The sequence below is a fragment of the Cupressus sempervirens genome, chromosome 11 (genome assembly GCF_028749045.1).
Source record: "Cupressus sempervirens isolate cs-2001-9-10 chromosome 11, ASM2874904v1, whole genome shotgun sequence".
In the NCBI taxonomy this organism is placed as follows: Eukaryota; Viridiplantae; Streptophyta; class Pinopsida; order Cupressales; family Cupressaceae; genus Cupressus; species Cupressus sempervirens.
In genome coordinates, this window is record NC_143128.1 from 612,805,105 (window position 1) to 612,949,283 (window position 144,179).

The 144,179-nt window shown below is 34.0% G+C and overlaps 2 protein-coding genes and 1 pseudogene across 2 annotated transcripts; all 3 read left to right on the forward strand.

The window, feature by feature from the left end:
* Positions 1-16,677: 16,677 nt before the first annotated feature.
* Positions 16,678-36,331, forward strand: LOC149531181 (uncharacterized; annotated as a pseudogene).
* Positions 36,332-38,555: 2,224 nt separating this feature from the next.
* Positions 38,556-42,326, forward strand: LOC149531182 (cysteine-rich receptor-like protein kinase 10). Its single transcript, XM_089808940.1, has 5 exons — positions 38,556-39,351; positions 39,489-39,623; positions 39,726-39,886; positions 41,023-41,233; positions 41,352-42,326. The coding sequence occupies exons 1-4, from the start codon at positions 38,556-38,558 to the stop codon at positions 41,179-41,181; spliced, it is 1,251 nt and encodes a 416-aa protein (XP_089665066.1). The 3' UTR covers positions 41,182-41,233; positions 41,352-42,326.
* Positions 41,342-97,614, forward strand: LOC149531183 (cysteine-rich receptor-like protein kinase 42). Its single transcript, XM_089808300.1, has 5 exons — positions 41,342-41,586; positions 41,720-41,792; positions 42,021-42,230; positions 97,267-97,338; positions 97,429-97,614. Exons 1-5 carry the CDS (start codon positions 41,342-41,344, stop codon positions 97,612-97,614), a joined length of 786 nt encoding a protein of 261 aa, XP_089664426.1.
* Positions 97,615-144,179: the final 46,565 nt, after the last annotated feature.

Genomic DNA, 144,179 nt, shown 5'->3' on the forward strand with positions numbered 1-144,179 from the left:
AAATTTGTTACAGAATACCAAAAATAGTTACAGGCAAAACGGTTTGCAAACTGATGCCTTCATGACTTCACCGTATTTTCCATACTGTCTGATGTACTATCAGTCACTATACTATTTGGTAGCACGCCTTCGACACCACTGCATCACGACATCACGATACACCTCTAACACCATGACACCACTAGTACCATGCTTCTGGCCTCATGACACAAAATAAAATTGTGTCATCGTACACATAAATTTCGTACACTGTACATATTACTGTGTCACCCTATACATGCAAAAGTAAAAAATTAACATTAAAAATAGCCAGCCACCATACGGTGACATACCACCATACAAGAGACACATCGTACGAGAGACCTACCATATGGGATTCACCGTACAAGAGTTCACCGTATGGGATCTCACCATATGACACTTCATCACTAAACAATCTCCCACTTGATGAAGTGTTGAATCACTCTTTGAGTACCACTAACAAGAGTTAGGGGTATTAAGCCCCATAAAGTTTGTACACCATTTGAACTTACTTGTGTTCACTGGCTTTCTCAATGTATCTACAACATTCTCCCGAGTATCAACCTTTTCAAGATTTACCTTTCCATCTTTGACCATGTCGTGTACAAAGTGGTATTGTACATCAATATGCTTTGTTCTAGCATGGAAAGTTAGATTTTTTGCCAAACATATTGCACTTTGACTGTCACAGAAAACTATAATTCTTCCTGCATCATAGCCAATATAAAAACACAAACGCTTAAGCCAAACTGCCTCTTGACATGCATGATTAGATGCCATGTACTTTGCCTCAATTATCAACAATGCAGTTACACTTTTATGTTTGCTCATCCAACTGATAGCACCACCATTCACCATGAATACATATCCACTGGTGGATCTTCTCCTGTCAATGTCCCCATCCCAATCTACATCAACATAACCTTGAATGCTAACTGACCTGTTAGATCCCAATGAATTACCTTGATAGCATAACGCATACTGTGACGTACCCTTCAAATATTGCAGAACTCTTTTCAAAGCATCCTAATGTGACTTGCCCAAATTTGCCATAAACTAACTTAATACTCCCACTGCTTGTGCAATGTCTAGTCTTGTACTAACCATTGCATACATAAGGCTTCCAACAGAACTTGCATATTGTACCTACTTCATCTCTTTAATCTCATCATGAGTTTTTGGACTGTCATTAACCGACAACTTTGTTCCATGTAACATTGGAACTATCTATTGCTTGCGGTCAGTCTTATGAAACCGCTCTAGAACATTGGCAATATAGTTTATTTGGCTAAGCCAAAGCTTTCTACCTACCCAGCCCCTTATGATTTCCATCCCCAAAATAAATTTTGTTGAACCTAAATTTTTCATTTCAAACTTTAGGGACAATTGAGATTTTAATTCTGAAATCATTTCCTTACTATTGCCTATAAATAACATATCATCCACATATAGAGCAATAATAAGTATCTAATCACCTTCAATTTTATAATATATAGAATGATCTAATTTAGATCTCGTAAAACCCAAAGACAAATCATATGTATCATATTTTTGGTACCACATTCTGGGTGACTGTTTCAAACCATACAGAGACGTTTTTAGTTTACATACCAAATGCTCTTTACCTTTTTCTACACAGTACTCTGGTTGGGACATGTATATCTCTTCTTCAAGATCAACATGAAGAAATGTCATTGTCACATCCATCTACTCAATTTCAAAGTCATGCACTGCTGCAAGTGACAACAGAAATCTGATAGATGTTAGCTTAGTTACAAGAGAAAATATTTCTCCATAATCAACCCCTTCTTCTTGAGAATATCCCTTTGCAACCAATCTTGCTTTATACTTGTCAATCCTTCTGGCTAGACTGTACTTCTTCTTAAATACCCATTTACATCCTACGGGTTTCCTCTCATCAGGTAAAGGTACAAGATCCTAGGTTTCATTCTTTTCCAAAGATTTCATTTCATCATTCATGGCTAACAACTAGGAATCTAAATCTGGCATATTAATTGCTTCTTTGACAGTCCTAGGGTCATCGACATTCGTAAACAATGCATAGGCACAATTGACATTCAACATAGAATAATTAAATCTTTTTGGTGAATAACCATACCTATCAGGTTGTCACCTTGCCTGAGTAGATCTCCTCACTTCTTGTTGTAAAACTTCTTGAGGTTCATCATGAGGTTCAAGATTAGTTTCTTCTTCAGTTGTGTGATTGCTCGAGTTCTCCTCATTCTCATTCTTAGGTATTTTTGGATTCTCATTCTTAGCTTCATTTAGAGTCTGAAATACCTCCTATCCGAAAGCTAAAGGGATTTGAATTGCTTCCTTTCTCTTCTCAGTTTTCTCTTGCTGGTCAAGTGAGTTAGGTTTCATTTCTTGAAAGATAACACTCCTGATATACAAGACGTTTTTAGTGAGAGGGTTCCACAATTTGTATCCCTTCACACCAATACCATACTTGATAAAGATACACTTCACAGCTTTGTTATCCAACTTCAACCTACTCACTTCAGGTACATGAGTGTATGCCTCATAGCCAAAAACACACAAATGTCTTATTGAGGGCTTCTTACCAGACCATGCTTCCATAGGCATCTTATCAATTAGCATTGTTGTAGGAGAACAATTCAACAAATAACACACTGTTGCCACTGCTTCAGCCCAAAACTTTGGTTCTAGATTAGCACCTCGCAACATGCTTCTTTCTCTCTCCATCAACGATTGATTCATCCTTTCTGCTACTCCATTTTGTTGCGAAGTATAAGGTGTCATCTTATGCCTCTTGATGCCATGATCTATACAAAAATGATCAAAATATTCATTGCAAAATTCTCCACTGTTATCTATCCTTAGGCATTTAATCTTTCTTCCAGTCTAATTTTCAACAAGACTTCCAAATTCCTTAAACTGACTGAACACTTCTGATTTTTTCTTCAATAAATAAACAAATGTTCTTGAATAATCATCAATAAATGATACATAATATCTTGAATTAGACAGAGAAGGAACATCCATAGAACCAAACACATCAGAATGAATATAGTCCAACAAACCAGAAGATTTTTGAGAACTAGAATAAAACTGAACACAATTATGTTTTCCATAGATGCAATGTTCGCAAAAATCAAATTCAAGGTTACAATCAACCAACCCCTCAACCAAATTTTTATTCTTCAAGGTTTTTAAACCTTTCTCACCAATATGGCCAAGCCTATGATGCCAAAGCATTGTTTTCTTTGCAGGAAGTTTCACTTCCATAGCATTTGCACCACAAGTTATGTTACTACTTCTACCAGACTTTACAAAGATACTATTACAGCACACCGATTTGGCATCTTACTTATATAGTTTTCCAATGCTTTCACCTTTAGCTAAAACAATAGAACCCCTATTCATCTTACAACCACCATGGACAAATGTTACCTAAACTCCAACATCATTCAGCTTGCTTATAGATAGTAGGTTTTGAGCCAGACCAGGTATGTGAAGCACTCCATCAATTCCCTTTATTCTGCCATTAGGAAACTGAATTTTGACTCTTCCTCTACCAACAATTTCTAGAGTGGAATTGCTCACCAAGAATACCTTTCCACCATTATATGGTTCATATTTTGAGAACCATTCTTTATGAGATGTCATGTAGAATGATGCTTCCGAATCCACTAGCCATACATCATCAAACGCAGGCACTGCCAAGGCTGCTACAAAGGCAGCCACATCACTTTGAGAAGATTTAGTGTCGGAATTAAATTTCTTCTTCTTCTTTTTCTCCTCCTTGCAATCCTTTCAGATATGACCTTTCTACCCATAGTTCCAACACTTCACCTTGGACTTCTTTCCAGGAGTGGTAGATCACTCTTGAGACTTCGACTTCGTGTCCTTTTTCTTACTATTTTCTTTAGATCTTCCTTTGACACTCAAGTCTTCTTTTGCTTCCTCAGAGGACTTTCTTCACATCTCCTCTAACAGAAGTGAAGCAACTACTTTGTCCATTTTCAACTTGGTAGTTGTACTTCCTATGGTCATTACCAAATGATCCCACGAATCAAGCAATGAGCATAACAGTAACATGCATCGATCTTCTTCATCAACGAACACACCAAAAAATGTTAACTATGCAATCACCATATTAAATGAGTTAAGGTGATCTACCACAGCTATTCCACCATCCATCTTCAAGGAGTACAATTTCCTTCTTAGGAAAATCTTGTTTACCAAAGATTTTCCCTGATAAATGTCTCCTAATTTTTTCCATAAGGAATGTTCAGTTTTCTCTTCACGGACATTCAATAAAATTGAGTCTGTAAGACTCAGTCTTATTAACCCTCTGGCCTTTCGATCCATTAGTTCTCAATCTTCCTGTTTCATGCTTGAAGGCTTAATGCCTGACACAACACTCCACATGTCTCGATCAACTAGCAAATCTTCTACTTTAAGTTTCCACAACTCAAAGTTCATGCCATTGAACTTTTCAATGTCCACTCATCCTAATGTACTTGCCATCTCAATTTACAGACAAAAGACTTGCAAAATCCCACTAAAACCAAATTGGCACAAAAAACCAAACCCTACCCGACAAGGATAATACAACTAGCCAGGCTCTGATACCACTTGTTAGGAAAGCAACGGTGCGGAAATGCTTTTCGAATGCCAAATATGACAAGGAAATAAGCATAAACAAACTTACAGAGATGTGCAAAGTAATAAACTATTAGAAAACCATATCAAAAGACACAAAGAAAACATAGATTTAATGTGGGAAACCCTTTTGGGAAAAAAACCCACCCCCCAAAACCCGAGCAACTTTTTGTATTACAATAAAACAAAGTTTACATACAACACTCTAGATTTTTACAAGCTCAGATTGCCTTTTTAATCAACTTGATTTTATTAATATATGTTCAAATGAATTCTTGCAGCCATTAAAAAACACCCTGCAAATTCGTTATAGAATACCAGAAACAGTTACAAGCAAAACAGTTTGCCAACTGATGCCTTCATGACTTCACCATATTGTCCACACTGTCCAACATATTGTCTTTCACTATACTGTTCGACACCACACCTTTGGCACCAATACATCACAAAATCACCATACACCTCTGACACCATGACACCACCGACACCACGCTTCCAAACTCATGACACAAAATAACATTGTGTCATTGTACAGATAAATGTCATACACTACACATATTACTGTGTCACCCTGTATGTGCAAAAGTAAAAAATTAACATTAAAAATAGCTAGCCACCATACAGTGACATACCACTATACAAGAGACATACTGTATGGGAGAATTATCATACGAGATTCACTGTATAGGAGTTCACCGTAGGGGATCTCACCGTACGACACTTCGTCACTCAACAATTACAATGTGGGTAGTAGATTGCAAGTTTTCACCACTATTGTGAGATGCATTTTTCAATATGATTATAATTGCCCTCCCTATTAACTGCAAATTGTGCAACAACTTTGACACCCTACACATTAACATCCTATAGATTAGCTTCTACAACATTTTGATTAATTTGTACAACCTACGGTCTATGTTTCACTATTCCCTATGAATTAAATTGCTTGAGCCCAAAGTGGGTGTTACACATAGCAAAGTCTTCACGGCTAGTGCTATTCATTGTTGACTGTGAATTTCTATGAGTGGACTATTCCCATTGGCTTCCCTAAAAAATAAAGTCTTCTTAGCTATGGTGTATGGAGTGCTTAGTCCCACGTGTGTCCTCCAGTGATTTGCCATCGTGCCTTATTCCATTGCAACTACCTTGGCTTCTACCTTGGCATTGAATATGTTTTGTTTCACTAGAATAGACCTAAGGTTATGAAGAGATAGGCCAAGCATATGTTTTATTTATGTTGGTAAACTATTCTATGTTTACACTTTCATTGTCATAATTTCCCAAGTTGAAGAGGGAATCTTCTGCCTCAGTATGCCATGTATCCTCTAGAAGAGATAGGAGCAGGGGCAAGAACTAATGTAGGAGAGCAATTATTTGTGGGATACATGAACTACATATTACCATGCTGAGAGTTTGAGCCATTATTCATCATATCAAGTAGAAGGAAATATTTTGTGGTAGGAATCTCATTTTTGGAATGAGAAAATACTTTCTCATTAAAAACTACATCTTTGCTTCTAATAATTTTCTCATTAGCTAGACTCCATAATTTGAAGCCAAACTGATCCTCTCCATATCAAAAAAATATGCAAGGCTCGAATTTAGGATCTAGCTTGCTTCTTTTCTCTTTGGGCACATGTACAAAAGCCTAACAACCAAATACTCTAAGATGAGAGTATGAAACTCTTCTGCCTTGCCATTCCTCTTCTAGAATTTTGAAGTTTAACCTTGAAGAAGGACTCCAATTAATGAGATATATAGTTGTATTACATGCCTCAAGCCAAAATTATTTTCCCAAACCTAAAGTTGAAAGCATACACCAAGCTTTCTCCATTATTGTCCTATTGAGTCTTTCTACTGGTCTATTTTCTTGAGGGGTGAAGGGGACAAATTTCACCCTACGAATACCATTATCTACACAATGATTGCCAAACTCTAGTGAACAAAATTCACCTCCAATATCTGTTTTCAAGCATTTAATCTTGTGAGCTCTTTGGTTTTCAACAAGAGCTTTGAAAACTTTGAACTTAGAAAAAACTTTAGATTTAATGGCCATCATATATACCCATACTTTCCTAGTACAATCATCAAGGAAAGTAACAAAAATCTTTGCACCTCCTAAGGAACTTATCTCAATAGGACCAAAGACATCCAAGTGTACAAGTTCCAATGGTTTTTCCTTTAGATCATGTCCATCTTTCAAGAAGCTGACCCACTTTTGCTTTCTATTTAAGGAAATGTTCACAAAACTCCAAGTTTGTTGATTGGAGATTAGGTAGTTGATCCCTTTTGAGCATTACCTCAAGGTCCTTTTTGCTCATGTGGCCTGACCTTTGATGCCAAAGTGTCACATCGCTGCCCATGACTGTCATAATAGCCCCTACTTTAGTAGGTTTTTCAAGAAGGTAAAGATTACCAACTTTGTTTCCTTTGGTAATGATTCTCAAACCCTTGGCGACTTTCCAAATATCCAAATGTAAGGATGGATAATATCCTTGTGCAAAATGTTGACTGATAGAAATTAGATTTTGCCTTAATTTGGGAACATGGTTAATATCTTTTCACAACCATTTTCCTTCATCTTCCAGCTATAACAAAATTTCATCTTTTCCAACTATTTCATAGGATTTGTTGTCTCCAAGAAATACCTCACCAAATTGTCATTCATGGTAATTTGTGAAACAATCCATACATGAAGTGGCATGGAAGGAGGCTCTGAAATCTATCACCCAAGAATCTGATTTTGAGTCACTTGTAGAAAGAATTAAAATTGTTTCACCTTTCTCATAGGTTGTATTTTCTTCAATGTTTCTCACTTTTCCTTGTGCTTTCTTGTAATCCTAACAATTTCTCTTTTTGTGGCCAAGCTTACCACAAAACCAACATTCTCGATTCCTACCTCTTGATCTTGAACGACTGGGTGATCTAGATTTCCTTTGATTGTAATGGTTATTACCTCTATGATGGCTTCTTCCCCTTTTCTTGGTACTGACCATGGTGAGAGCATCACTAGCTGAGGAGCCTTTGTTACTTCTTCTCATGTCTTCACTTAGCAAGGTGGAAACAACTTCACCATAGGCCAACTTTGACTTTGTGGAGTTCAAAGTGCTTACAACTTTAACTATGGAATCCCAATTGTTAGGTAAAGAACATAACAAGATGATGGCTATGGCTTCATCATCTTGAGTCATACCAACCAAGGTTGCTTGACATAGTAGAGTGTTCAAATCATTTATATGATTTGATATCATAGTCCCTTCCGTTATTTTTAGTTTGTAGAGCTTATTCATAATGAAGATTTTATTTGCAGCCGATGTCATTTGATACATATTTTGAAGTTTGTTCCAAACTTCTTCTATTGTCTTCTCATTTGAGACATTGAACAAGATGTTTTGTGATAGCCAGAGAAAAAATAGATGCCATCGCCTTCTCATCTGTCTTTTTCCAATCTTCATTTGACATTGTAGATAGTTTCTTAGACTTTCCTTCGATTGCAACTAATAAATCTTTCTTAACCAGCAAAGAGTGCATTTGCACTTTCCACAGGCTGTAATTCTTGCCTGTGAATTTCTTTATTTTCGTATCCTCCATCTTTCCAAAAAATCAATACCGATTTCCAACCTGCACACCTCGTGCTCTGATACCAATTGAAAGAATTAAAAATAGAGAAATAAAAGTAGACACAATACAAAATACATAACACCAGATTTATCTTGGTTCACCATAATAGTGGCTACGTCCAAACTGCAAAGTATTGGATTAATGTATAAAAAGATTATTACAAATGAATAGAGCAGCATATAAATAGGTTCCAATAATATTACATATGAAAGGTCTCATGAAATCAAGAGACACAATTATTGGAGCGAAAGATAATGTGATCATTGGCCTTCACCATATTAACAATTTTGACTTAATATTTCTAGACAACAGACCAGTTTAATTTTCAATCAAGTCTTCTTGAATTTTTTTCTAACTGGGGAAAATTGTCTTATAAGCAGTAACCATAACAAAAGAATAATTTTCAATTCATATTGTAAAATTCAAGGTATAATGTTGAGCCTAAAGCCAGAGACCACAGTTAAAACCTAGGAAGCAGGGCTAGATGGAAACAGAGAAATAAGGAAAAAGAAATGATAAGAGTCAGGAAATGACAAAAGTTGGGCACATTTCGACAGGGTTATTGGAATAGTAAATATTTAGAAAACGTCAAAGTTTTAACTTCCAAAGTCCAACTTTATTACGGTACGAAATTTGTATTTTCTCCAAGCAACCATATTTAATCAAATTTGGACAAATGTCACAAAATTGAACTTCAACTGGAATAAATGAAACGATTTCTAAGTAGAGAAATATTGACGATTTTCTGTTCTTGACAACCTTCGATTTTGAGAGTCAAAAATTTGAAATTTTTGTGAAGCATTAATATTTAACGAAGAAAAATACATATTTACAAACTACAGTTTGAGGAGATCGGAGGAAATAATGCCATAAAGATTGATAATACAAAGGCTTGCATAGGCTTGCATATTTTCAGTTTGGTCGGAAGGTTTTAAATGGTTGAAACCCAATTTATTTCCATGTATTGCTTCTAAAATGTACAGTGCCCTGAAGTCCTCTGCCTGCATCATGATTTTCCTTGTCACTGTTCTATCGACAGACGGGTTTAAGAAAACCCTAGACTTTGTTACCCTGTAAAACCTAATTTCCCTACCAAATTGCAAAATAAAATAAATCAGTAGTTAAACATTTCTTAACTGCTAAACATCTAGAATAACTCCCGATTTCTCAGAAGGTTTGCTCTGTCGCCTGGCGTCCCAAGAATAATTAGCCGAGAGGCTCTTCAGTCTCATAAGAGACCCCCCAAAACCGTGTAAATTACATGAATTACATGAATTTTTAAAAATAAGAATTTCATGTGCTAATGAAAAGAAAAGGGACCTAAACTAAATACACCTGAATCTAGGTTAGTTACAGAAACAAGAAAGGGTTATAAAACAAACCAAGCAAGTGGTTATATTGATATCTGGAAGGAGAAGAAACGGGACAAGGTTTCTGCCACCTATGTTTCTGTAGATGGAATTCTTTCTCTGTGTTCCTTAAATGTGAATTTATTGAAGAGCTGACGAGTATTTCATTTCTGAGAAGGATACAATAAAAATTTGTGCTTGAGCGATTGTTTGGCCTTGTGCTTCGATCGGATTAGTTGTGTGTTGAGTTTGACTCAAAAATCACACAGTTAAATCCTGATATTCACATCACAATTTGACTAGCTGTGGAAATCATCTCCTACTTATCAATTGATGAGCTTAAGGGGCTTTCTAATGAATGGTTCATAAGGCACAACACTTGGTGAAGGTTTTGCAAATGGGGTTGCAAGCTTTGGGTTTAACTGTGGAGGAAACTCCGTAGTTAAGCGCGCTCAGGCTGGAGTAGTACTGGGATGGGTGACCTCCCGGGAAGTCCCGGTGCTTCACCCTTGTGAGCATCACCTAGATCCAATGAGTGCTAAGTGTTCCATTTATTCTCATGAGAGATGGATTCATGTTGAATCACTACTCATGAAACATGGGTCATCGAGTTTGACTCAAAAATCACACAGTTAAATCCTGATATTCACATCACAAGTTTATATTTGTTAAATAATTGGTTTCCTTATTAATGTGATTATTGACTGTTTGATTTGGGTTGTGTTGGAAAGGATTTATTCTTTATTTTTGTGTGCATGTGTGCGGCTTCGAAAGATGGTTGGAGTGGTGGGATCAAGTGATTTGCCCAACGAGTCATCAGAGGACGAGTTTCGCCTTGGCCTGCAAATGTACTAATTCTTTGCAATGTAATTAATAAGGTCAATCATTTTGTTCATTTTGGTACATTAATCCATACTTTCACATAGAACATTAATAGATTATCAATGAATGGTGCCATCACTCGTCTACCGTGTTATTACATATAGATGCATTCAAATTTTAATTTGGGATTTCTCTCTCATTTGTCACATGATATGGAAATGGAAGGTCAGTTCCTGCTTTGCTTCTTATTTTTATATGTAATGCTTAGAAGTCAGATATATCTACTATTTATCACAATGATATGGTAGAAAATATTCCTCTTTTGCAAGTTCTTGATTGGTTTTGATCTAGCTGGGATGGACGTGATTAATTTTGTCTCTGAAAGCAGAATGCTACCAAATCCTTCAATTCTTTATACGCACATAGTTCAATTCCAGCATGGGAGTCGCAGTTTGAATGGGAAGATTTTTATATTGCCAGGAATGGAACTTGCAACATCCCCAATCTCAATTTGAAATAGGCATGAAAAGGCAGAGTGTGAATTTAGATGAGGAAAACAATGGCAACTCAGAGATACTGTTTCTTAACCTGCCGATAAGGTTTTTATATAGTTCTTTAATGGCGAAGCAGGGGTCTATGTCAGTGTATTTTAGTTGTAACGTCTTTGTTTTTCCTTGCAAAATTCTTTATTACGTTGCATTTTCAGAAGTGCTTCCCAACAAATATTTATTAGTTGTATAAACAGTTGTATAAACGGTTATGTTTTATGGATTCAAATATTGGTAATGGTTTGAAATGTTTCGGTAAATCATTTTCAATCAATTTAGTGAATCACAGTAAAATGAAAATGGAATGATACAGTTGATGTAAACAGAATTCTTCACATATTTACATAAATGTACATTTATATCAGTTGCATTTGATTTTCCTCTGCTTACAAATATATATGTGTGTAGATCAATTATATCTATAACATTCAATAAAAAAATTGAATCTATTTAAGACCTTCCAAATGTTGATTCTGGAGGATTCAAGTAAGAAAATTATTAGAAAGAGAGGAATGTCATTGTGCAGCTACTACAAAATTGAAGATCTTCAATAGAATAATTGAAAAAATTTCATTATATTTCTAAAAAAAATTATAACTAAAAATCATATAACATGGTACATTTGACGGTTTATATTTCTACTAAAATCTATATAACCGGGTACATTTTCCTAATGCTCAAGCCACAACTTTCAAAAACATGGCATATCCCTGGACTTCAGCTACATTGCAAAGAGGTATTTATTAACTTGGATAATTTTGAAAAGATTTTTCATAACATATATTGCTAATTTTTTTTTAATAATTTAAATTATTTCAATTTATTAAATTTGTACTCAAGATTAGTATAGTAAATAAAAGTTGTTAAATTCTCAAACAAAACAAAAATTTACTGGCTCATAATGAGATACATTCCATTCTTATTTAGAAATTCACTCTATGCATTTAAAATCATTTTGGAAACAATACATATGATTGTTGTGTTCAAATATATGATTAAGATTTGTAATAAAATTTTACTGGCTCATAATGAGATACATTCCATTCTTATTTAGAAAGTCACTCTATGCATTTAAAATCATTTTAGATTTAAAATTATTTTAGAAACAATATATATGATTGTTGTGTTCAAATATATGATTAAGATTTGAAATACAATTTTTTTGTTAAAAAATAGGTGAGTAGTTCAAATTCATATTATGTTTTGACCGAAGCCTAAATTCATTATTGTTAGTTGTTATAATTATTTTTGTTTGTTTAAATTTATACATTCCATTATGAGAGAGAGAGAGAGAGAGAGAGAGAGAGTTTATAAAATAAGTTAATTTTCTTTTACTCATTCATAATGAGATAGATTCTAAATATGGGGATGATGTGTGTGTGTAAATCTAAATTATTTCACTTCATTAAATTTGTACTTAAAAAGTTGTTAGTAAATTCTCAAACAAAAAAAAATTGAATTTTAGAATACATATAATTAATAATTTTTTAGAGATAAAATTTCCAAATTTTGTAATACAATTTTTGGTTAAAAATTGAAAGTGTTATATTAGTAAGTATTTTAAATTTATATTATGTTTAATTTCTCTTGTATAGTAAATTATGGATCATGTATATTTATTTTATATTTCCAAATATTTACTTAGAAATAGAATACTTTTTCTATATATTTTGATACATTTAGTTTTCTTTTATGAAGTTTTATTGGTTCATAATGAGATACATTCCATTCTTACTTATAAAATCACTCTATGGATTTAAAATTATTTTGGATTTAAAATCATTTTGGACATAATACACTGTAATAAATAAAATTTTAAATATGGTTCTTGTGTTCAAATATATGATTAAAATTTGTAATAAAAAATTTTGCTAAAAAATAGGTAAGTAATTCAAAGTCATATTATGTTTTGGCCGAAGCCTAAATTCATTATTCTTATTTGTTGTAATTATTTGTGTTAGTTCAAATTTATACATTCCATTATTATTTAAAGAGAGATAGAGAGAGAATTTATAAAATAAGTTAATTTTCTTTTATAGAAGTATGGGAATGGTGTGTGTGTGTGTGTGTGTGTGTGTGTGTGTGTGAGAGAGAGAGAGAGAGAGAGAGAGAGAGAGGTGTGTGTGTATGTGTGTATCTAGGGGGACAAAGATGTGTGTAAGTCTTATTGAAGGAGAGGGAGAGGGAGAGATAAAAAGAGTGAGTAATTATAGGTGATAGATAAGAGACAATGGGGACAAGGTGAGAGACATGATGAAAGAGGGAAAATAAGGAGAAAATATAGAAAGAGTAAGTAGTAGATAAAATTTTATAGATTAACGAGAGAGAGAGAGAGAGAGAGAGAGAGAGGGGGGGGGGGGGGAGACTTTAATAGAGAGTAACTAAGGGGATTTAGATGTGTACATATGAGAGATATAGATGAGGAAGATATGGTGACAAGAGGGAGCAAGAGAAAGAGTGAGTAGAAGATAAAGTGATAGATTGAGTATTTATAGGAGGTAGATAAGATAGAATGGGGACACGGTGAGAGATTTGAGGTAGATAAAGAAGATATAAATAGGGGGGAAATATGGCGAGAGTAGGGAGTTGATTAATTATTAGAGGAGTGGTAAATAAGATAGAATGGGGACAAGGTGAGAGACATGAGGTAGATAAAGAAGGTAAATAGGGAGAAAATATGGTGAGAGTAGGGAGATGATAAATTATTTGAGAAAGGTGAGGAAAACTATAAAAGAAATTATTTAGGGGATATAGATGTGTATGTATAACATATAGAGATGGGGCAAATGTAGTAAAAAGAGGGAGTAAGACAAAGAGTGAGTTAAATCTAAGGAGAAAGAGTGAATAATTATAGGGCATGGATAAGATAGAATAGGGACAAGATGAGAGACATGAGCTTGAGAAACAAGGCAAATATAGGAAAAATATGGTGATAGTCAGGAGGGAGGGAGGGAGGGAGAGAGAGAGAGAGAGAGAGAGAGAGAGAGAGAGAGAGATTACAAGTATATATATATATATATATATATATATATATATATATATATATATATATATATATATATATATATATAATAGATAGATATGGGGAAGATGTGGTCACAGGATTGAGTGACAAAAAGAGGGAGTGGAAGATAAAGATATGGAGTGAGTAATTATAGGTGTTAGATAAGATATAATGGGGACAAGGTGAGAGACATGGGTAGATAAAGAAGATAAATAGGGGAGAAAATATGAAAAGAGAGTAGGGAATTAATTGTGTGTGTGTGTGTGTGTGTGTGTGTGAGAGAGAGAGAGAGAGAGAGAGAGAGAGAGAGAGAGAGTAGGGGGGACAAGACTATAAGAGCAAGTAATTTGGGGGATTTAGATGTGTACATATAAGACATATAGATGGGAAATATATGGTGACAAGTGGGAGCAAGAGAAAGAGTGAGTGGGAGATAAAGAGACATACTGAGTAGTTATAGGTGGTAGACAAGATAGAATGGGGACAATGTGAGGGACCTAAGGTAAAGATAAAGAAGATGTAAATAAGCAGGAGATGTGGCAAGAGTAGGGAGTTGACTAATTATTAGAGAAGTGGTAAATAAGATAGAATGGGGAGAAGGTGAGAGACATGAGGTAGATAAAGAAGGTAACTAGGGAGAAAATATGGCGAGAGTAGGGAGATGATATATTCTTTGAAAGCGGGGGAGCTAAACTATAAAAGAAATTATTTAGGGGGGTATAGATGTGTATGTATAATATATAAAGATGGGGCAGATGTGGTAAAAAGAGGGACCAAGAAAAAGAGTGAGTGGAAGCTAAGGAGAGACAGTGAGTAATTATAGGGCATAGATAAGATAGAATGGGGACAAGATGAGAGACATTAGGTAGATAAACAAGGTAAATATAGGGAAAATATGGTGAGAGAGAGAGAGAGAGAGAGAGAGAGAGAGAGAGAGTAATTAATGGGAGAGATATAGCAAGTGAAAAAATAGGGAGAGGGTGAGATATGATAGTTTGAGGTATATGTTAAGTTGGGGAAAGAGTTCACTAGAAGGGGATATAGAAAGATAAGGTAGAAAGTAGAGTGTAAAGAGAGGTAAGGTTGAGGTGAGAAAATAGAGAGAGAGAGAGAGAGAGAGAGAGAGAGAGAGAGAGAGAGAGAGAGAGAGAGAGAGAGAGAGAGAGAGAGAGATGCAAATAGAAAAAAAACACACATTTTATATATAATTATATACATTTATCATATTATATATAATGATATACATTTATAATATATATAAGGTTACATATGTATGCCCACGTATATATTAAGTCAAATTAAATCATGTAATCCTTACCGAAATTGAACTATAATCTTAAACCTAATTAAATACTACACCAATTTTAACTAAAATTATAATGGTGACATGGGGGAGGGGAGAAAGTGAAATAAAGATAATAGACAAATGGATGTGTGTGTGTGTGTGTTAGAGAGAGAGAGAGAGAGAGAGAGAGAGAGAGAGATTACGAGGATGATATATATATATATATATATATATATATATATAAAAGAGATAGATACGAGGAAGATATGTTGATAGGAGGGAATAACAAAAAGAGTGAGTGAAATATAAAGATATACAATGAGTAATTATAGGTGTTAGATAAGATATATTGGGGACGAGGTGAGAGACATGGGTAGATAAAGAAGATAAATATGGGGGGAATGAGTTGATAGAGAGAGAAAGAGAGAAGGTGGGTGAAAGATTATAAGAGAGAGTAATTAAGGGGATATTGATGTGTAGGTATAAGAGATATAGAAAGGGAAGATTTGGTGACAAGAGGAGCAAGAGAAAGAGTGAGTGGAAGATAAAGAGATAGAGTAAGTAATTATAGGTGGTAGATAAAATAGAATGGGGACATGATTAAAGACATGAGGTAGATAAAGAAGATATAAATAGAGGGGAAATATGGTGAGAGTACGGAGCTGATTAATTATTAGAGAAGTGGTAAATAAGACAGAATAGGGATGAGGTGAGAGACATGAGGTAGATAAAGAAGGTAAATAGGGAGAAAATATGGCAAGAGGAGGGAGATGATACATAATAATCATAGCCAAAAGTGAACCCTATTAGTAATTAAATGTTGGACCAAATTGAATAATAACCTTAAACCTATTAAAACTATAGATGATGATGAATCCTAAACATAACACTAAATCAACTAAAAACTATATCCTTAACACCAAACTAATTTTAACACTAACTATAAACCTCAATAAACTCAAACTCTAAACCTACTTAGAACCATTGACATTTTTTGGTATTAAACTAAGCAGCTACAACCCCAAACCTACTTTAAATTACACCTATTTGTCAAAGTCAAAAATTTATCTTGTACATAATAAAATTATACAAATTCATATTATAAAATTTGTGTAGTAATATTATATTATATAATAAATATTAGAATTGTATTCTTTTAACATCCCCTCAGGATGCTACTAGCTATATACATATTATATATTTATATAATATGTATATAGAGAAAGCTAGATATATCGAAGCTTTAATTTATCCAAAATTTATTGATATTAAAAAATTAAAGCCTCGATATCTCTTGACTTTCTCTATATATATTATATAAATATATAATATCTATATAACTAGTACTTACAAGTAGGTATAAATGGTACTATTCTAATGCCTCCAAATTTTTTTGGAGCCGAACTGAACACCTTATGGACCCAGGCAGTTGCACAGTTAAACTTCCCATATATCCTGCCGAAATCCCGCAAGGTTATGCCTTTTCAATTACAGGTACACCAAATTGATAAGTCCGCTCATTATTTTGTGAAGAAAATAAAATGGTAATATGGAGAGCATCGACTATTACTTTTGAAAAACATAGGTGTAGAATTCAAACAACAAAGAAGAAAATGGAAAGGAAAATATCCATCCGACCAACCTCGCTTGACAGGTCACTATTAGTAACACTTTGAGAGAAGCCTTCAAATATTTATGTACAGCGTTCAAAGAATGGCTCGCTTCCACCACACCCACAATGGCCTATTTAATGAAGTTTATCGCAATGATCCTGTCAAATAGCTCCCCACCGGCACTCGATTCCATTCTTCGATGAAAAGATGCAACATCTTCTTCAGCGCCCTTAATGGTCATATTGGGATGGCCAGACAAATGATGCATTTTATCTGAATCTCCCTCCACGCATTCTCAATGAACAAAGCCTCATCTACGAAGCCGAAGGCAAAGATGGAAGCTTACACAATACTTTTTAACATTTTTACTTTGTTATAATGTTTAGAATTTATATTTTTTTGGAATTTTTTTTGACACTGCTCAAATCAATAATAAATCAGAAAAATAATTATTTAAAATTATAAAAACTAAAGATTAATAATGAACTATTATATATCTTTTCAACAAAAAATAATTTTGTATTTTTAGTAGAACCATATATATTATTACTGGTCCATATATGTGTGCACATATATAGTGTGTTTATATATATATACACACACATGTCCCCACTGGTGTCACAATTAATTTTTCCAATTGAAACCACCACACTTCTAAGGTTAGAAAATCAATTAATAATTAATTAATAATAAAATAATTTCTAACGTTAGAGGTGGTTACTAATAGCTAGCCCCATCGTTCTGGATGGATGGATGCCAAAACTCCCAAAAGAAAATAATATATTTGATTTGGTTGTTAGGTACATTTTTTTAAAACAAATTACTGGCATTGAGAGTAAATTTTTATAGGTGTTGTGTTTTAATATTTTGAAATTTTTCCTTATGTTTCAAATTTTTACTTTATTCAAACTTTCTATAATATATATTATAGAATAATTTAATTATTTTTAATATTTTTTAATAATTTAATTTAATAAGATAATAAGATTTTTAATTAATTTAGTTTAAAAATGAAATATTTATATTATTAAAATTTTAAAAATATATATATTTTTCTAATTAAACGTATGTAGACTTTTATTTTTAACTGAATTAATTCAAAATCTTATTATCTAATTAAATTATTAAAATTATTAAAAAATCAAATTATACTATAATAAAAAAAATTGAAACATTAAACAACAATATAAAATTAAAACATTTATATTAGTGAAATTTTAAAAAATATATCGCAATAAAATACTTTTCTAATTAGTTATAAAGTAAAAAGTAATATTTCTTTTTTATATTAAATATAAGGAGATTAGAGAAACAACATAACCACTAAGTATCAAAGTATTAGAGGACAAGCCTCACACAACAAAAAAGCTGAATATTACATATAACTCGAGACAAAAAGATAAGGATGAAAAAAAGAATAACAACTACTGTAGCACATCATCAAAGGTGTCCACCCATGCAGTCCAACCCATAACACCTTCCATCTAGACCAAGTTCTTTGGATCCTGGATTTGTTTAAACATGTGGATCATCTCGCTAGTAGTGTTTTGAGTGTTTCTTTTAATCTCCTTGCTGACGCAGTTGACAGTTTGGTTGAAAGTGTGTATATTATCCAAGTGCAACCTCTAGAAACAACCATTCTTCACTTCATTAGTGAAGAACGTGGCATGACCATCTTTAAGCAGCCTTTTGAACTTAGATTTGTTGATTTTCATAGTGATTTGGATTTGTGAGAAAATTTTGAAATATGTGAGACTTCACAAAGAATCAGTAAGCAATCTAGGAATATTTTGAAATCTTTCTTCATTTTTGCACTTCCAAATTTGCCACAAAATGTTAGATGAGAGAATATCCCAAAACATGTTAACATCCTTTTTAGCATTAAAAATAAAACCAGTAATAACTTCAAAAATATTGAAAGCAATAGGGATGAATATTCTAAACATCAACTAAACCTCTTTAGCAAAACCGCACTCAAAGAAAATATGTCTTCTTGTTTCTGGGGTTCTGCAAATGTTGTAATAGTTAGTATCAGATAAAGTGTTTCTAATAGGAAGCTTGTTGAGAATAAGTAACCATTTAAAACATTTAATTTTAGGATTAATAGAACTTTTCCAAAGACTATCGAAAAGCTTATTCTAGGAAGGAACATCTAAATTAGAATACCAAGTATTATTAATATGATTAATAATTTCATCATTGCAGTTTATAATAGTGTAAATGTTCTTAGCTTTAAGATTTGAAATGATAATGCCACCAGGCCATTTAATTTTCAAAAAACTAGTAGAATCAACAAGGTATAAAGTAGGAATATTTTTATTGGCCTTGACAATCATATTATAAGTCTTCTTATGAGAATCAAGAAGGTTAAATTTCCTATTTAAATCATCCCGCTGGATAAGTCTATCATTTTCAAAGATGTCAATAAGTTGCTTGATCCCATGATTGGTCAAATTCTTGGCACAACACCCTTGGGTAAGAGCAAGGGGCTTATTACCAAGCTTAAGGTTCCACCAAATGGACCTCTCACCATGGAGGGTCTTATCATCACAGAAATCTTTGTTCGTTATATATTGCCTAACATGGTTCCAGGCTTTCCAGATGGATTTAAAAACTATCAAGCCTTGAACAATTATAGGAAAATCACCACAAATAAGATCAATGAGGGGAATATTTTTCTAGAATTTGGCATTTTTAGGATATCCTCTTTCAATATTGTTACGAATAAGAACTTTCCATGGGTCATCTTCCTCCAAGGCATGAAAGATTCATTTGGAGGCTAAAGCAAGACCACTAAGTCTTAGGTATTTAAGCCCCAAGCCCCTAAAGAGCTTATCAACATCGCACCAACTCCATTTGATAAAGCAAGTCTTGTTATTTCCTTTCCCATCCAATTAGAGATACTTCTTGATAGCTTTTTGAATTTCCATAACTTGATAATCATTAAACATCCAAGCAAAAGCATACTAAATATTGTAAGAAGAAAGAATTTTCTAAAAAACTTGAATTCTACCAGCAAAAGATAGAGACCTATTGTGCCATTTGTTCAACTAATTATGAATCTTATCCTTGACCCAAATCCACATATCTTTTATAGAGGGATCAACAGAGAAAGGGATACCCATATATTTGACAATTTTAGAGGGCCCACCCCACTAGAAACCAAATTTATCAAACCAAACAAGGGGTTGGTCATTCCATCCAAGACAAATAGACTTGGAATGAGATAACCGATCCCTAGAGATTTTATAGAAAAAAATAAGTTTATTGATCATGGCTTCAAAGTTAGCTTCAAAGGCTTCATGAAAGAGAGACGTGTCATTAGCAAACTAGAAATTAATAATATTCTTATCATTAGGAAGGGTGATTCCTTTAACCGTAGGAGATAAAGTGTTGTCTCTAAGAATATAGAAGAGATCTTTAGAGGCTATAACGAAAAAGGAAAGGGCAAGTGGATAACCTTGTCTAATTGATCTACCCAAAGAGAAAGAGGCTAAAAGAGATCCATTAACACCAACTTGAGCATGAGCATCTTTGAGAAGCATTTTAGCACTGCCACAAAAGAAAGAGGGGAAGCCAAAAGCATCAAGCATCATATTGATATAGTCCCATTCAATTCTATCATAAGCCTTTTCAAAATCCAGCAAAAATATAGCAACATTTTGATCGGTATGCTTGGCCCAATTAAGAGCTTCCCAACTAGTAATCAGGTTCTCCAAGATATATCTTCCTTTAACAAAACCAATTTTAGTGGGACAAACAAATTTAGGAAGAATGGTTTTTAACCTACGAGACATGATCTTAGCCAGAATTTTGTAAGAAACATTTAAAAGAGCTATGGGAGTCTCCAATTCTTTATGAGGGATTTGTCACCCTCCTTGGGGATGAGTTTGATGATTCTAGAATTAATATCCTTACCCAGAGTACTTGTATCAATGCCTTCATTGTATATTGAGAGTAATTCTTTACAGATCCATTTACTGTTGGCTTTATAAAATTCCACTGACAGCCCGTCAGTTCTAGGGGTTTTATCATTGTTAAGAGAGTTGATGGAGTTTTTAATTTCCTTTAGAGATATGGGTTGTTCAAGAACGGAGGCATCATTATCCAAAATCATTTTGGGGATAAGGTTCCTACACTAATCCCTAAGAACCCTAGCCTCTTGAAAGTCCTCGAAAGTGAAAAGATCTTCATAAAACTAAGAAAACTCTTTTTTAATAACATCAATATCTAAAATCATTTGATTTTTGATGAAAAAATTATCAATAGTATCCTTAGCTTGTTTCTATTTAATAAGATTGAAGAAGAATTTTCTACCTTTGTCACCAAATTGAAGCCAATGAGCTCTAGAACAGATTCTAGCTCCCAAGGTTTTCTGATGTTGGTGTTTTCTCATAGTGTTCTTAGCATGAGCAAGTTGGTGATAAACATAGGGGTCATCAAAATTATTTTGAATGGTCATTTCAGCAGTGTACAGATTATTGTTAAGCCAAGACTCCTTATACCTATAGTCCTTGGCCTTCTTTTGATCGATAGTTCTCAACAGATTCTGCCAAGTAGAAATATCCATGTTCCACCTACTAATATAGGATAAGGAGAGATAATGAGACTCATTAATGAGTCTTATAATTGAAATAACAGTAAGAATATCCTCATCTTCTAGCAAATTGGTATTAAGGATGAATTTATTATTAACATTATTTCTAAAAATAGAAGAAAAACAAAAAGTAATCAAAATAGAAATTGGGTGATGATCCGAAAGAGTAGTAGGCAAAACAAGCACTAGGTTATTATGATTATCTAGGATCACAGAAGAAAAAATATTATTGAGATAGAAATGATCTAGCCTATAATAGATTCTAGACTGACGTTTCTGACAATTACACTAGGTATACCAAAGCCTAGGGTTATTGTTCTTGTTGCCACTTAACGGATCAAAAAGAGATTTAGTAAATTTAAAATTATTCCAAGCAAGTTTTTCCTTATCTTTCTAGGAAAAGGGGAGACCACCCATCTTATCCTCTTGATCCTCTATCATATTAAAGTCACCCCAAAACACCCAAGGGATATCTAGAAGCGAGCTAAGCCAAGACCAAAACATAGTCCTTTCACTATAGTCATTGGCAACATATATAGAAAAATACTGAATTCCAAATCATTATACTTAAAAATCAACCAAATAGCTATGTTGTAGGGAGAAAAACCAAAGCTCTTAGTTCTAGGTCCCCATCTAGGGCTGACTAAAATTGCCACTCCTCCTCTCCCCTGAGAGTGATTAGTGGAGAATTTTACAGCATCCTTCCAAATAAAGTTGAGATTGGATTCAAGATTGAATCTTGTAGATTTATTTTCATGCAACATGATCATATCAATATTATTTCTAGTGTTAATAAAATTTATAACAACAAACTTTCTATTAGGACATTCAAGTCCTCTAATATTCCATGAAATACAGTTCATTGAGACAAAATTTTAGAGTTAGATGCTTCAGGACCTACAATATCATCCATAAGAGAGACATCGCTAGAAACAGTCTGATTATGCTTTTTATTGTTCTTATTTTTGTTTTTTGAACCAAGAGGTCCCCCTTTCCTCTTTGATGTGAGGATATCCTCACTATCAAACATACACAGAGAGACAATATCTTGTTCCAAGGGTTGATTATTAGCAAATGTAGGTGTCGCTGATATGACTTCAAAAGTAAACTCATAAGAGATTTCTCGGAACTTTTTAACAAAGATTTTTAGGTTGGGGGGTTTTGAGACAAAAGAGGTAGGGGCAAAAGCCTTAATGAATTCCTACACATTAATAATCATATTGACAATAGGGGTAGAAAACTTAGTAGAATCCTACATATTAACAATCATATTAACGGTTGAAGGAGGAGGGAAAGCTGGCATATGTAATGTCAAATTATTTTTATTCTATCAATTTTTCCTCTTTTTAGTAATAGCTTGAAAGCCATCAGCATCCAAGATGCTAGCAATAGATGCATTATGAAAGGAAGGTGTTAGCATAGGGGAGAGAAATGATTGTGATGAGGTGAAAGGAGAAGGCAAAGGGTTGACCTCAATAGTGGAAGAAGGGATCAATTGGGTAAAGGAGGGGTTATTCATTGGAGTAGGGTTTTTATGAGTTTTATTTTTGATGATAGGGTAGTCTTTTCTAAGATGCCCTTCTTTTTTGCATAAGAAACACATTTAATCCTACTAGGGTTTTGACAGGGCAAGAAAACTTTTCATTGGCAATAATGATGGTGAGCTTTTTAGGTAAATCCTGGCCAAGTTTCAAAGTAATAAGAACCCTAGCATCAAGGTGGGGAACCAATAGAACTGAATCATCCATCCGTAGGAACACTAATACATTTAGTACCAAATTGCAATGGCTGTGTCGTTGCAATTTTTTCATCACAACCTTGTCGTCATCACAATTACGATGGTCTACCATCACAATTGCGATGACGACAAGGTTGTGACGGAAAAACTGCAATGGCACTGTCGTTGCAATTTGGTACCAAATGTATTAGTCGAATTTACCCAAAGGTTTGGCAAGATAGGGAATAAATCACCACAAAAATGGGGGAATCTATTTAGTGAGGACCCATCTAGGGGCCGAGAGGGAAACAATCTCATCTAGGTTAGCCTCGGTGTTCCATGCCAAAGATCTGAAGTTTGTGTTACCCACAGTCCAATATTATTTTTTAAGCATAGTAAGCTAAGAATCATTATTATTAAAGAAAACAACAAACAAACCTTTTTGTATTTGCCTACAAAAGTAAATTTGTTAGCCAAGTTTTAGATTCCAATAATTATAAAACCAATCATCTAAAAAAATTCTAGTAGGGATCTTGTCAATTTCAACTACAGAGAAGAAAATGACAAGGTTCCTTAATCTTTCTTTTTCTTTTACTATCTTAGATAACATTTCGGGGTTCAGAGTAACATGAAAAGTTGAAGGATCCCTATATTGCTTACCAACTATTGGGTTTTCATTGTGCATGGGTGAGGTGAAGCAAGCTCCAGAGACAATCACAGCAACCAAATTGGTGACAACCTCCAAGAAGGATCTTGACTTACTACTTGCACTGTTAATAGCTTTGGTAGCATTGGTAATACTATTAAGAAAAACAGTGTTCTTGGGTGTAGAAGAGTTGATGTTAAGTGGTATAGAGCCAGTAGAGAAATTAAATGGTGAACTGATATTAGGGTTAAGGGGAGAGGATAGATCATACTTGATAGCATCCTTGTTTGCTAGATAACCTTTAAAACTACCTCCAGCATTTGCCACCTTTCCATTGTTTAGGTTCTCAAGGTTCGAGGTGATTCCAATAGGATTCGTTAGGGGATCACTATCATACATTCTTGTTTCCTTAAATCCTTCAATCACTAAAAATGTTCGCTACTAGTTCGCTCTTTGAGTCAAATTGTCGTAATATTTCTTTTATAAATAAATGTAAAAGTAATATTTACTTTAAATTTTTTTAATAAGAATACATTATAACCAATACATTCATAATAATATTTTTATCATTTATGTTAAGTTGTTTTTTCTTTATAAAATAATAATATTATTTTTTAAATTAAATTAATATTGATATTAATGATTAAATTAATATATATTACTCTAATGTATTTAACTCAAATATATCTTAAAGAAAAATGTTTTATGATGATATATTTTTGAAAATTTTACTAATATAAACATATGTAGACTTTTATTTTTAACTAAATTAATTACAAAACTTATTATCTAACTAATATTGTGTATTAAAGTTGTGGAATTATATAAAAGTAATATGTATTCATTTAAATTTATCAACATTAATGAAATTTAATTTTAATTAACATTAACATTAAAATATAGATTTATTATGTAAATGATATTGTATTAAATACAATAAATCTAGATATGTATTGAATATATAAATGATATATATTAAACTTAAACATTATAAAATAATAAATATTATCAGCTCAATATAATAATAAAATAAAATCTATTAAAAAATAGAATTAACATTAAAGATTTCGAGTTAGATACAAATATGTCTAAACCTTTCAAATTAAATAAATATTCCCTTTTTCTATTCGCTGAATTGACACCGAATTGACAATGCTTGGAAGGAGGGCCAATGGGGCTCGCAATTGTATGGCATGGCATGGAGGGGCATGCATCCAACCCATTTGGAATGATGGGGCAAGGTAGATGACAACTACTAATAGTGACCTATCAAGCGAGGTTGGTTGGATGTATATTTTCCTTTCCATTTTCTTCTTTGTTGTCTTTACTTCTGCATGATCATTTTTAGCATTATATCTTTAAACTACCTTGGTTTCCATGTTTTTGCATTGAACGTACTAGATAAGATTGAAGACTATATCAGGGATAGTGAGACGGTGTGGGTTTATCTATGTAAAGGTGGATTGTTGTCGTTCGTGGAAGGAATTGAAGGGTATGATGAGCATGTGTCCCTACATTTTTTCTACACTTGATATAAATGGAATGTGAACATCAATTGGGTGGTTTATCAAATGACATAGCAGCTCATCATGACAGTTGGTAGTTTGTCTCTCAAGTGAAGGAGTTGGTGTAAATAGGCCAAAGTTTCAAATGAAATGAGCTTGATTAAATTCTTCCACCTGAAGGAGGATCATGTTCGCATGCAAGGTGGTTTCTTGAGGGAGGACCTACCCAAACCTTGGGACGTAGTGTGCTACACCTTTATGCACTACATTATGCTTGAAGACTAGTTCTAGGTGTTGTACTATTACCATTTCCCTATTTTAAACCACTTTAGGAATCAACACTTGATTTCCTTCCCACCCCTTATTTTGCATTTTATAGAGGATAATGTTTTTAATTTTAGAAAAAAAAAGGGAGGAACGAAGACCCTTTTATATCCTACACTAGGCCTTCATGTTTAAACTCTATAAATTCCAACTCACCCTCAACACACCTCTTTTAGTTAATTCCCTTGCCACTATTATGCCTCAAGTCTCCATGGACCCTAGCCCTAGATCAACTTTGAAGAAGGTAGAGAAAATGTGCCTGGTTACTAGGAAACACATCAGCATTATTGACTCCAATATTGATATTGAGTAGAGTAATAAAGTTGTTAAGAGGTCAAATAAAATGCTTAAAATGGAAAAATTTAAGACACCCACAAGTAGGAGGTGATTTCCTAGGCTAGGCTCTAGGAGTGAGGATGTTCCTAGCCCTTCCCACATTGCAGATACCCTAAAAGCCAACCGTCCCTAGATAAAAGCTTGGGGAAAGATATCACCTCCCCTATGAAGGATGTTGTTAAGGGTGGGCAGAGAAAAGGGTGTCACAACCATGGGTAGGATCAAAGAAAAACTCAGTCGGATAGGGTAGAGAAATATTTGCATGACCTGGATGATAATCAAGAAGCCTTGTGCCATAAATTTGGAACCTTTGCTAAGTTCTCTATGAAGGTCATGCATTTGGAGACCACCATTCTATGATTTCTATAGGTGAACAAGGAGAACAAAGAGGAAAAAGAAAGTGAGACCACTTGCTCCCTTTACAGCCTCTTGGCAGACAATTGGCTCAAGACTGTTGGAAAAACTTGTCAAGGAAGAGGTGCAGAAACCAACCGTGGAGGATCTTGATAAAAAGGAGGGGGAGGACTTGGAGGAGAAATAGGGGAACTAGCCGCTGTGCTTTTCTTTCTTTCATCTTTTGATATGTTATGGTTTATAGTGGCATTTACGATTATAGTATATATTAAACATTTTAACAAAAATGCTTGTAATTTATGCTTTTTGGTATCGTACAGGTATGTTAGGGGTACCTTGGTTGATACTCATATTCAGAAGTTCTTTTTTATGATTTCAATCATTAAGATGTTTTTCATGTCTATAAAAGGTATTGGTTAGTGTAATGGGCACCCTAGAGATGCCCAAAAATGAACCAATTGTAGAAATAGATTTTTTAATGCAAACTGAAGATGGAACCAATGCTAAAATTATATTAATTCTCAAAATGATGAAATCAAGTACAAGTAATGTATTCCAAAGGCCAAACCCCAAGGGGATGACATCTAGAATGTTACAAGAGAGGATGAACATCCTCTAAGGCCAAGAAAAGATATGTGAGTCACACATCCAAGTTATTATCAAATGTCATTCACAAAAATCCCATGCTCAACAATGAGACTTCCACCCCTATTTATCCTTTTCCTTCACCCTTCTAGAAGGAACTAAAACATTAATTAATTGCAAGTTCTAGAAGCTTCCTCCTTCCAATAATTAATGCACTCTCCAGAAACTCCTCCCTTGCAATACACTAATTAAATGTGCTTCTAGAAAATTAAATTACTAGAGGCTTCCACCTTTTCTATAATTAATACACACTCTAGAAGCTTCTCCCTTTGTAATACAATAATTAATTTAACTAAGTAAATATAAAGTCACCTTTTAATTTTTAATTTATTTAATGACTTTATATGAAATTAATTTATTTTCCTCTTATGCTCCACTTAGACTTTGGAGAATGTGAAGGCTAAAAGATGGGGTCATTACAGTCCACCCTTCTTGAAATTGCTTGTCCTCAAGCAATCTCAGTCTTGTTTGTTGTAGCACTTGCTCACTCTCCCAAGTAGCATCTTCCTCTGCCAGATATCTCCATTTGACTAAATATTCTTTAATCAACCTCCTTCATAGAGTCCTTTCTCTAGTATCTAGAATAGCCTTGGGAATTAATATGAGCTTTCCCTCCTCATCTAATGGTGATAATTCTACTGGAGGCACAACTCTCTGACCAATGGCTTTCTTAAGCCTTGACACATGAAACACATTATGTATCCAACTACCCTCTGGAAGCTCAATCTCATAAGCAACCTCACCCACCTTGTAAATCACTCTATAGGGACCATAAAACCTAGGCTTCAACTTCTTTGCTCCACTTTTCTTGAGTGATGACTATTTTTATGGTTGTAGCCTCAAGAAAACCATATCCCCAACCTCAAAATTGTGCTCTATCTGATGTTGGTCCGCATACAATTTCTACTAATTTTGGGCTTGCTATATATTCTCCTTGAGCACGCTCAAAATATCCTGACTATCTTGCAAGAAGTATTTCTCTTTGGGCACTCTACTATCCCCCAAAACTAGATCCATGAAACTAGGTGCCATGAATGGAGTCATCTTGATGGACATATGATAAGTGGTGTTATAACAATACTCTCCCATATGTAGCCATTTGAATCAAGCCCTCTATTGTGTAGCCACATAGATTCTCAGATATCCTTCCACCCATTTATTCACAATCTCTATCTACCCATCTGTCTGTGGATGATAACTAGTGCTAGGTGTAAGATCTATGCCACACAACATAAACAGTTCCTGCCAAAATGTACTCATGAATTTACTATCCTGATCACTGACAATGAAACTAGGTAGTCCATGTAACCTGAATATCTCTCAGAAGAAAAGATCAGCCACCTGTGCTACTATGTAAGTGGATGGAATAGCAAAGAAGTGAGAAAACTTCATCAGCCAGTCAACTATCACATAGATACAATCTTCCCCTTGTACTCGTGGTAACCTGGTGATGAAGTCCATAGAAATACTTTCCTATTTCCTATCTGGAATGGGAAAAGGTTGTAACAACCCTGCAGGATATGTGTTCTCTCCCTTATTCTATTGGAAAATTGCACACTCCTTGACATGCTTCTGAACATCATCCTTGAGCCCTTTCAATGTAAACCCCTCATGGATCTGCCTGTAGGTCTTAAAGACCCCTAGATGTCCAGTTGTAGGTGCATCATGAAAAGCCTTCAATATTACCTCCCTAAACTGTAATGAAGGAATCAAATATATCCTACCCTCATACTTTATCAATCCATCCATTACCACATAATGATCATGATGTATGGTGCCTACAACTACTCCAGAAGCCCAAGTGTCCCTTGCATACTCTTCTATGATCTTATTTCTCCAATCACCTATAATCTTAGCTAGAGAACAAATATGAGGTCTCCTAGACAAAGCATCTGCCACCACATTCTTCTTACCTTTGACAAACTCAATGTCAAAGTCATAGGCCTGTAACTTTGTAATACATTTCTATTGCTATCATTCAAATCATGTTGTCTCATGAAGTATTTGATGTTGTTGTGATCAGTTTTGATAACAAACTTTCCCCCAACTAGGTAGAACCAAAACTTAGCCAATGCATGCATTATAGCCAACATCTCCCAATCATAGATGGAATAGCTCCTCCACTTCATAGAGCTTCCTACTCTCAAACACAATGGGATGCTTCTCCTACATCAAGACCACCCCAATCCCATCTCCTAATGCATCACAATGAAGCTCAAATGGCTTTATGAAATCTAGTAGAGCTAGTATTGGACATGATGAAATCACCTTCTTGAAATGATCGAAGCTTCTTTGAGCTACATGTGTCCATGTGAAGGCCTCTTTCCTGGTAAGGTCTATCAATGGTGCAGCGATCTATGAAAATCTTTTAACAAATCTCTTGTAAAATCTGCAAAGACCAAGGAATCCCTTAAGCTATGTAAGGAGTAGGCCAAATCAACAATAGCCCTAATCTTTTTAGGATCTACTCGAACTCCATTTGTGCTAATGATATTCCCAAGGTATAGTAGCTCAATCATCTCAAACTCACACTTAGATTCCTTGGCATATAGTGACTGTTTCTCCAAAGTGGACAACACTATCTCAAGATGTTGTAAATGCTCCTCTCAAGTCTTACTAAATACTATAATGTCATCAAGGAAAGTCAAGACAAATCTCCTAAGCTACTCCCTGAATACCTGATTCATGCAACTCTAGAATGTAGCAAGGGCATTGATTAGCCCAAATGGCATAACAAAAAACTTGAAGTGGCCATAGTGACATCAAAAAGCTGTCTTCTCAATGTCCTCCTCCCTCATCCCGATCTGATGATACCTTGACCATAGATCAATCTTTGTAAAAAAGCATGCACCATGTAACTCATCAATCAGCTCATCTATTTGTGGGATGGGATATCAATTCTTAATGGTTTTCTTGTTTAATGCCCTGTAATCGATGCACATGTGCATCATCCCATCCTTCTTCTTTACCAACACTACTGCTAAAGCAAAGGGGCTCTTAGTAGGCCTAATATGCTCCACTTCAAAAAACTCCTTAATTTTCTTTTCTATCTCATCCTTATGTTTCTTAGGATGATGATAGGGAGTAATCATGACTAGTTTGGCTCCCTCCTCAAGCTCAATAACATGCTCTATCCCACTGTCAAGAGGAACCCCATGCAGAATCTTGCCAAATACCTTAGTATGCCTATCAATTATCTCATGAATATCTGGTGGATGACTCTTCACCTGTGGCTCTTGTGAAGTTGGCATAGTGAAATATTCTATTGCCCACTCTATGTTATTATGCCAAAAATGTCTCTACATTCTCCTTAGGGAAACTAGTCTGCAACTCCCATCTGAAAGTCCTCTAAGTACAATAGTTCTTCCCTCATGCTGAAACTTCATCTCCAATTTTTCTAGGTTAAGTGTGAACTCTACTAGTGAAGCCATCCATGACATCATAGTCTCACATGTCTACCACATAGAACTCATCTTCCAATTCATAATCATCTCCAAACCTAATGCGAAGATTAGATATCTTCTGAGTGCATAATAGCTTGTCACCATTAGCTACCATAACTCTAAATCTGGCATGCTCCATTGTCTATAGACCTCTCTTAGCTACCAATTGTGAGTCTATAAAATTATGTGTAGCCCCAGTGTCAATGAGTGAGATCACTTTTTGCCCTTGGATAGTACCTCTGACTTTAAATGTGATTGCCTTCTGAGCCCCAGTTAATCATGCTAATGACTTCTCATCCTTAGGAATGCTACTCTCCTCTGTAGTGTTATCCTCATCTAAATCAGAGTGTTGATCCTGCCTCTCTGATTGTGACTCTTCTACTGAGAAATATTCCATTTGATTTTCCTTAGCCTTGAGAGTAAACTTGTGAGATAAATCACAAGGCTCTCTAAAGTGAAAACATAACTTCTTCTTTCCTAAATCATTCAAGGTGTCATTATCCAACTTATCTCTTTTGGACTGAGCATCCTTGTGAAAAGGTTTTTTTTCCTTCTCCTTGTTCTTTTTCATATAAGAATCCTTGTGCTGAAATCTGCTCCTAAATGAAGAAGGTCCTAAGTCACAAGCCTTTTTAGTGGTCTCCTACAATGTAGCTGGGTCATGCCCCTTGACCCGACCCTGTAGGGGTTTTGAGAGTTCATCCATAAACAACACTACTAACCTCCTCTCTAAAATATCAATGACCAACACAACTAACCTTTGAAACTCACTAATATATGTCTCAACTGATCCCCACTACTTGAGTTGTGCCAACTCTTTAAATTGTAATTCAGGGTCCTTCGTATCAATTCTCTCTATGAGCTTCTCAGAGAACTCCTCGTAAGATGTGATCTAATTATGTCCTAAGGTTACCATACCACGGTGCCACCACTCATGTTTCAATCCATCCAAGCGAATAGCCACATACTTTATAGCCTTCTCTCTAGGTGTAGGATTCAACTACAAGTATGTATCCATCTTTTGCACCCAAGCTCATGTAGTCATCTTCCCTAAAGCATCATAAGAAGGTAAAGAAAGTTTCCCAACTTTCTTTCTCAACTCAAGGTTTTGACTTTGTTCTCCTGATCTGGACATGTGTCTCATCCTTAGGTTCAAGTAATCTCTAAGAGAAATGTCCACCTGAAACTCTAGTCCACTAGCCTCCCAATACCTCCTGAATTGATCTTGTAACTCTGCAATCTATGGTTCATTAATCAGCTAAACTAGATCTCGGGGTGGGAAGTTGGGTAGAAGAGGTCTCGAGCTGGTTGTTCAAGTTGAGTGTGCAACATGTCTAAAGTTATCAGCCTCATTTCCATTATTGTCATGTCCATCATTAATGTTATCTCGACCTCCATTATCATTGACCCTATTATTGTTGTTTCCATTGTTGGCATCACCTGGATTAATATTGATGCCCATCTATCTAGCCATTAACTACAATATCATATCCATTCACCTATTTTGCTCCTGTTGCATCCTATTCTGCTCCTATTGCATCATATCAATTCACCTATTTTGTTCTTGTTGCATTCATTTTTCGTCCACCAATATACCTAGTAACCTGAACATTACATTTTCTTGATCTAGACCAATATTCTTATCATCTCGGTCACCCATACTACTATCTTGTTCAAAGAATATCTCCTCTGTGTCTATATGATTGGATTGTATGTCCCTCTACATGGATGAACTACCCTTTTCATTCTGTAAGTCTAAACTCCTACTTTTTCTTGCTTTGGTATTGTGAAAATTATAAAACCCTTGTCACATGCTCAAACATAGATGTTGAAGATCTTCACAAGATGGTAGGACTTTTAGCTCTGATACCACAGTAATGGGCACCCTAGAAATGTCCAAAAATGAACCAATTGCAGAAATAGATTTTTTAATGCGAATTGAAGATGGAACCAATGCTAAAATTATATTAATTCTCAAAATGATGAAATCAAGTACAAGTAATGTATTCCAAAGGCCAAAACCCCAAGGGAATGATGTCTAGAATGTTACAAGAGACGATGAACATCCTCTAATGCCAAGAAAAGATATGTGAATCACACATCCAAGTTATTATCAAATGTCATTCACAAAAATCCCATGCTCAATAATGAGACTTCCACCCCTATTTATCCTTTTCCTTCACCCTTCTAAAGGGAACTAAAACATTAATTAATTGCAAGTGCTAGAAGCTTCCCCCTTCTAATAATTAATGCACTCTCTAGAAACTCCTCCCTTGCAATATAATAATTAAATGTGCTTCTAAAAAATTAAATTACTAGAGGCTTCCACCTTTTCAATAATTAATACACACTCCAGAGGCTTCTCCCTTTGTAATACAATAATTAATTTAATTAATTAAATATAAAGTCACCTTTTAATTTTTAATTTATTTAATGACTTTATATGAAATTAATTTATTTTCCTCTTATGCTCCACTTAGACTTTGGAGAATGTGGAGGCTAAAAGATGGGGTCATTACAGTTAGATAGTACATGGTAACTATTGATTGTTCTCTAGCCTTATGTACTATAAGGTTAGCGCCCCTTCTTTTGGCTTCTATCTAATACATCAAAAACATTATGTAACCTTAGCCATAGGCCCACATGCCATCCAATGATCCATATCTAAGAGCACACAAGATAACTCCATTCGATCGAAGCTCACATAAACAATCTCCAATGTCTTCCTAGAAAATAAGAAACATGTTGCTTGTAACCACCAAAAGGGCTCTAACTCCAATGCGATACATCCAATCCTTATGTGTACATAGAAGAGGGTCTACCAATATGCCTTAAACATAACCCTAACTATGTAAAATATAGTGTTCGAAAAATATGATGTGCTCATGATCATGTTCTACTTATGTTAATCATTTTTATATAGGTGGAGTGCCCTAGGGGAAATGATATGGACTACAACAACCTAGATAGTGTAGTTTTTAAGTGGAGGAAAATAGAGGAGTGAATATCAAAGATGAAAATAATGATCTTATGGAACAAGATGATTATGTAGTAGAAAAAACTATTGAAGATGATAGTATAAATACATTGATCCATGACTCAATTATTATTGGAATAGTTGAGCATGATGATCAAGATTCCTTTGATGTTTTTTATGATTTATATCTACTTTAGAAGGTATACGATCACCTTTGCAAACGATCCCAAACCCCTTTTTTTCTCCCTTTTTTTTGTTAAACTAATGATTATGAATGGTTTATCCAACCTAACTATCTCATGTATATTAAGGTATGTCATATTTGACATTCTTTTTCATATATATATATATATATATAGTGTGAAACATGTACCATTACTATTTCTTATATTAACAAATTTATTTTTTTGTTGTAGATTTATATGCATGTATTTTTTACCACGATCAAATATTGTACCTCACTCATATTAACAACTATATACCATTATGAAATATATTAGAATGCATTGTCAAGCAATAGATGTATATCCCAATGGTCATATTATATATCATAAACAAGATGAATTTTCAACAAAATTTCCTAAAATTCACATCAATAAATAATGAATTATAGATCAACTTAAAAAAAGGATCCTTGCAAGGTTGTTGATTATATTCACATTAATCCATGTTCACAACAATTATTCAACGTGAAATTCTAAGACCAACTTATGGATTGTCATGGATGTAATAGAAGTCAAGATGGAATTATTATAATTTACCTTTGGATAGTTCTACATTTATGGATTACACAAAAAATAACCAGACTTTAAAGAAGAATCTTGTAATCTTAGGCTTCCATTGGTAGTGGATGGTGTCGATCTATTTGGATAGATGAGATATTTTTAATCGGTATAGCCTGTTATTTATATAAATAATAACATCCCTCCATGGATGTTAGTAAAGATGAATTACATAATGTTATACATGATTGCTCTAGGTATTTTTTCATTTAAAATTCATTTACATTCAAAAATGAATATTGTAGTAAAATGGTTAAAGTAATTACAACAATAATTTTATTCATTCAAATAGGTAAGAACCAAGTCATAGTTACAAATGTATATGTTGAGCCTCTTATTCTTTAAATATTTGAGTTATGGAATAGTGTTACAATGTATGACATCTCTAGACCTATAAAACAAAGACAATTTAAATTCCATCCAATGCCATGGAAAATCCATGATACCCCAAGGATAATGCATTTTTGTGGTATGTTATAATTTTCAACTTGTACATACTTTTAATTAGTAAAATTAACATATATTACTCGAATTGTAGATGATATTCTAGGTCTTTAAACAAAGGGGAAATTTGCACGTGTAGTTTGTGGTCCAAAGATGAAATCTTGTCATTCAAAAAGTTTAGGAAAGAAGGTGCTTGATGATTTTAGGAAAGAAGGTGTTTGATGTCCTCTCATTCATTTCCTCTTATGTCAAATATTGCTTCTTTTGATGTAATGAGACAAATATATTCAATTTAACAGTGAATTGTTAAATGGAAAACGGGTTAAAAGTATTACAAAAAATGATAGAAGAAAATGGATCTCACATTTTTTAATTCTTTATATTCTATTTTTCTTCCTTGAAACATGTTGAGTGAGCTGACAATGAGAATTACCATTTAGTTTCAACTTAAAACTAGAAGGGTAAACAAATTGTTTTCTTCACAAAACCTCAATTGATTATTAATTTTGTGGTGGTGCTCTTGCTAAAATCAAAAGCATCATCCAATTTTACTTACATTTCTAATCCATTATTAACCTGGTAGTGAGGTGACATGTACAAAATGGGCTCGAATGATTGTTGAATGTACACAAAATGGTTTTCTTGAAGGAGGTCTATAAACTTTCAAGCAAATGCACTTCATGTGTATACAACTAAACCCCACAACCTTTTCTATTATCCTTCTAATGTATGTTAGATAATTAGATTTTTTTTGGTTAATACTCACCAAAAAGGTTTGCTTTATAGATATTCATTTATATATTTATATCAAGATTTTGAAGATATATGTATGCATGGAAATAAATTTTCCTTGAGGAAACTATATAGAACTTGGTCACAACATGGAAGATGAAGCTTTCACATAATACTCAACTTTGGGACATCAAAACAGTTGATCTTCACACGTCCTCATTGAGTGTAAATGGCGAGTAGCCATTTATCTTGTCTTCCAATAGTAGTGTAACATATAGCTCAAAATATTGATGTTGTTTACTAATGATTATGGTGAGTTGATATTAGGTGGGTTTTTTTTTTTCCTTAGGTAGGCCTTCTCTAGTAGGAGAGGAGACATTGGAAGTGGGTAGGTATAATGACTTTTTGATTTCTTCTTTTCCACAAGAGTTTCAATGCTACATGACATCAAATGAAACATTTGAGTACTATTGTGTGATATTTAAGAACGCATTTCTAAGAGGCTTTTTTTTTTGGATATTTCCAAGAGGTTTTACATGGGATGTCTTGGAAATTTAGACTAGAAATTCAAGCATTGAGATGTCATAAAGGGAACCTTCAAATGTCATGAGCCCACTAGACAAATGATCCAATTCAATGGAATAGCTATTGCTATGATGTTTCTCATCCAATTAATTTGTATATATATTTAGAAAATTGGGGTTTTTCTAGATTGGTTAAATTGTTCAAATGAGTTTTATCGTAGTACTAATGTATGAAATTGTGGTAATTGCAAGTGAATGACATGTTGAGGATGGAGGAGGTGTGAGCATATCACGACCCTGCTGAGCTATGTAGAGGACTTCTAAGAGGGAAGTTTGACCACAACTATGGGGAGTATAAGACTACAATAGACAATTTCCCCTTCTTTTCTTAATTTGTTACTATTTTAAGGGTAAAATACTTGGATTTCTAAGATACCACCTCTAACATGGAAAATATGCTTCACTTTTGTTACTATTTTGAGGCGATTCTTTACTATTATGTTTAACTTTGGTAGGATGGCAATAATATGATCAAATATGTTAGTAGTAAGTATTCATGCAACTTGTGTTTGTTAATTAGATTGAAAATCACAAGACCATTTTTTATATCCTCAACAGACATCTCCCAGCTTGAACCCAATGTTAATTTGTGCAATTATAATTTGAAATAAAACTTGTGTTTTAATTTAATAAGGTATAGGTCTATCAATTTAAATCACATATACCAAGTGTTGATTTTGAAGCTAAATGTGTTAAAGACCAAGATCGACTAATTTTATTTTTCATTTATATGTTGGTTTGTGCACTTTAAGAATAGTCCTTACTATGTAGAATTTGGTAAGAACTTTGATCTTTCAAGTTTATGAGATCTTTGTCATGAGATTTTAGTGAGGGTTGAAGGTACGTTGTTGATGGATATTAGTAGCTTGTGATATTAGACTCATCTTACTATATGTTCTTTCAATAATGTTCCATTTTTTACAAGTAATTCAATCCAAACTATAATTTTCATTTGTCAGCATAAATATGTTTAACTATAAGAACTCATTAGCTAATAAAAAATATAATAGCTTTTATTTGCTAATCAGATCACACTATAGAAATTTATAGTGTGCTAAGAATATTTATACTTTATTCTAGAGCATTAGTTAGAATATTAAAACTAATTCTTAAGATAAATTGTAGGTGAATACTTAGGAACATCAAAATATTTTAATTATGTTTGGATGCAATTATAATATGTACATGTCAAGTTTTAAAGTGATAATTTGGTGGTGGTTTTAGTAATTTGAGTATGTGTAATACAATTTAACTTTGTATAATTCTTGAGAAAAGGAACAATAAATGAGTTAAACATCTCATTATATGAATGGGAATTAGTTTAGGATTTGGTTCTAAGCACAATCCTCATTTTGAAGAGCTAGATGTAAGACTACAATGAAATGGGATGACCATTGCTATGCCCCAAACAAATTTGTTTATTGGGCATCATATATTCTTTCCATCCTACCATTAATCTTTGAAAAATGCCTAACAGAGATATAAGATCATGAATGTCATTCTCATTAGGTCAGTGTTTCCTTCAAGACTGCTTCTCATGATGCCTTCATATATCATATTCTTGACTAGCACATGTCAACTTGGTATGAAAAAGATCTTCATTTAATTATATAATGGCTTTGATCTATAACTAAATCATTCTTTTATTCAATATTGTTCAGATTTATATTGTTACAGTCATCATTTAAGATTACATTGCTACATCTTCTTCTTCATAATAGTAGAAAACCTCTTCTTTTCATTGTATTTAATTAAAACAATCATTCCTATCAACTACTTGTTGATTAAACATAAATGTGCAACCACTAATCTTAATACATCCTAAGTATCATTAAATATTTGACAAAAAAGTTAAGACCTTAGTATTATGTTATAAGATTAACAAATTAGATAACAACATAAACCTAACTATAAAATGTTGTATCGTAAAATTAAAAATTGTTGAATAGATAATATCAAAAGTACAACATAGACAAATCGTTCCATTGGCACCTTGACCACAACCAAAGAAAAATACAGAACTAAACAAATTCCTTACATAATTAGAAACTGCATGATTTTTAAGTTTCCTTAAAGCACAAACTAAGGTCGTTATATTTTCGACTTTTCGGAAATGTTATCCTACAGTGCTCAATCACATTTTCTTGCACCGGGCGACCCGGCAAAAAGACTAACTGGACGATTGACATGGTAAGTCGTATATTCATATGAACTACTTTTCTATTCAACAGTGCCGGCTTGAATTACATCGCCCCGGGGTAATTTTTTTGCTCTGTTTAATTATTTTTAATCCACAATTAGGTTTTGAAGATCTCATTTGAAACTGAAGATTTGAGGCTGACAGTCAACATTTGTATATAATTATTTTAATGGTCACAAAACGTGCATTACCAACATTTGTATATAACTATTTGAAATCTCAGTGGTCACAAAACGTGCATTACCAATCTGTTACCTAATATGCTGAGAAACTTCCCAGCTGTTTGTGAGAAGTTCACTAAATATATAACCTTGAAAAGGCTTGTTTCTTGTGGAAATTGTGAAGGGGAAACCAACATGCAGATCACCTATAGTTCAAAGTGTTTAGTGTTGTTCTATGTCGTCCTCTTATCATGTATTATTCGCATGAGCTCGGCCCAACAATGCGAGAGTACTAATTCTACGAGCGCTGTGTTTCATAGTAATTTGAACATAGTCCTCAACAATCTCGTAAACAACACATCATCATCAAAGGGTTTCAATACGTCTGTGTACGGCCAAAGTCCAGACAGAGTTTACGGTCTCCTCCAATGTAGGGGAGACACAACTGTGGAGGAATGCCTCAACTGTTCAGAAGAAGCAAACGCCAGCATTCGCAAGAGTTGTGGAGATGCCACAGGTGGCAGAGCTTGGATGGACAAGTGCTTTATACGCTACGATTACTTTTCCTTCTTTGGAAAACTAGATACCAATTTGGACACGATTTATTACAATGGCCAGAAAGTCTCAGATAAGCCCGACGTGTTCCGTACGGCAGTCAGGCGGCTTTTCACAAATCTGTCGGATGAAGCCCTCCTATCCCCAGTTCGATTTGCCACCAGATCAACTGTCGCCTCTACATTTTATACGATAAACGGTCTGGTCCAGTGTTGGAGGGATTTAACTTCCGCCGTGGACTGCAAAATGTGCTTATCCAATGCAATTGGGGCTCTGTTAGATGTGACCTTGACGGACAATGGAACTTTTATGGGAGGAGTGGGTCGGGGTGGAAATTGCATGGCTCGTTATGAAACGTACTCATTCTTCAATCCTGCCCCTCCACCGCCGCCGTCTCAGCAGCCACCGTCATCATCTCCTACACCTACACCAGATAGTAAGCGGTTTATTTTACTGTTCATCCATATTATTTCATAACCCCAACACGGTTTATTTTGCTTTGTGAAGAAGTCAACAGACATAACCAACGCCATTTGCCATGTCCAAACACTCAAAAATTGATCTCTTGTGCAGAAAAATCACCAAACAAAATTGGCATAGTTCTGGGCATTGTTGGAGGCTTGTTGTTCCTACTTCTGTTATCCCTGTTTGCATTCCGAAAACGATTCAACCATGAAGTATTATGGATGCTGGGCCTGTTAAGAAAAGGTATTTTCGCTGCGAGATTTTGTTCAATTTGTCATACGTGTGTAATATTTCTCGTTAGATACAAAATTGTAAGATTTTCCACTGGGTGCATTTATTATCCAGAGAATCGACCAGGGGCGAGAGATAATATAGATAGAGAGGTGAATTCAGCGATCGGGAAGGAGAAGGGGATGGTTCTCAATTTGGAAAATATCAATGCCGCAACTAAAAATTTCCATGAAGAAAACAAGCTTGGACAGGGAGGATACGGTGATGTATACAAGGTAAACTAACCCTCACCGACTCTGTTTCCTCATTTAAGACAGCACATTGAAATATACAAGTAAGTTTCACACCTATGCTTATACATTCATTATGCCCATTTTATTATATTTTATTATTTTCTGATTTACATATCAGGACTTTTACAGATTTACAAACTATTTAGTTACATTATAATTGTTTTACATGATATTCAAGTGCGTATAGTTACTGGATATATGTCATCTAGTAGAACCCACTAAAGATTAGCTAGTCGCCATACTTTCAATTTTGATTTTACGTTTTACTCATTTTTAGAGAGCCACAAACTGCTGTACTGATCTTCTAGAAAATTAGACAGATCTCCTAAATAATCTTATAGCAAATTACACGGCCACCAATTCTATGGTAATCCTCTTCTGGGGCAACGGTTTATTGATCTTTTAACTGATTACTGGGTTTGACGCCATAAATAATATCTGTCATTTTCTATGTAACAAGTGCGGTTTGTGTTTTGTTGTTGCTGGTGCTAACCGTCACTGTTTTCTCTCTGGTTTGGAGTTTCCAGGCAACATGGAAATAAGTGCTTTGGTGGCCTACACCCTGTTTATGCCTCAGATGGGATTCCCCACTCTTCTTTCTCTAATATTACTATTTTATTATTCTTCTGAGATCAATTGCTTTGCAGCTTCTATCAGTAATAATTGGCCCTCTTCCTTGCTCTGTTCCAGCATTCATTGCTTCTGGATTATGCCTGAAAGAAATATCAAGTTGAAATACACACAAATCAATCATGCAGGATAACCTTAAATGATGGATGCATTACAATTGTTTAATTATATCTGAAACTTTTATAAAACATAGCATGAAAAATTATATTATTAAAATTTATTAAAACACTAAAATTTAAAAACGTTGTAAAACATAGCATGAAAAATTATATTATTAAAATTTATTAAAACACTAAAATTTAAAAACGTTGTGAGGAATTGTTAGATATTCTAATAATGATATTATGGGTTTCCTTTGGCACTTCATAGTTTCTTTTACTATTCAGTCTACTTCATTTATGTCGGTTGTTTGGAGTCTTAGATATTGACTCGTTGGCTTCAGGGTTTTGGGCTTCTTTTACACATTTATGTGTTTCCTTTGGTGTCAGGGGACAATGTCAAACGGAACACAAATAGCTGTAAAGAGGCTCTCCGTCCAATCAATGCAAGGAAAGAAGCAATTTCTAAATAAGGTTAAGCTGGTGGCAGGAATTCAACATCGTAACCTTGTGAAGTTACTTGGCTGTTGTGCAGAGGGCTCAGAATGATTACTTGTTTATGAGTTCATCCCTAACAAGAGCCTTGACAAAATACTTTTTCGTAAGTTTATTCAGTCTTAATTTAACATTGGTGTCATAAAATGTTTGTCCTAAATTCTTTCTAGAAAATTGAATGTCATAAATCATTGATATTGATTGCTCAAGAGGTATGGATACAGATCCGGAGAGGAGAAAAGAGCTCGATTGGTCAAAGTGTTTAAACATCATACTTGGAATAGCCTGTGGGCTTCTATATTTGCACCATGATTCTCAGCTACGGATCATTCATCGAGATATAAAAGCAGGTAATATCTTGCTTGATGAGAAAATGCAGCCAAAGATATCAGATTTTGGTTTAGCAAGGTTGTTTCATCTAGATGAGACTCGTGTCAACACAAGCATTGTGGGAACCCTGTAAGAATCCTCCTCCTTTGTATTTATGGTTATTTTCATATCTATCTTGTACACCAAACATGTTTTCTGTTAGCTCTTCTTCAAAATTGTTTTCCAAATTGAAGTTTGCTAATATTTCTTTCCCATTATACAGTGGTTATATGGCACCAGAGTATGTTTTGAGAGGTCAACTATCTGCTAAAGCAGATATCTATAGTTTTGGCATCGTTAGTTTAGAAATTTTATGTGGAAGAAAGAACAACAACAATAGATTATCTTCTGAATTTTAAAATCTCTTGGAATGGGTAAGATTTAATATGAGAGCTAATATAGTTAACTTTTAAAAATTACGGATCTTATGAAGGTGAGTATGATTCATTCTTAATATACTCAATACAATCAAGTTTTAAAATTTATGCATCTTAACAAAATGAGTATGATTTATTCCTATGCAGGTATGGAGATCTTATAAGAAAGGAGATATTATGGATGTGATTGACAAAATGATAGTAGAAACTTCTCATGAAGAAGCTTCAAAATACATTCAAGTGGGTATTTTATGTACACAAGCAAATCCGTCACTTCGTCCAGCAATGTCTAATGTACATGCAATGCTTTCAAATGCATATGTGATAGACTTACCAAATCCCACAGAGCCTGCTTATGTAATTAATATCCAAAAAAATGTTCATCTATTTACATCAACATCAACATCTAAAAGAACTTCTTCATCCCCATCTACCAATGGTGTAACAATAATAGACTTAGGTGCTAGATAATATCACTCTTGTAGTTAATATCCAAAAAAATGTTCCACTGTGTACATCAACAACTACTACATCAATCAATTATAAAATTATATTAACTAGTTATTAGTACTTGCCGTTGTTGTGATACTTTTTGCATTTCAACTCTGTGATTAATTATTAAATAAGCTCCACTCTACCAATTTTTTAACTCTAATTTTCAGCACATTTCTTCACCTCACATGTGGCCATATTGTATCTCCATGGTAGATTTTTACAATAGTTTTGAAAATCCATTTGAATAACTATTAAAACTATATATTATAATTTATAAATAATTGTTTTATCTTTCTACAACCATTATAAATATGTGAAAAATATATTATAATTTAATTAGTTAATATAATATTCATTATATTATATTCTTGTATTTAATGATATTGATATTTATCTCTATGTAAACTCACAACAATATACAAAATAAATATATAGTCCATTAAATGACATTGCAAAGAACTCTATATTAAACTATTATCATATCTATTACTTATCTATATGACTGTTTGTAGTATATAAAGTTTTATAGTAACATGTACCCTACATAGTGGATGATTGTGATAAGTTTTTCAAGAACTTTTTGTATTACCTCTTTCTTCTAAATAAAACATTGTTTTATTAATTGTATTAAAAAAATATGTATGTATGTATAAAATGCATGACAATTTTTATTTTGTTTTGAGTTTACATTTAATGAAATGATTAAACATAATCATGAATTAAATAGTTCAATTTCTACATAATTAAATTGTATGTGTTATTTTTTTTATTCTTATATTTAAACACATATTATCTTTATGGAAACATAAACATTAAAATTTACAACTATTTGTTCAAAATTAATAGTGCAATACATGAAATTATTCCCACACCATGAGAAATTGATCATAATCCTCATGCAATATGTTGTTCATTATTTTAAAACATGGAGTGCTATTAGACATCCCTAACTTACCATGAATATCAATTTTTTTCTTAAATTTTATTCAAACTACTATAAGAACCATCTAATTCAGAACAAGAGAATATAGATTTTCATTCTTACCATAACTTAAATGTTTTCCTTATTAATTATTTTAGTGACTAAATAATCTAATCTAAGCATGCGTCCAAATCATGAGTGTGAAATCTCTCAAAGTAGGCCTAATATTTACAATACAAATTTAAATTATGTTAAGACAAGTTAGTTATAAAAATTAACCCACTGCAAGGTAGGAAAATTATTCTAAATCTTGGATAAAGTATGGATTGAGGAAATAATTTTTTAAAAAGAAATTAGACTCATTGTGTACTATTAGTTTTAGCTTTTACAATGTATCCCCCTATTTAATTTTGCAATATTTTCTTCTAATTATAATCATTTGTTACTGATTTTAATCTAAACTAATTATTATGATTAGAAAATGGTCAAATCATCCACAAAGTAATGAGATTAAGTCCCTTTTTTCATTTAGAGGAGGTTCCATTTTGTAGTAAACATAACTAGCACTTAACTAAGCTTGTGCACGCCATACTATCAGTGGGGTCTTGCATGCATGTTATATTCTCTCTTTTTTGAAAAAAAAAAATCCTTGTACAACAGTCTTCAAATGCAAAATTGAGTGATAATAATGTGATCCATCACAAAGTACCAATAACAACAATAATTTTGATATACAATATAGTTAGAAAAAAGAATAATAGTGAATCTATTGATAAAAACAATATCTATTTGCACATGGTTTTAAGGGCCCTTTAAAACTTGTTTGGATGTTAATCAAAAATAAATTTTAGTAGCCAAATTGAGTACAAAAGCACAAGGTCTTTTGTGACTTATATTGATGAAGGAAAAAATATGTAGTGAAAACAATAATCTTAATAGATAATAATAATAATAATAATAGCTCAAATTCTCCAACTGAATTCTTGTGTGTACATCCATAACACAATTTACAAAGTTAATAATGCAACTCAAAGACACAAAATACAATTTTGAGTATTGGATCACTTATTTATATTTATATTTGACACAAAAACTATATAGGTGGCTCTACTTAAAAAAATAACCCATGTGGATTAGTGAAAAGGGAAAGGTTCGCATTCAAGTTTCATACAAGCTTAGAGGGATAATAATAATGTTGCATGTATTTTGAGTCTTTTGAGATTTTATGGAAATGGAAATCAATTTGATATACTTAGAGATCTTGAAATTTAAGAAAACCATCCCATTGGGGGCTAATGTAGACCAGAAGGTTCAAGGTTTTGATCGAATCCAAGTACTAAATTACAGTTAGATAGATGAAAATGATAGGAGATGGAAGAGAGTTATTAGCAGAAGGGAGAAGTAGGAAAATAAGACAAGAGTGGAAGGAAGAATTTGTGCAATTCCTTTATCAACTACAACACTTCCCTTGACAAAAGAAGGAAATATATTAGTCCTGTATTGTAGAGTAAACCAAAATATGTTTCATTATATCCACCCATTATCAATAAGATTCATCCTCCTCTTTACAATCCCATCTAGAGGCTAACGCCAAAACCCTAGGGACCTATATAAGTTTATTAACTAACCATATCAAAACCCTAAGCAAAGGGTTTAGAAACCAGGAAGAAAAACTAAATCTAGATTCACTCCCTAAAATATTATATAAAAACTAACCTTTGGCCCTCAAGAAGATCTAAGTTACATCACATGGACTCAATCAACATTATTATGTAGAATAGGAACATAAATGGTATACATAATTATCCAAAAATTATGGGATTTTCATTAAATGGTTGGGATTAGATTTTCCAATAGGGGACTAAGAATAAGGGTTTAAAAATCAATTTAATCACCAAGTAAGTATAGTGGTTTTTAAGGATAATTTCATATCCATAGTCTATTTTGGTATTTTATATAAGAAATAGTTTTTATAAGGTAATTTCCTTCCATTTAAGAGGTCTTACCCACATTGATAGATGCATTCACATTTTATCCAAATTTCCCAAGTTTTAAAAAAGGGTGACATGCTCAAGTTTTATTCATCATCAATTTCATAAAGTTTGTGATGTTTTCTTAAACACTTAAAAGAAATAAGAATTATATACACATATATTTTTAATTGCTCACTTCATCAAATTCTTGATGTTGTGTGAAAGCCTAATAAAATGAGGAATGGACAAGGAACCATTCAATTAAGTTTTGAAAAATCACTTCAAAGATCAAATAGGAAAGTGCAATATCATATTACTCAAATTATTTTGAAGGCTTAGTAAGTACCCCAAGTCATCGAAAGATATTTGGTTAACCTTCTTTGGGAAAATTGGCCATTATATGAAGCTCTTAATATCTAATTGGGAAAACTTGTCCAACTTATCAAAATGATGGAAATATGTTTGGAAATTTAGTGACATATAATGAGGAAAGAAATTCCAATAATTCTAAGGAAAAAATAGTATTTTAAAATAAGTTTGAAGGTTTTCTTTGAGTTTGATAAGGTATGAGTAGTATGCATATCTAATTTATGGGAAAATTAACAAAATTACGAAATTCATCAAGGTCTCCATTAAAAGCTCAAGGGAAAATATTGATGATACTTGTTTGAGAATGTGATTAGAAACTTTCAAAGGCTTTGGATGGTGTTTGAAGATCCAATATTCTAATGTTAATCTCCTTATGTTATATATTGAAATGAAATCCTCAATCTGATTAGGATTGATTGGTAACTATCGCTAACTTCAATTTATTCTGAGATGCTTTAGTTGACAAGTTTTCTAACAAAACATGTGAAATTGTTGGATCCTTAGCTTTAACAAATGATTCATTGAGGTTTCCTACAAGGTCTTTCATGTTTTCTCTCTAACTGTTGTTGTTATTCTCATCTCTTCTGACATTGTTCTTATTCATTCTAAATTTTGGGGTTCTTGTGTAGTTCCTCATGTTGTTTATCATACTCATATTGTTCATCCTACAAAATTATGTTGTATGACCCAAGTTGTTGCAAATTTGACATGCTATCACATTATTTCCATATCTACGTCCTAGCTATCTGATCTATAATTTGCAATCTTTATCAATATGTCCAAATTTGTTGCACTTATAATACATTATACTATTCCTTACAATATTGATTCCTCCAATAGGTCTACTAGCTGTAGAGTTCTAGTACCTCTAAACATTCTACCATTATCATTATTAAATTTAGGTTTCTTACATTCAATAGATTTATGACCAAAATCATGACAATTATAACAATAAATAGAGACATGTTTAAAATACTAACCTATACAATCCATCTTCATGTAACCAAATTCATTGCATGCATAACATCATCCTCTAAATTGGTTTCTTACTTCTTTAGGTGATTCAACTTGTTAAAGTTTCTTAGGTGCATGAAGTCAGTGTGATTTGACTCAACCTTGTTTAGATCTTTTTTTTTCTTTCTCAAGCTCTTGCATCATAATATTTGATTCCTTTGTAACCTCATGTTTCTTGAAAGATTCTTCTTTAAAGTATGCAAGACCAATCTTATCTTAATAAGGTCTATGCATATAGATCTACACACCAAGTCTGTGACTACTTGAATACAACTTCTCAATATGTATCTTTGACTATGTTAGCTATCCTTTCACAATCACATTATCCTTCTCAAGTTACACTTATTTTAATTTTGATGATTCAAGTTTAGATGTCATCTTTGCAAGTTTTGATTTGAAATTTGCATTCTCTAATCTTTGATTTGACTCAATTTCTTTGTCATCATACTTTAGACTCAACTTCAGATTTGTAATCTTTAGCTCATGTTTCAAAATCTCATTTTCTCTCTTAAGCCTTGAAACTTCAAATTGAAATCCTTGATCTGATCTTTAGACTCTTTCTCAGATTTGATATGTTTGATCTTGTCGTTCATCTTCTCATTGTAGCCTTTAGCATCTTCATACTTATCCTTGAGAGTATCTCTTTCATTTGTATGTATGTCAAGCTATTCAAGAGCTTCTTCTAAGTTCTTTTGTAACTAATCTATATCCATAGGAATCTTACTCAAGTTGTTAGGCCTTTCTTGAGTAAATGTTCTATGATATTGATTGTTAGAAATAGGAATACTAAGAGGGGGGTGAGTCACATTTTCACAAATATTTTCCCAAATATAGATATCATTTTAACAATATTATATCTTTCATAAATGAAAAAATGATTAAGATAAACAATAAAAATAACCATAAATCAATGCAATGCATAACACCATATTTAGCTAACTAGGGAAGTCCCAAGTGGGGATGGTACCCACAAAATGATCCATTGATCACAAGTATCTTGTCAAAGATATTGACCCTATTAGGAGTCTATTACATTAGTATAGTGTCTTGGTCCTTGTTAGAGGACTAGGATTTGTTAGAAGCCTCAACACTACTAGAGTTGTTAGTACAATTATAGAATGTAAGAAAGTTTATCCCACTACCCAAACATGAAATTTACAATGATATATAGTATAAAGAATAGTAGATACAATAACCTCTTTACAACTATTGATATCTTCCATATTTGATATGACCTTTTTAGCTCATTGTATCAACTTTGCATACTCTACCTTTCACTACTTTACCATCAAAGGTTGCATTATAAAATAATTGCATACTTATCACAACAATCACCAAAATAATAGAAGACAACTTTGCTTTACAAAATATTTCCTTTATACTAGACTCCTTTAGCCTTCTTTCCTTTACACATTTACCAAAATGAAAAATTATACCTTGCCCACTTAGGGTTAACATCTAGGAGGTTGTTCCTAATTAGTCAAGTAATTAACTTTGTAAACAAAATAATTTCTTAACATAAAATATTAGATTCCTTAATTCTATTATGTTCAGTCAGCTCATTACTACAACTGGAAAAAATGCAATATAACTCTATATGTACTGTATATACTACCTCACACTCTTACCTGTAGTATCCTCATAGTTTGTAAAACCTATATGGGTAAAAGTACAAATTTGTGTCATCTTTCAAGTTGACTTATTAGAAAGACTGAACTTGAGTATTTCTATCTAAAAATCAATTTTTTTAAAACATATGATCTAGATAAATTTATTCTAGCTAAGCTATAAATGGTCTCACTCTTTTGCAATTGGAAAAGGCTAATAAATGCATGTTTTATACTAGTTTGTATACAATTAATAAAGAAATAAAATTATTTTAGAAAAGTGCCATTTCAATAACTCTTACTATTTTTTATGATTTTTTTTAATAATATATAAACACCATTTTATAGAGCTTAGAGTCAAGAATGTTCTCATATAGAATTTATAGTGTTTAATTAGATGTAATATATTGTAATTAGAAAATTCTACAAGCACGTATTTTAACACTATAAAAGATGTCAGTTTTGAGGAAGCAAAAAATATTAAATCATTTTAAAAAATCTAAAAATTATATGATGTTCTAGAGGAGAGAGTCCTCTTCTAGAATGTATAATTTTTGTCTTGCTTGAATAGATTTTTTTTTTAAAACGTGGTGGGAGATGAAAACTATTGATTTTAGGTGAGTTGAAATTTGAATCATTATAAAAAGTGAAAATATAGGTGTAAATTTCATTTATGGTTTTGACTGTTCTAGTTATGTATGTTATCTATAACATAGTCTGAGATCAAAAGGAAATAAATTCATTTCCCTATAGTTTTGTGGTGGGAACTAGACCCCCAATTTTTACCATTAATCAATAGCTAAAAATGTGTCTTTAAAAATTAGGAAAATATATCAATTCTTATTCCAAATGATTATTAAAAATTAAAATCCTAAACTTAATCGATCTCTATACATTTCATTAGTTTACTTCATTTTCAAATTCAAAATAATAATACTTATATTATGTTATTGAAGGTGAATGGTTATACTTTTGTTAGCCTTTTCCTTTCCAAAAAGGTGATAGAGGTTTGTGCTTTTACCCATACCTAAGTGTGCATGTTCCAATAATGCCTCTCTGAATTGTGATAATCAAAAGTCTAACTGCATTGCTAGATGAACTGCATGATACTTTGACAATTTTCTAAGTCAAAGTATCAAAACTTCATCTCCATAGTTTCCTCACTTGATGTTGATTATATGTTTTCATAACTAACTCCACACTATCTAACTAGTGAAATTGCCAAATAGGATTTCTATACATTATCACTACTAGTTTAGCTCCTAAATATTTTTGTTGTATTTTGATGTCCCCGGTCCTGATACCTCCCTCATCTTTTTTTCTACATACCTTTCCCCAAGCTAATAGGTTTTTTTTTTTTCTTTTCTTTTCCCCGATTCTCTACCACAAGAAATTTCTAAGGATTTTATCAAAAAATAAATTAAAAAATCTATTTTTCTAGGGAGATAAATACAAGATAATTGATAAATAGGTTGTGCTGAAAGGATAAATTATATCATCATTTCTCTACTTGTAGAAGAGAGTCCTTTTCCTTTCCAAAATTAATCTATTTTTTATTTGATCTCATTATCTTTTTTCAATTTTCCCCTTTGTCTAAAGGGAGACCTAGGTATTTACAAGGTAAACTTCCACTTTTGAAATTTAAAGTTCAAGAAATTTGTTGCTAGGTGAGCCCACAATAGTGGGTTACTACACTTTTTTGCCTAAACTAACACTGAACTCTGAATTTTTAAGAAAACATTCACTTTCAAATGCAAATTCTCGTTTAATAGTTAGGAATTTGAAGATGAAGTAAACTAGAGTCTTTTAGGATTTTGTGTTTAGATTCTAAATATATATATTTTATTTTTTTAAAAATTGAATTTATTGAATTATTTTTTCTCCTATGAAAATTGGTATGATATCAAAAAACTAATTTTTAAAGAGTGACACTTTTTTTAACACACATAACTTTTTTTCTACAATAGATATCAATGTGATTCTTTTGAATTTAGTTTGTTAACATCCATACCTAAACCATAGAGTTGGTCTTATAGCTTTATCATTAGTATTTCATATTTTATTGTAGTTTAAAGTTGGCATAACACTAATTTAGACATACGTGGCTTTTGACACATGTAACTTATTATATATTTACCCAATTTTTAAAAAGAAGAATTTGATTGAAAGGTGACTCAAATATGGAGACTGTACTTATTTTTCAAAAAAATTATTTTTCTATTTACTATTTTTCCATGAGCGTCGAATATCTTAGTTTATTTTTTATAATAAACCTATATTTAATTCATGTTAAAAAATATATACCTAAAAATTTTGAAAAGCACCAAATTCATAGTCATTAGAAAGCTAGTTCAGAGTACTTCAATCATGTACAATTTTAGGTCTTCAGTGCTCCATTTGAACCTTGTAATTTAGCTCCGAAGAAAGCAAATTATTGAAAAAACTTCAAACTATTCATGTGGGCTTCTATCTAGCTAGTTTCGACAGAAACTAAGTTCCTATCGAAACTATTTTGCAAACTTTCAATAGAAACTAAATGTTTTAGTTTCTATAGAAACTATTCGCAATTTACACGAGTGGTTAGCAAACCACTTTGATAGTTTCGATCAAAACTATCAAGCTAGTTTCGATCGAAACTATGAAAGTGGGATAACCCTGCTCCAAATTAGGATGAGTATTAGAGTTTGAGCTCTTAGGGTTAATCTCTTGACCTAATGCACTAGTGTATTGACCTAGTATTATTTTATATGATTTTTCCTCTTCTATGATAGATTGTGCATAGAGCATAGCATCATTGATAAATTAGTGGTGGGTTGTTAGATCTAGGTCACTAGTGATTATTATTCCTTTAATAATTTTCTCATAATTGGAATTATCTATTCATCTTCCTAATGATTATGTTATTAATATTAAAATAAAAGGCAATATCAAACCCCCCTATCTAAGTCCCCTACTTATTTTGAAAAGTCTTTTGGGTGATCTATTTACCAGTATTTATAACTTAAGGGAGGATATGTGTTCAAAGATAAAATTTATTCATTATCTTGCAAATGCAAAGGCTTCAAGGCATTCCCTCAAAAAAATCCAATCCACTCTATCATATACCTTTTTAATTTATCTCTTAATTAACATACTAGGCTCATTGTTGTTTTGAATTGTATGTATGGCATCTTGGGACACAATTACTCCAATGAAGATAGATCTTCCGTATGCAAACCTTGTTTGTTCTATGCTAATCATGTTTGGTAGAAGTTTCTAGATTCTCATTGCCATATTCTTACTAAATAATCTATAAAAAGTGTTGCAAAGAGAAATGTGGCAATAATCATTAAAGGTCTCTAATTTTTCCTTTTTTGGGATACAGAATAGAAAGATATTATTCACCTCCCTAAGGAGTTTTTCTAAATTTTTTACTCCTTCTAGGGCCTCAATTACCTTCATCCCTATGAGGTTCTAACATTTTTTAAAGAAACATGTGGGAAACCAATCTAGCCCTAGAAATTTATCTAGATTCATTTTCTTAAGGGATACACTTACTTCCTCAAAGGTAAATGTTTCCAATGGTATTTAATTTTTTTATCTTGATCTAAGCTTTGTGATGTTCTGAATGATACTTTCTTGTACCCCTAGATTTAGGTTACCATTATTATTAAATATTTCATCATAGTACATTATTTCCTCTTTTGCAATATCATCTAGGTCCTCCAGTGTTTCACTAGCCTTATTTTGAATGGAAGTGAATTGATGAGATATTCTATGTTGTCAAATAAGTTTTTATTTTTATCACCTACATCTAGCCATGTTTCTTTTGAATTTTTGTGTTTGAAATAGCACCTCTTTAAAATTAAGATGTATTTATAATCCTTCATTAGGCACTTCTTTCTTTCATATAAGGCTATATTCATCCCTTTCTCTATAACCACCATGTTTAGATTCTCCAATTTTTCTTTCCATTTTTCCTTTTTTTCAAATATATTCCCAAAGTGTTTGGACTTCCATACTTTAAGCCTTTTCTTAATAATTTTTAGTTTTTTTACCACTTGGTTATGTTTAGACCCACATAACACAATTTTTTTTTGCCATTTTTCTATCATTTTTAGAAAGATCGAAATTAAACCAAATTAGTTCAAATTTGAAAGAACAATTATCTAGGATTTTTATCCTTTATGATGCATAATTCAACTTGATAGTGATTTGAGCCTACGGTGTATTTAAGACAATTTTTTCTAGTATCTCAACAATAAAGATAAATCCCTTTCTCCTATTATTCGAATCGTAGCTATCTCTAGAAATGGGAGTATCTATTAGTCCATTTATGTTAATCCATTCATTAAAATATATGGATTCTATTTTATGTTTTCTGAGTTTCACCCTATTTTTATGATGTCTTAGATTACAATAGATATACACCCTCCCCCACCCCCTCCACCTCTTCCAACCTAGGTGTGGGGTGTCTATGCTTCAAACACTTTTCAAACTTTGATTTTCTTCATATTTTTAATAGAACCATATACATTAAAAATCTTGAAGTTCAACTTCATTTTGGAGCTTCTTTCTAAGGCATTATTGTAATGGGAAAAAAATACTATGTCTAGGAATTATGGGGTCAGAGGGAGAAGGTTGTGTGTGTGTGTGCACACGCGCACGTGTGAGAGAAAGAGAGGGGGTAGGGGTTAAAGTTGACAAAGATGAGGTTATGAAAGTTAGAGAGATATAGACACAAGGTTAAGAGTTAGAGAGAGGTTACAATTTCAACGTTTGAATTAGAGTTTCATTAGGTGAACATATTTGGATTTAAGGTTTAGAATAGAAGTTAGAGTCTAATTTGGTTCAATGTGACAGGTTTAATTAGAGTTTGATTAGGTTTAATGTGAGGTTTAATTACATTCAATGTTAAGTTCCAGTCAACTCTAATTTATTATGTTCAATGTTAAGGTTTCACTTAGAATTGAATTAGGTTTACTGTAAGAGAGAGTCTGATTTAGTTCAATCTGAGGGTTTCAATTATTAGTTTCATTTGCTTTAATGATAGATTTTTACTTATGCTAGATAAAAAAATTGTACTTTTTTCTAAATTTTTTTTTTTTATCAAATATTTCGAATAGTAGCTTCTAAACTTTTACCTAACATTTTCTAATATTTTGTAACAAAAACAAAGTAAGAATATCTAAATTCTATAATATTCTCTCAAAATAATTCTCTATATTTAATAAATATTTTCTAAACTTTATAATATTTTCTAAAAATTTTAGTATTTTCTATATTTTCTTAAAAAATTAATTTTCTAATATTTTCTAAATTTTCTAAATAATTTTCAATATTTTCTCTAAATAATATTTTATAATTTTATCTAATTTTTCTAATATTGTCTGAAGTTTACTAAATTTCAATATTTTTTCTAAGTTATCTAATATTGCACTATTTAAAAATTAATACACTATTAAAAAACATAGATGTATAATAACAAAAATTATTTTAACTATTTGAAATCATAAAACATTACAAAAAATATATTAAAAACCTTGAACTTTGGTCAAAGAAAACATAAAATAAAACTTAAAACATACTAAAAATTTGGGAAAAATTGTGAATGTACCTGATCTAGCAGAATTTCTCATGTACCCCCCTCTCGCTCTACAATCCCAACAATCTTGTTTGATGCAAATAAGTTGCAGATTGTATTTTTTTCAACTTATATAATGTTTGTCATCCCTTTCGGTCGAAATGCCATGAACATGTATATGTGGCATGGTGTCTATTCAATGCCACATCAATTTTGTTGGACTAATTCTAGCTGAAATGGATCTGATCAGATTTGGTCTAGCTAGATCTATGAAGTTAGCCCAAAAGGTGACACATATTTGTGCTTTAACCCCACTTTTTCAGAAAGTTCCTTTGTAGCCATTGGGTGGATTTTCATGCCTTTAGATACTAGGTGTGTTTAACCATCTAAATATTTAAATCTTAATATCCTTACCCATTACAAATTTGGTTCCTTTACCATTTTTTAAACTAGCTTAGCTCATAAAGCCATATTCTAATATTTTAACTCCCACACCACTATTGTCCATTGATCTAAAAAATTTATTCCAAGAAATAAGAGTTAACATGTGTTTATCATCATACCATTGCCAGAAGAATACATTAATTTTTTGGGTCATCCTTTTCTAAACATCACGTAGAATCTTAGAGCATCCCAACTAAAAAATGGGAATGACTGATAATATTTCTTTAAGCATGGTGGCCCTCTTGACTAAGAAGAGCCATCTTGTTCTCAATTTTATGGCATCTACCCACAAATCAACTATTCTAGATCTCTTATCCAAAAGAGTCCCAACATACTAATTGGAAAGGGTCCCTATCGTAAATCCCAACACAACTAAAATATCCTACTCCAAATTTAAAGAGGTGTTAAACAAGAAGACCACATATATCATCTTCAAAATTTTAACGGTTTTTTGGTAATACGTGTATGAAAGTGAAGTTTTCTTTTAAATATTTTCTTTAGTTTTGAAGTTGGCCAAAATGTGGAAACATATATTATGGAATGGATATAATTTTGTTCCTTTTATGACTATTCAATTTTAGGACGAGTGGTGTAAGTCATTGTATATTCCTCATATGTTGGTCCCAAGATGTCTTAAAACATTTTTTTTTTTTTCATTAATTTTATGTGGATCAAGATTTTTTATTTTCTTTAAGGTACAAGCCAAATCTAATTCAACTTATTGTATCTTCATTTATTTTGAAATCAATCTATATATCTTCAAGTCTATGCACATGAGTCTAGTTCTTCTTATCTTATATTTTATTCCCTTCTAACCAGAACACACCCTTCTCTTGAACATCTTCATAGTGACCCATTTAATTTCCATCTCTACTAGATTTTGGAGATGGGGTCATTGTATACCTACCAATAGTAAGAGAGAAATCACCTCTAATTATCTAGTCTATGTAATTTTATGATCTCCTAACATGATTCTAAGTTAGCATAATTTTAGCATTAGGATATCTAGGACACAACATATATGGAGCTTGTTCAAAGAATCCTACTCTAAGGGAGGTGGGGGACTATAAAAACATATTTTTGGATTGATGAGGACACAAAAAGGGGAGGCGTGAATCAATTTCCTAAAACAATATCAATTATCTATTCAAAATGAATATTGTTAAATTAACTATCTTCTTCATTTTAAATATGACTATCTATTATTATTATGAAACAAAATGTGCAATATGAATGATAACATAAGAAAGCACAACCCACCAAAAAGTCATGGAATATTATTTTAATGAGTGGAAATCCTCATTACTCAAAAAATAAATATTAAGACCTATATTATTGAGGTGTTTGTTTAAAATTCTAAATATATTAATGACGATTTTGTTGACATTAAGCTCAATTTTTCTATCAATGACTCAACACTTAGTCATTTGGTTACATTTCTACCTAGTTCTACAGTTGCTACCAATCTTATCATTCATCCAACAATGTTAACTAAGTGTTTCAACTACTACCAAGCTAAACAGTCAGTTTACAATTCACATCAAGCTACACAGTGTCTACTAAGTAGTTGAGATAGTTTTTAATATAGCCCAAGCATAGCAATATCTACCAAGTTATCCAATGAAAGTAATGAAGACTGTAGTGTTAACCATGTTCTATAGTGTTTACCAAGCTCGCAGTGTTAACAAACTTAATCTAGTGTTGACAAAGTCATGCAATGTCAATCGAGTGATTCAATAGCTACCAATTTTCTTAGTGTTCATCGAGTCACATAGTGTTGACCAAGTTCGAGCTACTTGAAAGTGATCAATATGGACCAAGCTTCAACTTCAAATGAGTGCCATATTTTTTCGAACATTGATAGAGTTTTTGGAGTATCATAACATCACTGAGCTTGTCTTCAAAACTTGTTATAGTAGTTGGGCTGACTTTGTGAACTATGTTGAATTTGGCATTGTAGCCGACTCTAGTGATTAGTTATTTGGATTGATATATATGTAACTCATTATATCATATCCAAGAATATGTGAAAAGGAATATAAAGTGTATGAGTATGAATTGAAGAAGGCTACAAGTAGTATAAGGGACAACAGAGATTTTATCTATCACAACCAAATGATCATTGCAATTCAAGAAATCCATTTATCAAATCAAAGTTGTAGATCAAAGAACAACCACTAATTCATTCTAATAGGTGTATCACTCAAATCCCTTAATTGGGTGGACTTAATAGTCTTCTTTTAAATCTTCTAATTGAGTGCATACTTCATTGTATGTTTGTAAATCATTTAACAAGGTGGACCTTACAGTCCTTATTGCTCCTAATAGGGAAGATCACTAGAAGTGGTCAATTGTAAGCCTTAATAGATTAACTGTATACTATAGTACTAAAGCTTGTGGGTATCATCTCCACCCCAGTTTTACTTTCTAATTGGACATTTTTTGGGTCACCATATCTTGTGTCAAAGTGTTACGAATGTTTTAGTGTTTTCATTATTTCATGCATTCAATTAGATAATAATAACATATGAAGGATTAATTGAAGAAGTAATTTAAAGTTTTATTGGTTTCTGATTTACCCCACCCCTCTCAATAACCTAGCCTGCCTTATATTTTCAACAATTGGTAGTAAAGCTTTTTGTTCTCATAGAAGAAGTTTAATAGCTTGAGATAAGATTAGAGGCAATAGAGATATGCGGGCTAGATAAGGCTATTGAGAATGAAAACTTGGATCTAGAATTGGGCATTGGACAACTCAAGAAGGAAAAGGAACAACTCTCTCAATCATTGAAAAGAAGGAAAATTCTTGTAGCACAAATGGATGAAAATCTCTACATTGAAGAAAGAATTGAAGTTTTATGTCAAGAAATAAATTTAAATGAATCTAATGCAAAAATCAAAGACTTATTAGAGAATAATTCCGATCTTCAAGAAGAATTTAGAAAGCTAAAAAGAGAGAAAGAAATCCAATTGGTTAGATTGTGTGAAGTCATGGAAGAAAAAGAAAAAACCAAAGAAGTGATAGAAGAAAAGGACAATGAAATTCAACAACTATCCCTTCAGCAAGAAGACTTCATTGATCAACTCAATGATGTAAATCAAGAGCTCATCAATCTAAGGATAAAGAATGTGAGATTGTGAAATGATCTCAGTGTTGAAAAGAAAACCTATTGGCTCCTAAATTAACAAGTTTTTAATAACCTAGTGCTAAGAACACATACACCTAGGGGAAACTAATTCCCATGTACTATAATGTACCTATTTAGACATCAAGGCCAACTATAAGGCTATTTACTCTCCTTCTTCTTCTTCAGGTTCTGTAAGACCTGGGCAGGTGACATCAGATTCTTTATATGGTACCAGTGTCAAAGCATATAACTAAATCTATATAATAGATAAAAACCCCTAAATCTTCTATACTTATGTGAACAACATAAACGTGAAATAGCTACTAACATGACCTATGAATATGATAAGCTAAGCAAGGGTAACTCTTTTTAGGTCTTCAACATGAAAGGGAAATGACATATATAAATGTGTTGAATATTAGCATAACTCAGTATGAACAACAAATGCATGTAATCTCCAAGTTGACCAGCCCCTTATCCATTGGGCATAAATCAAATCAAAACATATGCATAGATACCCAGAATATACTCATATCATCAGATATCTGATCTATCCATTCACCTTGCAAACAAACATTTATCCTCAAAATAAGACTCATACTTATCAAATCCTCCTATGTTCCTTGTGATTCTTTCAATGCATATCAAGCAATTTACTCAAGTACTTGACCCAACAACAAGATACATAACTGCATACAACTTCAAATCCAAGCTACAACTGGACAATATGCACCTTGTGTACATATATCAATAGAAAACTATAAACCCATAAAGAGGAGACAAATTTTAGAATGAAACTTTCAACAAAGCTTTCTCTTAATTTCCTTGAAACCAATACATCAATTGTATGTAGAGACTTAGAGAATACACAAAAAAATGACTATATTTAACTAATTTCTTACAAGAAACTACACTGTTATTCATAATAGGGAAAATACTAAGAATGGTGGTCTCACAATAACAAGACTAGAACTAGAATGAACCGTGTGGTATCAAATCTATAGAAAATAGAACTATAACCCTTAAAATAAGAAAATAAGAGAAATGTATAGATAGGAAAAGGCACTCTGATCAAATCTAATGCTTCCAAGTCTCCACATGAAACTCTTCCTTCACTTGTTGCAGAGCTCATCTCTTTTCTCCTCTACTGACAATCAAATCTCATCAATATTGCTACAGAATGTTTAAAATGTCTCCTTAAAATAATTAGAAAAACCCTCCTAAGATGAGATATCATATATGCACTCAAAATGTGTAGAGCTTTCAAATTGATCTTGTTTGTCTTCTTTTCCCCTTAGCCATGAATCTTCAATTGTTGTTGACAAAATCTTATCACCTATAATTGCTCTTGAAAATACTCATTTCACTCTTTATGATTGTTAGTGAATCTAATTTCATCCAAATCTAATCTAAATCTAATCCTATTCCATTTGAAAACATCAAATTCTCATTGTTATTAAAAATTCTCGAGGATACAAAACTGCTTATAACTTCTGCTACTGAAAACTTGTGCAAAATTTGTATATTAAAATGAAAATTTCAGCTTCTCCTAGTTCCAATGGTATATAATACTACATATTTCTAATAAAAAATTTGTGCTTGCTGCTTGTCTAAAAATTCGAGGCTCTTTCCATGAATGGAGCATTAAAATTGAAAATATTAAAATGAGATAGTCTAAACTATATAATATCATTAAGTTCAATTAAAATTTTCACTTTTCAACTTTTTGAGAGTATGGGTGTTCAAATTGGAGATTTTTGACTTTAATCTTTCATTTTATTTTCTCACCTTATCCCTCCAATTTCCAGGTGCCACTTCTCAGCCCCCCATTGGCCAAATCAACTCTTAGCAGTACCCACCTCTTCAAGCATAAGATCAAAACTCTTGAATTTCTTCCTAACAATCTTACTATTCTCTTGATTTTTGTAGCATCTTAACACTTCAATTTTCAACTCCTAACTATACAATCCCATTGCATCCTCTTAAGTGTTTCCTTGTACCTCTCCTAATGCTACAATCTCATCATATCATCGTAACTTCATTAAATTAAGCTTAATATTTTTGACCACACAATTTATCATAGGTTCATAACCCTTCAAATTTCAACCTCCGATCACATGCCATGGTCATAACATCTTACTGCCTCCTCATTCTACCTTTTGATCTCACAAAGCCCTCATAGCATCATAATAGTGCAACTTTGAAGCCCTTAAGCTTTCCCCACCCACTCTCACAATGGGCCTCCTGGGTTGTGCTACATGGCATCTCCTCTTGCATGTAGCTCATTGGTCAAAATAGTCTTTTAGTCACTGCTCAACTAGCTAGGTGGGCCCCATCCATGTGAGATTCACTTGTCCTTTAAACTAGTTGTTTTGAGGACATTTATTTCTTTATGTGATACATCATTTAAACATCTTACTCAACTAATTTGTGCCTAGTGTGGGATAGAATTATTGCACATACTACTCCTTGGCTTAATATATTGGAGGATGGCTCTCCATGATTATTTGAAGAACGACACCCATATTATTCATGGAGAGAATGGGGTTTCTTGCTACATAGCTTCTAGATTTGACTCTCCACTTATTATGGCATGACCTTGAAAGTCAAGATTTATTTGATTAATTTAATTATTCATCAAGTTACTCACTTAAAACTGTCTGCAAACAAACATGTCAGAAGAGCATTAAATACATTTGGTTTAGGCTTTAGAAATAGGTCAAATAGATTCTTGAGGGTACAAAAAATAGGGTATTATTTCACTGTCACAAGAGAGTATAAATCCATAGTTATATCTCATGATGAATAACATGGCACTTTTGGAAATCATGTGAAGTTACGTACTTGGAATTACAGAACTAGGAACATTGGTAGAACTATGATTTTCTCAAACGAAATGGACCTAGGAATGTGTACAGACAAATTCATCAAGACTTGCAAACTAACACACTTAAAGTATTTTTAGAGTGGAACATAATGGTATGAACCATTTGGTCTCATCTAATATGTATTTAGAGTTATGACATCTTGAACAAGTGTATTGATCAATTTGCATTTCTTTTTGACATGAGCAAAACTTCATAAATCACATTGGGAATCACATTTGAAAACTAATCAAATAGATTCTTCGTAGGCTCAAATCTAGAACATAACAAGTGACTAACCTCTAAAATGCAACGAAAAAGGAAATTTCTCATTTTGGTCAACTTGGTTAAAGTTATAATCAGTCAAACAGGGCCTCCCATAATTCTTACAAATATGCATCAGCATGACAATAGTAAACAACCAACTTTGGGGCATTCAAAACCTAGTCAAAACAAATCAAAATGACTTGAAAACTAAAACATAGATTCTCTGATATGTGTAAACATTTCCTAAAGCAGTGAATCATAAAACATAACTAGGTGCAAGATATTTAAATGCAAACTAGGCTTCCTGTTGTAGTTTTACACTAAAGCAAAATGTAATTATGAATATTGCACAAAATGAAACTTCATGGAATGACTAAAAATGGCATCTTATTGTTATAGGACACATGGATATGTTGAATGCAATGTTTGAGAAACATAAAACACCTCATAGACCTCAAAATGGAAGTCGGGTACACATGCATTAAAAGCATTTATAGGGCTCAATTTGTTTCAAAAGTTTGGAATAGAACTCAAAATAGGAATACAATTTTGACTCCTATCAATACTCTATATGGGGATGCATGCCCCTTGTAGACATGGTAGGGATTCAGATCTATGGAGGAAGAAGAACATTCCAACAAAACTCTTGAACAACTTATTTGAAATAGGGAAACTACTCTAACTATACAAGATGATGACCCCAGGCCACCAAAACTTCTCAAAACTTGTTACCTCTATCAAATACTTGATTTTCATTTACATCTACTTGAGGTAAGCTATAAGTATCATTTCCATCAATTTCACCACACACATAATAAGTTCTCATTAGCAGATTAGGTGAAACAAAATCATTCTCATATTGCATATAAAAACTTGAAACAATCTCTTCATCTTGTTCACTATGAAAATACATGTCAGCATGCTCTTGAATTCAAAAATCAAATTGACAATCTTCAATATCAAAAGACTCATACATGCTATTAACTAGAAATGCAAAGTGCTCACACTCTTCGTCATTCAAAGAGCCATATTCATCATATATTTCCAACTCACCTTATGTACCTAGATGTGAGGAGTATTTGAAATATAATCTCTATATTCTCATAGTCCTGATGCTCATCAAATCAGATTTTTCATTTGTTGAAACTCTTTCACAATCAAATAACTAATTAGTGACCAAGCTTGAAAAATATCATGAAACTACTAGCATAAAATATGTTGATCAAAATCATAGTCTTCATCTAACAATGTGTTAGAATGAACTTTAAACTCATCAAACTAATCATTACATGATTTATTAGCATAAAAGGAAGTCTTGGAATTAGATATATAGCCTTAACTATTTTCCTCTTCATCATATGAAGCATCAAAACTTATTGTAGCAAAACCAACATGAGAAGAAACTTAATCATTATAAAATTTCCCTTCAATAACATCCCCCATATCTAGCAAGTCATCATGTGCAAAGACATTTGAGGTAATGTCATATACACCTCCAAAATTTGACAAAGATTGTTTTGAATTTATATCTTTTTCCACATCAAACTTTGGGGAAGTGACTTCATTAGATGAAGAAACCTCGTAAGAGAAAATATGAGCATCCTTATAAATACTTACATACTTTTCAAAATCACAAGCTAACGAAGCTAGAATTTCATTAGGGCTCAACAAGGTTTCCTCATAAATCTTATCCTCTTGTTTGTGATTATTATCCTAATGCCATGAAGGACTTACAACAGTAGAAACATAAGTAGTAAAATCTAAAAAATCAGAAGCCTCACAACACCTATTTTCATCATAGTAAGAATAATCTATACGTGTGTTATATATTTCTTCACTCTCATACACATTGTCACTAGATTCATTTTCAGTTACATATCCATCTTCCTTATGTTGACTTCAATCATCTAATTCGCTATCATTTGAATCATTCTCTTCATACTTGGAAGACATATTATCATCATTTATGGATTAATTACATTCATCTTGACTTTGAACATATTTACCATCATCATTAGAAAATATTACATGAACTCTATTGTTATCACTTTCCATCTTCTTAATGAATTCTTCAGCTTGCAAAAGCTCTTGTAATCTTACATGTGTTGGCCAATTAACTGAATTAGGCACAAAAATATCTAGGAAAATACTAGGTAAGGAAGATTCCCCAAGTCTTGAAGAAAAAGGCATTTTCATGATTGTTGATTTAAGCTTTATATAAAATTGGTCAACATTTAAACCCTGAGTACTTCCTACTACCCCTTTTACCATACTGACAATCATATTGTATATTTTCTTGTTCAACATAGAAATATTATTAACCATAATTTCATAAGTTTTATAACTTGGTAGATTAACCTTAGATCTGAGTTCTAAGTCCATCTTAAAATAAAAGATTTACCTATTTCCTTAGTGTTGAAAATCACTAAATAGAGGTAACCATTTCTAAGTCTTGACTTCCATAAAAAGATAACACATGAAAAGAAAAATACCTTAAGTGTTGATGCATGAAACTTCATCTGCTAATTTGGCATGGGTGAAAACTTCACTTCTTCACACTATTGATCAAAGCCATGTAGAGCTATCACCTCCTTTAAGAAGACAAATGAGATCACTACTGTGATTCACTTTCTAACATTAAATTTCTTACAACAATAGTGTGCATACAACACTAAAAACTATAAATCAAGAACCTATACTTCTTTTTCAAGAACCACTATCAAGAACTTCATATCTGCCCATACAAACTGAAAGTCCTTCAAACTTTTTAACATGAAATCAACTAGGAAAATAGGTAAAGAGATACAAAGTTCCCACTCACACTTGTGAGAATAAAACATAATTTGTCACTTGACAAATCTAAACCATACTTTCAGTTGTAGGAAAAATGAAAATCATCAAACCACTCTTGGAGATTTATAATCTTGAAAAAGAGAACAAATACATTTGTTCATTCTTGACTCTGAACTTACAACAACATTTTGAAAATAAATATTTAGCTGGGTTAATTGAAGATGACTTACTAGTAATAGTGCAATTTATATTCAACCTAAGTTGTTGTTGTCCTAGAAAAGATAACCACTAGGGTGCATGACATTGAGTAAGAAATTGAAAACACACCAAAGACTCATTGCTACAACTTTTTCCATACAACTCTCTATTATATTGAATCACCTTTAAGATTCAATATGTCCCTAGCAAATTCGCCATTTTGTTGGCTCCTAAATTAACAATTTTTAAATAACCCAATGATAAGACCACATACACCTAGGGGAAACTAATTCCCATGTACAATGTACATATTTAGATGCTAGGGCCAGCTACAAGGCTATTTATGCCCCTTCTTGTTCTTCAGGCTCTACAAAACCTAGGTAGGTGGACTTTAGATTCCTTATATGGTAGCATTGTTGAAGCATATAATTGAATTTATATAATAGATTAAAAAAACATTGAATCTTCTATGCTTATAGACATGAAATAGCTACTAACATGACCTACAAACTTTACAAGCTAGACGAGGGTAACTCTTTTAAGCTCTTCAACATGAAAGGGAAAAGACTTTGATTAATGTGTCGAATATTAGCATAACCCAAGTATGAACAAAAAAACTTGTAATCTTGCAGTGTCTCTTGTGTGTGTAGTCTATACCTTGTCTATTTTTTATTTGAGACATACTTGATACTCTTATTACTTTGTACCTTGAGATGACCTAAGGTTGGATGTTATACTTTGATTTAGTATCATAGATGCTATACTACTATGCCATTAAATTTATCATATTTTCATGTTGATGCCATTTTGAAATGAAAATATGTTTCATGATGATATCTGATTATTTCGTATTTGGACATATTTTGTGATAGATTTTATGCTATAGTGATTTACATCTTTCTTGATTTAGTATGCTATATGTGAATGTGAGTGATGTAAATGGAATAATAAAAGTATTTAATGCATTATTTCTTTAGCTATGATATTATATGTAATTGAACTTGATTGTGTGTTTTATTGTCTAGGAATTATATCCCTAGTAGTGGCCTATGGAGTTAGTGATTTAGCTATACATTTTACCTATGTCATCCCTGTATGGTTGACATATCTCATTTTTATAGTTAACTAAACCTTTTGGTGATATGTTTAAGTCTTGAATCATTCACATTATATGATTAGACCAGTGAGCGTGTCTATGCATTTAGAGGTTTGTATTGTTGCAAAAGCTGTTAAGGTAATCTATGTGATTTTGGGTTTTTAGGTTTTAAATTTTATTGAATTTATTTTCTAGCAGATTTATCTTAGGCAAATTCCTACTATGTGGAATTACCTATTTTTGTTTGGGTCGATTCAGAATCTAGCTAGTCTAACTGGTTGTTTTCCCGAATTGATTATTCACTCAAAAAGTGAATAAGTATTGAAAAAGGGATTTGTTTTCTCACTTTTCAAGTTTGCAATTTAGAACTTGGAGATCTTTTTCTGAAATCCCTTTCTGAAGGATTGTTTTTTTTTGTTGTGAGAGCTGTAAGTGTGGGATCTTCGCAAGGTTAGTCTCATTGGATCTAGCTTGGGGAGACCTTTCTTTGCCATCACTTTTGATAGTATCAACAAGTTATTTATTTTATTAGGTTGATTTCAGTTTCTGCCCCTTTTCTCTATCAAGTATGGCTCTCCTATTTTCTTGTTTCTACTTCATTTCAACTTCTATTTCTAGAAGCAATCTGTTAGGAGGCTGAGAACTAGTGTTCCCCTCCATTTTTTTTTTCTAGTTCTATCTAGTTGGTTAGGTATGAACATTCTCTCTATTTTCAAGATGGGGAGTTTGGGGTTTGATGTTGTTATGCTGGCCATTTTTGCATATAGTGTCCAAACCCAAATTTTATTGCAATTTTTTGGTTCTTTTTCCCAAAGACCAAATGGGTTTTAATTTCAAAGTTTTATGATTTTGGAGGTTTTACCTCATTTTGTGTGCCACCTTAGTTTCTTAGGTTTTCTTAGCATGGTGTTGGTTGTTGACCTAGATGATCTATTTGGATGTTAGTCAGATCACTATTGCACTTTTATGTTGCATTAGGATGCATGTCACATCCGTTCTCCTTAGTTTGTTTTCAGTTGAGTGACTTTATGCATTGTGTTCTCATCTATTCCTTGTGTTATGATCTTTGCAATGGTGGTGCATGACACATGAGTATATACATGTACATTTTTTGGGTGACTTGCGAGGCTTGATATTCTATGGTACTTCTAGAAGTTATGATAATTGGGGTTTGGTTAGGAATTTGTATGCCTACGGGCACTCACTATTTGATGAGCATGTGTAGGGTAGTGAAGCATATGGAGGGGGCTTCTATATCCATAGTTTGATGTTTATTTCCTAAGGGTTGGCATGCAAAAGATTTGTAAACAAGTGATAACTAAATAATACATTGGATGGTAATAAAACTTAAAGATAATAAAAAGGATTCAATATGTGCTCCTTCTATTGGGAAGCAGAGAGATACCAGTAATAGCTTGGGCTTATCGATGCCAAGTAACTCTCCATGATGTCAGCCCCTACTTAGTAGCAAATTGAGTGTCTAACTAGGACCTATAGTTTATGTATTGTCTCTTGATCTTGGTTTCAATCATCATACTATCTGGTGTGAGTGTTAGCTATGGATGTTGTGCTTTATGTGTTCTTGTGGTTGGATCATTATCTCCATCAATAAGGGTGAGAGTGGACCTATGGGTTACATGTGGTTGGGAGGAATAGCTATCTTCACCACTACTAGGGACTAGTGTACAAAGACGATCAATTATCCTAGTGTGACTACTGTTAGATATTTTCACTTGGTACTTCAAGTTCTAGAGTATGCTTTCTTGTAATTTATGCTTTCATTGGAATTCTTGTATATCATGTCTAGATGATGTTAATTTATTAATGCATTTCCTTATTATGGTGATTAGCATATGATAGATGATGTTATCTATTTTGTACAATTATCTTATGTTTTACTTCTAGCATGTTAGATTTCCTTATTCTTATGTTGTAGCACATTTTAGTAGTGATGTCCTCATAAGATATCATCGATGATCTAGTCGATAGTTTGGGATGTTATGCATGGGGGATGGCTAGGACCCACAATGGTCTTATGATGCTATTACGGTTCGGAGGAACCACACACTTAATTGGTTATTTCAATTTATTGTGATGTTACTTCTATACACTATGATGTTTCTTTCAGTTATTTTCCTTTAGTACTTGATTAGATGGTTAGATGTGGTTTTTGTCTTTTAGTATTGTGTTCGAGTGTTTACACCTCAAATTGTGGATTTGGTACTCGTCGGTGTGGAGGTTTGGAACTCTATTTTACACTTTAGTTTTTCCTTAGAGTGTTTTATGCATTTCCTAGGTGACCATGTGTTAGCATGGGGTGATACTATAAAGTGTCACATGCTCAAAGGAGTTATGTCATGCGATATTGGAAAGTATCACACCTCTTAGGAAGAAATTTCACATGATACTGGAAAGTATCACACCCCCTTTGAAGAAGTGTCATAGGATACTTGTAAAGTATTGGATGCCGTCTTCAAAAGTATCACCTAAACCCTAAAAGTGTCACACCTCTTTTTGAGAAAGGTCATATGATACTGGAAAGTATTGCACTGTGCTAATTTAAAGTGTCACCTAGGTTTTGCAAAAACCTATTTGAGTGGACAACGGGCACTTTTCAGTTTGACCCAAATATTTTGGGAAGTGTTTTAGCTACCCTCTTAAGTGTTCTTCAATCTCTTGGAATTGCATTTTTATTTTGGAATGTTTTGATTCAAAATTGGTTGGGTGTCTTCCATGGTTAGTCATTTTGGTCAGTAGTGGTGTTTGGAGATCCATTGGTGTCAAAATGTTTGGTTAGTCTTCCGTTGTGATCTTTGTGATCCTTGTATGTTATATTTCATGTGCATCCATATCTATTTAAAAAATAAATAAAAAAATCTTGGCTTATATTTATCCTTGTTCCAAGGATCTCTGGGTGGGGCATTAAATCTGGTATCAGAGCCCATGTTGCAACATTGGGATCTTTGTGTTATTCTTTCAGTATGGTTTTTCTTTCTACTATGTATTGCTATATTATGTTTGAGTATTTGATATCTCATTGGTTCATGCTTTGACTCTTATGCTTATGATTCTTATGTTTGACTTTATCTTATTGCCCCTTACTGATGCCTCCTGAACATAGAACTCTTGGTTGGGGTGGTACCCATGACAATAAACATGGAGAAGAATACTAGGAAGAGGGATGTTAGGAATGAGAGGGAGAACAAGGTAATAATAACTAGAATGGCATTGAGGCATTGATGTCAGTGTTTGATGAGATTCTTGCTCTATTGGGGTCTCATGTAGAGGAGTTCCAACAGGAACATAATCAAAAAGAGGGATCTCATCATGGAGACTCCCATTAGTCAAAGAATAGAGAGGAGTGTGAATGAGAACTTTCTCGTACACTGATGGAGGGGTCATGGTCAAGATGATGATGATTTTACTTAGGTTGAAATGATGCGGGAACTTTAGAGGTCCAAACCACCACTGTTTCATGGCTAGGGGACAAGACTCAAGGCTAAGACCTGGTTACTTGATATGGGACATTGTTTCTCCTTACTACCTTATGGGAGAAACATGAAGGCCCATTGCATGATCATGCAGCTAAGGAAACATGGTTCCATTTGGTAGGATATAGAGAGCGATAGGCTTCATATCAATGTGGAAGATCTCACTTGGGATATCTTCGAGGAGAGATTTAGAGAGAAATCCCTATCACTATAGTATTGTGAGGCTCACATTAATGAGTTCTGTGAGCTTGGGCAAGGCTTTATGATAGTAGATCAATATGAGAAGAAGTTCCTTGGGTTAAGACAATAATTGAGCTATAAGCATCATGAGGCACTCACCACCCACCATTTTGTTAGGGGCCTTTAGGACTCTATCATTGGGGATGTATGTGCTCATCAACCAAGCGCACTTGGACTTGCCATGGAGAAGGCAAGGATCATAGAGAGCAATGTTGCTAGGATTTAGTGGTAAATTTGGTACTAAGAACCAAAGTACACAACCTTTAGGACATGATGCATAGTGTACCTAGTCCTCTAGAAAGGGCTAGACCTAGCCAACATCCTCTTAGAGTGGATAGCATCGCAAGTTTCAAAAAGGTCTTGGACCAAGGGTGGAAAATCTTTAGGTAACTTAAGGAAGAAGGGAGATGACTAGAGTCATGGTCAAAAATCCCAATAGGATCACCCTCCTTAGAGTAATCAGAAAAATTCTAGTAGGGGTAGTGCACCTTATCCTATTGCTACTCACGGTGGTCATAGAATAGGTTCCAACTTTGAGAGAAACTATTATTCTTGTCGTTAGTTTGCCATAAATCTTTTGAGTGCTTCATTAAACCATTTTCAGGACCTAGTAAGGGTGCACTAAGATCTGAGCTTGTTGGAAGAGATGCTAGTAGCAATCATCGAGTCTTTGTGGTGGTTGACAACAATCAAGCGAATCATCAAGGTATAATAGTCGAGGCTATAGGTATGTTGCATGGTATTTTGTCTTTATTTTTATTCAACTCGAGTGCTTCTAATTCTTTCATTTCGTTGTCTCTTGTTTAGCTATGTGGGCTAGTGGTAGTGCATCAAGATGATAGATGGAAGGTTGAGTTAGCCATAGGTTCCAAAGTGGTTGTAGATTCTTTGGTCAGTCTTGTGTAGTTTGAATTTGAGAACCTTCACCACCACAATGGATCTTGGCATCCTACCTCTAGGATCTTATGACATTGTGTTGGGCACAGCATGGTTAGCCACCCATTAGGAAAATATAGATTGTTATCATAAGATGGTATAGTGTGTTAATGACACAGGTGGGTAGGTGGAACTTTTGGGAGTCCAAAGACCAATCTCACTTCAGATGATTTCAACTAATCAATTGAAGCAGAGTGTGCAGAAGGGTTTTGAGTTATTTCTTATTTTTTTCAATGATCTTGAGGAATCCAAGAGTCATATGGTGGCACTTGATGATTTCCCACTCCTTTGTGAGTATGCAGTTGTGTTTCCTAATGAGATACCTGGTATGTCACCACAACGTGACATTGAATTTTGGATTGATCTTATACTAGGAGCGGAACCAATTTCATGAGCTTCTTACCACATGACTACTTAGGATTTGAGTGAGCTCAAATTGTAGTTGTAGGAATTTTTGGCCAAGGGCCACATTTTCCCTAGTGTATTCCTTTGGGGTGCACTAGTCATCTTTGTGAAGAAGAAGGATGGTTCTTTGCATTTGTGCATTGCCTACGAGTAGTTGAATAAGGTGACAATGCATAATCATTATCCTTTGCCAAGGATAGATGATTTGTTCGATCAAACGAAGGGAGCATGAGTATTCTCAAAGATTGATCTGAAGTCAAAATACCATCAACTTTGTATCCAAGAGGCTAACATTCATCGAAAAAGAATTGTACATAGTATGGGCATTATGTGTTCACGATTGTACCCTTTGGGTTAACCAATGTGCCATCAATGTTTATGAGTTTGATGAATGGTGTATTTCACACTTATGTTGATCAGTGTTTCATTGCATTCTTCAATGACATATTGATCTATTCGAAGACTATGGAGGAACATGAAGTCCATTTATGTCTAGTATTGCAGTGCTTGAGAGACCATCAGTTGTATGGCAACTTGAGTAAATGTAGGTTCTTCCAATCAAAGGTGAATTATTTTGGACATATCATCATTGGTGATAATATTGTGGTAGATCTAGAAAATGTTTTTCCTATCATGGATTGGTCAGTACCCACTAATGTCTCAAAAGTTCATAGCATTATAGGATTTGTAGGTTACTATCATCGCTTAATGAAGGATTTCTCATGAGTAGATCATCCCATCACTTCTCTTTAGTAGAAAGGGAAGAAGCATGTTTGACCAAAGTAGTGTGAGGCAACATTTAAGGCTCTAAAGGAGTGTTTGACTAGTCCTTGTAGTGCCTAATCATGTATGTGATTTCATGGTTTGCATAGATTCTTCATTAGAAGGCGTGGATGTGGTATTGATGCAAGATGGTCATGTAATTCAATATAAGTCTAGGAAACTCAAGGAAAATGAACTTAACTACCCCACTCATGATTTAGAAATTATGGCCATGGTACATACTCTAGTTCATTGGAGACATTTCCTTTTGGGACATAGCTTTGAGTTTCATAGAAATCATAGGAGCTTGTAGTATATCTTTACTCAGCCAAACTTGAATGCATGACAACATCGCTAGATGGAGTTCTTATGCAAGTATGATGTTGATGTTCATTACATTAAAAGGAAGGACAATGTCATCGTGGATGCCTTGAGTAGAAGGTGACATGAGGTATTAGTAATGTCATTGCGAGTGGATTTGTGAGGCTGTATCTTAGAGACTTTTCCTAGTGACACTTGGTATTAGGAGATGAGGGTGGAGATTGATTCTAGATGTGCCCTTGAGGGGAAATTTTTAGGATATTTTCTTGAGTCCCATGGACTATTGTAACACTTGGGGTGTATCTATATACCCATGTTGGGTGATCTTAATACCTTGATTTTATCACAAGCACATTATGCACCATATTCTGAACATTCGGGTGTCAAGAAGATGCATGTTGATCTCAAAAAATTATACTTTTGGGCAGTGATGAGGCACAATGTTGTTCATTTTGTTTCTCAATGCCTTGAGGGCTAGAGAGTGAAGGCAGAGCATCAACATCTGGTAGGTCTCTTGCAGCCCAATACTATTCTAGAGTGGAAATGGGACACGATATCTATTAATTTTATCATAGGGTTGCCTATGTCATCATGGAGACATGATTCTATTATGGTGAAAATGGAAAAGTTGTCCATGGTAGCACATTTTTCACCCATGTCGAGCATCCTACATAGTGCCTTCTATAGTGCATGTTTTCTTGAAGGATATTGTCTGTTTACATGGGACCCCTTGTCAGATTATTTTGGATAGAGATCCAGTGTTTACTTCTACACTGTGGACATCTTTCCAACATGCTTTATGTATGTAGCTCAATTTTAGTTTGTCTTATCACACAGAGATGGATAGTCAAATTGAGAGAGTGAATCAGGTTTTGGAGGATATGCTTTGCATGTATGTTATGGATAGGTAGGTGAAGTGGAAGAACTATTTATACATTGTTGAGTTTGCATACAACAATGGGTATCAAATTTCTCTCGGCATGTCACCTTTTTAGGCCTTGTATAGTAGACCATGTCATATCCCTTTAATTTGGGATCGACTAGAGGAACGAGTTCTTTTGGGTCCAGAGATGCTTTAGGATATGGAGCAGTAGGTTGTTTCTATTAGGAAGCATTTGGTTGCTACTCAGGACAAGCAAAAGAAGTATGCAGATGCCCATTGGTTGGATTGTCACTTTTCTGTTGGTAATAGGGTATATTTTAGAGTACAGCCAAGGAAGAGCCCCATCCATTATGGGACAAGCTTTAAGTTGGTGTCACATGTTGTTAGACCATTGGAGATCCTTGAGAGGATTGGTCCTATATCTTATCAAAAAGCACTGCCAGCCAACCTATCATGCATCCATGATCTTTTTCATGTTTTTGATTTGAGACAATATATTTCGAATGTGACCCATGTTCTTGATTGGGATACTTTGCAGGTAGCAGATAGGTAGCTTACTTTGGAGCCCATTTGTATCCTACAGTACTGAAGGCTAATCTTATGAGGTCGAGACATCAAGCAGGTAAGGGTCCAATGGGACTCGAGTGATGAGACATCGATGACTTGGGAAGATGCTACATGACTAAGGGATTGTACCCCTATCTATTTGTCAACTTCCAGGAGTAAGACTATACTAGTGGGGGAGGATGTAGTGCCTCTCGCGTTTGTAGTCTATACCTTGTGTATTTTTTATTCGAGAGATAATTGATACTCTTATTATTTTTTACCTTGAGATGACCTAAGGTTTGATTTTATTCATGGATTTAGTATCATAGATGCCATACTACTATGTTGTTTAGTTTATCATATTTGCATGTTGATACCATTTTGAGATGAGACTATGTTTCATGATGATATCTGATTATTTCCTATTTAGACATATTTTTTGTTTATGTTATGTGATAGATTTTATGCTTTGGTGATTTACTTCATTCTTTCTTCAATATCATATATGCAAATGTAATTTATGTAAATAGATTAATTATGTATTTAATGCATTATTGCTTTAGCTATGATATTATATACAATTGCACTTGATCATCTGTTTTAGTGTACATGAATTATATCCCTGGTAGTGGCCTATGGAGTTAGTGATTTAGCCATTCATTTTACCAATGTCATCTCTATATGGTTAACACATCTCATTTTTATGGTTAACTAAACCTTCTAGTAACATGTTTAAGTCTAGAATCATTCACATTATGTGATTAGACCAATGAGCATATCTGTGCATTTAGAGGTTCGCATTGTCATGAAAGTTGTTAAGGTAATTTATGTGATTTTGGGTTTTTGGGCTTTAAATTTTATAGAATTTATTTTCTAGGAACTTTTCCTTAGGTTAATTCCTGTTACAAGGAATAACCTATTTTCATTTGGGTCGATTCAAAGTCTAGCTAGTCTAACTGAATATTTCCCCTAATCTATTATTCACTCAAAAAGTGAATAACTATTTAAAAATGGATTTGTTTTTTCACTTTTCAATTTTGCAATTTAGAAATTGGAGACCTTTTTCTAAAATCTCTTTTTGAAGAATTGTTTTTTTGTTTGTTGTGAGAGTAGTGAGCATGGGATATTCATGAGGCCAGTCCCATTCACTTTGGCTCATGGAGACCTTGCTTTGCTGTCACTTTTGGCAATATTGGTGAGTTATTTATTTTATCAGGTTGATTTCAATTTTTGCCCCTTTTTGTTGTCAAGTAGGGCTCTCTTGTTTTCTTTTTACTACTTTGTTTCAGCTTCTATTTCTAATAGCAGTTTGTTAGGAGGTTGAGAACTAGTATTCCCCTTTGTTTCTATTTGTTGGTTCTGTATAGTTAGTTGGGTATAAACATTCTCCCTATTTTTGAGATGGTAGTTTGGAGTTTTGCATCATTATGTTGGCCATTTTTCATGTGGTATCTAAACCCAAATTTTATTGGGTTTTCAAGGTTCCTGTGCCCAAAGACCAAATGGGTTTTAATTTTGAAGTTTTCTAGTTGTTGGGGTTTTACCTTATTTTGCATCGCACCCTATTTTCTTGGGTTTTCTTGGCATGATGTTGGTCATTGTCTTCGATGATTCATTTGGATTTTAGTCAAATGACTATTGTACCTTTATGTTGCATTGGGATGTGTGCCACATCTGTTCTCCTAAGTCTATTTTTAGTTGAGTGACTTTCTACATTGTGTTCTCATCCATCCCTTATGTTATAGTCTTCATGATGGTTGTGCACCACACATGAGTATGTGTGTGTACATTTTTCAAGTGACTTGTGAGGCTTGATCTTCTATGGTATTTCCAAAAGTTATGATCATTGGGGATGGTTTGGGAATTTGCATGCCTACGGTCACTCATCATCGGATGAGCATGGGTAGGGTAAGGTGGCATATGGGGGGGACTTCTATCTCTATATCCCAGTGCCTACTTCCTGAGGGTTGGTGTGTAGAAGTTTTGTAAACAAGTGATAACTAAATAAAATATTAGGTGGTAATAAAACTTAAACATAATAAAAAAGATTCGGGATGTGCTCCTTCCATTGGGAAGTGGAGAGCTGCCAATACTAGCTTGGGCTTGTCGATGCCAAGAGACTCTCCATGATGTCAGCCCCTTGTTAGTAGCCCATTGAGTGTTTGACTAGGACCTATAGTGTATGTATTATCTCTTGATCTTGGTTTTAGTTGTCATACTATCTAGCATGAGTTTTAACCATGGACGTTATGCTTTATGTGTGCTTATGATTGGATCATTATCTCCATCAGCACAATGAGAGTGGACCTATGGGTTCCATGTGGTTGGGAGGAAAAGCTACCTTCACCACTGCTAGGGACCAGTGTACAAAGATGGTCTATTATCCTAGTGTGACCGTTGTTGGATATTTTCACTTGGTACTTCAGGTTTTAGAGTATGCTTTCTTTTGATTTATGCTTTCATTGGAATACTTGTATATCATGTTTAGATGATGTTAGTTTATTGATGCATTTCCTTATTATGGGCATTTTACATATGATAGATGATGTTATCTATTTTATAGGATTATCTTATGCTTTACTTCTACCATGTTAGATTTCCTTATTCTTATGTTGTGGCATGTTTTAGTAGTGATGTCCTTATAAGATAGCACTGACGATCTGGTTGGTAGTTTGGGATGTTACGCACGGGGGATGGCTAGGACCCATGATGGTCTTATGATGTTATTATAGTTGGAAGGAACCACATACTTGGTTATTTCAATTCATTGTGATGTTATTTCTATACATTATGATGTTACTTCTATACATTGCAATGTTGCTTTCACTTATTTCCCTTCACTACTTGATTAGATGGTTAGATGGAGTTTCCATCTTTTGGTATTGTGTTCAAGTGTTTATGCCTAGAATTATGGATCTAGTACTCCCTAGTGTGGAGGTTTAGAACTTTTTTTACACTTTAGTTTTTCCTTGGAGCATTTCGTTCATTTCCTTGGTAGTAATGTGTCAGCATTGGGTGGTACTATAAAGTGTCACATGCTCAAAGGATTTATGTCGTGTGATATTGGAAAGTATCGAACCTCTTAGGAAGGAATATCGTGCAATACTGAAAAGTATCACACCCCCTTTGAAGAAGTGTCATACAATACTTGTAAAGTATCACATGCGCTTTTGAGAAAACCCTGAAAGTGTCGCACCTCTTCTTGAGAAAGGTCATACAATATTACAAAGTATCACATAGTGTTGATTTAAATTATCACATAGTGTTGATTTAACGTATCACCTGAGTTTTTCAAAAACCTATCCAGGTGGATAGCGAGCACTTTTTGATTTGACCCAAACTTTTTGGTGAGTGTTTTGGCTACCCTCTTAGGTGTTCTTCAATCTCTTGGCATTGTATTTTGATTTTGGAATGTTTTGATTCAAAATCAGTTGGGTGACTTCCGTGGTCAATCATTTTGGTCAGTAGTGGCATTTGGAGATCCATTGGTGTTGAGATGTTTTATTAGTCTTTAGTTGCAACCTTTGTGCTCCTTGTATGTTGTATTTCATGTGCATCTATAATTGTTTTAAAAGTAAAATTATCTTGGCTTATATTTATCCTTGTTCCAAGGATCTCTAGGCGAGGCATTGCAAATCTCCAAGATAATTAGTCCCTTGTCCATTGGACATAAACCAAATCAAAACATAAGCAAGGATACCCAAAATATACTCATATACTTAGATATCTGATCTATCCATTCACCTTGCAAATAAACATTTATCTTTAAAATAAAACTCATACTTATTGAATCCTCCTATGATACCTAGGATTTTGTCAATGCATATCAAGAAGTTTACTCAAGTACTTGACCCAAAAATGAGATACACAACCACATACAACTTCAAAGCCAAGCTGCAACTAGAAAATATGTACCTTGTACATATATCAAAAGAAAATTACAAACCCATAAATAGGAGATAAATTTCAAAATGAAACTTTCAACAAAGATTTCTATTAATTTCCTTGAAACCAATACATCAACTGCATGCAGAGACTTAGAGAATACACAAAAAAATGATTATATTTAACTAATATACTACAAGAAACCATACTATTATTCATAACAAAGAAAATACTAAGAACGGTGGTCTCAAAATAACAAGACTTGAACTAGAACTAACCTTGTTGTATCATAGCTATAGAAAATGGAACTGCAATCCTTGCAATGAGAGAAGGGGAGAAATATATTGATAGGAAAATTCTCCAAGATCAAATCTAATAACGCCAAGTATCCATGTGAAACTCTTCCTTGTGTTGGTATAGAGGTCATCTCTTTTCTCCTCTATCGACAGTCAAATCTCACCAATGTTGTTATAGAATGTTTGAAATATCTCTTTAAAATAATCAGAAAAAAGCCTCCTATGATGGGATATTAGATATGCACCCAAAATGTGCAAACCTTTCAAATCAATCTCATTTTTCTTCTTCAGCCCTTAGTTGTGAATCTTTAATTGGTTTTCTGATAGCACCTTATCACCTGCAACTGCTCTCAAAAACATTCATTTCATTCTTTATGGCTATTAGTGCATATGATTTCATCCAAATCTAATCTAAATTCTATCATATTCCATCTGAAAACATCAAATCCTCATTATTAATGAGAATGCCTTAGGGATACAAAACTACTTATAATTTCTACTACTGAAGACTTGTGCAAAATCTAATTGTAGAAATGAAAAATTTAGCTTCTCCTTGTTCTAGCGGTATATATAATTCCACATATATCTGATAACAATTATACCTCTTTTGCTTATTTGAAAATTCCAGGCACGTGCCATGAATAAAGCATTAAAATTGAAAATTTTAAAATCATATAGTCTAAACTACATAATAGATCATTAAATTCAATTCAAATTTCACTTTTCAAGTTTTTGAGAGTATGGGCATTCAAATTGGAGATTTTCTACTTTAATCTTTCATTTTATTTTCTCACCTTATCTCTCCAATTTCCAAGTACCACTTGTCAGATCCCCATTGGCCAAATCAACTCTTTACGGGATGCACCTCTTCAAGCATAAGATTGAAACTCTTGAATTTATTCCTAACAATCTTACAATTCTCCTTATTTTTGTAGCATCTTAATACTTCAATTTTTAACTCTTGACTATACGATCCCATTGTATGATCTTAAGTGATGCCTTCTACCTCTCTCAATGCTACAAACTAATCGTATCATCATATTTTCATTAAATTAAGTGTAGGCTTATTGACCACACAATCTGTTGTAGGTTTGTAACCCTTCAAATTTCAACCTCTAATCACATGCCATAGTCGTAACGTATTACCTCCCCCCATTCTGCCTTATGATCTCACAAAGTCCTCGTAGCATCATAATGGTGTAACTTTGGAGACCTTAATCTTTCCTCACCTGATCTCACAACAAGCCTCCTAGGTTGCATTATGTGGCACCTCCTCTTGCATACATTTCATTAGTCAAAAAATTATCTTATTAATTGCTCAACTGGCCTTGTGGGCCCCATTTAGGTGAACTTCACTTCTTCTTCAAAGTGGTTGTCTTGAAGACATTTCATTCTTTGAGTGTTGTGTCATTTAAACATATTACTCAGCTAACTCATACCAAATGTCAGATAAAAATATTTCACATACTACCCCTTGGCTTAATATTTTGGAGGATGGCTCTCCACAATTGTTCGAAGAAAAACACCCATTTTTATTCATGGAGAGAACAAGGTTTCTTTCTACATTGATTCCGGAATCAACTCTGCACTTATTATGGCATGACTTTGAAAGTTGGTATCTATTTGATTAATTTAATTGGTTACGACATATTGCTCATTTAAAACTACCTGCAAAAAAACATTTTAGAAAACCATAAAATGCATTTGGTTTTAGCTTTGAAAATAGGTCAAACGAATACTTAGGGACACAAAAATTGGGGCATTAGTTCACTGTCATGAGAAGAGTATAAATCTATAGTTATAGCTCATGATGAATAATAGAGTACATCTGAAAATTGTGTGAAGTTAGGTTATTGGAATTACATAATTGGGAACATTGGTAGAATTGTGATTTTCTCAACTAGAGTGGACCTAGGAAAGTGTGCAGACGGATTCGTCAAGACTTGTAAACTAGCACACTTAAAGTATTTTTAGAGTAGAGCATAGTGATATGAACCATTTGGCCTCATCTTTTATGGATTCAAAGTTATGAAATCCCAAAGAGGGGTAAAACTTCACAAGCAAAATTTTTATGGGTTAAAAGTTATGAAATCTTTTATTTTTTACACAAGCAAAACTTTACAAATTGTATTTGGAATCACGTTCAAAAACTAATCAAATAGATTGGTCATAGGCTAAAATCTATAACATCACAAGTGATTGACGTCTAGAATGCAATGAAAAAATGAATTTCTCATTTTGGTCAACTAGGCCAAAGTTATAATCGGTCAAATAGGGCTTCTTGAAATTCTAAGAAATATGCATCAGTATGAGAATAGTAAATGACCAAATTTGAGGGAATTAAAACCTAGTCAAAACAACTTGAATACTAAAACATAGGTTCTTTGATATGCATAGTAAAAACTCCCAAAGTGGTGAATCATAAATCATAATTAGGTGCAAGATATTTAAATGAAAACTAGGCTTCCTATCATTGTTTGACACTTAAGCAAATTGCAAATCTGAACATTGCTCAAAATGAAACTTCACGAAATGACTTAGAATGACATCTTATCATTATAGGATGTATGGATATGATGAATATAAGGTGTTAGAAACATAAAAACCTCGTATGCCTCAAAACAATAGCAGGGTACACATGCATTAAAATCATTTACAGGGCTCAATTTGACTCAAAACTTTGGAATTATACTGAAAATGGGAATGCAATTTTGAGTCCCGTCAAAACCAATGAGAGAATAATGAAATATAAAAAAAGCATGAATCAATTGAATGAGCAAAATTGGTATAGACACAAAGGAAAAATTGGATTAGGATATACAGAAGAAGGTGAATCATCTCAACAAGGAGCTCAAAATAACGAAAGACCTACTTGCAATCATTGTGGTAAGATAAGTCATACATCAAACAAATGTTGGAGAAATGGTAAAGAAAAATTCAATGAAAAGTGTTACAGTTGCAATAAGCATGGACGTAGAGAAAGTGAATGCACAAAGAAACCTAAGTTTGAAAGAAAGTGTCACAATTGCAATAAACAAGGACACAAATCTTTAAAGTGCAAGACCAAAAAGTGGAACCCAATAAAGAAAATTATGAAACCAATATTTGGATGGGATTACAACACATGGTGTAGATGTCACTACTGTGTTGAGTTTGGGCACATTGGAGAAAACTATGTGAAACATAACATGAGAAAAATATATACTACAAAGAGATGTTTTATTTGTGTAGAACTTGGACATCTTGCCAAGAACTATATGAACATAGGAAGAATTGAAGATTGAAAGAAGGCCAAAGCTAACAACATAAAAAAAGAGAGGCAACAATGCTTGTAAAGAAATCTCTAGAGAATGCAAGCCAAAGTCCTAAAATTGTTGACACCCAAATCAATGAGTTGGGTGGCCCAACCATTTCAACTTAGTTTCCTATGGAGATCACTAGAACTATGATTTAGAAGAAGTCATCTAACTTTAGTTCTAGCTAGCAAGTAGAAAGATCCATATTAGCATTCAAGATGCACAAAGATCACCAAATGATGATAGAAATTCAAGACGTTACCAAGCAAGGTTGAGTCACAGGGCCTTAGTGAGCAAGATTAGGTTGCATATCCTTTTAGGATGCAGACACTAAGTTGGTGACTCTACCATGTACCAAGTTCAAACCAAATGGTGGTAATCTTACTAGGTTCAAAGTTTTTTGAGTTGGTAGTTCATACTGAGTTAGGAGACCTTATCGAGTTGAAGATGTCTTTTGAGCATTAAAGACCAAATTGAGAGGAGGATATCTTGTCACCAAATGAGTATGTGTATGAAGCCTTAATGGAAATCAAAAAGAAGAAATTTTTGAAAGGGAAGAAATCAATTGCATTATTTAATTACAAATTTTTAGAGAATAGAATGAAGAGAAAATTCAAAGCCTCTAAATGATTTATTCAGTTGTTATTAAAGATTCTCCCATATTTGAAACCCTGTCCATTGATGGCATCTTCAAGTAGAAAAGTCAATAAAGGTTCATAAATGTTGTTTTATTGAGTGGATTGCAAGTATCTCGCATTCAAATTGAGTCTAGCAATTGCGGAGACACTAGACCCCACTAGAGCACAATCACCAAGTCCACCAAAGGTACTTCTTGTCCATAAAATTCATTCATTTTATCACTATTCTATTTAGGAGCTTGGAACCCTAGAGAGGAATGAAGACTTCAATGAATTATGTATGGATGGCATTCTCAAGCTAAAGCACAAACATTTGGAGACAAAGGGTTTAACACATATTTTGCATATGCTAAAGGATTTTCAAGTGAAATGGATTAGATTTATTCTAAGTTGTGTTCACAATGGACAATTATGGTTAGATCATCCAATTTTAATAATCAAGAAGATGACACATAAGATCACTAGATTGCCCATGTTGAATAAAGAAAAGACCATTAAAACCCTAGGTTGGTTAGAACTAACAAAGTGAACTCTTGCCAAGTGGGATGGAAGAGGCATGAAGCTAAGTGGTGTGACTAACATTGAATTGAAGTTTGGCATCCATGTAATTTCTCGCATAATATATAGCTCAAGCTAGTTGAACAATGTGTTGTGTGAAGTAGTTGACTTAGCATACAATTTTGTCAAGAACAATCTGTCTTTCAAGCTTGTCGAGTTGTTGTTGAATCAATTCAACAATAATATGAAGAGCATCTGAGTGTCAAAGAACAATCCATGTAAGTTTGGTTCTCTCTTGACATATTTTTTCTTTTATGTTTAGAAGTTTTTCCCTTCTAAAGGATCAATAGTATGGAAGAAAGATACTCCAATGATATTCCAAATTAGTGAATTCATAGTAGAGATGGTAGAAAACTTTGATAGAATTATAGAAAACTATTATGAGACATTTAAGGAGAAAAAGCAGAGCGAATTTAGGATTCCTAGGAAGATTATAGAAGATTATGAGCGAGATATATGTTTTATGGTTGACTGTGACAAGGTTTACATTTGGGTAGTCAGATCTAGTGTGGCATGGGGTAAGCCTTTGGAATATGAGGTTAACATAGATGACACTAAAGATATCGTTAAGGCTCTACTGAATGAGCCTGGGGATCATAAGGCAACTTATTTTGGAACATATGATGAGGCTAAGGCTAGAAATGAGCTTGAGATCAAGCTACCTTTATGCAATGCAAGGTAGAAGAATCGCCAAAGGAGATGTCCTAGCCCCCAACAAATAACCACACAATAGAAACATGACAATAATGCAAGATTTGATACCAAATCACAATGTTTATTCATAATTGATTACATAAAATGTGTCAAGCTATAAGGCCTTCCTAGTTATAGCCAAATACAAAGAAAGTAATAGTTCTACAAGATCCCTCAAGATCCAATCCAAACTATAGCTAGCCCAGATCCACACTCTTGTAGAAACCTCCAAGGAAGATCCAACTAGTACTCACAAGCCCACCAAGCAATCTTCTTATTTCTCGAGCCTCATCTACTAGATCTTCTTAAAATTAACTCCTCTACTACCTCCTCTTCTCCAAGATGGATGAATAATGACTAAAGACTTCACAATACCCCTATTTATACCCAACTAAGCCACAAGTCAAAACAATATGCTAAAAATTAAATATCCCTTACATTAACTACTTGAAGAGCTACAAGTTGTCCTCTAATAGAAATGAAATACCAAATACCTTTAAAGGCTTACAATACTTATTAAGTACATCAAAATTAATTACCCAAGACACAAATAGGTCCACTCAACTCCACAAAAATCCGTTAATCATACAGGATAGACAACTACCCTAGGATACCCCTACATCATACTCCCTAGGTGTGAAAAGATGTTCTCAATAGCTGGAAGAACATCTTTCAAGATTCAACACACTAATCCAAAACTAGTCCTTCGCATACATGTCCTCCAAGTCTTTAACTTGTCCACTCTTTCCCTTTCTCTTCTTCTGCTTCTTCACCTCCATCCTCAATTTTCCATAGGTTTTCTATCCACATAGGTTGCTAACCCTTTTAGAATCTATCAACTCAACTCTGCTACCAATACTCAGGTTCCTTCTACTAACCTCTTCATTATACAAAGGAATTAGGGAATGCTTCATGCCAGCTTTCACAGTTCTAAATTCATTCTTGACACAATCATGCACAACCCTGCAATCATACTCCCAAGGTCCACCATGCAACAAATGACAACTATTCATGTCCAAAATATCACACAATACTTGATCCTTATATTGCCCAATCTAGAAATCAACAAGGCACTGCTCCCTCATTTCAAAAGCATTCTCACCTCGCAAACAACTAGTCCTATAAGGATAAGGATGTCTCACTCTCTTCAAAACAAGTTTCTAAACCATCTCCTCAACAAAAAGGTTATTAGTACTAGCACCATCCAGAATCACATTCTAAACTTTACCACTAGACTTACAATGAGTCTTGAATAGATTACTCCTTTTACAAGATTCTAGTGTCCTCTAACCAACTAGTACTCATTGAGATAATAAACCCTCTCCTTTCTCAAGTTCATGGTCTTCAACCTCATTCAAAATTGTAGCTCTTTTGTCACTAGCCTACTGCAGACATGCATAAGATCTATGTCCTTCTTCATGACATCTAAAACAAGTACCCCTAAACTCACCTCTACCTAGCCTTCTCTTCTACTCAAAATTTTTTGGTTCATCTTTCGCACTTCGTTTAGCATTTGTTCAGGGCATGTGTAGGATCATGGTGTACCAAACTATGGCCTTAAGTCAACAAATCAGGGTTATGTCAACTTGACACATAATTTTGAAATGGTTATGGACTTTATATCAAAAAGTTGTAAGAAAATAATCTATAGGAAATGAATTTAGTTTCTAAACTACTAGGCCTTATCAGGAGAAAAAAAAATTGATTGGTCAAAAATTTGAATTTTAATGCAGTACTATGAAAATTTCAGGGAAAAAATTAAAAGTAGGTGTATGTCTGACCACCTTAAGCAAACTCAAATGATAATATTTTTTTAATATAATTATAGATATAAAAATTAGACTCATGCCCAGATTTGATGCATATTTTTCAATATTTTAATTTCAAATAAATAATTAAATATGAATTTTCTACCAAAAATTTTTCAGAAAAAAAAAGTCTCGTGTCTGACCACCTTAAAAAATAGAAAATTTTACCAAATTTAATTTAATTTAATTTTTCTTATACTAGGGGAAGCATAGAAAGTGATGCAACTTTTAGATTTAAAAAATGTTATACCGTTTGAAAGTTATAGCTATTTTTCAATCAGTATGTCAATCAACACTTTACAATAATCTTCATTGATAATTAAGTAATAAATACCTATCGAACTTAGAATTTGACAGAAATTATATTGATGGATTCTCGAGAGTGATATTAAAAAATCCTTTTCGTTTCATTCAATTTCGATCAAAATAACATTGTCAGACGACTACCCAAAGTCTGAGTATCACTAAAACTCTCTTCAAACACGTCTTTTGGGTTGACCGAGTTGGCTTGGTAAATACCAAGCCTAATCAGATAATAGATTTCAAATCACATATTAGATTTGAAATCAGATCTCAAATTTTAAATCGGATATACGATTTGAAATCCGATATCCAATATGGTCCGGTGAATTTTGGTGAGAAATTTGAAATCCCAACCCATTTTGGAGGGAAAATTGGATTTAAGAGTTATAGCTTATAATTTATAAATTATTTTTGTTGTATTACTCTGTAAATATGTATTATAATATAGTATATATATAATAACGTAATGTAAAGATATAACATATAATATATTAATATATAATAATATATTATGTTATTCTCATTATAATCTATAAATATAATTTATATTATTATTACTTTTACTAAATATAATAACGTAATATATATTATAACGTAATATTTTATAGCTTATGATTTATAAATTATTTTTGTTATATTACTATGTAAATATGTATTATAATATATATTATATGTATAATAATGTAACGTAAAGATATAACATATAATATATTAATATATAATAATATATTATGTTATTCTCATTATAATCTATAAATATAATTTATATTATAATTACTTTTACTAAATATAATAGCATAATATATATATATATAAAAGAGTATGTTATGAATATATATATAATAACGTAATATTTTTATTAAACATAATAACCTTATATATATATGTTATTAATATATATTATTATATTAATGAGTATGTTATTAATATATGTGTATATTATTAATATATATGAGTCAAAGGGGGTCATAGGTTGACCTATGACCCCCTTCGACCCAATACATAACAACATATGTCCCTGGGGGTCCTAGGACCACTAGTGACATATTAGAATCGTTCTTATGGGTTGAAGGGGGTCATAGGTTGACTTATGAGCCCCTTCGACACATTACATGACGACATATGTCCTTAGGGGTCCTAGGACCCCTAGGGACATATTAGAATCGTTCTTATGGGTTAAAGGAGGTCATAAGTCACCCCATTCAACCCATTAAATCACGACATATGTCTTTAGAGGTCTAGGACCCCTAGGGACATATTAGAATCGTTCTTATGGGTCAAAGGGGGTCATAGGTTGACCTATGAGCCCCTTCAACCCATTAAATGATGATATAAGTCCCTAGGGGTCCTTGGACCGATAGGGAAATATTTGAATCGTTCATATGGGTCAAAGGGTGTCATAGGTTGACCTATGACCCCTTTCGACCCATTACATGATGACATATGTCCCTAGGGGTCCTACCACCCCTAAGGACATATTAGAATCATTCATATAGGTCGAAGGGGGTCATAGGTTGACTTATGATCCCCTTCAACCCATTACATAATGACATATGTAACTAGAGGTCCTAGGACCCCTAGGGACATATTAGAATCATTCTTATGGGTTGAAGGGGGTCATAGGTTGACCTATGACCCCCTTCGACACATTACATCACAACATATGTCACTAGGGCTCCTAGGACCCCTAGAGACATATTAGAATCATTCATATGGGTCAAAGGGGGTCATAGGTTGACCTATGACCCCTTTCGACCCATTACATGAAGACATTTGTCCCTAGGGGTCCTAGGACCCCTAGGGACATATTAGAATTCTTAATATGGGTCAAAGGGGGTCATAGGGTGACCTAAGACTCCCTTCGAGCTATTAAATGATGACATATGTCCCTAGGGGTCTTAGGATCCATAAGGACATATTAGAATTGTTCATATGGGTCAAAGGAGATCATAGGTTGAACTATGACCCCCTTCAACCCATTAAATAATGACATATGTCCCTAGGGGTCCTAGGACCCCTACGCACATATTATAATTGTTCATATGGATCAAAGGGCATCATAGGTTGACCTATGACCCCCTTTGACCTATTAAATGAAAACATATGTCCCTAGGGGTCCTAGGATGCCTAGGGACATATTAGAATTGTTCATATGGGTCAAAAAGAGTCATAGATTGACCTATGATCCCCTTTGACCCATTACATGATAACATATGTCCCGAGGACCCCTAGGAACATATGAGAATCATTTTTATGGGTCAAAGGGGGTCATAGGTTGACCTACAACCCCCTTTGATAAATTACATGATGACATATGTCCCTAGGGGTCCTAGATCCTCTAGGGACATTAAAATTGTTCATATGGGTCAAAGGGGGTCAGAGGTTGACCTATGATCCCCTTCGATCCATTAAATGATGACATATGTCCTTAGGGGTCTTACGACATGTAGCGACATATTAGAATCGTTCATATGGGTCAAAAGGGGTCATAGGTTGACCTATGACCCCCTTTGATCCATTACATGATGACATATGTCCCTACGACCCTTAGGGACATATGAGAATCGTTCTTATGGGTCAAAAAGGGTCATAGGTTGACCTATGACCTCCTTCAATGCATTACATGATGACATATGTCCCAGGGGTCTTAGGACCCCTAGAAAAATATTAGAATCGCTCTTATGAGTCAAAGGTGGTCATGGGTTGACCTATGATCCGCTTCGACACATTACATGATGAAATATGTACCTAGAGGTCCTCGAAACCCTAAGGACATATTAGAATCATTCTTATGGGTCTGAGGGGGTCATAGGTTGACCTTTGACCCCCTTTGACCCATTACATGATGACATATGTCCCTAGGGGTCCTAGGACCCCTAGAGACATATTAGAATGCTTCTTATGAATCAAAGGAAGTCATAGGTTGACCTATGACCCCCTTCGACAAATTCCATGATGACATATGTCCAAAGTGCTCTTAGAAACCCTAGAGACATATTAGAATTGTTCTTATGGGTCAACCTATGACCCCCTTTGATCCTTTACATGACGACATATGTCCCTAAGGGTCCTAAGACCCCTAAGGACATATTCTAGTAGTTCTTATGGGTCAAAGGGGGTCATAGGGTGACATATGACACCCTTCAACCCATTACATGATGACATATGTCCCTAGGGGTCCTAGGACCCCCTAGGGACATATTAGAATCTTTCTTATGGGTCAAATGGGGTCATAGGTCATTCTATAACCCCCTTTGACCCATTACATGATGACATATGTCCCTACGGGTCATAGGACACCTAAGGACATATTAGAATTGTTCATATGGTTTAAAGGGGGTCATAGGTTGACCTATGACCCCATTCAACTCATTAAAAAATGACATATGTCCCTAGGGATCCTAGGACCCCTAGGGACATATTAGAATTGTTTATATGGGTCAAAGGACATCATAGATTGACCTATGACCCCCTTCAACCCATTAAATGATGACATATGTCCCTAGGTGTCCTAAGACCCCTAGAGACATATTAGAATTGTTCATATGGGTCAAAGGGGGTCATAGGTTGACCCCCTTTGACCCATTACATGATAACATATGACCCTAGGGCCCCTAGGGACATATGAGAATTGTTCTTATCGATCAAATGGTGTCATAGGTTGATCTATGACCTCCTTCCACACATTACATAATGACATATGTCCCTATGGGTCCTAAGACCCCTAGGGACATATTAGAATCGTTCATATAGGTTGAAGGGGGTCATAGGTTGACCTATGATCCTGTTTGACACATTAAATGAAAACATTTGTCCCTAGGGGTTTTAGGACCCTTAGGGACATATTAGAATTGTTCATATGGGTCAAAGGGGGTCATAGGTTGACCTATCACCCCCTTTAACCAATTACATGACGACATATGTCCCTAGTGTTCCTAGGACCCCTAGGGACATATAAGAATAGTTCTGATTGGTCAAAGTTGGTTATAGGTTGACCTATGACCTGCTTCAACCCATTACATGACGACATATGTCCCTAGGGATCTTAGGAACCCTGCTGACATATTAGAATCATTCTTATGGGTCTAAGGGGGTCATAGGTTGACCTATGACCCCCTTCGAGCCATTACATGATGACATATGTCCCTAAGGTGTCTTAGAAATCCCGAGGACATATTCGAATCGTTCTTATGGGTCAAAGGGGGCATAAGGGGACCTATGATCCACTTCGACCTATTAAATGATGACATATGTTCTTAGGGGTCCTAGGACCCCTAGGTAGATATTAGAATCATCCTTATGAGTCGAAGGGGGTCATAAGTCAACTTATGAACCACTTTGACCTATATGAACGATTCTAATATGTCCCTAGGGATCTTAGGACCCCTAGGGACATATGTCATCATGTAATGGGTCGAAGTGGGTCATAAGTTAATTCTAATATGACCTCCTTTGAACCCCTTTGACCCATATGAACAATTCTAATATGTCCCTAGGGATCCTAGGACCCCTAGGGACATATGTCATCATGTAATCAGTCGAAGGGGTTCATAGGTTGATCTATGACCCCCTTTGACCAATAAGAATGATTCTAGTATGTCCCTAGGACCCCTAGGGACATATGTCATCATGTAATGTGTCGAATAGGTTCATAGGTTGACCTATGACCCCTTTTGACTCGTAACAATGATTCTAATATGTTCCTAGAGGTCTTAGGACCCCTAGTGACATATGTCGTAATGTAATAGGTAGAAGGGTGTCATAGCTCAACCTATGACTCATATGAAAAATTCTAATATGTCCCTAGGGATCCTAGGACCTCTAGGGACATATGTCATCATGTAATGGGTCAAAGGGGGTCATAGGTCAACCTATGACCCCTTTTCACCCATAAGAAAAATTCGAATATGTCTTTAGGAGTCTTAGGACCCCTAGGGGCATATCTCATTATGTACTAACTCAAAAGGAGGTCATAGGTCAACCTATGACCCCCTTTGACCCATTATAAGGATTCTAATATGTGTCATCATATAATGGGTCGAAAGGGGATCATAGGTCAACCTATGACCCCGTTTCACCCATAAGAACGATTCTAATATGTCCTCAGGGGTTCTAAGACCTCTAGGGATATATGTCATCATTTAATGGGTTGAAAGGGGTCATAGGTCAACCTATGACCCCCTTTGACCCATAAGAACGATTTGAATATGTCCCTAGGGGTCCTAAGACCCCTAGGGACATATGTCATCATTTAATGGGTCAAATGGGGTCATACATCACCTTATAACCCCCTTTGACCCATAAGAATGATTCTAATATGTACCTAGGGGTCCTAAGACCCCTAGGGACATATGTCATCATGTAATAGGTCGAAGGGGATCATATGTCAACCTATGAATCCCTTTTAATGATAAGAATGATTCTAATATGTCCCTAGGGTCCTAGGACCCCTAGGGATATATGTCATCATTTAATGGATCGAAGGGGGTCATAGCTTTACCTATGACACCACTCGAGCCATATGAAGAACTCTAATATGTCCCTAGGTGTCCTAGGATCCCTAGAGACATATGTCATCATTTAGTGGGTCAAAGGAGGTCATAGATCACCCTATGGCCCCCTAAGACCCATAAGAATGATTCTAATATCTCCTCAGGGGTCCTAGGACCCCTAGGGACATATGTCCTCATGTAATTGGTCAAAGGGGGTCATAGGTCAACCTATGACCCCCTTCGACTCATAAAAATGATTTTAATATGTCCCTAGAGGTCCTAGGACCCCTAGGAACATATGTCATCATTTAATGGATCGGAGGGGCTCATAGGTCAACCTATGAACTCTTTTGACTCATATGAAACATTCTAATATGTACGTAGGGATCCTAGGATGCCTAGGGACATATGTTGTCATGTAATGATTTGGAGGGGGTCATAGGTCATCCTATGACCCCCTTGGACCCATAAGAACGATTCTAATATGTCCCTAGGGGTCTTAGGACTCCTAAAGAGATATGTTGTCATTTAATGGGTAAAAGGAGGTCATAGGTCATCCTATGAGCCCGTTTGACCTATATCAAGTATTCTAATATGTCCCTAGGACTCCTAGGGACATATGTCATCATGTAATGTGTTGAAGGTGGTCATAGGTCAACCTATGACTCCCTTTGATAGATACAAACAATTCTAATATGTCCCTAGGGGTCCTAGGACTTTTAAGAACATATGTATTCATTTATTGGGTTGAAAGGGGTCATAGGTCAACCTATGACCCCTTTTGATCCATATGAACGATTATAATATGTCCCTATGGCTCCTAGGACCCCTGGGACATATGTCATCATGTAATAGGTCAAAGGGGGTCATAGGTCAACCTATGACCCCCTTTGACCCATATGAAAGATTGTAATATATCTCTAGGGGTCCTAGGACCCCTAGCAACATATGTCATCATTTAATGGGTCATGAACGATTATAAGATGTACCTAGGGGTCCTAAGACCCCTAGGGACATATGTCAACATGTGATTGGTTGAAAGGGGTCATAGGTCAACCTATGATCCCCTTTGACCTATAAGAATGATTCTAATATGTCCTTAGGGATCCTAGGATAGCTATGAACATATGTTGTCATTTAATAGGACAAAGGGGGTCATAGGTCAACCTATGACCCCCTTTGACTCATATGAATGAATCTAATATGTTCCTAGGGGTCCTAGGACCCCTAGTGACATATGTCATCATGTAATATGTCAAAGGGAGTCATAGGTTAACTTGTGACCCCCTTTGAGCCATAAAAATGATTCTAATATGTCCCTAGGGGTCCTAGGGCGCCTAGGGAGATATGTCATCATTTAATGGGTTGAAAGGGGTCATATGTCAACCTGTGACCTCGTTTGACCCATATGAAGCATTTTAATATGTCCCTAGATGTCTTAGGACCCCTATAGACATATGTCGTCAGGTAATGCGTCAAAGGGGGTCATAGGTCACCCTATGAGTCCCTTTGACCCATTAGAAGGATTCTAATATGTCCAAAGGGCTCTTAGGACCCCTAGGGTCATATGTCATCATGTAATAGGTCGAAGGGTGTCATAGGTCAACCTATGACCCCTTTTAACCCATAAGAACGATTCTAATATGTCCTTAGGGGTCCTAGCACCCCTAGGGACAAACGTCATCATTTTATGGGTTGAAGGGGGCATAGGTCAACCTATGTCCTCCATTGATCCATAAGAATGATTCTAATATGTCCCTAGGGGTCCTAGGACCTGAAGACACATATGTCATCATTTAATGGGTCAAAGGAGGTCATTGGTAAACCTATGACCCCCTTTGACCCATATGAACTATTCTAATATGTCCCTAGTGATCCTAGGACCCCTAGGGACATATGTCATCATGTAATGGGTCAAACGAGGTCATAGGTCAACCTATGGCCCCCTTTAACCCATATGAATGATTCTAATATGTCCCTAGGGATCCTAGGACCCCTAGGGACATATGTCATCATGTAATGGGTCAATGATTCTAATATGTCCCTAGGGATATATGTTATCATTTAATGGGTTGAAAGGGGTTGTAGGTCAACCTATGACCCCCTTTGACCCATATGAAGCATTCTAATATGTCCCTAGGGGTCCTAGGACCCCTAGGGACATATGTCGTCATGTAATAGGTTAGAGGGGGTTATAGGTCAACCTGTGACCCCCTTTGACCCATAAAAATGATTATAATATGTCCCTAAGGGTCCTACGACCCCTAGCTATATATGTCATCATTTAATAAGTTGAAGGTGGTCATAGGTCAACCTATGACATGCTTTGACCCATATGAAGCATTCTAATATGTCTCTAGGTGTCCTAGGACCACACCTAGGGACATATGTCATCATGTAATGTGTCAAAGTGGGTCAAAAGTCAACCTATGACCCTCTTTGACCCATAAGAATGATTCTAATATGTCCCTAGGGGTCCTAGGACCCCTAAGGACATATGTCATCATGTAATGAGTCGAAGGGGGTCATAGGTCATCCTATGAGACCCTTTTTCCTATAAGAATGATTCTAATATGTCTCTAGGGGTATGCCATTTAATGGGTCAAATGGGGTCATAGGTCAACCTATGACCCCCTTTGACCCATATGAAGCATAGGACATATGTCATCATGTAATGTGTCAAAGGGGGTCATATTTCACCCTATGATCCCTTTCAAACCATATGAAGGATTCTAATATGTCCCTAGGGGTCATAGGACCCGAAGGGACATATGTCATCGTGGAATGTGTCGAAGGGGGTCATATGTCACTCTATGATCCCCGTTGACCCATATGAATGATTCTAATATGTCCCTAGGGGTCTTAGGACCCCTAAGGACATATGTCATCGTGGAATGTGTCGAAGGTGGTCATAAGTCACCCTATGACCCCTTTCAACCCATATGAATGATTCTAATATGTCCCTAAGGGTCCTAAGACCCCTAGGGACAAATTTCGTCTTGTAATATGTCGAAAGGGTTCATAGGTCATCTTGTGACGTCCTTCCACCCAGATAAACTATTCTAATATGTCCCTAGGGGTCCTAGGATCCTTTATGGACATATGTCATCATGGAATGTGTTGAAAGGGGTCATAGGTCGTCCTGTAAGCCCTTTCGACCCATATAAATGACTCCACTAGAAATAATATAGTATAACAATCATATATATATATATATATATAATTTATAGATTATAATAATAATAACATAATATATTATTATATATTATATCTTTACGTTACATTATATATATATGTAATAATATAATATAATATTATTATATAATATATAGATTATATATTATTATATAATATATAGATTATATATTATTTTATATATAATAGTTATGTTATTATATTATATATTTATAGATTATATATTATATCTTTACATATTTCATAACTCAAATTAGTTATATCACTTACAAATTTGTTTATCCCTCTAATTTTTGTGCCTTTTCCCTCCAATTTTTATGCCACCGATATCAGATATCAGATCTCATAACGGATATCCGATATAAGATTCGATATCTGATATGAGATCCGATATCCAATCTCATATTGGATATCCGATCTCAAATTGGATATTTGATCAGGCTTGTGCCTTACTTTCTAGGTTTGGTACCTAGATAGGTGTAAAAAAATCAAAGCGGATTTTGTAGTGCTTTTAGACGTGTTCAAACTCTATTTTTTTCACATTGCCACTTTCTGGCACACCATGATCCTGCACATACCCTTGAGTAGTCCTTCTTCTCCTTCCCTCAAGAACTACCTTGATTCTTCCTATTCAACTTCTCCTTTGCTCTCAAAGCATATTGATATGCATCCTTAATTGAAGAAATATTCAACATACTAATGCTATCCTGAATATTGAATCTCAAACCATTAATGTGTCGAGCTACCTTCTCCTTTGACAATTCTCTATGCCCAGACCAAACAATCAAATTTTGGAACTCCTTGATATAATCCTTTATAGTCATATCTTTCTACTTCATATTTTACAACCTCTTAAACAACTCAACTACATAATTAGTAGGAATGAACTTAGCCTTCAATTTAGTCACCATTAATCTCCATCTAGTGATCTTCATTTCCATTCTTCTTCTCTGTCTCTTTGTAATTCTTTCCACCAAAGGGTAGCATGTCTCTTTAGCTTAGTTTTTTCCAACCTTACTCTGAGTGGATCTTCAATATCCTCAAGCTCAAAGTAGTCTTCCAATTCACCAATCCAATCAATCAGATATTCAAGATTCAAATTATCTAAGAAATTATAAACCTCCATCTTATGCTTCAACTTTAGCTAAGATCCAAGTCTAGCAAATTGACCAACCCTATTTCCCATAGGTCTCTCCACATAATCAATTTTTTCATCACCATTCGATCCAAAAACTTCAAAGTTTTTAGCAACTTATTCATAGCCAACTTTAGTACCCACATGTCAAGGTACACCACCTAAAGCACTCACAATTTCATCAATCCTATCACTCTTCATCAATGCAATCTCATATCTAAATTCTACTCTAATATTCTTTGAGATCCTTTCCTCCGCAACATCACTAAGATAATCAACTTTCCTAGGGTCCAATCTTCTTGATTTTTGTAAACCTTCTGAGATCAATATCCTAGTGCAAATTGCCTCAACTTTGGCACTAAGTCTACACACTCAGGAACAACCTTTTCTATAATACCACTTGATGTAGTGGACGGTAGGAGATTCCCCAAAAGAGATGTCCTAGCCCCCAGTAGATATCCCCACAATGAAAACATGACAAAAATACAAGATCTGATACCAAATCACAATGTTTATTCATAAAATAACTAATTACATGAAATGTGTTGGACTGTAAGGCCTTCCCGATTATGGCCAAATATAAAGCAACTAATAGTTCTACAAGATCCCTCAAGATCCAATCCAAATCCTAGCTAGTCTAGATCCACACTCTAGTAGAAACCTCCAAGGAAGATCCATTTTGTACTTGCAAGACCACTAAGAAATCTCCTTGTTTCCCAAGCCTAAGCTACTAGCCCTTCTCAAAATTTACTCCTCTACTACCTCCTCTTCTCCAAGATCAATGAATAATTACTAAAGAATTCTGAATACCTCTTGCTTATACCCAAGTATGCCACAATTCAACCTAGTAAAATAAAAATTAAATATCCCTTAAATTAACTACTTGAAAAGCCATAAGTCGGGCTAGTAAGCTACAAATTAAATATCCCTTACATTAACTACTTGAAGAGCCACAAGTTGGCCTCCTACAGAAATCAAATACCAAATGCCTTTAAAGGCTTAGAATACTTATTAAATACATCAAAAATAACTACCCAAGACCCAAATAGGTGCACTCAACTACATAAAAATAACTTAATTATGCAAGATAGCCAACTACCCCAATATGGTTCTACATCATACCTCAAGCAATGAATAGATGAAGGAAGAGGATAGAGAAAATAATCAAGAATACCAAGTCATCAAGTTCTCTTCATGATTACTGAGGGCAAAGGAGATGATGTAGAAGATGAAGATGAAGATGATGAATCTAAGAAAATTGAACCTAAGGAAGAGAAGACATTGAAGAAGAATGGGAAAGTTATAATAACCAAATCTGTTAAGTCCTCCTCTGCAGTATTTACAAGAAGAAAAAAAATATCCAAGAAGAAGCTGAAGTTGGATAAAAATGAAGTTGAACATATTATCTTAAAGAGTTGTGCACCTACCTTTCAAGAACAATTGAAGAAGATGGAAGACGGAGCAAGTATGGCATGTTGTAAGTCTCTTAAATATGAGACTAGGAATGAAGAAGAGAAAAAGAAGATTGAGGATGCCCTTATGGAAAAATTGGGTAAGTGGAAATACTCACCTTACGAGCTTTCACAAAAAATTCCTAATGAAATTTTCAAAGTAATTAAACCTAGAGGGGATAGTGTGATGAAGACGACTAAGTGCATCTATGAAAAAACTTTGAGACAACTTATGTCGAGTATTAGTGAGAAAGAGGTGAAGAAATCTTTGAAGCAGAATGAGAAGAAGTCACTCTCAAATTTGATACATGTCTGATGCTTCTTAAAGACATTGAATCTATGGTGCAGTCTACTTCTACCACATGGAAAAACATCTATGGGTTGCACAAACCCAATGACTTTGTTGTGCATATTGATGACGAAGATGGTGAAGATGAGGATGCAAAAGAAGAAGTAGAGATCAAGGATGATGAGATAGATGATGTTAATCTTGATGATGAGGAGGAAGAACAAGAAGCCACTGAAGGAAACCTTCAAGAAATATAGAGTATTGAAGAATCTAATGCAAAAAAGATTACAAAAAAGATTATGACTTCATTTCCTTATTCTTTGAGCAAAGCCTTAGTGTAATCAGGCTCAAAGAAGGCTTCTACCAAGTTGGTTGTGGTTACCACTGGATTACCTTGTACCCAACCAATCTCTAGATCTATACTGTGGAGTGTTTAATTGATTGAAGTGCTTAGCACTTCATCTACTAAGTAGCTAGTCCCTCCAACATCAATTTCTACCAAGTAGCAGCTAGGTAAAACAAGTATCCCATTTGTCACTACATTCATTTCTAGTCCATTTGTTTCTACTATTGTGTCAATATTAAGTGTATCCACATCTAGTGCAATGATAGTTGAGACTTAGTCTCTACTGAGCATTAAAGTTCTCAATTAAGGAAAATAAATTGTTTCATTAATAAATTTCAATAGAAAAGGGTAAAAAAGAAGAAATTAATCTGGATAAGGACATTGTTATTCAAATTTGGGATATATCTATCCTTAATCTTGATCAAATGGATACCCTAGGAGAACTCCTGAAGAAAAGGCCTAAGTAACAAAAGCTTAGAGAAGAGAAGAAGAAGGAAAATCAAGTCCTTGAGGACACACAAAGCATATTTATTGATGCTTTGAATATCAAGGTTGAGAGAAATCAACCTATTTTGGAGTAGTTAGCTGATATTGTCCACAAGTACAATGAAGAATCGAATGGACAAGAAAAATTGTTGCAGAGTGTTGAAAGGAAATTTGAAAATAAAATTTTGGAGCAAGTAGCACTAAAGATTGCTATAGATCAAGTAGAATTGTCTAACGTTCTTGCTACACTAGAAACATCTATCAGTAATGTTGTTTATTTATTTATCAAATTGAGTGACATGTCTATCTTCATAAAGGAGATTAAAAATAAATTATCAAAGATAGATTATAATATGAAGGCAAGTGCACACCAGTTGTCACTTGATCCATATTGTAGTTCTGTACACTTCATAGAGATAAGATATCTGACAAATCTCTAGGTAGAATTATTGATGGAAGAAGCAAGAATTAGGGCCATATCTTCAAGTCTATACACATGAGCCTAGTTCTTCTTATCTTATATTTCATTTCCTTCTAACCAAAACAAACCCTTCTCTTGAACATCTTCATAGTGACCCATTTAATTTCCATCTCCACTAGATTTTGGAGACAGGGTCATTGAATACCTACCAATAGTCAGAGAGAAATTGTTTGTAATTGTCTAGTCTATGTAATTTTATGATCTCCTAACATGATTCCATGTTGGCATAATTTTAGCTCTAGGATATCTAGGACATAACATATATTGAGGAGGGAGGCAACATATTTTTGGAGTGATGAGGACACTAAAAGGGGAGGGGTGAATCAATTTCCTAAAACAATATCAATTATCTATTCAAAAGGAACATTTTTAAATTAACAAAGTATCTTTGTTTATTTCAAATATGAGTATTTGTTAATATTATGAAAAAATATGTGCAATATGAATGATAACATAATGAAATAACCCTCTCTAACGGTCACCAAAAAAAAAAACAATATTGGATTGGAATAATTTGTTAACGCTTATCTTGTAATCTTCAGTTTGTATTAACTCAGCGAAAAACACAAAATGATATCAATGTAAATGGGTAATATTAATAATAATAAGGAAGAATTCGTATTGTCATCAATTTTTTCAAACATTCATTAACAGTTCAAATATTGAATATCAGAGCCCAAACAGAGGAATAGATCTCAAAGGAACCTGAGTTTGCCGTCAACAGGAGATTGTTGAATTCGATCAGAATCTGCCTTCAAGAAATGACGCCGCTATCAACCTTATAACCCATTTTCGGGTCTGTGCGCAACCATCCCCAATGTTGACAATGTCTGCGATTTTTCCTCCTTTCAAATGGTGACTGAACGAGTCTTGGAGCGCTGTTCAGACCGGCGCTTGTTCTTCACATATGGTTTTCCCCTCGGATTGGCTCACGTTCTCATTCTTGCAACCACCGCATGCTCTTTGGCGCCAAATGGTGAGGGGATTTGGGTCGGGTTCCGATCTGGAGAGATCTCTTAAACCTGCGCTACCCAAGGTGAATGCTGAGACGACGAATTTGCAAAGGGGGTGAACAATTCAATGCTAGACCCAATGTTTCCTTGCCTGCGCGATCCTATTCTTGGAAATCAGATATTTTGGTTGAAGTATTGGCTCCGGTTATCCATTATAGAAGTTGGGGCGTTCATTCTAAGCTGCTGTTTGCAATGCGGATTCTCTCCTGGTTACAGATCCACCAATCACCCTATCCATAAACCTGAATATGCAAATTATTACAACATGAAATGGCTGAGTGCCATCTCCAATAAGCAACCCTTCAGAAGATATCCCACCTCCTCAGTTATGCAGATCTAAGAGAGTTTTCGTTCTCAGAGATCTCATGGGAACTTGCAGACCGATGGCTACAAATTGCCTCAATTGAAAAAGAAATTGAATCCACTAATCGCTTGCTTCAAAGGGAGCCCTATGTTCTTTATTTATCTCTTTGCCAGGAAGTTTCTGGAAATTATCCGGAATCATCTTGCACTACAAATATTAACTTTATAAAATTAAATAATTAACTTTATAAAGTTAGAATACAACCTTTATTTAATATTCAAATGAGTAGGCCCCGCTTTCTTAATTGGAAGACAAAATTGACCCTCTTCCCATAATTATTTGCCTACGAGAGTCAATGATAGGCAAATCCCCTGTTATAATTATGTTGCTAAGAGAGGGACATGACAGTCCGCCCTTCCGGATATTGCTTGCCCTCAAGCAATCTCAGAGCTGGATGCTGCAAAATGGTCTCATTCTCCCAAGTAGCATTTTCGACTGGTAGATCCTTCCATTTAACCAAATATTCTCTGATTACTCTTCAGCGAAGCTATTTTTCTCTGCTTTCTAAAATGAATTCCGGTACCATGATCAATTTCCCTTCATCATCCAGAGGCGGAAAGACTGCAGAAGGTATCACATTCTGTCCCAATGCCTTTTTGAGACGTGATACATGAAACACATTATATACTTTGCTGTCTGCTGGAAGCTCAAGTTCATAAGCCAATTCCCCTATTCGCCTACTGATCCTGAATGGTCCATAATACCTGGATTTAAGCTTCTCTGACCCACTCTTTTTGAGAGTAGATTGTCGGAATGGTTGGAGCATTAAGTAAACCATGTCGCCCACCTCAAAGCTTCTCTCCGTCCTCTTTTGATCTGCATATTGCTTATACTGATTCTGTGCTCGAGCGATGTTATCACGTAGAGAGCTAATGATATCTTTACTTTCTTGCAGTAATTCCCCAGCACGTGGAACCCGAACATCACTCATCAATAAGTCAATGAAACTGGGTGTATTATAGCCGTACAATGCTCGAAAAGGTGTCATTTGTATAGACATGTGGAAAGTGGTGTTATAGCAATATTCACACAAATAAATCCATCTTACCCAAGCCTTTTGCTGATCAGCTACGTAATTCCTCAAGTAGCCTTCCACCCATTTGTTTACTATCTCCGTCTGACCATCGGTTTGCGGGTGATAACTAGTACTGGGTGTGAGCTCAGTGCCGCATAATCGAAACACCTCTTGCCAGAAATGACTCAAGAATCTACTATCCCTGTCACTGACAATACTGCGGGGTATCCCATGTAACCTGAAAACCTCCTTGAAGAATACTTTGGCTACCTGTACTGTAGTATAAGTAGTGGTGATGGGAAAGAAATGAGCATATTTTGTTAGCCTATCCACCACCACATAAATGCAATCATGTCCTTGAGCCTTGGGCAACCCAGTAATGAAATCCATGGATATGCATTCCCACTTCTGACACGGAATGGGAAGTGGCTATAGAAGCCCTGCTGGAAAGGTGTGCTCCTATTTATTCTGTTGGCAAACGGAACACTCACGAACATACTGCAAAACATCCTTCTTAAGTCCTTTCCATGTAAACCGTTCTCACACCTGTCTATATGTTTTAAAGTATCCAGGGTGACCAGCTATAGGTGAATCATGAAGAGCTCGCATAATGAACTGTTTCACCTTCGATCCTGGGACTAAAAATATCCTGCTCTTGTAAATAATCAATTCATCCACAAGTGTGTACCTGGTATCAACAAGGGTCCCATCAACTATCCTTGATGCCCATGAATCTCGGGCATATTCTGCAATAATCAGATGCTTCCAATCCTCAGAGATTTCAATCATTGAACTAAGATGTGGTCTGCGTGACAAGGCATCTGCTACCACATTATGTGTGCCCTTAACATAAGATATATCGAAGTCATATGCCTGTAACTTACTGACCCATTTCTGCTGCCTATCATTGAGATCCCTTTGCCCGAGGAAATGTCTCAAACTGTTGTGGTCAGTTTTTATGCAAAATTTGCCACCTACTAAGTACTGCCTGAATTTAGCTAGTGCATGCATGATAGCTAACATCTCCTTGTCGTAAATGCTGAATGATCTCTCGGGCCCACGGAGTTTCCTTCTTTCATATGCAATTGGGTGTTTATCCTGCATTAGAACAGCCCCAATACCATCTCCTGAGGCATCACACTGGAGTTCAAATGGTTTCGAGAAATCAGGCAACGCTAGTACCGGACACAAAGTCATGATCTCCTTGAACCTGTCAAAACAAGCCTGTGCCTTTGCTGTCCAAACGAAAGCTCCCCTCTTAATCAAATCGGTTATAGGAGCCGCGTGTCGTGAATATTCGCAAACAAATCTGCGGTAGAATCCACATAAACCAAGGAATCCCCTTAACTGAGTTAGGTTCTCAGGAGTAGGCCACTCTACAATAGCACGAATTTTATCAGGATCCATCCGTACACCTTCTCGGCTGATAATATGACCTAAGTATAATAACTCAGTCATTCCCAAATCGCATTTGGATTCTTTGGCATACAAGGATTCTTCTTGCAAAGTCTTCAATACTGTTTCCAGATGCGCCATGTGCTCCTGCCATGTTCGACTGTATACCAAGATATCATCAAAGAATACCAACACGAATTTTCTCAGCTGATGATGGAAGACCTTGTTCATGGTAGACTGGAAAGTAGCTGGTGCATTGGTCAATCCAAATGGCATCACTACAAACTCAAAATGCCCACAGTGGCACCTGAATGCCGTCTTCTCAATGTCATGTTCTCTGACTCTAATCTGGTGGTAACCTGATCTCAAATCAATATTACTAAAGTAGCATGCCCCATGCAGTTCATCTATTAGCTCATCAATCCATGGAATAGGATATCTATTCTTAATGGTTTTCTTATTCAACATCCTGTAATCTATACACATCCGTAACGAACCATCTTTCTTCTTAACCAAAACTACTGAGGAAGCAAAAGGAGACTTACTAGGTCTGATGTGTCCCATTGCGAGAAGCTCCTTGATGGTTTTTTCTATCTCATCTTTAAGCCTTTTGGGATGCCTGTATGGAGTAATCATGACTGGTTTAGCACCTTCTTCCAATTCGATGATGTGCTCGATCCCTCTATCAGGTGGTGTACCAGGTGGAATATCGCTGAATACCTTACTATACTTTTCCCTCAATATCTGTATGTCGGGATGATATTCTGTCTTGGGTTGTTCCTCCTGTGTAGGCATGAGAGTACACATGGCTGCCCATTCAAGATCCTCATGTCTCACCAATCTTTCCAACCGTCTAAGAGAGATCGTTCGGATATCACTATTCCGAATAGCTCTCAATACATGCGGCCTCCCATCCACTTCGAACTTAATCTCCATGTCCCTGAGTCGGAAAGTAACCTCACCCAACAAACGTAACCATGTCATTCCCAAAATGATATCCAAATCACCCATGTTGACCACGTGGTAATCCGCTTTGAACTCATAATTATTCAGGCGTAAAGGCATGTCTCTGACTATCTTGTTACACTTAAGAGTGTATCCATCAGCAACCTGTACACGAAGGCCTTCAAATTCTTCCGTCTTAATACCACGACACTCGACCAATCTTGCATCTATGAAGTTATGTGTAGCTCCGGTATCAACCAATGTAATCACCTTTTGCCCTGCTAGGACACCACGTAATCTGAAAGATCCTTCTTGTTGAATACTAGATAAACGCCCTTGCTGTAGATGCAATTCAGGTTCTTCTTTCTGTTCTGGCTTTCTCGTCTCTTCCTCAGATTCTGAACTAGTGTGTTCATCCTTTTTTGCCGTACCGTCAGAGTCTGATCCTTCGTAATATGCCCACATAACTCTATTGGCTTTTCCTTTTGGTCACAAGGGACAATCATGATCCCTGTCATATGGACCTTTGCAATAGAAGCATAGTTTCTTCCTTCGCAAGTCATTTAATGCTTTTATATCTAGGGGTGTGGTAGATTTCCCTTTGGTTTCAATGCTCCTCCCTTTATTTTTATCAAACTTCCTGTTGTCTTTGAAAGAGGTAGTACTCCTGGGATTGGACCGGTTAGAAGGAACTGTAAGTTCCATACTTCGTGCTTTCCTCATGGCTTCCTGCAGTGTTGGTGGATCAAATGCCTTAATCCATCCCTTGAGGGGTTCAGACAATCCTTCGGTAAATAGGATAACTAACCTCCTTTCCGAAACATCTGGTACCATGACTGATAACCTCTGAAATTCACTAATATAAACCTCGATATTGCCAGTCTGTCTTAATTGTGCAAGGTTGCAAAAATAAATTTCTGGATCCTTCTTATCAAAACGTTCAACCAATCTATCCACAAAGTCCTGGTATGATGTTACCTGATTGTGCTATAAAGTAACCATTCCATGTGACCACCAATCATGAGCTGCGCCTTCCAAATGCAAGGTAGCATACCTGATGGCGTCTATTTCTGACATAGGCCTTAACGCTAAAAAGGTGTCCAACTTATGAATCCAACCTTGTGCTGTCATCTGACCACTCCCATCGAAGAAAGGCAAAGTAAGTTTACTGACAGCTCGTTGTAACTCACTTTCATGACCTCCTCTAGGTCTCCTATTCTGGCGGCTATTCCTCATATGTTCTCTTCTTTGGTTTAGATATCGATCAAAGTTTAATAATTCACGCACATGCGGGGGTAATGCTTGCCATTCTGCCGTAGCAGCCCTAAGATCATCCTGAAAATCTTCTGGTGCATCGTCTTCTCCTATCTCCTGAGCCTCTTCCCTTAGGAAGGTGGGACGAGTAGGCCTATTTGCTGTCCATGATCTGCGCCTAGGAGCACCTTGTGATCCTGCCACACTCCTATCATCGTGATCAGATGTGCCTCTTCCTTGATCTTGAATCCTGGGCTGAATAACTCTTTCCATTATGGTAGTCAAAGCCTGTAGTGTCTGAGTTATTTCTTGTTGTTCGTTAGTCATGGTTCTGTAAAATTCTCTGGTTTCATCATCGTCGACTCTGGGAAATCTTGGCGGACTCTGTCTTTCACCCATATCCCTGTTCTTGAATATGGTTCTCGAGTACAACTCCGAAAATTAAAGTACTTTTACCCAATCAGGATGGCAGGACTACTGCTCTGATACCATTGAAATAACCCTCTCTAACAGCCACCAAAAAAAAAAACAATATTGGATTGGAATAATTTGTTAACGCTTATCTTGTAATCTTCAATTTGTATTAACTCAGCGAAAAACACAAAATGATATCAATGTAAATGGGTAATATTAATAATAATAAGGAAGAATTCGTATTTTCATCAATTTTTTCAAACATTCATTAACAGTTCAAATATCGAATATCAGAGCCCAAACGGAGGAATAGATCTCAAAGGAACCTGAGTTTGCCGTCAACAGGAGATTGTTCAATTCGATCAGAATCTGCCTTCAAGAAATGACGCTGCTATCAACCTTATAACCCATTTTCGGGTCTGTGCGCAACCATCCCCAATGTTGACAATGTCTGCGATTTTTCCTCCTTTCAAATGGTGACTGAACGGGTCTTGGAGCGCTGTTCAGACCGGCGCTTGTTCTTCACATATGGTTTTCCCCTCGGATTGGCTCACGTTCTCGTTCTTGCAACCACTGCATGCTCTTTGGCGCGAAATGGTGAGGGGATTTGGGTCGGGTTTCAATCTGGAGAGATCTCTTAAACCTGCGCTACCCAAGGTGAATGCTGAGACGGCGAATTTGCAAAGGGGGTGAACAATTCAATGCTAGACCCAATGTTTCCTTGCCTGCGTGATCCTGTTCTTGGAAATCAGATATTCTGGTTGAAGTATCGGCTCCGGTTATCCATTATAGAAGTTGGGGCGTTCATTCTAAGCTGCTGTTTGCAATGCGGATTCTCTCCTGGTTACAGATCTGCCAATCACCCTATCCGTAAACCTGAATATGCAAATTATTACAACATGAAATGGCTGAGTGCCATCTCCAATAAGCAACCCTTTGGAAGATATCCCACCTCCTCAGTTATGCAGATCTAAGAGAGTTTTCGTTCTCAGAGATCTCATGGGAACTTGCAAACCGATGGCTACAAATTGCCTCAATTGAAAAAGAAATTGAATCCACTAATCGCTTGCTTCAAAGGGAGCCCTATGTTCTTTACTTATCTCTTTGCCGGGAAGTTTCTGGAAATTATCCGGAATCATCTTGCACTACAAATATTAACTTTATAAAATTAAATAATTAACTTTATAAAGTTAGAATACAACCTTTATTTAATATTCAAATGAGTAGGCCCCGCTTTCTTAATTGGAAGACAAAATTGACCCTCTTCCCATAATTATTTGCCTACGAGAGTCAATGATAGGCAAATCCCCTATTATAATTATGTTGCTAAGAGAGGGACATGACACATAAGAAAGCACAACCCACCAAAAACTGATGGCATATTATTTTAATGAGTGGAAATCCTCATAGGGATAAATAAATACTCAAAAAATGAATATTAAGACCTATATTGATGAGGTGTTGGTTTAAAATTGTAAATATATTAATGAGGATTCTATTGACATTAAGTTCAATTTTTCTATCAATGACTCAACACTTAATCAGTTGGTTACATTGCTACCAAGTTATATAGTTACTACCAAGCTTATTATTCATCTAGCAGTGTTAACTAAGTGTTTCAGTTGCTACCAAGATAAATAGTCATTTTATAGTTCATGTTGAGTTATATAGCATTTTTTGAGCAATTGAGATAGTTTACAGTTTAGCCTGAGTGTAGAAGTGCCTACTGAGCTATCCAGTCAAAGTAATGAAGACTCTAGTGTTAATCAAGCACTATAGTGTTAACCAAGTTCTACAGTGTCTACCAAGCTCGCAATTTCAACAAAGTGAATCTAGTTTTGATCGAGTCATGCAATGTCAAATAAGTGGTTCAGTAGCTACTAAGTTTCTCAATGCTAAGAAGTGATCAGTATGGATTGAGCTTCAACTTAAACTGAGTGCCAAATTTTTTTGAGCATTGATAGTGTTTGTCAAGTGTCAAAACATCATCGAGCTTGTCTTTAGAACCTAAGTTAGAGTAGTTTGGCCGTCTTTGTGAATTATGATGAATTTGGTATTGTAGTTGACTCTAGTGATTAGTTATTTCGATTGATATATATGTAACTCATTGCATCATATCAAAGCATATGTGAGAAGGAATATAAAGTGTATGAGTGTGAATTGAAGAAGGCCACAAGAAGTATACGGGACAACAAAGATTTATCTATCACAGCTAGGTGATCATTGTAATTCAAGGAATCTCATTCAGCAAAAGTTGTAGATAGGAAATCAGCCACTAATTCATTCTAATAAGTCTATTAGTCAAATCCTTTAACCAGGTGGACTTAACAATCTTTTGCTAAATCTCCTAACTGAGTGCATACTTCATTGTATGTTTGTAAATCTTTTAACAAGATGGACCTTACATTTCTTATTGCTCCTAATAGGGTAGATCACTAGAAGTGGTCAATTGTAAGCCTTAATAGGTTAACTTTATACTATAGTGCTAATGCTTGTGGGTATCATCCCCACCCTAGTTTTACTTTATAACTGGAATGTTTCTGGGTCACCATATCTTGTGTCAAAGTGTTATGAATATTTTATTGCTTTCATTCTTTCATGCATGTAATTAGATCATAATAATACCACTCCATATCTTATTAAATAATTTATTATATAAATTAGACAATGAATATAATTTTTTACTTTACATAATAAAATAAAATTTGGACTTATAATCTAAAATTTAGATTTGTAATGATATTCAAATCTCATAAGATTTAAAGTAGTTGACCATCTAGATGAACTATTCTCTTTGACCTCTAGTGAATAATAAATTATAAAATATATATTGTAGTTTATTTCAAGTGACTTACTTCTCAAATATATTGTAATTATATTTCTTATTTAAATATTATGGTCAATTTGAAGGCTATTACTTCTCCACTCACACCTTCACGGATCACAAGTTACATTATCATTTGCTAAATGATCTACCTATTGACTTGTATATAACATAGATTTATGTAAAACTAGCACTTGCACTTTTGAAAAGTGAAATGGTTAAGCTGATAGTCATATGTTTTTTATAATATTATTGAATAGTTACTACCATGTTTCTGGTTATAATTAAGTTTTATAATTTTTGTATAATATTTGATAAAATATTTCTAGTTGTGCCAATATCCTATATGACTTGAAGAGGTTGTATTAATTTACTAGCATTATTTGTTCCATTGATCAGATGGTATTTTAATCCATCTAACTCATAATAGAGGCCAAAGGATATTAGCGAGAGTAGATTAAGAGGAAAGTTTCTCTCAAACCATGTGTGCCATATGAATATATTGATGGGGCGTGTTTTCATTACATCAGTCACTGTTGCACCATTTTGTCATTTTTACTGCATGTGACACCACCTGAGTGTCATAACATTTCGGCGGCAAGTCTCTGAGTAACAATATTGACAAAGTATATAAAGACAAATTGACAAATGCCAAAATGTATACATTTTATATGATTTAGCACTAAGAAATAAAGAATAGTTATACTACAACATAATAAAATTTACTTAACTCAATGACCTGCGCCTAGGCAAAACAACTACAAATTTTGAAGAGATCGTATAATATCTAAAAATTCATTGAAGGAACATATAATCATAAGAAAATTGGTACTTTTTTAAAACTCACCCATCTTAATTAGAACTCAATTTTCTCAATCTAAACTTCTTAGTTATGAATCAATTTTCAGAAGAATTTTTGAAACCTATAACAAAATTCTAACCTAAATTTTATTATAGAATATTTAGACAATTTTGTAAGAGTATGAGATTGTAAAATAAAAACACTAAAAAATTAGAATGTTTAAGTTCAAAAGAGTGAAAATGAGATTTGAATCTGACATAAGAAATGCATAAATGAATCGTATTAAGAGAATTAAATGATCTTCGCTAGTGAAGTTGACATGTTCCCAATTTGAATCTAATTCCAAACTTTGGTTTTTCTCCATGGTGCATCCAACATCTTCCTAGAAAATATGTTGCCAACTATAATCTAATTGAAAGCACATATTTCCTTCCATTATGATATTTTTGCATATATATCCATAGTTGAAACACAAGGCATACCAAGAGGCAGTGGTGGTGGTGCATTGGAGCCATCAACACTTATTTGGTACCAAATAAGAATATGGACTCCAATCTAATAGTCCTTAGCAACGGGATATATTTTGTACTACAGGTTGTAACTATCCATGAAAAATTTAATGCCCACCCTACCACAGTAGGAGCTTGACATCTTCTCTACCCCTTTGATAGGTAAGTTGGACATTTGCATTCCATAGATGGTCAAATTGGAAGAAACAATAGTCACCCCAAGGTAAAATTAATATCACTCTCAGGCACCTTAGTTAAAAGATTGCCTATTGACATCATCAAAACGTACTCTCACCTATGTATGGGACAGACTTTTTTATTTACCTAGGGACTCTGATGAAGGAGCATCTTAGGATTGCTCGGTGGCTTCTTTGGAGCTCATGGGAGGAGGCTCGATAGTTTCTTTAGAGGGTGCTTGGACTAGTAATCAATTGAAGAAGAGGTGTTTGGTGGAGGTTACTTGGTAGTAATTGGTTGAAATTTAGGTGGATGAATAGACTTGGTGATCCTGGAGGTGCTCAGTTGTTGAAGGAGCTTGACATAGCTTGGGGCACTCAATTGTCGAAGGCGCTTAGTGATGCTTTTGGGAACTTGACACACATTGGGAGCTCGATCAATCTTGGTTCTAGTGTTCCTTGAAGGTGCGAGGGTTAAGCTAATAGTCATATATTTTTTGTGATGTAAATTCTAATTATGTCTTTGTGTCCTAATCAACCCATGAATCTCTATCTATATACAATTTGTTAAATAATTAATAGAGTTATCGATGTAGATAAATTAGTTTCCATTTGTATTAGAATTGTTTAATCTTTCTTAATAATCTTCTTTTCCAATGGAAACAAGACTTACATTAGACATGTCCCTCACAAAATCATCTTTTAGATGAATTGTCTGAATTGATAATTAAAATAGTTTGAGTTTCTCTTTAAATTTCATTTAACTATTTTAAAATTACATAAATATTTAAAATGAGAGAAATACAACTTAATTTTGATGATCTGCAATTCAATATGCAACACAATGTCATATGTATAAAATAAATAATATCTCTTAGAGGGATACAAATTTTATGTAAGTGCTTTAACTTTTCTCTAATAAAAATTCAATGACAATTCACAGAATAAAATAAAATATATTTTTAAATCCATAAGAAAAAAACAATTTTTTAATTCCTTATAACTCAAAAAACAAGACAAAAGATAAGTGTAATATAATCCTAACAATTTATACTAGTAGACAATTAGTTCAACCATCTCTTCTAAAATGACCCTCTTCTAAAATTGATAGCATGTATGCATAAATAGGAAAGGAAACTATTGGCGCTATTTCCTTTACCGACCCCGTTTTCTCTTTCTAGGCATCCAACACTGCCGAAGTGTCATACTACTATCACTTTTTCTAACACCACTGTCATTTTTTATGACAAGGAAACTCTTGGCACCATTTTCTTTACTGACCCCGTTTTGGCCTTTTCAGGCATCCGACAACATCAAAAACTTTGAAAAATCTGACAAAAGTCTCCTAGGGAATATCGGCTTAATAAATACCAAAATCTAAAATTTAGATATGATGATATCAATCTCATGAGATTTAAAGTAGTTGACCATCTAGATGAACCAATCTCTTTAATCTATCGTGATTAATAAATTATACTCTATAGGTTATATTTTATATAATGTAAGTTCTAAAATATATTGTAATTATATTTCTTATTGATATAGTTATATTTTTATCTCTTTCAAACACAACTAACACGAGCTTGTTGGTTAGAGTCAAATTATCCTCATGAATCAAAGATTTTATTATATTTGTCATGGGCTAATACTATTGCATTCACTTTTGTACTTTTAGTGAATTACTTTATGATCGACACCCAATCATAATGAATTACTTTTATATTAATAAAATATTTTTAAAGTTTATATATTAATTTATTAATATAACTTATTATTATAACTATTTTTCTCAACCACGATTGGCTTATTTGGTCTTACAGGACCCTTTTTTTGGAGACCTCCTCATATTGATTTATTTACGGTGATATTTTCAAATAATTATTATATTTAATATTTCTAACCTTGTAATGAAATTATTTACAAATATATTCAAATATAAAATATTTTATTGTATATTATAAGATATTATAATAATAAGATATTATAATAATAAAATATTATATAATACACAAATTTTTAGAAAATATTATTATTATATAAATATAGTTTTTAATCTTTTATTTACTAAATCTATTAATTATTATAATATTCAATAAAGCTATTAGAAGTGTTTTAGGACAAGTACACCTATCACACTTTTTTTAATTATATTTAAGTCATTCTAAGTGTATTCACATCATTTTGAATGCTATTACTTTTTCATTTACAATGTGATCACAAGTTACATCATCTCTTGCTAAATAGTCTATTTATTGACTTGTATATAACATAATTATATAAAATAAATATCAATATTTTCCCAATTAGTCATCCATAACTCTTCCACCTACTTATTACACAACAAAATAAGATTAGTAATAATAATATATGAATATATAATAAAACAAAATATTGTAGAGTTGTACTATTTATTCTCCCCTATTTTTTACTACATCCATGATCTAGATTTCCATTCTATTCCGGTATTTCTTTTGAAACAGTAGGTGTTCCGGTACTTTTAAAGAAAGCTGTCAATCATAATAATGAAGTGACAGCTCGACTGAAATTGCGGGAGAAAGTAAAGGCTCATATTTAATACAGCGCGCTAAAAGGTCCAATTGCAAGTTGGAACACAGATGGTCCATCCATCAGCATTGCCTATAGAATGGAAATTTAGATCATGGATGTAGTCAAAAATAGGGGAGAATAAATAGGACAACTTTACAATATTTTGTTTTATTATACAACTCTACAATATTGTGTTCTATTATAGATTCATAAATTATTGACTAATTTTCAAAAGATTGGAAACACAATGAATATTTTTTAAATTTTCAACATTTGATTTTTATGATTTGCATAATTTATAGAAAACAACAAAAGATTAAAATCACTATGTTTTCGTCGATCTGAAAAAAAAAATAGTTTGACTTTTGTTCGTAAGAAATTAACATGTACCATTCCTAACACCCACTTTTAAAAAAACAAGACCTGTAAAAAGCCTCAGCCGATATTATATTATAGTTTTTAATATTATATAATATTAGATGTAAGTGAAATAAAAAGTAATTGAGATTCGTTACTTGCTCACGGAGGTCATATTGTCCATGGTTGTCCTCCCCACGAGTCTAGAGCGCTTCTCAGCCTCAAGGCAGCCTTCCTTGAGGCTTATGGAATGCTTGACTCGTGGGGGGCAGATGACTGTTGTGTATGGAGCGGTGTCCACTGTGATGACATGTCACTGAATTGGATATGAGCAACTTTGGTCTCAGACTTCAAGACAGTAGTGAGGTAATTAGTTCAGCCTTATCCCAATTAAGACATCTCCAGTATTTGGATTTTAGTTATAATGATTTTGGGCGTACGCCTTAAAGAATTTGTCTTTATCTTAATTTCAAAGGTGCCGAGATCTCGGGATCAATACCTAGTTGGATTGGGGACATGAGCAAATTAATATCACTTGATCTGAGTTCCAATTATTTAAATGGTTCAATACCTAGCTGGATTGGAAATATGAGCAGACTCTGACTCGGCTGGAAAAATTCGCGTAGTCATGCAACGACTCAAAAGTTTTAATAATTTTCCACACAACCAAACTCTCTTCCGCGCATTAAAAATTTGAACCCCATCTCTTCAGCGGCCGTTTCGCTCAACATTTGCCTAAGGGTAGACGTAAAATACTAAAACTTTAAGAAGATTTCAGAGTTTGATTATTTATATTTTCTGTGTAAAATAATAATATTATCCTGGGAAAATTGATATCCATCAATGAAAAATTATAATTTGTTATACAGAAATACATTTTAAAAATAAATTATTTTATACTTTATAATATGAAAATTTTGTTATTGGAAAAATTAATAGGTTCTACATAGGGTCTAATAATTCTATAAGTACGCGATTACTTGTTTCAACTAAATTTGCACTCTCTTACAAGAGGGATGACTTTTTATTGATGTTGCTTCCAATCAATTCTGTAAGAGAGATTGCAAAGCTATATTAATATATTGTTTGAGATAATCTTGTTTCAAAGTATTTTCAAAACACAATTGGACTTTAAAAAAAAAAAAAAACTAGTGAACTATAAACTTGACCATAGGATATGATAACTATTCTATTTTAGTTTTTTTTTAAAACTTCAACATTTGATCTTGATGATCTGCATAGTTTGTAGTCGAAAACAACAACAAAATTGGAAAAAATTCACTGCATTTTCTTGAATATGGGAAAAAAAAGTTTGACTTTGTTTTGTCTTTGGTACTTTTTTTGTTGGACATTAGCCTGTACCTATTCCATTGAGGCCAAACTAGATATCATGAGAAGCACTCGTTAGAGCCTAGATGTAGTTGAAGTGTGTCATCTTTTTATTTTATTAGTCCCTGCCATAAGGTAGGAGACTAAATTTATCAAGCTTCTCTATAGCATTAATTCTTGTATTGGAAATGGTGTTCTCTCTAACTATTGACAATTAAGACCATAGTTTATAAGATATATTAAAATTAGTTGATGTCATATATATAAATTAATATTTTCCCATTGGCTGTTATGCTTTTTGCTAGTGGTTTTTTTCTTTCTCACTACAAATATTACCCATTTTTTTGCAATATTATAATTGTCATTTGAGAAAGACGGCCACGTGTCTGCTAGTGCCATTTAGGAAACATGCAATGCCTACAAAAAATAAAACTTGGTCTCCAACCATTTCTTGCATGGAATAAGGTGTAAGCTTCATACAAAATTTATAATATAAATCTATGTGTGAACTAGATATAAAGTTAACATAGAAAAAACATTATAAGGAAGAACAAATGCAAATTCTATTTTCCTAGGTGAAGATATTTTGGACACATTTTGTTCACATCAAGTGGGCACTAGGGCATAGTAAGAAGGTTAGGTATGTCTATTTTCTATGAAACATCCATATAATTTCTTTGGCTCAAAATAGCCCTCTGTTGATTTCTAGTTTTATGCATTTGTATGCAACTACAAAATGTCTTCTTTCACTTTGAGATGTTGCAGTCCCTATGTAGGATTGATCTGGTGTTGAGCCTAGAAATTTTCCCCCTAGAGAACCTATGATCGCTCGCTAGTATTGAGCATGGTAGTGAATGCACATGCAAGTGCAGGCTATTCTGAGGTTGCCATAAATTATTTTCTTTGATTATAAAAAGATTTTTTTAGTGGTTGGATTTTGACTGTTTCTGTAAGCAAGATGAAGGTTACAATGTAATTAATTAATTAATTTTTTTGTTTGTTTGTATCAGACGAATTTTAAAATCTTGCCATTCATACAAGGGTTCTATAAAAGGGAAAGAGAATAGGTTTTAACATTGCCAACAACATATTACGATTCATTTCAACTGCTTGTAAGATTTTGCTATTATGAAGTGAAAAACAAATGCCACACATGTGAATGCAATCTACTTTGCTATCAGATCACATCTAGGGCCTAGTTAAAGTCTTCACATTTTGGCCAATTTACTCTTACTCATCATTTTTCCCTTATATATTTATGTATAGTTGAAACATTCCAAAACAAACTTAATATTGTTAAAACTTTAGGACTATGGTTGTCTCAAATAGGAATCTAGTTATATCTAGAGTGAGTTGCATATAAGAACAAATCTCAATAGACAACAAAATAATAGGGTCAGTGCAAGAAGTTGGGTCTCACTTTTGGCCAAAAAGTGGAAGTGTTTTTCTTGTTTTTGAAATATATTGTCAATTGATGCAAAAATTTGAGCCATTTAGAGATTAAATATATATATTTTTAAATTAGAAATAAAAATTGTAGTGCCTGGAATCTTCTTTTCAAATATGTAATTTATTTGTATACCCATATATGATAGACTTTTTTTTTGTATGGATCTTTAAAAACCACTTTTTTAAAATGTCTATTTCAAGACCATACTATGCTTATGTACGAACAACATAAATTCACAAAAATAAATGAATTTTTGTAAATCCTTTTAAATGAAGTTACTTGACACACCAAAGATTGATGAGAATAATTTTTTTTAAAAATTTAATATTTTTTTTTAATTTTTTAATTGATGATCAAGCTAATTTCTAAAACCTCTCATGTACGGATGCCATAATTTAATGAAAAAAAAAAGAAGGATTTTTTTAACTTTAAAAGAATTGTGTGAGGATTGATGACATGCAAATTAATTTACAAAACATGAAAAATTTAAAATGCTATTAAAGTTTTAGTGAATGTCACTATTTAATAGTTAAGAGATACTTTTGATTAATAAATAATGGAAAAATAGAAAATGAACTCATAGCACTATAAAATTTATATTTTTGAAATCAGAATAGTAAGACCTATAATGTTTTTTTTTTTTTTTGTCAAAAAATTCATTGGGGACGACCATCTAAAAATTACAACAATACCTAAAATTGTAGATTAAATGCCTTAGTCAAAAATTGGTTCATAAAGGCATATGCTTGGTGGGACCAAGCTTATGCCATGCCTTTCCCCAAGGCAAAACCCCAGGAAAATTCGCACCCATGCCAAATTCCTACCCATGTCACTAGAATGGGGCACCCAATTTGCAATTCAAAAATTGGGTGTTCGATTTGAATTTAGTCGTTAACCAAATTGGGCACCCCATTTTTAAATAATTAGGTACTTGATTATTTAAAAATCGGGTGCTTGATTTGATTAAAAATTGTGTCCCTGATTGTTTAAAAATCAACCCAATCTTTAAGCAATTAGGTACACCATTTTTAATCAATCAAGTACTCAATGATTAAAAATTACTTGATTGATTAAAAATTGGGTACCCGATTGTTTAAAAATCAGCACTCAATTTTTAAATAATCAGGTACCCAATTCTAATCTACCCATTGGGCCCCAAAAGATGCCCCATAGACTGTTTTTCATTGATTCCAATGATTAAATGATTTTTTTAAATTGCAACAACGAATTTTTGTCATAGTTATTATGTTTTCTTGTCTTCTTCTGCAATTTGTAAGTTGTTGATTTGAATTCAAAACTAGTGTAAACATTGGATCAAAACAATGAAGAAAGAAGAAAATAAAATTTTTGACAAATGAGGATATATAAACAAATAAAGAGAATGAAGCACAACGTCAACAAGTGAGAAGACAAAAAATTAGAGAGTTGAGCAATGTTTCAAAGGAGAAAGGTTAATTGATGATACCATGATGGATGAAGAGGCTGAAGAAGAGAACCCAATACAAGGATATTCAAGTGCACATTTTAATCAAACATTCAATATAGGTGTGTCTCCAAACCCTCGATTTTTTTATCATGATGAAATTGGTGATTTTTTAAAAGCAAGTATGATTTAAACAATTTAGATTTTCTTCATGAGAATAGATTGTCAAATGATCATGCACAACAAACTCCAATGAAAATGCATTCCTTGAAATAAATACCAAGAAAAAATGAAAATGAGATTCAAATTTCAAATAACAGTGAAAATGAAATGCCAATTGAAAATAAAAATTGAATCAATGTTGATATGGAAACACCAATTACTGAACAAACATGTCAAAATGATACTAAAGTTCTTGAATATAATTTTCATTTTCCTAATGATGCGTTAGATAATCTTGAGGAATTGGTTTCATGGAGACAAATTAGGACACATGCTAGTAGATTATATAGACTTTTTTTATAATAAGAAATTTGGGTTTCAATGTCAGTTGATGTTGCAACTAATTAAAATGTCTAAAATGCGAAAAGTAATGAAAAAGTTAGGAATGTATGCAAAACCAATAATAAGAATGAGTCTTTAAAACAAGTTGCATCCACTGTTGCTAGTTCCTTTGATGTTATTGGAAAGGGAAGTCACTCTAAAGATAAGAATGTAGCACAACAAGCAATAACAATAGCTTTAGTTAACAAATCAACAACTGACAAAAGATTGATTAGTAACATAAGTAGATATCTTAATGTGAATCATGAGACTTTAGAAAGAGTTGTAAAGAGAAGGGTTAACTTTGAATGTGATCCAGTGAATATTTTTTGGACTTCTAATAGTAGACTCCCAAGATGTGATATGAATCTTACTAGTGAAGTCAAAGGTTTGATTGAAATTTTTTGGCATGATATTACAAAAGTATCACCTAATTCGAGAGATGTTTTTAAATTGAGAGTTGGCTCAAAAATACATTATCCATATCCTAAATACCTTTTGTACATGACTCAAACTAAATTGTTCAAAAAATTTGTAGATGGTAAGGTGTTTGTTGGAGTTGAGGAAAGCCAACTCTGAAGACACCCAAGATCACCTGCATGCGAAAACCTGTCAAAGAGAAGCCAAGAAGAGGAAGAGCATGGAGCAAGGGAAAAACCCTAAATGCACATGAGAGACAATATGTGCAAACACAAGAAGAATATGTATTTACAATGCCTTATGATAATGTGATGTTATAAAAATATAATGAGAGAGCTTGCTTATAAAGAGCTCATGGAAGCTTGTAGAACAAGCTAGAAGGTGGTAGAAGATAAGGATGACAACTCGACACACATCCACAAAAGGTGGAACATGCTAGAAGGGAACAAACTCTCATGTTGTCATCAACTAACCACTACATGCATTAAATACAAAATATTAAATAAATGCATTTACCTAAGTAAGCTTAAGTAATAGAATAAATAATTAATTATTTACTCTATCACACCCCCCTTAAGTGCAACTTAGGGAAATGCCTTTAGCTCACAAAACTAAGATGAATGCAAAATGGGTCCCGACAACGAGGCCATTTTAGGTACCCAAGTACAATGCAACAAAATGCAACCTCTGTAAAATGGGGAAAGAGAGAAAACCACGTGGGAAAAACCCTCCCCCAAAAAGATGTAAGAACCTAGTGAAGAACTGAAGAAGCCTCCAACTAGGGAAATGTCCCCTAAAACAGGAACAAGAAGTGATCATGAAGAAGCATCACTGAAACATGAAGAGCCACAAATCTGTCAAACTGCTAATCTAAAGAACCTCCATGGAAGAAGAAGGCATGAACCGAGCATGTCTATATGGTAGATGATCCATCTCACTGAAATGCATAGGTAGCCAGCCACTGCAATCGCCTTGTATATAGGATTAACCACTGAATACATAGTTCACACTATCAAACCATCAAACCACGGATGCATTAGAACAACAACATAACACCCCCCCCCCCCCCCCTTAATGAAGATGGGGTGTGATGACAGGCAACTGAGAATATGGGCCAAAGTCTCCTGTAGACAAACCAAGAATGACAAGAGAGGAAAAGAGGTACAGACACCTATAAATACACGGTCAAATAGACTATGCATGGGGCTAATGTCGTGGAAGGGACACTCACTTGAAAAAGAGAGAAGGCCTAAAATAGCAAACAACTATCCCCCCATGGTGCTTTATGAAAATAGTGCATGTACAACTGACTCAAAACAACGTTCATGATCCACAAAATGCAAAAGTGGCACTTTATCTTAGTGTGATACATAAAAGTGCTTCAAAATGATGGCTACAATGATCAAAACTAAAAAAGGGCTGCAACAAAACAAAGTACAGCTAAAAACAAGAGAATCCATGCCAGAAAAATGATCCTCGGGCCTAAAACACTCAAAATATCCACCATATAGAAAAAATGCCAAAACTATGATAGAAAGAGCATGGTCCAAAAACTAGAGAAAAGGACTACATTTCTGAAAAGTACACAGAACCATCTTTTCAAAAATATAAAGTTTTCAGAAAACGGGCATGGGATGCAAAAGATATGCTTGTCAGAGTCAAAAATAGAACTTTAGACTTCAACAGTCAAAACGAGCAATAAAAGTGCATCAAAATCTAAAAATACCTACACCACTGTCTCTGTCTCAAAACCAGCTTTCCAGTGCTTCTTTTGGATTGGAAAAATACCTCTGTATGCAAAAGTTATGGCCAAAAAACCACAAGTAGGTCCAAAAGTAACCTTGGAGATGTGCAAGAGAGATGGCGCGCTGACATCATGCTGATGTCATGATGATGTCAGAAAATTGCTGCAAAAAAATTGACGGCCACGTGGCCATCACCACAAAAAAGAAGCCACGTGGCAGTGCCACATGGACGCCATGTGGCGGGCGGCTGATGTGTTAGAAAATGTTGACTGTACAGTTGATCAGACCGCTGACAAAGTGTACCAGCCTGTTAACTATACCTTGTGCTGAACTGTCGGAGTAGGGTAACGATGGACTGGTGCTGTGTAGGTAAAGAAAACCCATGGTGGAGCGGTGCTAATAGTTTCCCAGGTGGAGTGGCTCACAGAGGAGAGGCGATGGCCAAAAACAGGCAGAGTTCACCGGCGGTACGGTGCTGCAGAAGGGAGGCACCGCCGAAAGGGCAGAGGACAGGGGATGCTCTGTTGGCAGTGGAGCGCTAGAGGTGCATAGGCAGTGTTGGGGTGGCGCGCTGATGGGGCACTGGCGGAGTGCCCCGAATTATATTTTTAAAATTTTTTTGATGCTGAATCGTCCGTATAGTCCATACAGAAGGCCCTGATGTAAAAAATTTTTGCCTCCCAGAGCTCTGTCTCCAAAATGACAAATTTTATATGAATCCTGACTGCAAACGGCCTTCCAAATCTAATGCTGATGTCCGTTTGGCTCCAATGTGCTCCAAAAAAATGTTGATCCCCTAATTTGAAGAAAAAATTCACAAACAAACTAGGGTTTGTGACTTCAAATCATGGCTTCAAAATTCTTCAACGAAGGAGCAGCAGGAAGGCTTTGATACCATGTTGGAGTTGAAGAAAGCCAACTCTAAAGACGCCGAAGATCACCTGCATGTGAAAACCTGTCAAAGAGAAGCCAAGAAGAGGAAGAGCATGGAGCAAGGGAAAAACCCTAAACGGACATGAGAGACAATATGTGAAAACACAAGAAGAATATGTATTTACAATGCCTTATGATAATGTGATGTTATGAAAATACAATGAGAGAGCCCACTTATAAAGAGCTCATGGAAGCTTGTAGAACAAGCTAGAAGGTGGTAGAATATAAGGATGACAACTCAACACACATCCACAAAAGGTGGAACATGCTAGAAGGGAACAAACTCCTGTATTGTCATCAACTAACCACTAGATGCATTAAATACAAAATATTAAATAAATGCATTTACCTAAGTAAGCTTAAGTAATAGAATAAATAATTAATAAATAATTAATTATTTACTCTATCAGTGTTAACTATTACCATTAGTCAAAGATCTTTTGAAAAGTGTAAACCATGGTATGTAAGGATTAACAAGGAAAGAATAACATGTTGTTGTAAAACTCATGTTCCATTTTGTTACCATTATGATGTATTTCAATCTATACATAGTACCATGCATAGTAAAGAAATGGTGCAGGAATGTTGTATTTTCATATCAAGTTTTTTTTGTAAGCCACCTAATGATCAGTACTTTCTTTTCAATGCATGTCTTTCTAGTACATGTGATATGTGTAGCAATCTTTTTTGGTTAGATGAATGTTTGCATGAAAATGCTTTGACTACTTTTGGACAACAATTAGTTGATGTAAAAAGATTCAAAACTATTGAATATCCATTCAAGGATGGGAAGATTGGAAGAAAGTGTGATCTAGTTACAGATAAAGTTAGTTGTCATGCATTTATGTATGAGTTTAAGAGTGTGATCATAAAAAAAATATGTTAAACACTCTCAATATGCTAGATGGCTTGATGGACAATTTTGCATATGAAATAATACATTTCCAAGTGGTACTATACTTTCAATTGTTGACTTTGTAGAGAACTACACACTTGCACCACAAGATGACATACAACCACAATATTAAAATGTAGTGCAAGTAACAATTTATGTTCATATAATTTATAGGTGTGCACCTGATAGTATAGAGGAGGATCAAAAAATATTGGGAGAGTACCATTTCTATATGAGTAATAATAAACTTCATTCATCTAAGTTTGTACAATATTGTTTCAAATTCTTTCATGATAATTTAAAAGAGAGACATTTGAATTCAAATGACACAACATTGGATATGGTTTGATAATTGTGCAGGACAATTCAAGAATGCTAGAGTGTTCAATTGGTTGAGTAGGACACATAGGCAAACTAATATCCAACATGTGTGGAGTTTTTTAAGGGTTAGACATCATACAGGAGAACATGATGGTGTTGGTGCATGCATGAAGAGACCACATAGTAGAGAGCAATTAAAATTTGAGGAAAAAACCAAATTCAAAAATGCACATGAGATTGTCGAATAGTGTAACAAATATTTATACACAAGATTAAGTCAGAACTCTACAATCAAATGTTTCTTCTACCTAGTTGAAGGGAATAATATTCTTTCAAGATATGACTGTAATACAATTAGTAGGTCAGCTAAATGGCATCCATTTAGGAGTTTAGATTCTAACACTTGGACTATATGGACTAGGGAGCTTGCTTGTTTTTGTCAATTTTGTCTTGTAGGTGAATGGGAAGAATGCGAGAGTACATAATGGGTTGAAGATTGGCAAAAAAAAAAATCATTAACACCTATTGACACACATTTTCAAGATGATATACTCAATGAAGGAAAGAATGTTACTTTTGCATCAGAAGACTATGGTCGTATTTCAGACCTCATACAACCTAGTATGCACATTAAATTTTATTGTGATCATGCTTTGATTTATATTATTTATTCATGTACATGTCATTAATATAATTCAAGTACATGTCTTTAATATATAATTTATATATGTACACATGTGATTAAAGTGTTTATGTACTTTATCTTATCTTGTAGAAGGGTGAAAGTATGGAACTTTGCCACCTTTGGGGCTAACTTTTAGGTTTCAAAAGGACCGAATCTGACTGGATGTCTTATGGGGGGACTGAATTTGGCTAAAACTATGCAGTACCGACTATACACCAAGTGGAGAGTACACATCCACAGGGATCTAGCCAAACAGGATGTGGTCGAAATGATGAAAATTATATAAGCTACAAAAAGATAAATTTGCCAGTCATTTTGATCAAACAAGCTTGCTCGAACTATAGAGTGAGAAGAGCTACAAGAATCATTCGGCTAGATCTGGCATGTCAGCAATTCACTCTAATTTTTTATTATGTTTTAAGTTTTAATTTATGTTTTGTTAGGTAGAAATATAGTTTTTAATGTGTATTTTTAATATAAATTGTTTTAAGGAGTTCAATTTTTTAATATTATTATATGTTTATGTTTTTAAGTACTCTAATAATAGATAAGGTTTAGAAAATGTATTGAAATATAGTAAAACTTAGAAATTATTAGAGAAATTGTAAAATTTTATTTATAGAAAATAGTAGAAAATCATGTAGAAAATTATATAGAAAATTTAGAAAAATATTAGAAAATTATGTAGAAAATATTAGAAAATTTTGAAACTTTATAAAATATTAAAATATATTGGAACACTTACAACTTTTTTAAAATATTAGAAATTTAGAAAATACTACAACAATTAGAAACTTTTGAAACTTTAGAAAATAATAGAAATTTTTTATTAAATATAGAAAATTAGTTAGATATAAATTAAAGAATTTAAATATTTTAAATTTTTTTTATTACAAATCATTAGAAACTGTTATAATGGTAAAGGTAACTAAAACCATTAGATTGAACTAAATGAGACGTTATCTCTTACCGTGAATACAAATAAATTCCAATTGAAACCTTAACATTGAACCTTAAGAAAGAGAAAAACTAACATTAAATGTAACTAAATCAGAACATTAAACCTAATGAAATTTGAACTAAAACTCTCACATTGAATCAAATTAGACTAACTCCTATATTGAACTTCAAATCCAAATATGTTAACCTAAATAGCTCTCTAAACCCTAAATTGCTCTCTAAACCCTAAACCACTCTCTAACCATTTAATCTTAAAATCTCTCACTCTCTCTAAACCTCATAATGCATAATGCCACTTCATCTCTCCCACTCCTAAACCCCATCTCTCTAAACCCTAAACTATTGTCTAAACCCTAAACCCCATCTCTCTAAATACTAAATTGCTTTGTAACTCCTCAACCCCATCTTTGTAAACCCTAAATCACTCTCTAACTCCTAAACCCCATCTCTCTAAACCCTAAACCATTCTGTAACCCCTAAAACCCATCTCTCTAAACCATAAACCACTCTCTAACCCCTAAACCCCATCTCTCTAAACCCTAAACCACTTTCTAATCCCTAAACCCCATCTCTCTAAATTCTAAATCGCTCTGTAACTCCTAAACCCCATCTTTGTAAACCTTAAACCACTCTCTAACTCCTAAACCTCATCTCTCTATACCATAAACCACTCTCTAACCCCATTTAGTCATTAACATAACTTCAACTCTCCCATCTCATCTATCTCTCTCTTACATAACTTCATCTCTCTCTCTCTCTCTCTCTCTCTCTCTCTCTCTCTCTCTCTCTCTCTCTCTCTCTCTCTCTCTCAACCTCATCTATCCCAACCCTAAACTAAATCCCTAACATAACTTCATCTCTCCCCTCTATCTCTCTCTAACTCCTAAACTCCATCAATCTAAACCCTAAACCAGTCTCTAACTCCTAAATCCAATCTTTCTAAACACTCCTAAACCCTAAGCTACTCCCTAACCCCATTTAATCCCTAACATAACTTTATCTCTCCCATCCCATCTCTCTCTCTCTCTCTCTCTCTCTCTCTCTCTCTCTCTCTCTCTCTCTCTCTCTCTCTCTCTCATAACCTCATCTATCCCAACGTAACCCATAATCCCTAACATGACTTCATCTCTCCCCTCTATCTCTCTCTAACTCCTAACTCCTAAAATCTTAAAATTCATCACTCTAAACCATAAACTACTTTCTAACTCCTAAACCCCATCTTTGTAAACCCAAAACCACTCTCTAACTCCTAAACCCCATCTCTCTAAACCTTAATTTTCTCTCTAACCCAATTCAATCCCTATGTAACTTCATCACTCCCATCTCATCTATTCCAACCTTAACCCATAATCCCTAACACAACTTCATCTCTCCCCTCTATCTCTATCTAACTCCTAAACTCCATTTTTCTAAACCCTAACTCTCTCTCTCTCTCTCTCTCTCTCTCTCTCTCTCTCTCTCTCTCTCTCTCTCTCTCGCTCTCTCTCTATTTGTACCTATTACTAAAAAAAATAAGTAGTTAAAATTTATTTATATGTTGTACAATAGGTTTTTTTAGCAAGATCCATTTAGTGTGTTTTGATTCAATTAGTTTATATAATAATCTATGTATATATGTATATGTATGCATGTGTAGATCTCTATTATCATCTCTCTAGTTTTTTTTTTTATATCTTTCATCATTATGGCATCGGGGGATAGTGATTCTAGAGAGGCTAGTGTACATGGTCGTCCCTGTAGTAGTTCATCCCATAGATTAACTACTATTACCCAAGATAGGGAGCCATTATTTAGTGATATTATTTAGTGCTTATAGAGTGAACTTGATACTATTGAACAAAGTCTATAGGCTTCACCTACACTATAGCATAGGCATAAGGTGATTGTGATTAGAGATGAGCTTATTAGCATGATGCGCACTATTGAGTGTTTTAACCCTTATGATAGTGTTAGTTTGGACACTTTTTATACTACTCTATCTCATGCAGGCAAAGGGTGAATAACTAGGGCCAAAGGGTCACCCAGCTATCCAAACCTCCCTACAAGAGTTAACACAATGAAAGAAAACACAAAGTACAACACCAAGGAGAGAGAGAACAAGAATATCTTTATTGATTCATCAAATATTCAACATGCATGCCCATCTGTAAGGGCTTTTGGATTATGGTCAATTATAAGTAGATTCAATTACAGACAATCAACTTCAAGTTCACATCTTCTATTCCATCCTCTTTGTTCTAACTAATTTACTTCCAAACTCAAACCTAGACCTCTTTAAATACTTGAAAAATGGTTTATAGAGGATTCCAGAACATAGAAAGCCACAAGTCTACTCAAAACAAATATAAACTACCTATACCAAAATTAAATGCAAGCCAAGTTGACCCCAACTGGAACCAAACATAGACAACTTGGCAAATGAAGACTCCTAGAAAATTGGCACTCGACACCCATACGAGCTTGGCATCCAATGGAATCACTTGGAAACAACCATAAACTTGGCATCCTCCAATGCTCGACAACCAAAGAAAATCACTCGATAACCAAAGGCACTCTACAACCAAAGGATTCACGTGACATCCAAAGGAATTCACTTGGTAACTAAAGGAACTTGGTAGCAACTAAGAATGACTCTGCATCCAAAGAGTTCACTTGGCAACTATAGGAACTCGACAATAAAAGGAATGATTTAACATCAACTTAACACTTGGCATCCACTAAGAACTTGGCACCAAAAGGTAGAAAGAACAAAAGTGTAGGATTACAAGGAAACCTAGGATGCTCCTGCATCAGACAACCATGGTTAGAGAAAATAATTCTCCTATATCATGCAAGTGTCAGAACCTGAATTGAATCCAACACAGATTGAGAAATCCATGTAGCATCTTCAACTGGTTTATTCTTCTATTTCACCAAAAACTCATAGTAATCTTTTCCTATTGTACTCTTGCCAACTCTCTTTTCCAAAATCTATTCAACTTCTTCAAACTGCTTCTTAGGATAATCATCAGGTACAACCATTTCATCATCTAACTCATGATACTTGTATAAATCAGTAATATTGAATATAGAAGATATATCCATGTCATAAAGTAACTCAACTTCATATGCATTACCACTATCAAACTTCTTCAAGATCTTACAAGGTCAAAATTTCTTCATCTTCAGCTTATTGTATGTACCAATAGGAAATCTACCTTTCTTCAAATGAACCATTACCTCATCACCAACTTGAAAATTGTGGTGTCTTCTAGACTGATCAGAATTCTCCTTATACTTCTAATTACTTTTTTCCAACCTCAACTTCACTTCCTTATGCAAAGACTCCATAAAATCAGCAAACTCTTCTCCTGCAACAGTTCTCTTTTCTTCACCAGCAACATCTCTCAAATCTAATATACCTCTAGGATGCATTCCAGTAACAATCCCAAAAGGTGTTTTCTTTGTACTCCTATTCACAAAATTATTATATGCAAATTTAGCTTGTGCTAATAATACTTCCCAATTACTTGGCTTATTCCCAACTAAACATCTTAGCAAATTACCCAAGCTTCTATTCACAACCTCTGTCTATCCATCAATCTGTGGATGGAATGTAGAACTAAACTTCAGCTTAGTACCCATCTTCTTCCACAAAGTCTTCCAAAAATAACCAACAAACTTACTTTGTTCGAAATAATACTTCTTAGTGATCCATGCAATCTCATAATCTCTTTAAAGAAAAGTTCAGCAACATGCTTAGCATTTGATGTCTTCTTACATGGTATAAAATGAGACATTTTAGAAAATCTATCCACTACAACAAATATGGAATCATATCCTTTCACTATCTTAGGCAATCCAAGAACCAAATCCATACTAATGTCAGTCCAAGGTTTCTCAGGAATAGAAATAGATGTATACAAACCAATATTTTGACTCACTTCTTTTGCAACTTGACAAACTCCACAACTCTTTACAAATTTTTGAACATTCTTATACATTTGTGGCCAATGATACTTCTCTTTTAGCAAGCTCAATGTCTTATCAATTCCAAAATGGCCAGCCAATCCACCACTATGCTTTTCCTTAATTAGATTCAACCTCATAGAACTTCTAAGAATACACAATTGAATACCTTTGAACAACATCCCTTCTTGAAAGAAATACCCATTATACTTACTTATGTGATCTGTTAGATTTGGTGCTCTCCACTCTCTCCATGCTTCAGAAAAATCAAGATCAACACCATACAACTCTTTGATTTCACCAAAACCAACAACTTCAACCTTCATTTCTATTAGCAAGGAACGTCTCCTACTCAATACATCAGCAACTCTATTAGTAACTCCACTCTTATGGTTAATGACAAATGTAAAACTCTGCAAATACTCAACCGACTTCATATGTCTCTAATTCAATTTATGTTGACTTCCCAAGTATTGTAAAGCTTTATGATCAGTATACAACACAAACTCCTTAGGAATCAAATAATGTCTCCACTTCTTCAATGCTTGAATAATGGCATAAAATTCTTGATCATACACAGAATACTTCCTTTTAGCATCATTCAAATTTTCACAATCTCTTTAAAGAAAAGTTCAGAAACATGCTCAGCATCTGATGTCTTCTTACATGGTTTAAAATGAGCCATTTTAGAAAATATGTCCACTACAACAAATATGGAATCATACCCTTTAACTATATTAGGAAATCCAAGAACAAAATTCATACTAATTTCAGTCCAAGGTTTCTCAGGAATAGAAATAGGTGTATACAAACCAATATTTTGACTCACTCCCTTTGCAACTCGACAAACTAGAGCCAAAGGCTCACCCAGCTATCCAAACCACCCTACAAAAGTTAGCACAACAAAAGCAAACACAATTTATATCACCAAGGAGAGAGAGAATAAGAATATCTTTATTGATTCATCAAATATTCAACATACATGTCTAGCTGTAAGGCCTTCTAGGTTACGACCAATTACAAGTAGATTCAAATCTAGACATCAACTTCAAGTTCACATCTTCTATTCCCTCCTCTCTATTCTAACTAACTTACTTCCAACCTCAAACCTATACCTCTTTAAATACTTGTCAAAATGGTTTATAGAGGATTCTAGAACATAGAGAGCTACACGTTGGCTCAAAATAGATATAAACAACCTATACCTAAATTAAATGCAAGCCAAGTTGGCCCAAATTGGAACCAAACATAGAAAACTTGGTAAATTAAGACTCCCATAAAATTGGCACTCGACACCCACATGAGTTTGGCATCCAAACGAATCACTCAGCAGCAACCACGAACTTGGAATCCTCCAACACTTGGCAACCAAGGAAAATCACTCGATAACCAAAGGTACTCAACAACCAAAGGATGCACTTGGCATCAAAAGGAACTTGACGATCAAAGGAATGACTCAGCATCAATTGAATGCTCGACATCCACTAAGAACTCGACATCAACATATAGAAAGAACAAAAGTGCAAGATTACAAGGAAACCCAGGATGTTCCTGCATCAGAAAACCACGGTTGGAGAAAATGACTCTCCTGAATCATGCAAGTGTCACAACCTAAACTAAATCCAACTTATATTGAGAAATCCATGTAGCATCTTCAACTGGTCTATTCTTCCATTTCAACTGGTCTATTCTTCCATTTCTCCAAATACTCATAGCAATATTTTCCTCTTGTACTCTTGCCAACTCTCTGATCCAAAATATGTTCAACTTCTTCAAATTGCTTCTTAGGATAATCATCAGGTACAACCAATTCATCATCTAACTCATGATATTGGTATAAATTAGAAATATTGAATATAGGAGATATATCTATGTCATCAGGTAACTCAACTTCATATGCATTAGCACTGTCAAACTTTTCAGGATCTTACAAGCTCCAAATTTCTTCATCTTTAGCTTATTGTATTTACCAATAGGAAATCTTCCTTTATTCAAATGAACCATTACCTCATCACCAACTTGAAAATCATGGTGTCTTCTATGCTGATCCACATTGTTCTTATAATTTTGATTACTTTGTTCCAACCTCAACTTCACTTCCTTATGCAAAGACTCCATAAAATCAATAAACTCTTCTCCTGTAACACTTCTCTTTTCTTCACCAACAACATCTCTCAAATCTGATATACCTCTAGGATGCATTCTAGTAACAATCTCAAAAGGTGTTTTCCCTGTACTCCTATTCACAAAATTATCATATATGAATTTAGCTTGTGCTAATACTACTTCCCAATTACTTGACTTATTCCCAACTAAACATCTTAGCAAATTATCCAAGCTTCTATTCACAACCTCTATCTATCCATTAGTCTGTGGATGAAATGTAGAACTAAACTTCAGCTCAGTACCCATCTTCTTCCACAAAGTCTTCCAAAAATAACCAACAAACTTACTATCTCTATCAGAAATAATGCTTCTTGGTAATCCATGCAATCTCATCTCTTCAAAGAAAAGTTCAGCAATATGCTCAGCATTTGATGCCTTCTTACATGGTATAAAATGAGCCATTTTAGAAAATCTATCCATTACAACAAATATGGAATCATACCCTTTCACTATCTTAGGCAATCTAATAAAAAAAATCTATACTAATGTCAGTCCAAGGTTTCTCAGGAACAGAAATAGGTGTATACAAACCAATATTTTGACTCACTCCCTTTGCTACTTGACAAACTCCACAACTCTTTACAAATTTTTGAACATCCTTATACATTTGTGGCCAATGATACTTCTCTTTCAGCAAGCTCAATGTCTTATCAATTCCAAAATATCCAACCAATCCACCACTATGCTTTCCTTAATCAAATTCAACCTCATAAAATTCCTTTGAACAAAATACCTTCTTGAATGAAATACTCATCATACTTACTTATGTGATATGTTAGATTTGGTGCTTTGCAATCTCTCCATGCCTCAGAAAAATCATGATTAGCATCATACAACTCTTTTATTTCATCAAAACCAAGAACTTCAACCTTCATTTCTGTCAGCAAGGAATGTCTCCTACTAAATGCATCAACAACTCTATTAGTAACTCTACTCTTATGCTTAATGAAAAATTTAAAACTTTGCAAATACTCAACCCACTTCATATTTCTCTTATTCAATTTATGTTGACTTCCCAAGTATTGTAAAGCTTTATGATCAGTATACAACACAAAATCCTTAGGAATCAAATAATTTTTCCACTTCTTCAATGCTTGAATAATGGCATAAAATTCTTGATCATATATAGAATGCTTCCTTTTAGCATCATTCAACTTTTCACTAAAGAAAGTAATAGGCTTACCTTGTTGACTTAATACAATTCTTATCATATTATCACTTGCATCACATTCAACTTGAAATACTTTGTTAAAATTAGGTAAAGCCAATATAGGTAATTCAACAACCTTTTGTTTCAAAGTCTCAAAACTCGTATCAGCTCCATGTGTCCACTTGAATTATTTTTTATCTCCCCTCATTGTCTTAGTCATAGCATTACAAATAACACAAAAATTCTTTATAATTTTTTTTGTAAAAACTAGCCAAACCATGAAATGATCTTACCTCACCCACATTCTCAGGTGTAGGCCATTCCAAAAACAATTTCCTCTTGCATGAAAGAACACTTTTTCAGATTAATCAACAACTTTTCCTCTTTCAACCTCTGCAATACTTTTCTAATATGCTCAAGATGTTCTTTCTTAGTCTTATTGAATATATAAATATTGGCCAAATAAACAATCAAAAAGTTACCCAAAAATATTTTTAGAACTTCATTCATCAACCTCATGAAAGTACTAGGTGCATTAGTCAAACCAAAAGGCATAACCAACCATTCATACAAACCATCTTTTGTATTGAAAGAATTCTTCCATTCATCACCTTCTCTAATTCTAATATGATGATAGCCACTCTTCAAATCAATCTTGGTAAAATACTTTTCTCCACTCAAACAATCCATTATGTCATCCATCCTTGGCATAGGAAACCTATATTTCAATATTATCTTGTTAATGGCTTTGGAATTAGTACACATTCTCCATTCTCCATTCTCCATTCTTTTTAGGTGCTAATATACTAGGTACAACACATGGACACAAGCTTTCTCTGATCAAACCTTTCTGTAACAACTCATGCACTTGTCTATTAAGTTCTTCATTCTGTGCAGGTGTCAATCTATATGGTGTTTTTATTGGCAAACTAGCTCTAGGAATTAGATCCATACAATGACTTACACTTCTTACTGGAGGTAAACCATCAGGAATATCATCAACAATGATGTCTTTATACTCATTTAGCAATTCTATAATTTCTATTGGTACTCGGCTATCATTGTCTTCTATCAATCGATCATTACTAGCTTTTGCTGCTCGATCATTAATACCAACACTTGGTCCTCTAGGAACTATGGTAAAACATACTTGATTCCTTTTCATTTCCTTTTCAAAATTTTTCCCATTAACTGGATGCAAATTTTTACAGCAATACAATTAACCTCATCTGGAATTTCAATTAAATGCAGCAATATTTGTTTCTTCCCATTTACCCAAAGAGTATATTGATTCAATCTTTCATCATGTACATCATATCTATCATATATTGCCAAGGTATACCCAAAAAAATATGACAACAATCCATGGGCACAATATCAAACAAAACTTCATTAAAGTAATGTCCAATTTTGAACTTCACAAGGCATTACTCACTTGCCAATATCTTATGTTCATCTTTGATCCATGAAATGTGATAAGGTTTGGGATGTTTCAGCCTCTACAACTACAACTTGGTAACCAGATCTTCTAATGCTAGATTTGTAGAACTTCCACTATCAATGTTCAATTTGTAGCATTTTCCAGCCATCTTACATCTTGTCTTGAAAAGACTTCTCCTTAAAATAGGTTCCTCATCACTTCCCTTATTACATCAGGTTCTTCTCACCATCAAATTTTTCACCAGCCTCAGGTCCACTTGGTGAACCCTCATCATCCTCTTGAATCAAAGCATTTCTATTACCTTACCCACTTTCAGAGGATCTACATTCAAAAGATCTATGTCACTCTTTACCACATTTGAAACAATTACCATGAAATCCACCTCTAGAATAGGAATTACCTAGATTCCTTAGTAAGAATTAGTGTCTCCTCGATAAGAGTTACCATCTTTCCACTCAATCTTGCCTTTGTCATCATTCTTACATTCAAATTTTCCTTTATCCTACATAGAACTATCAAATCTAACACTTTCTCCATAAGATCTACCTCTACCTCTCTGGAATCTACCGCCTCTACCTCTTTTTCTTTGTTCATGCTTCTTTGTCAAGATCTCCTGATCCTTCAAGGCATACTAGTATGCTTCTTCCACACTTTCCAACTTCACAAAACTTATTTCATTTTGAATTCCATATCTCAATACATTAATGTACCTTGCAATTTTCTCAACATCATAATCTACATGTCTAGATTTGATGTCCAATCTATAGAATTCTTTGGTATATTCTTTCACAATCATGTCCTTTTGTTTCAAATTTTGCATCTTTCTAAACAAGATAACTTGGTAATCAACAAGGAGGAATTTACTCTTTACCTTGTTCACCATCTTTGGCCAAGTTCTAATTTTCTCCTTTCCTCTCCTTTATCTATCAGTTTGCAAGTGCTCGCACCATAGTGATGCATGATCTTTCAATCTAGTGACTACAATCTTCACCTCTCTATTATCAAGAGTGTTTTCATAATCAAAGAACTTCTCCATATTAGAGATTCAATCCAACACAACATTGGTATCCAATTTTCAATCATAAGTTAAAACTTCTATATTAGGCTTTGAATTTTCCTAGATAACACTCACAACAATCTTTCCTCATCTTAATCTTCTTCAGGTTCTAGATTATGGTTTGATGCTACTACTTCATCATCACTTACATCATCAAGATGTGCTCCTCTCCTCTAGGCTATCTCCACAACATCTAATTTGGCTGCAATTTATCTCAATTGATCCAATATAGCATCATCAATATTTCTTCTACCACAAAACATCTTTACAAATCAGGTTCGTACAAGATCATAATCCTCTGCAAGTTATAGGTCAAATCCAAAGATCTACAACCCTATAACCAAATATGAATCAAGGTTCTACACAATCCAATCTCCAAAAAGATGAACCTCAAGCTCTAATACCACATGACATAGGCAAAGGGTAAATAACTAGGGCCAAAAGCTCACCCAACTATCCAAACCATCCTATGAGAGTTAACACAATGGAAGCAAACACAGAGTACGACACCAATTTGAGAGAGAGAGAACAAGAATATCTTTATTTATTCATCAAATATTTAGCATACATGCCTAGCTGTAAGGCCTTCTGCATTACGACCAATTAATAGTAGATTCAAATCTAGACAATCAACTTAAGTTTGCATCTTCTATTCCATCCTCTCTACTCTAACTAACTTAATTCCAAACTTAAACCTAGACCTCTTTAAATACTTTCCAAAAAGATTTATAGAGGATTCTAGAACATAGAAAGCCACAAGTTGGCTCAAAATAGATATAAACTACCTATACCAAAATTAAATGGAAGCCAAGTTAGCCCAAACTGGAACTAGACATAGACAACTCGAAAAATGAAGACTCCTAGAAAACTAGCACTTGGCACCCACACGAGCTCGACATCCAAAGGAATCACTCAGTAGCAACCACAAACTTGGCATCCTCTAATGCTTGACAACCAAAGAAAATCACTTAGTATCCAAAGGCCCTTGACAACCAAAGGATTTTCTCAACATCCAAAGGAATTCATTCGGTAACCAAAGAACTTGGCAACAACTAAGAATGACTCAACATCCAAAGAGTTCACTCAACAACCACAAGAACTCGGTGATCAAAGGAATGACTTGGCATCCACTAAGACCTCAACACCAATAGGTAGAAAAAATAAAAGTGCAAGATTACAAGGAAACCTAGGATGCTCCTGCATCACTATCCAATATTGTTAGTGGTGGTTTGTGATGGAGGGAGATATATGAGATGTTCTCAATAGAGAGTGTAAAGAACATGTACCAACATTATCAACCTTTGGAAAAGGTTAGAGGGTACCACTCTATGAGGCATCCTGATTCAATGCTAGCATCTTTCATGTATCCTCGTTCGTTGGCCGCACATCACATTTAGCCCCAAAAGGATGAGTTCCCCTTATATTTCTACAAACAATTGTTTTCAGAATTTCATCTACATCAAGGGGTTAGATATCCTAGGGCATTTTGGGTAGGGTTAGGGTAGGTTTTTAGATAAATTCAGACACTTGGATGATTTGTCACCCCTTAATAAATGGGCATTGATTGGTCCAAACCTTTTGGTGATGCCAAAACATTTGGAGTTAGCTATAGGTGGAGATAGAGTGCTAGATTATACACATAGAGATGTATATGAGAGGAGTGCCACTATTGCTACTGAGGTGCATAACATCTCTTCTGACCAAATGCACAGATACATGGCATAGTCATTATCTACTTCTATAGGTGGTCACACTATTGCATCATATTCAAGTGATGATATGTATCATAAGGTTGACATCCCATCTCTAGTAGATTTCTCCATGGAGTCGTGAGTAGACTGCTTGAGGGCTATGAGTACATGTTTCTCCACTGATCTATTTTCAGCCTATCAAGCTATATATTTGTTGACCAGATAGCCACTTAGTGCGGTGCCATCATATGTGACTAGTATCATCAGAGGTATGTTGGAGGCACAAGGTGCTCAGGGGTAGGAGGACATATATGTTGCAACTATAGCTACATCAAAGAAAATAGTTGAGGAGGATGCAAACCCCCCCTACTGAGGCAGGTTCTCACCCACCACAATGTTCATTGTTGATAGATATGCTCATAGATCCTACACTTGACATTGGAGATGTGACCTTTAGTGATACAGACTTGAGTGAGATAGGTAGGCATATATTTGAGACGATAATGGCATATGGGGACTTGCAGACACTTATGCATCCTATGTAGTAGGAGACATAGGTAAAACTTTACAAACATGTCTATTTAATTGGACCTATAGATCTTATATTTTAAAATTTAGTAAAGTATAACAAGTATTATTTGTTTCTTCTATTACATATAGACTACATCTGCACCTCGTGAGGGTGGAGATGGATAGAAAATTGTCGACCCTAGTCACCCTGAGTCCCAGGTAAATTTAATTGTAGTTATGTTATTATTTAAATTGAATTTATACACATGCTCATGATACATTTATTCTTATATTGGAATCTTATCTCAGTCGATCACATCATGGAGCATGACGTGATCATGTTTGATATTCATATTTTTCATATACATGATGTTTGATATTGATTTACGATGATATCATTTCTAGATTTATAGCTATGGGACATTTTACATTTACATCATGCTCATGTATTTGACATATTTCATATTAGCATGATTTATTTGACCATTTTCATTTATAGTAGACATATATGGTATTTTGATGAGTTATGTGACCATTTACATTTATATTTCATACGTACAAAATTATAAGATAATAATCTATACTACATACACTAGCATGATAAGAAGTCGTAAAAATATATTGCATGGTTTAACATGTCATAACATGATCTATGAAGTCAAAAAATACATATAATATAGTTAATTGTCCTAATACAAAGTGTATCATAATAAACAACATATATTATAAAAACACAATCTAAAGGTGCCAAAAAGACCTAATCTATCTGATCTACAGTCCTCTTTACTCCATGTGAAGAGGACTCAGATTGATTATCCTATGTAACATGAGGTGTCTCACCATGTGGGACACCCTGTGAGGAAGATGGATCATCCTATGTAACATGAGGTGTCTCATCATCTGGGACACCTTGTGAGGCAGATGGATCATTCTGTGTAACATGAGATGTCTCATTATGTACATGCTTAATTGAGATGGGTTTCAAAATCTAGCTTGCAAATAAATTAAATATTTAGTACATAATAAAAATAATGCCACATTAGCTAGCTATCCCTTTGTAATAGGAGGAGATTCACTGTGAAAGCTACCAAATGTGGTAGTGGTGAGGTTCTATAATTTACAATACATAAATTTTTAAAATTTGATAAAGATCATAATGAACTATGTATGTACATAAATCACAATAATGACCTCAAAGGATGATGTATGTACCTCCATCTAGCTTAGTCCCCTAGTTTCAACAACACTCATGGCAACATTGTCCTAAAATTATGGATACATAAACCTTGAGTCAAAATTATATATACATGAATTACAAAGTATATAAATTAAAAAGTAGATAATTTACATCACATTTTTTATAAAATATAAAAAAATATACATCACATCTAAGTAGTAGCCAATGTTACAGATGTGTCTAAAGATATGCTAACATGATGATCATTGACATGTCTCAAATGGTCAAAAGATGGAGTCAAAAATAAACTATACTAAGACCTATATGGATAAGTACAATCCATCTTCTATTCATAAATCCAAAACACATGCAATTATACATGAATCAAAGTTGAAGATTATAAGTTAATAACAATGTGTATAGAAAATAGTACAAATTATTTGTCTTGAGTCAAAATTTCATACCGTAGGTATTTGAGGTTGTGCCTCAATGGTCAATGGATCAGGACCTGTACAAACATCAAATTGTGTAGTAAACGACAATCCTTAAAAAATCAAATAAAAAGAACATATGAGCACGTGTTATTAAATTTGAGATTGAATGTACATTATTTATAGTATATAATTCAAAGCGCATACTGTATGAGGGATGCCAACATTTATAGTTCTTGAAAAAAGACTATACTACCTCCTAGGAGGAACAATATCATCCATCCTCTATTATTTCAAAATCAACATACATTAATATGGTTAATATAATTACACATGTATGTAGAAAGTAAATAATTATGTACTTAATTAAAATTTTACCTGCTACTCCTAACTGTCTATGGGCTCTCCATGTAGAACATTAACAAATGATGATACATCCATATCATCACTACCATCAACATGAGCAACATATGCGTCGTCACCAAAAATAGCACCCTCAGCATAATGGTCATCATGTGTTGCATCAACATCTCTCTAGGGGCCTCTACATATATCTCCACAATTAGTACAAATGTGTCCAAGTGGACGAATATCTATTGCTTGCATCTATTGCTCTACTAAATTGTCTAAAAGGGCACTCAATGAAGTAAGAGCAGATGACACTACTTGATAATGGTGTGGCACTGGGAGAACTAGAGGAAAAGGTACAAGAGGCTGAGGGTGTATAAAATTCCTTGTATTATAACTTAGCTTTTCCCCAGACCTATCCTGAGGCATCCCTCCACCAACCCCCTGCAATGATCTAATATCAAAATAATTGGGTTTCAAACCCAATTCAAATTCAGCCCATAGTTTCTTAAGAAAGTACATGGGCACCTCATGATTTGCGTGTGGTAGATGGTCAAATACCATCCACCACCACTCCAAAAGTGTGTTGATATATGCAGATGTGTGCACCATCTAATAGAAATGTGAGGCTTCTTCTTGCTAATCTCAAGACCCGTCTTACAGTTTACAAAATATCTTTTAAAATGCTCATTATTTAATTTGAGTTGGTGGACCTCTCTATAGGATAGGCCATTAGAATAAAAGGCACACATATGTTGCCTCCATAATCTAAAGCTATTGATGTCACTATCCAAATGCTCGATAGAGTGTACAATGCCTTGCATACTATCTACAAGGAAAAGTAGGTGAGGGGGATGGGGGTGGGCCTCGTGCCTAATGGTCTAAATATTGTGCATGAGGTTGCAAAGGTTGCGCCTCATGCTCTCCCTCAGATCCCTTGAGGTAGGTGCTGGAGGAGGACTAGGTGGTCATGGAGGTGGGGGTGGGGGTGGAGGTGGAGGTGGAGGAGGGGGAGGGGGTAGGGGTGGGGGTGGGTCCATCAAATATAATCTACATATATGTTTAAGCAACATAAAAAATCACAAAAATACTATTTAATAAAATAAATCTAAAATATCAATTATATAAATACACATCTTTAAAACCATATGAATTATATAGATAAAGTTAAACACTTAAGTAAACTTTAATGTTAAGGCCAATTGAACATTATACCAAATTTAAGCCTAATCATAAAATAATACTCCAAAAAACTATTAATAAATCAACATACATGTGAATTCTAAAAACATCTTATATTTATGTTTAGGATTATGCCTTAGCAAATTTATGATTAAGGTTCAATTTTAAAACAATTAGGATTGAACATATAAATAAGATTGTGGTTATCCATTTAGAATTAGGGTAGAGTAATTAGCATTATGATTGGGGCACAAAATATCACGTAATTAGCATTTTATGATTGGGATTAAAATTAGAATAAGTGTTTAAAAACTAGTATTAAAATTAGGGTTTACAAATTTTAGGATCACATGCTAGCTTTAAGGATTACGATTTTTAATTATGGTTAAGATTGGGATAATTTAGGGTTTAGTAATTTAGATTTTAGCATTTAGGACACTTATTGAGAAATTGGGGTCTACCTTTTATAATCATGGTTTGGCATTTAGAATTAGGGAAAGGGTAAAGATTATGGTATGGGTTTACATTATTAAATTAGAAATATGATTAGGATTATGGTATGCATTTTCATTTAACATTCATATTTAAATGTTTGGGATTATGCTTTAGCATTTATAATTAAGGTTTAAATTAAAAAAATAGGATTTAACATAAATAAGATTGTGGTTTGGGTTAGGATTTAGGGTCATCCATTTAGAATTAGGGTAAAGTAATTAACATTATGATTGGGGCACAAAATATACCAGAAATTAATTTAATGACCATAAAGCTTATGATTAGGATACCATAAATTAATTGTCAAAATATATCATAAATTAATTTAATTACCACAAAGCTTAATATACCATAAGGTTTAATTTTAAAACAATTAGGATTTAACACAAATAAGATTGTGGTTTGGGTTAGGATTTAAGCTTATCCAATTAGAATTAGGGTAGAGTAATTAACATTATGATTGGGGTACAAAATATACCATAAATCAATTTAATTAATATTATGATTTGAGGATTATGATTTTTAATTATGGTTAAGATTGAGATAATTTAGTATTTAGTAATTCAAATTTTAGCATTTAGGGCAATTATCGAGAAATTAGGGTTTACCATTTATAATCATGGTTTGGCATTTACAATAGGGCTAGGGTAAAGATTATGGTATAGGTTTACACCATTAAATTATAAATATGATTAAGATTATGGTATGTATTTTTTAGGAAAATTAATATGAGTGTTTAACATTTATATTTAAATATTTATATTTAAGGTTCACTATTAAAACAAAAGGATTTAACATAAATAAGACTGTGGTTAGGCTTAGGGTTTAGGTTATCTATTTAGAATTATGGTAGAGTAAATTTTAAAATTAAATGATTGGGGCACAAAATATTAGATTTAGGATTACGACTACTGTTTCAAGACTTATCATGTTTAAGATGAGGCATTACAATTTAGAACTATAGTTTAGGTTTAGATTTAGGATTGATGGATGATAATTTAAGATTATATAGTTTAACACTTATAATTCTAGTGTTTAAAAATTAGAATTAGAATTAGGGTTTACACTTTACGATCACATGGTGGCTTTAAGGATTATGATTTTTAATCATGGTTAGGACTAAGATTACTTTCCATTATGGGTATTGTTATGGTTACCTGGCTAGGGATCAAGTGTTACATTTAAGATTTGAAGTTATAATTAGAATTAGAGTTTTACATTTAGGATTAAGTTTATTAATGATTAGGGTTAGGTTTCTCAATTTTAATATATAATGGTTAAAGATTTAATCAATATTAGGGTTAGGCTTAGAATTATGATGAGAGTGAGATTTTACAACAAGGTTAATACTATGTTTATGGTTAGTGTGTGGTTTTATAAAAAACGATATGGTGATTAAATTATTGAAATTTTTGTAGTAAAATTTATCTAACTAAATAATGAAATGATAAATGGATATGATGGTCCACATAATTAGGAGTAGGGGATTTAAAATTATATTTGATTTGGAAGGGAAGCATTACTTATTGAAAATCACAAATAGAATTTAAGAGCTCATCTACATTTAAATGTCATAATTAGGACTAAGCTAGTGTTAAGGATAAATGGTTATGTATGATTGTTTAGAATTAGACATTTAGTTAATGTTAGGACTAAAGAGTTGAGCTACAATTAGAGTTACATGAATATATGGTTTAGAGTTAAAATTATGGTTTTAAGGTAAGGGGACACATTAAATACTTAGTTTTATGTTTAGGATTTAGATTAAATTATTGTACAGTTATGGTTAGGTTAAGGTTAGACTTGTGAATATAGTTAGTTTTACTTTTTTTGTTATATGGTTTAGAAACTAATTTATAATGAATTACTATTTAGTTAAATAAATCTAAAACATCGATGTACTTACATGTTTAAACAATCTAATTTACATCCATCTAATCATTCAATATTGTACTTTTTATTAAACACATTGAAACATCTAAAATAATTATTTTTAAATGAACATCTACAAAAAAAAATTAAGATGAATAGATACAAAACTATTTAAATGAACAGATACAATAATCTAAAGATAAAACTATTAACAATGGAAATTTATAATTTTACATACTGAAAGTGAAAATAAATAAATAAATTGATAGAATTATAAAGCGTAAAATTGAAAACAATGAAATAAAATACTAGAAAACAAAGCAAAATACATGGTACACTGAAAAAGAGTAACAAGGGGTCAGTAGAAATTCGAAAATAGGCTCCAATTTCTATGCTGAAATTAGGCCCATTTTAGACACTAGTGAAAATGACTAAAAACCTCCAAAAAAGTGGGTTTTATAGGTTTTTGAAACTGGGCACCCAATTTTTGAATATGTATCAGTCACCCCAACCATAACAAGTACCATATTTGTTAAAATTGGGTACCCATTTCTGGAAAGCTCTCATTTCGTGGAACTGTGCACCAACTTTGTGCATTCACCCTATGTTATAATGTTTTTCCTTGTTCATCAAATTTGAAAACTCTTCCCCAACCACCTTCAAAATTCCCCTATAACCTAATCCATTGTTGATCTACATAATTTTACTCTCAACATAAGCTTGGATACTTCACCCTAGAAAGACATTTCTATATTATTAGGCTTGATCCAAATATGGGTGTCTATTGAAACTAATTACATAAATTCACTAAGAAAACTAAAGTCTTTCTAGCACAAACTTATTGTAAAGAAATTAAATCTTTAAAGGGAAATTTGAATAAATAGGGGAAAAGCTCAAAATTTTAGGTGCTCCAAAATTAAGTACGATGATGAAAAAGAGGCTTTAAATTCCCTATCACTAATAATAATTACCATACCAAAGTTGGAAAGGTGAAATTAAAATAAGAGTAATACTCATACCAAGGTGCTTATGAATAATCGGTAAATCTCCCAGGGAATCCAAAACAATATTAATGTTGAAGAAGTGCAACCTAATAAAATATGTTATAAAATTTATAATTGATAAAACTTCCTATTATTAGTGAAACCTAATTCGTGAATATGAAATATACTACAAGCCATACTAACGATCCACATATAGTTTCTGAAGAAAGACTCTTCTTAACATCTTATAGGATATTGAAAGATAAATTAAATCCAAGAATATAAGATATGCAATAAAAGGATCATACACCAGAAAATATAAAAAATATTTCATTTATTCATAAGGAGAGTTTCAAGTACAATTTTAACTTACAAGGAGATTACATCAAGACTAATTCTAAAGATAAAATTATATTAGGGATTTCAAAATTTTCCCCATTCAAAAAGGAGTTTGATTCTAACTCTCATGCTCCAAGACAATCATCCACAATGAAAGTGTGATGTAGGAGCATCTTGCATCAAAAATAAAAGGGGCATGTTGAAAGTAAATAAATAAATTTAAAATAAAAATTAAAATAAAAGAACTAGAGAGAGGAAGTGATTAAAATTAAAGGAAAAATGATATAAAAAAACTAAAAAGGAAAAAGAGGGGAAAAAGGTATTTCATTTACCAAGGTTTTCATTAAAAGGGAAAAACTAAAATAGAAAAATAAATTAAAATGGTTGTCATTTCATTTATTGAGGTGTGTAGGTAGCATTTTGGAAGTTTGCGGAAAGTTCCTTAAATCACTCATTTAATATTTGTTCTGATCCACAAAGGAAATGTAATTTTCTAACTGGCCACATGGTGGTGTTTAGTTGTACTTGGATGGGAATTTAATATTTTTTGTAAGGTATTTGCATTTACCTTTTATCCCACATTGGTTATGTTTGTAATATCTTTGATGGTAAGTGTCTATTTAAGCAAGGCATATGAGCATTTGTAGTCAAGCTTTCAAGGTGTGATATTTTCTTAGTAGAAGCTTTGGAGGTGAAGGATCTTAGTGTATAAGATCTTAGTTGAGAAGTTCTTCTTGGTGAAGCTCTTGTTGTGCAAGCTAGTTGGAAGCTCTCTTGGGTAAAAGCACAAACTTGTGTCACCCTTTTGTACAGGAAAAGTCTAACAAATGTATAATTGTTCACCTTCAATAACATAAAAATGGTATTATTATTTATAATTTGAAAAAGAAGTAAACTAATAAAATGTGTAGAAATGGATGAAGTTTAGGATAATAATTTTTAATAATTATTTGGAATAAGAATTGATATATTTTCCTAATTTTTATAGATAATTTTTTAGTTGCTAATTATTTTTTAAAAATTAGGGGTTTATTTCTCACAACAAAACTATATGGAAATAAACATATAACAATATAGATAACAATATAGCTAGAACAATCAAAAATAAAAAAATTCTTTAGACCTATATTTTCTCTTTTATAATGATTCAAATTTCAACTCACCTAAAATCGATATTTTTCATCTCCCACCACATTTTTTAAAACAAATTTATTCTAAATAGAAGAAAAAATATACATTCTAGAAGAGGACTCTCTTCTCTAGAATGTCATCTATTTTTTTTCAAAAAAATTGATATGATTTAATATTTTTATCTGTCTCAAAATTGACATCTTTTTTAGTGTTAAAATACGTGCTTGTAGAATTTTTTAATTACAATATACTATTGTTAATATCATATTTGTTTTGACAAGGCACTGACAAAACACTTAGTCATTATCTATCAGTATTATAGTGCAAGCTGAGTGTTCAGAGTAGGCCAAGCAATCAGTGTGAGCTAGGTGATCAAAGCATGTCGACCATAAGTTGACACACAATACATGTTGAGTAATATATGTACTTCTTGTGTTTAGAAAATGCACACCCCATTTCACCTAGAAATGGGGACCCCCTACTTGATTTTTTGGCTTTTTGGATCCCTAGTCCAGGATTCGAGCCTTTTTTAAGGTTTTATCTAGTGTTTTTGATCAAATCCAAGTCCTAGTTTGGAAACCGATATTCTAAAAATCATTGTTGCAGAGATAACTCATGTTTTCAAAGAAAAAAGGTGCACCAATGTACCTCCCTAGGTGCACTAGTACACCAAAGAACAGTGAAAAGGCATCACCCTTAGTGATGTGTAGTAGCACATCAACACAACACCAAGGGGTGCATTGGGTCCTAGGTCTATATAACCCAGGGACCCCCCCTCACTTCCTCACTTGTCTTTTTTCTTCTTCTAGCTCTTAAGCCACAACACTACACCTCTAAGGTGCACCTTCCCACCTCATCCAGCTACACACAATAGAAAAAATATGTTAGACACTCGAAAGGTGCATAGCTATGCACCTATTTAGGTGTGTAGCTGCACACATTTTCTTTGAAAAACATTTAAAACAATCAAAAACTCAAAAAAAAAACTTTAAATGCAAAATCATCCATTGAAGGTGCATAAAAATGCACCTACTTAGGTGTGCTACTACACACCTTTAATAAAGAAACTATCCTTTGTGCTAAAATGTATATAAGGATGTGCATCAGTGCACCCCATGAAGTGTGTTTTTATGCATACCATATGTTAAAGTTTACTAAGGATAAAAGGTGCACCAGGCACACCTAAGAGGTGCGGTGGGTGCACCTCTTTTGCATATAAGGTTTAAAATCAAGTTTTAGATGTTTTTCATCATAGGAATTTTATCTAGGTTTTCTCATATTATTAGGGTAATCAATTTTTCTTTGACTCTGAACTAATTAATGTTGTTTTTGTGTAGATTCAATGGCCTCTTCGTCATCCTCCTGTGTTGAGAAGATGGTCCCAAAACCTATTGTATTCAAGTTTCAAGGTGTTCCAACCAAGTAATGCTTTCAAGATGACTATTTAGAGATCTGGGACACTGAACATGGTCACACAAACTTGGGTGCATTCTTGACATTGTGCAACAAACCCACCAAAAGATCCCCAATGGTATCCACATTGATCTAGTCAGGACTTGTTAGTGTAGCATCGCATCCAGTATTAGTGCAATCTTCAAAATTGATCATGACACTAGCAAAGAATTATGTTTCTAAAGAAAGGGTTATAAAGAGAATAACTGGAGAAATCATCCTAGATCTCCAACCCAGGAACATAGAGAAGGTGTTCCATCTCCTGAGGGTAGATCAATTCATTAGATTAACCTATCACCAAGCAGAGAGATGGTGTAGGGAACATGTGGAGGAAACTTCCAAAATCATCCACTCCTCATACCTCATTAAGAAAGTCCTCTAAGGTGTATAGAAGGAAAAGTTGACATGATGAGGGGTTACATGAAGGAAGATATTGGATATTCTATCATACTCTTGAGTAGAGTCATGGGGTTTCTAGCATCAGGACACCTGATCATTTGGATCGTGCATTTTGTTGAGATGATCAAAACAATGGAGATGCCACTTGATTGGGCTTTGATTCTTAGTAAGAACTTCATTGAGCAGTTGGTGGTGGTTAAGAATAATTGAAAGTTTTATATGACATCATATTTGGTATACTTGTTAGCTTCAAGGGTGGCGAATTATCCAGGACTCTATAAAAAGGGTAGTATGCAAGATGCAAACATATGGCCCTATATAGTGTATCCCTAGCTAGTGAAGAAAAGGCTTCTAGAGCATAGCAAAGAATACAGGATAGTGAATGATGATTTTATATTCACAATAATTTGGTTCATTGAATGAGATTATGCAAAAAGGATGTCAGAAGAGGTAGCTAGAAAAATATCAGAAGTTGGAGCCTATTACATCTAGTACCAAACATTCACCTATTTGAAGGTAGCAGGTATCACTATTAACCCCAAGAAGCTCCCTAGGCTTATACTACTAGAGATAGTTTGACAACTCTTGACTACATATGATAGAGTTAGAAAGAAACATAAAATAACTTGGGTGTGGCCCATTACTATAGGACCATTTAGTGTGGATTAGAGACAGGACATTCCATCTTTTTAGTCTAAGTGGGTTCAATATCCTTTGGATGAATATAATTCACCTTGGCCCTATTTTGATAATATTGGAAGAGTGTAGTACTTGGATAGCAAGACATTTCAGCATGAAGATGCAATTGAGCATCACTGGATGAGCACAGTATATGACTATGATATCTGTATAAGAGATTATTATAGGATGACTCTCTATTTGGCAGAAAGTTCTTTGAAGATAAAGGTTCCTTTGAAGATAGTACAACAAGATAGTGAGGATGTTCTTGATCCATTGTTCAATAGGGATGAGATTGGTGATCTACCTATTATGAATGGTGAGGTTGATAAGGAAGAAAACTCACACATGAATCACATGGCAACACATGTCATCAAACTGACAAAGGATTGGATTAAGGTGCCTTTCAAATTGGATCCAATTCCTCAAGCTATAGTTTTCCATGCTCAAGCCTGCCTAGCAAAAGGTCAAGGGGCTAAGGTCATAGTACCCACATTTATAGTTCAATCCCTAGTAAGGCTAGAAATAGTACACTAACTTGATAGAGAAGTTGGGTATTATAGGGCTCAAAAAGGTAAAGGTAAAGGTAAGAGAAAGGGAAATTCTCCTCAAAATGCCTAGCCAAAAGAGGACGCCACTCAAGCACCTCCACATATAGGAGAAGAAAGAATACAAGGGTAAAAGAATATTGAAGCTATGCAAGCCCAAGAAAATCATCAAGTGCCACCAATTGACAAAGGGCAAGGAGGATTTGAAACTAAAGTGCAAGAGGTGTCTTTACCACAACAAGAGGTACAAACCTCCCCATCTACTCCTAGGAGATGAAAGATTAAGACTCCAATCAAGAGGAGACAAAAGGTCATCAAGA

Bases quoted from the DNA above. Each gene is read 5' to 3' on its own strand.
- LOC149531182 (XM_089808940.1), top strand. From the start codon at position 38,556: ATGCAGATCACCTATAGTTCAAAGTGTTTAGTGTTGTTCTATGTCGTC. The intron at 39,624-39,725 runs GTATTTTCGCTG...TTTATTATCCAG, and splicing joins GCTGGGCCTGTTAAGAAAAG to AGAATCGACCAGGGGCGAGA. The intron at 39,887-41,022 runs GTAAACTAACCC...CTTTGGTGTCAG, and splicing joins GATACGGTGATGTATACAAG to GGGACAATGTCAAACGGAAC.
- LOC149531183 (XM_089808300.1), top strand. From the start codon at position 41,342: ATGGATACAGATCCGGAGAGGAGAAAAGAGCTCGATTGGTCAAAGTGT. The intron at 41,587-41,719 runs GTAAGAATCCTC...CCCATTATACAG, and splicing joins ACAAGCATTGTGGGAACCCT to TGGTTATATGGCACCAGAGT. The intron at 41,793-42,020 runs GTTAGTTTAGAA...ATTCCTATGCAG, and splicing joins ATATCTATAGTTTTGGCATC to GTATGGAGATCTTATAAGAA.